Here is a 144179-nt window from a genome sequence, read left to right as displayed (position 1 = left end):
TGTTGTCAAAAAATCTTACATGTGTTAAGCTGAAATCTAAATATCTTAATGAAAGGTACATAGGGAAAGTAGCCTCAAAAATATTTATTCCGTAAGTATAAAACAATGCCAAGATAGTATGTATAGGTATCAGATACAGCTCAAGTTAACTAAAGCCACAATTGAATGCTAAGAATACATTGGGAAAAAAACAACCGATCAGCATTTGCATGGTAAAGCTTTAGTGTCTAGAAAAAAGACATAGTTCCTTTGAAAGATTTAATATGGTGGTTAGGATTGAGCAGTAGGATATAGCTGAAATATAAATATATCGCTAAAATCTTGCTGTCATTCACGCCACTGTGATCTTATGTTCCAACTGATGGTGCACTCCTGCTATGGGTTTCCCGGCAGCAAGCGGTGTTCAACTGGAAAACTCTGCTGACAACAGCGGGACCGTAAGATCCTACCGCCAGCAAGTGGCGCTCTGCCTCCCGCTGCCATGAGACATATCGCGGAGTGGGATAAAGATCCCCTCCTATATGTTTTGTATTCATTTTAATTATTGGAGATCACACCATGGCAGGATGAGTGTTTTAGATCTAGACTCCTTAAATATTACTGCATAAGTAACCTAAGTTTTGTTTGAGGCACCAAAGATTGATCAGGTTGCTGGACCTGATAACATTTAACCTTGAATGCGGTCGAAAATCGGAGAGGTATTTTGAGCCATTGATTTAGCTGACTGATAGTTCTTAGAGATCTGGACTAGTTTGAATTGACTGGCGAAAGAGCTTGATGTATGAATGCTTGCACACATGTGCTAAGCTCATTTATTAATATCTAGTTAGGAACATAAGTAGGCCATTCAGTCCCTTGAGCTTGTTCTGCCATTATGGCTGATCTGTATCTTAACTCTTTTTACCCAGTTTTTAACCATATCTATAATTCATGTTTTAATAGGCTTGAATTATATAATTAAACGATTACACAATGAAGTTCTAATACTAATATTTTTCACTTAAAATGCATAGTTTTTTTGACATTTGAAGGCTCTTATGATTAATACACAGGAAAACAATGGAATAGAAGATTGAGAAGTTATATGACCAACATGACATCACCCTACACCTAGATATTTCCCAGTACACCACTGGTGATAGGCGGGAGAGAGCAAGGGTGGTGGGGGGAGAGAGCAAGGGTGGTGGGGGGAGAGAGCAAGGGTGGTGGGGGGAGAGAGAGTGTGAAGAACAGTGGGGCAGAATGCGTGCAAGGAAAGGTAGGGGAGAATGTGTGAGAAGGGTGGGGAGAAGAGTGTGTGTCATGGGGAGAGTGTGTGTCATGGGGAGAGTGTGTGCTATGGCTGGGTGAGGTGGGGAGAGAGTGTGCGCGAGGAGTCGGGGAAGAGAGAGTTTGTTCAAGGGGCGGGGGAATAATGTGTGCGGGGGGGGGGGGAGAGTGTGCCATGGTTGAGGGGGGGAGAGAGTGGGTGTGAGGGGTGGGAGGAAGATAGAGTGTGTGTGAGGGGTGATGGGAAGTGAGAGTGAGTGCCACGGGAGGGGAGGGGTATGTGCGAGGAATGGGGGGGGGGAGGTGTAAGAGAGAGTGTGTGTGCAAGGGGTGCGGGAAAGAGAGAGAGTGTGCGAGGGACGGAGGGAAGAGAGAGCGTGTTGGTGAGGGGGAAGAGGGAGTGTGTGCCGGGGGGTTGGGGGGAGTGCAGCTGTCTGAAAAATCTCACCTTTACATCTTTACTGCCTCTTTCTTGACCTCTGGTCACCCAAAAACACTTAAAAAGCTGATGAATTATTTTTGAAGTGTGGTCATTTACACAGCAAGATGCCACAAACAGCAGAATGGTAATAACCAGATAGTTTGTGCTTCAGTGATGCTGGATGTTGGGGGGGGGGGGGGGGGGAGAGGAATCTTTCGTTAACTTCTTGAAGATAACGGCACGGGAGTTTTTACATCAACCTGAGAACGCATACCTTGGTCATTTTCCAATTGCCGGGTAGATGCTTGTGTTGCAGCTGCTTTGGAACAAATTGACCAGAGGTATGACCAGTTGCACAACATCAATCTACAGCATACAGTCGAGATATTGCTGAGATCCGCAGTAACCTTTGCTATGCTGCTTCTTGACACCATGTTGGATGAATAGAATTGGCAGAAAACTGGCATGTGTGATGGTGGAGACCTCATGATGACAACAGACATACGCTCTCTCCCCTCACCCCCCCCCCCCCCCACCACCCCTCACCCACACTCTTCCAGGACCATTCACACACACAATCTCTTCGAGGACGTCTCGCACACACACTCTCTTTCCCACACATTCTCTCTTTCTCCCCACCGCTCCCACATATGCTCTTTGCCCCACATCAAGATCATACGCTCTCTTCCTGCACTCCACTCTCTTACCCCCCTCCCCTCACACACCCTCGCTCTCTCCCCCACCCCTCGCACACACTCTCTCTTCCTCCCCACCCCTCTCACACACACACTCTCTTTCCTTCTCACACACTCTCTCTTCCCTGCACCCCTCACACACTCTCTTCCCCCCACCCCTTTCACACACACATTCTTGCCACCACCCCTCACATACGCTCTCCCTCCCCTCATCCCTTGCACTCTCCCTCTCCCCCCCCCACTCCCTGCACACCCTCCCTCTTCCCCCCTCATGTCGCGCACACTCTCTCTCCACCCCTTCCTGTGCACACACTCTCTCCTCCCCGCCACTCCCACATATGCTTTCTTGCCCCCACCTCTCGAACACGCGCTCTCTCTTCCCCCACCCCTTGTGCTCCCTTCCCCCATCCCTCGCGCTCTCTTTCCCCAACGGCTCGCATTCTGTGCCCCCACCCTTCACGCTCTGTGCTCCCACTCCTCGTGCTCTCAGCCCCCCCTCCTTCACACACACCATCTCTGCCCCGTTCCCTCACACACACTCCCTCTCCCCCCCCCCACACAGTCTCTCTTCTCCCAGCCCTTGCACATGATCTCTTTGCCCCTCCACTCACACACAGTCTTTATTTCTGTCCTCCCCTCGCACACACTCTGTTCACCCCTTCCTTTATACACTCTGTCTCTTTCTCTACCCCTCGCACACACACACACACACACTCTTCCCCCTCGCTTCACTCACTCTCTGTTCCTCCTCGTCGTGCACTCTCTCTCTTCCCCCCCATTATGCACTCTTTCTCTTCTCCCCACCCTAGCACACACTCTCTTACTCCACCCCTGGCACACTCACTCTCTTACTCCACCCCTGGCACACTCACTCTTACTCTACCCTTGGCACACACTCTCTCTTACTCCACCCAACCCTACATCTGAGCAGTGACAGCCCTGACAGTGCAGCATTTACTCAGTACTGCATTGCAGTGTCAGCTTGGATATTAGGCTCAAGTGAAAAGAGTGGAACTTGAACCCAGGAATTTCTGATTCAAGAGTTGAGAGTGATGCCAAGTGAGTCCAGGCCATCACAGACCAACACGAGTCCCCACTCTTTGTCCATCTGATTTGACAAGTATTGCAATTTCAATTTCTGTAATTTTAGGAAGAGCATCCAGCCCGATCCTTCACCTTGCAAGGAGCAGAGCTGGTGGAGGCTTGGGGTTTGGCCCCTTTCCTTAACTTATTTTCACATATTCCGTTGCCCTTTTCAAATTAAAATTATTGCGCACACTTATTTCGAGTAAGGCATTGTAAATACCAATTAGAGAGAGGAATAAAATGAATCATGGCTTTGAAGGTAAGCACATTGGAATAGATACAATTCCCCTCATGGCCCAAATGCACATATACTACTCATACAGAGGCTGGTATTAGTTAAATTGGAATCCCATGAGGCTTTCATAATTGTGTAACCTCTCCTGCATGGATAATGAGACTAACCTTTTACATCAACTGTAGTGTGTCAATCACAGTCAGTCTCAACCTCATTGTAGGTTAGATTGGTGTGAAATCAACATTAAAATATCAGAACTTTGACCCTCTGTACGCTAATTACTTTTTTCTCTGCCTCCACAATACTTTGCTCACAGACAGCGTGATTCACTTTGCTGTGGACTTTAATTCCCAATCAGAAAGGATGAAGCCATGTAGTATTACATTGTGGGCAATTTTGCTGCTGAGGTTTTCTCTTCCTGGCTCTCTGCTCGGAAGTGGCTGATCTACATTAGTGTCCCAACTAGCTCACCGTACATGAGGCTGAGCAGTGTGGGCTTGGGTTGTTCCACCATGGAGGGCAGGTAGGGCAAGGAGGCTGCTCCAGAATCCACCTCAGCCAGAAAGGGATCAAACCCTCTGCTGTAGGCACATATTGTGTTACAGTGGTTAGCACTGCTGCCTCACAGCACCAGAGACCCAGGTTCAATTCCGGCCTTGGGTGACTATCTGTGTGGAGTTTGCACATTCTCCCCGCTTCTGTGTGGGTTTCGTCCGGGTGCTCTGATTTTCAAAGGTGTGTAAGTTAGGTGGATTAACGATGCTAAATTGCACCTAAGTGTAGGTTTGATGGATTAGCCATGGTAAATGTGTGGAGTTATAGGGATAGGGTGGGGGGAAAGGGCCCAGGTAAGGTCCTCTCTACAAGAGAGATGGTGCAAACTCAATGGGCCGAATGGCATTCTTCTGCACTGTAGAGATTCTATGGATCTGATCCATGTTGACCGTGCAGTCAACTGAGCCAACTGCCTCTTCCCCCGCCCCCACCAAACCCCCACCAGCCACACCAAGCAGCCCATGGAGCTGTGCTAATATTTTAATGCGTGAGAAGCTTTTTAAATGTGTGAGCAGGAGAAAGTCCAGAACAAAGGGGCATAACCTCAAAATTACCATTAGGAAATTCAGGGGTGGTGCCGGGAAGCACTGCTTCAATAATAAGGGCAGTGGATGTTTGGGCAAAAGCGAACCTTGTGTTTCTCTACTACTTTTCCCATAGTGCATGAGGGCGGCATGGTGGCACAGTGGTTAGCGCTGCTGCCTCACAGCGCCAGGGACCCGGGTTCAATTCCTGGCTTGGGTCTCTATCTCTGTGAAGTTTGCACGTTCTCCCTGTGTGTGCGTGGGTTTCCTCCGGGTGCTCTGGTTTCATCCCACAGTCCAAAGATGTGCCGATTAGGTGGATTGGCCATGCTAAATTTAGTCCCTTAGTGTCAGGGGGACTAGCTAGGGTAAATGCATGGTGTTATGGGGTTCGGGCCTGGGTGGGGGATTGTGGTCAGTGCAGACCCATTGGGCTGAATGGCCTCCTTCTACACTGCAGGAATTCTATGATTCTATGACATCCAGTGAAATATAATTTTACCGTGTATTCCCTGTTGTAACAGAAAACTCAGCACCTAATTTACACACAAGTAGTTGCCACAAACAGCAGTGTGATAATGACCAATAATCAGTTTTTTCAGATAGTGATTGAGGGATAAAGATTCGACGGACACCAGGGATAACTCCCTTTCTTTTTATGAATAATACTGCAAGATCTTTTACAGCCACCTCAGGGGCAGATTGGGCCTCGATTAATATCTCATCCAAAAAATAGTAGCTTCAACAGTGCAACATTCTTTTTGGAATAATGCTTTGACACGTCCTGAGGTTTTGAAAGATGCTGTATAATGGCCAAAATTTTCCTGCCATTCCCATCGACAAGATCTTCTGGTTTCAGCACTGGTGACCCCCACAGTGCATTCCCCAGTGGCGGATTGGTATTTACAATGCCTTACTCGAAATAAGTGTTCGCAATAATTTTAATTTGAAAAGGGCAACGGAATATGTGAAAATAAGTTAAGGAAAGGGGCCAAACCTCAAGCCCCACCAGCTCTGCTCCTTGCAAGGTGAAAAATTGGACTGGATGCTCTTCCTAAAATTATAGTGCAAAACCCCGTGGATATCGGTGGGAGCAGTAGATCCGGCCCACAGTCAATGCTAGACTGTCTCTGCCGCTGGAAAATACATCGTGGGTGGGGAATCCTGCCCAAGTTCTTTTTATTTTTGACCAATATAAAAGTCTCTATCCGCTTTGCATTTCCTGCAGGGTAAACCATCTCATTGCATCCAAATTTCCACATAACTTGTCTTCTTTTCCACCCTCATACTTCTGTCTCAGTCTCCAGGCTGGTCTCCAAAAGGTGTATTATCCTGATACCTTTACTTGAACTTTGATGACCCCAGCAATCATTGCTGGATGGAACTCTGGCAGAGTTAAATTTCAGACCAACTGTTCTCAGTCTTCCCACCTGTAGTGCAAGCATAACTTCATTTCCTTTTATTGCTTTTCCCAAAGCTGACAGCTTTTCAATTTGATTTCAGTCTATAAGATCGTGTCTCTGGTAAAATAATCTGATTGAATTTCCAGTGAAGTGACTAGATTGATTTCTTCTGTCCTAAACAATCAAATTGAAGAGCTAAATCCCAAGGTGGTATCAACTTAGCAACCGATGATTCATTGTGGAATCATTCTGGAAATGAGGGTTTCAGCAATCAGTAAAGCTTCGGGGGAGTGCTCAGTGAATAGAATTCAAACAACTTGGGTCAAGTGACATGAGACTGGAGGGCAAAGACAAGAATGGTTAGAAATTGGGTGATATTGGGTCCAAGCTAGACCTCACATCTAATGCGGGTGATTAACCGTCCATAAATCTGAAAGAAGGGATTACATCTACCCAAGTTTGTTGCTGAAAAAAAAATTGGTAGCATAGAAAATAATGTAGAAGATTTCAAAGAATTATTGATAGATTGAAGGACTAGTGCCACAGTGGGTATTGTCTCCATGTCTCTAAGCCAGAAGCTCCAGGAAGGTGCGTTCATAATGCGGTCAAACCGGTTGAACATCAACCTGAAAATCCTTCCAACACATGTCAATGACTGGTGGTAAGAGCGGGAGAGACTCCTAATCAGCCATGAAAAGAAAATTGAAGCCGTCACCATCACTATCCAGAACTCCGAGTTGCAACATGCATGGAAGCAGTTCATGTTGCCAGAGCAACTTAGACTCCTTGTGGGGGTGCGATTGGCTTAGTTGGCTGGATGATCAGTGTGGGTCAGATTGGTGCCAACAGCATGATCCCCATTCTGTGATTTTGTACTTTTAAAGCCATTTTTAACCAAGTACTACGACTCTCAAGATGGTGGCTTGATAACACTGGGTTCCCACAAATAGCATCCATGACTGAATCATGGAATAGAAAGTTTATGACACAGAAATAGGCCATTTGGCCCATTGCGTTTGCGCTGGCTAAAAATTGAGCCACGGAGTCTAATCCCACTTTCCAGAATTTAGTCCATAGTCCTGCAGGTTACAGCACTTCAGTGGAATATCAAATATCCAGATACCTTTCAAATGAATTGATGGTTTCTGCCTCTATTACCCTTTCAAACCCTGACAAAGCTCTGAGTGAAAAATCTTTTCCTCATCTCCCCTCTAAAATTTCTACCAATCAATTTAAATAAATTTAAATCTATGCCTCCTAGTCATTGAGCTCTCTGCTAAAGTAAATCAAACCTTCCCACACACACTATACTGGCCCCTCTCAATTTTGTACATCTCAATCAAATCTCTCCTCAGCCTCCTCTGTTCTAAGGAGAACAACCCTAGCTTATCCAAACTTTTCTCATAGCTGCAATTTTCCAGTCCTGGTAACTTCCTCATAAATCTCCTCTGTCCCCTCTCTATTCATTTCCATAATGAAGTGACCAGAACTGCACACAGTATTCAACCTGTGGCCTTAATACTGATTTATACAGTTTCAGAATAACCTCCCTGCTCTTCCATTCTATGCCTTGGCTAACAGGGGAAGGAATTCCATTTATCTTCTTAACCACCCTATCAACCTGTCTGACAAACTTCAGGTAAACATTCACTCTAAGGTCCCTCTGCATCTCTCAGTATTTGCTCATTAATTGTGTACTCTTCACCTTGCTTGACCTCCGCAAACAAGTGTTTGAGTAACTTCCTTATTTTCTCGATGTTCATACCTTATCAAATATAGGTGTTCAGAAGTTTTTTGAGCTGGAATGGTCTCATTCTTGTTGCTATGGTAACCTATCCCCTGTTGTGTTGTCTTATCCAACATGACTAGAATATAGTCACGTTGGGTTGACAGGTGATAAAGACATTGTTAAGCATCCTTTTCCCTCAGGGTATGCTAAAGATGATAAAGTATCAGCTTCTTTTTCCAACAGTCCAGTTTTTTCTCCCTCTCCGTGGTGTTTCACGGCAGTGAGAGGTGGCCTGCTGCTCACTGGCAGTGGGATCTTATGGTCCCACCGTTGTCAACGACTTTTCTCATTGAATGCATCCCTAGGAAACCTGTGCAGCAGTGAGGGGTACATTCAATGGGAAATCCCATTGACAATGGCAGGACCATAAGATCCCGTTGGCGTAAACGGCCACAATATTTTGGCGCCAGTAAATCTTGTCTACACAAAGTCTTGGCATTGTTCTCAAAACATGCAGCGCCCAGAATTTAACACACTGCTCCAGCTGAGGCCTAACCAATTTGCAGTCAAGTTTTAGAGTCAGATAATGCATACTGGCCTATCTAAAACTCTGGTTCCTAGCAATGTTCCAAGATGCAAGTGAACCATCTTGTAATAACCAACAGTCTGAAGAACACCTGACATCAGCAATAATCTCAAATAGTGGTCTCCAGCCGGCTAAGTATAGGGTGACTGCATTTTCTAAACGGAATCTGGGGACACGCAGCCCTATGTCCATTCACACCATCCGAGTCTATGGATGTGCTCCAATCCAATTTCCAATCTGTCCTCATAACTTGGCTCCAGTTACCAACAGACATTTTGGCTCAGGGGCCATTTCCTCTTCAACCCAATTTCACACCAGGGGCTATCTGGGGCCATGAGGAGTAGAGCATGTGCACTGCGACCACTGAGCAAGATCACTGCAGAAAACAAGGTCACCGAGAGACACCACTCCATCTACCAGCTGTGTACAGAAGATTGATCCCTCTCTCCCCCCCTGCCTCCACCATCCATCTGAATCCTGCCCTGCCAACTTTATTGACTGACCACCACAAGGCAGCTCTGGATCGCCAGGTTCCTGATTTGAACCCATGTAGCCATTAATAGTTAGGGTATTTATTTGGGAATGAGTTTTATGAACTAGGATACTTTCTAGGGAAGTTATTTGCCCAGCACCTCATTCAAGGACTGTCCCTAGACAACAGGGGCATATGGTCATCCTAATTATATACCACTAAAATGGGGGATGCTCCTCGTATCTGAATTGCAATCTGTGAGCAAGAATTACTTGATCCTAAAGCATTGTCCACTCAATGCAGCTACCACCTCCTGTGCTTGCAAGATGCTATCAAAGGACATTTATTCCCAGCAAGAGCAATCGTTAAAAAAAAGGTGCAGGAGGAACACAATGTGCAAGATTTGAACAACAACTGCATTGATATACTCCTGGGCCATTCAGAAGATGACATGATAGACACAGAGGGTGGAAATTTCCCATCCCGCCTGCCACGGGAAGCGTAGTGGGTGGGACAGGACCATGCAAAGATCCGTTGACCTTGGCGGGATTTTCCGGTCTTGGGGTGAGCTCGGCTGGAAAATCCCACCCAGTGTTTTGGACCAGCAGTGTGATAGATCCCATCGGCATAAAAAAGCAAGACTTGCATTTATATCGTGCTCAGAATGTCCTAAAGCACTTTATAGCTATTCAGCACATTTGAAATGTAGGATGGAATTTTCCATTACTGCCAGAAATCCCTGTCCAAAATCAATGGATTTTTGGCTGCTTCCCAAATTATCTGGGCCTGCACCTGCCAATTCCCGCTGCAGGCAGGATTAGTACCTACACCTCAGGGACTGCTGGGGTTCAAGAAAGCAACTCACTACCACCTTCTCAAGGGCAACGAGGGATGGGCAATAAATGCTGGGCTAGCCACCAATGCCCACACCCATAAATGAATTTTTAAAATGTTACTGCTGTAATGTACGAAGAATTGCAGTCAAGTTTCTTTTAGTGATGTTGGTTGAGGGATAAATGTTGGTCAGTTTTCGCAAGAGAAGTCTCTTGTTTTTCTCCAGAATAGTGCCATGGGATGATTTACATTGACCTGAGGGTTGACAGAGCCTCGGTTTAACAACCCATCTAAAAAAAGCACCTCTCAGTGCAGCATGCCCTCAGTATTGCAACAAAACATCAGCCTAGGCAATGTGCTCATGCCACTGGAGTGGGTATTGAACCCATGACATGAAACTCATAAACAGAAGTGCTGTCCAGTGGATAACTCAATATTAGAGGTATTGACCAAGTGGAGTAGAGAAAAAAAGTCCTCCAGCCCTACTTACCTTGTACAAATGGACATTCAGCATATCTGAACTTGGGACTAGTGTGGGGGCAGGAAGCAGACATACCATGTCCTATCAGACAAGTTCACAAACACCTTTTAGCAGGAGGCACTGGCCTGTCATAGGCAAACTGCGCTCACTGCCTGAAGAGCAGCAACAATTTATTATGTCAGCTAATGTAGGAACCGGCAAGGAAGGTGTATGATCAGCAGATCTGTGCTAACAGAGGTCAAGAGCTAGAACAGGGAATGGGCATCATGGACAAGGTCAGCTCAAAGTGTGGATGGAAAGGATTGGAAAGAACCTAGCGTGAGTGGCATGGGCTCAGGGTGAGGAGCTTATGGAATGTCTAGTTTGCTGAGTTAGAAGAATGAGGAGAAACAGCAGAGACAGCCAAAAGGATGAATAATGAATAAATCCATCATATTTCTTGTTGGAGGTAAGGATGCCGGGAAAGAGATGAGGAAGCAATTGGTAATCGTGACAGAGAGGCAAAGATCATCTTTGCCATCTCAGGTAATACTGAGAGTGATGGGCCCTTAAAGCAACAGGAAGTGAGTTCCTGCTGAGCTTGATGCAATTGCACTAGACCCAGCAAGTCAGTTGGGCATCAGGTACACTCTGGTTTGTACTTTCACCCAGTAACCTTGTTACTATGCTCAGTCAGTGTGCAATAGTCACCTACACAATGCCATACTTTGGTTGACCAGCAGTAGATGCATGATGGTGATGGCAACTGAGAGCCTTGGACAATATCGTGCTGAAACTTAACACAAGTATGAGTCTCCGCACAGACTATGGTTTGGTCTCTGAGAAACACGTCAACGCTTAAGGGCTCTGGCATCTAATGGATCCTCCCCAAAACAACAACAAAAACATCAGCTTATATTTCTAAGGTGCCTTTAATGTAACAAAATGTAACAGGTTGGTTCACAGGAGCATTATAAAACAAAATATGATACCAAGCCACATGAGGTGATATTAGATCAGATGACCAAAGCTTGGTCAAAGGGGTAGGTTGTAAGCTGTATCTTAAAAGATGAAGGTGATGTGGAGAGGTGTACTAGAAATTCTGCAGCCTGAGACCTAAGCAACTGAAGGCATGGACACCAATGGTGGAGTGATTTAAATCAAGGATATACAAGAGTGCAGAATCAGAGGAGTGCAACTATCTCAAAGGGTTATGGGGCTGAGGGAGATTAAAGAAATAGGGAGGGGTGAGGACATGGAGGGACTGAAAAACAAGAAAGAATTTTAAATGCAAGAAATTGCTTGACCAGGAGCCAATGTAGATAGATAAGCACAGGGATAATTGGAGAATGGATATGAGTCAAGACTTGGGCGGCACAATTTTGGATGACCTCAAGTGTACAGAGTAGAAATTATAAGGCTAGTCAGGATGGCATTGGAATAGTCAAGTCTATAGATGATGAAAACATGAAAGGTTTTCCGTAATAGATGAGCTGTGATAGGGATAAAGTCTGGAGACAGTATGGAAGTTGTAATCCTAGTGATGATATGGTGCCACAATGGTTAGCACTGCTGCCTCACAGCATCAGGGACCTGGGTTCAATTCCCAGCTTGGGTCACTGTGTAGAGTTTGCACATTCTCCCCATCTTTGCATGGGTTTCCTCTGGGTGCTCCGGTTTCCTCCCACAGTCCAAAAGACGTGCTGGTTAGGTGCATTGGCCAGGCTAGATTATCCCTCAGTGTACCTGAACAGGCACTGGAGTGTGGCGACTAGATAATTTTCACAGTTACTTCATTGCAGAGTTAATGTAAGCCTACTTGTGACACTAATAAATAAACTAAACTGAACTAAAATGAAGTGGGAAGCTCACCTTGGAGTCAAATGTTGGCACCAAGGTCGCACACAGAACAGTCTTCAATGTACTTGTTAAACTAAAGCTGTACTTTTGAACAATGACTCTGAAAAAAAGCAGTGAGATAAGAAATAGGATGTGGTCAAGGATAGAGATAAAGGTGCAGGAGCAGGAAGTGAGACCTTGCAAGTGATCCCCAGGCTATGATTCAACAGATAAGAAAAGCACCAGGTGAGAGCAGTAACACCAGACCTTAACCACATCCAGTGCTGTGGAAAATGTATTCAGAAAAGTTCAATTATAGCAGGAATCCAGACCCACTCACAGAGAATAACCCAGATACATTACTAGCTCGAAAGGCACATTTGCATTCTCTTCATCTCTACCTTTTACCACGGTAGATTCAATTAGTCAACATACATTGCCATTGTCCCATTATACACTCAGGCAATTTAATCACATCTAATAGACTCAGAAAGAAATATATTGTAAATAAAGCCATTCTATTACAGTCAACTTTACTATTTGTCAATATGAAAGCACGCAAGTATGATCACAGCTGATCTTTCCACTGTCCCAAAAATAATCCAAAGTAGAATCAGCGCCTCAAGTCACAGCTAACCAATGCCCCAATTGTCTCTCAAATAGCTTGGGTGATGTTAGCACCTTCCAGTGTCAAGGTACTGCCATGTGCTGTCAGCTCAGACCCTTTAGAATATAGTTAGAACACAGTGCACTGGTGTGAGCCACACAAATGATCCTTCTTCCTTTTCAAGGGGATACGGTTCAGCTCTTTCCTGTGCTGATTTTGAATGAAAACAGGTAATTACCCCAGCAGAATGGTTACAAAAAGAAACTAAAAAGACGAATAGAATGTCAGCCTTTATGTAAAGGGGTCTAGAATACTGAGGGGTGGGAATTATGTTGCAGCAGTATTGAGCTCCGGTTATACCCCATCTGGAATACTGCATTTGACTTCTGAGCAAGACACTCTGCAGGGAAGGGAGCACAGCACATATTCACCAGAATAATAAAAAAGGGCTAAAGAGGTTAAATTTTGAGGACAGGTTTTTTTAAACTGTATTTGTTCACGGGATGTGGCATCGCTGGCTAGACCAGCATTTATTGCCCATTCCTAATTTCCCTTGATAAGGTGGTGGTGAGCCACCTTCCTGAACTGCAGCAGTCCATGTGGTGTTGTCACCTTGACGTTGCTCTGGAAAATGTATTCCGAAAAGTTCAATTATGGTAGGAATCCAGAACCAACTGTTCAGCTCACTCACATAGAGAGAACCCAGATATGTTACTAGCTACAAAGGCACATCTGCATTCTCTTCATCTCTACCTCAGGGTAGGAAGTTCCAGGATTTTGATCTAGCAGAAATGAAGGCTGTATAGACTAGGTCCATATTCCCTCAAATAGTGTGGATTAAGTGTGATCTAACTAAGATCTTTAGGAAGGGTGAAGGAAATGAGAGGGTGAATAGAGAGAAACGATTCCCTCTGGTGACAGTCCAGAATAAGAGAGTGTAACCTTATTATCAATGCTTGACCATTAAGTGGTAACGCCAGCAAGAATTTTTTATACAAAAACATTGTGGAAATCTGGAACTCTCTCCTTCAGACAGCTGTTGAGGCTGAGAGGCAACTGAACATTTCAAAACAGATTGATCACATTTTGTTGAGTAAGTGTATTAGGGGGTTAGACTAACTAAAGCAGGTAGATAAAGTACAGATTAGCCATGATATAATGAAATGGTGGAACAAGTTTGATGGGTTGCATGGCCTCATCTTGTTTCTATGTTCCTGGAGCCTCAGGGGAACTGTGCTGAAGGGAGCTTTCATTTCCCAGTCTTTCCCTAAAAAAAAAAATCAGTGACTAAGGTTTTCCTGCTATGGTCTCTTTCCCCTGAGCTTGGTTTCTGAATTTGCAGATGACACAAAGATAGGTAGGAAAGTATGTTGTGACGAAGGCATAAGGAGTTTGCAGATAGTTTGTTGAGTGAGTGGGAAAAAACCTGGCAGGTGGAGTATAATGTGGGAAAATGTGAGGATGTTCACTTTGGCAGGAAGAATAAAAAAGCAAAGTATTACATAAATGGAGAATAACTGCAGAATTTTGAGGTGCAGAGGGATTTGGGTGCTCTAGTGCATGATTCACAAAAGGTTAGAATGCAGGTGCAGCATGTAATCAAGAAAGCTAATGGAATGCTATCCTTTACTACGAGAGAAATTGAACATAGAAGTAAAGATGTTGTGCTTCAGTTATAAAAGCATTGGTGAGACCACACCATGAATACTGTGTGCCGTTTTGGTCTCCTTATTTAAGGAAGGATGTAAATACATTGGAGGCAGTTCAGAGAAGGTTAACTAGATCGATACTTGGAATAAGAGGGTTGTCTTGTGAGGAAAGGTTGGACAGATGGCTTGTTTCCACTAAAGTTTAGAAAAGTGAGGAGTGCCTTGATTGAAGTAAATAAGATCCTGAACGGTCTTGATAAGGTGGATGTGGACAGGATGTTTCCTCTTGTGGGTGAATCCAGAACTAGTGAGCACTGTTTTATAAGTATAGGCCGCCCATATAGGACAAAGATGAGGGTAATCAGAAAGTGGTAGACGTGGGGTCGTTGAATATCTTTCAGGCAGAGGCAGATATATTCCTGCTGGACAAGGGGATCAAAGGTTATCAAGAAGATGCCCACTAAAGGTCCTTTGTAATTGATCCAGGTTTTTGGGCGAAAGAAAACAGCAACTGCTGTTGCCCACTGTAAAAAAGGAAATGGCTTTATCAATGTGAATGGAAAGCCTTTGGAACAGTTTGAGCCAAGAACCTTACAGTACAAACTGTTGGAACCAGTCCAGCAAGGAAAGACTTGCTTGAGCTGACGTTAGAGTTTGTGTGAAAGGCGGTGGTCATGTAGCTCAAATCTATGCTAGCCATCAATCCATTTCTAAAGCATTGATGGCATACACCAGAGACATATAGATGAAGCCTCCAAGAAAGAGATCAAGGACATCCTTGTCTATAAAATAATGAGGGGCACAGATCAGCTAGACAGTCAATATCTTTTCCCAAAGGTTGGGGAGTCTAAAACTAGAGGGCATAGGTTTAAGGTGAGAGGGGAGAGATACAAAAGTGGCCAGAGGGGCAATTTTTTCACACAGAGGGTGGTGAGTGTGTCTGGAACAAGCTGCCAGAGGTAGTAGTGGAGGCGGGTACAATTTTGTCTTTTAAAAAGCATTTAGATAGTTACATGGGTACGATGGGTATAGAGGGATATGGGTCAAATGCAGGCAATTGGGATTAGCTTAGGGGTTTTTAAAAAAAAGGACGGCATGGACAAGTTGGGCCGAAGGGCCTGTTTCCACACTGTAAACCTCTATGACTCTATCCTCATATAGTATGACAGGACCTTGCTGGTTGCTGATCCACACTGTTGTGAGGCCAAGAAATTTGGTGGAGATGGTGCTCGTGCACATTACCAGAAATCTTACCGTTAACTCTTTTATTTGATTGTGGCAAATAAATATGTAACTGTCAAAAAAAAGGAAACACAAACAGATCAGTCATGATTATATTTAATGGCGGAGCAGGTTTGAGTGGCCAAATGGCCCACTTCTGCTCCTAATTCATGTGTATGTTCAAAATGGAGTACAGGGGCAGGCCCTTTGATCTCTGAAATTTGTACAACTCTTAAACAAATAAATGTCTCTCATTTTTCCCATTGGGCTTTCCTCTCGGCAGTTACTGAATTCACTCAATTTCCTGTCAGCCTCTTTTGTGTGCCAAAATAAAGTAGTATGGGAAGCTCACTGCACTCCTGGTTTAAATATTCCTACTGGATCACATGGGTGCATTCATTGAGAGAAAAAACAGTTTTTCAAATAAAATACCATGCGACCTCAAACCACTTCTGGAGGCACTGCTAATTAATCTTCCCCCTTCTCCTGATCTCTTAAATTCTTGAAGTGCTTCTCCACAGCACTAGATTAGCAATGAGCTCTGCCCATTCAACACTTATGATGTAGAGATGCCGGCGTTGGACTGGGGTGAACACAGTAAGAGTTTTAACAACACCAGGTTAAAGTCCAACAGGTTTATTTGGCATTTGGTATTTGCTACCAAATAAACCTGTTGGACTTTAACCTGGTGTTGTTAAAACTCTTACTGCATTCAACACTTACTCAGTATTCCCATCATTTATGTTCAAGTAGAGGCACCTGCATATGGAATTATGTTTAATTGTTCAAGTTTTCAATCTGAGCTGAGCTTTTGCATGGAGATTCCCAGTCTGTGACTATTTGCCTCAAGCCAGGTTCTATCATTCATTCTGAGAGTTTTGGCTCAATTTCCATGTGGATCTGTGTGCCATCATGGAGTGCAGGAATGTACCAATCGTTTAAGCGTTGGCGGTAACCATATTGAACCTGACGGGAAGCAACTGGTTGAGTCGGTGAAGAGTAGATACACAGGCAAAGGAGAACACAAGAATTAGGAACAGGACCAGACCACTCGGCCCCTCAAAGCTGTTCCATCATTCAATAACATCATGGTTGTTCTGATTGTGGCCGCAACTCAGGTGGCACGGTGAAGCAGTGGTTAGCACTGCTGCCTCACAGCGTCAGGGACCCGGGTTTGATTCCAGCCTCGGGTCACTGTCTGTGCGGAGTCTGCACGTTCTCCCTTTGTCTGCGTGGATTTCCTCCGGATACTCCGGTTTCCTCCCACAGTCTAAAGATGTGTGGGTTAGGTTGATTGGCCATGCTAAATTGCCCTTTAGTGACCCAGGATGTGTAGGTTAGAGGGACTGGTGGAGTAAATATGTGGAGTTACGGGGTAGGGCCTAGGTGGGATTGTTGCCAGTGCAGACTCGATGGGCCAAATAGCCTCCTTCTGCACTGTAGGGTTTCTCTGGTTTCTAACTCCACTTTCATGTCTGCTGCACCTATAAGGGCTCTGATAAGTTTAACTATTATTTAGTCTCACAAGTAGGCTTACAGTAACAATGTAATGAAGTTACTGTGAAAATCCCTGAGTCGCCACACTCTGGCACCTGTTCGGGTACACTGAGGGAAAATTTAGCATAGCCAGTGCACCTAACCTGCACGTCTTTCGGACTGTGGAGGGAAACCGGAGCACCCGGAGGAAACTCACACAGACATACGGACTCCGCACTGACAGTGACCCAGGCTGGGAATCGAACTCGGGTCCCTGGTGCTGTGAAGCAGCAGTACTAACCACTGTGCCACCATGCTATGCCCCAAGAAATGCCCCATAAGCCTTGACTCCCTTGTCAGTCAAAAATCTATCTAACTCAGCCTTGAATATACTCAGTGACCCAGAGCCTCAATTGCTCTCCCGGGAAGGGAATTCCATAGGCTAACCAGCCTCTGAAAGAAAATGTTTCTCCACATCTCCATCTTAAGTGGGAATCTCCTAATTTTTAAACCATGTCCTGTATTTCTAGATTCCCCCACAAGAGGAAACATCCTCTCAGCATCCATGCTATCAAATCCTTTTAGAATCTTATATGTTTCAATAAGATCACCTCTCATTCTTCTAAACTCCAATGGGGATAGATGAGCTCAATCTTTCCTCATAAGATAGCCCTTCATCCCAGGAATCAGTCCAGTGAACCTCCTCTGAACTGCTTCCACTGCAGGAAGAAGCAGGATGGTGAGGAGGAGACAGAGCTGTGGTCAACTGCCACAGTGGCTGCAAACCTCGATAAGATGAAATGTTTTGTCGCAAGACATGATTCCAGGAAAAAGGAGATGAACATTTCCTGTAAATTAGCAGTCACACTCCCTCTGACATCAAACAGACCAGCAGCTTACTATGTGTGTTGTCATGGTGACCAATGTATGGATTTTCAGTACAAACACAGTATGAACCTTCCTTTACAGCACCTCCCAAACCCAAGCCCTCCACCACCCAGAAGCACACTTATCACCTCCAGGTTCCCCTCTGTCACACACCATCTCAACTTAATTGGACATATATTGACCATTCCTTATTTGTTATTGTGGAAAGCCTGATCTACAGCAGGGTGAGAGGCTCTTCACCACACATATTGTAGTGGGTACAAGAAGAGTTTTGAACACCATCTTCTCACGGAAAACTAGAGATAGACAATAGATGCCGATCTTATGAGTGATGCTCATACCCCAGAATAGATGAAAGAAAAGGAACGACTCTCTCAGAAATCAGCCTAAAAGGGCTCTGATGTCAGTAGAATTGAATGATCCTCAGCTTCAGGATTTTTGCTTATTATCAGTGGTGTCAGAAGTTGTGAAACCCAGCGGAATGATAGTAAGCAGAATAGGGAGGTGTTATCAATGTAATGTTCCTGTGGTAATTGATTCCAGGAAAAGACTTTGGCAAGATTAGTTTACTGCATGCTGCTGTCAAAGCCCTGGACTTTACTGTCAAATGATTTGACAGAATAAAGCACTAAATCTTTGACTGGCTGATCAGAGTCTATGCTGCACAGAATATACACAATTTACAATTGCTTTCAACTGGCTCTTTGATTGACTCAATTTGACATCCCATTGAAATTGATGTGTGTGAAACAATATGACTTATCATAAAGAGTGAAGGTGTTTCTTCCCCATTACCTTGGGATGATGGTGACCTTTCCTCTGCAGCCTTTCAATTAACCTCAGTGACATGCTCCAAGTGTCCATTCAACCAGCGTAACATTGGTGCAGATCCCGCCCCATTAAAATACCATCTCTCAGATGCAGTAAAGTACTTTGAGAGGCTGTGAGTGGGACTGTCGTTTCATTGCAAATGCAATGGTCATGTTGTGCACAGGAAGACTCCATAAACAGAAATAAGATGAATGACCAGTTAATCTACTGAGGATTTTGATACTGCCAAAGAGATTTTAATTTCATAATTCCAAGCGACAACGCTGGCATCTACCTGACAATCCAGCCAAGGCTAAGGGAGGGGGCAGGACTGGCAGCTCAATGTTCCAGGGTACAGATGCGATAGGAAAGATAGAACAGGAGGTAAGAGAGGAGGGGGAGTTGCGTTTTTGATTAGGGAGAACATCACGGCAGTACTGAGAGGGGATATATCCAAGGGTTCGCCCACTGAGTCTGTATGGGTAGAACTGAGAAATGAAAAGGTCACTTTGATAGGATTGTACTACAGGCCTCCAAATAGTCAGCAGGAAATTGAGGAGCAAATATGTAAGGAGATTACAGATAGCTCCAAGAAAAATAGGGTGGTAATAGTAGGGGACTTTAACTTTCCCAACATTAACTGGGACAGCCATAGTATTAGAGGCTTGGAGGGAGAGAAATTTGTTGAGTGTATTCAGGAGGAATTTCTCATTCAGTATGTGGATGGCCCGACTAAAGAGGGGGCAAAACTTATCCTCCTCTTGGGAAATAAGGAAGGGCAGGTGACAGAAGTGTTAGTGAGGGATCGCTTTGGGACCAGTGACCATAATTCCATTAGTTTTAAGATCGCTATAGAGAATGATAGGTCTGGCCCAAAAGTTAAATTGGGGTAAGGCCAATTTTGATGGTATTAGACAGGAACTTTCAAAAGTTGACTGGGGGAGTTTGTTGGTAGGCAAAGGGACGTCTGGTAAGTTGGAGGCTTTCAAAAGTGTTAACCAAGGTTCAGGGTAAGCAAATTCCTTTCAGAGTGAAGGGCAAGGCTGGTAGAAGTAGGGAACCCTGGATGACTCGGGATATTGAGGCCCTGGTCAAAAAGAAGAAGGAGGCATATGACATTTGATTTGATTTGATTTATTATTATCACATGTATTAACATACAGTGAAAAGTATTGTTTCTTGCACGCTATACAGACAAAACATACCATTCATAGAGAAGGAAATGAGAGAAAACAGAATGTAGTGTTACAGTTATAGCTAGAGTGGAGAGAAAGGTCAACTTAATGCAGGGTAAGTCCATTCAAAAGTCTGACAGCAGCGGGGAAGAAGCTGTTCTTGAGTCGGTTGGTGCGTGACCTCAGACATTTGTATCTTTTTCCCGAAGGAAGGAGGTGGAAGAGAGAATGTCCGGGGTGCGTAGGTCCTTAATTATGCTGGCTGCCTTGTCAAGGCAGCGGGAAGTGTAGACAATGGGTGGGAGGCTGGTTTGTGTGATGGATTGGGCTATATTCATGACATTTTGTAGTTCCTTGCGATCTTGGGCAGCGCAAGAGCCATACCAAGCTGTGATACAACCAGAAAGAATGCTTTCTATGGTGCATCTGTAAAAGTTGGTGAGAGTTGTCGCTGACATGCCAAATTTCCTTAGACTTCTGAGAAAGTAGAGGCGTTGGTGGGCTTTCTTAACTATAGTGTCAGCATTACTCTGTCTCGTCATTGTTTGAGATCCGACCCACTTCGGCGGTGTCGTCAGCAAACTTGAAAATCGAAATGGAGGGGAATTTGGCCACACAGTCATAGATGTATAAGGAGTATAGTAGGGGGCTGAGAACACAGCCTTGTTGGGGATGATCGTGGAGATGTTGTTGCCTATCCTTACTGATTGTGGTCTGTGAGTTAGGAAGTTCAGGATCCAGTCGCAGAGGGAGGAGCCGAGGTCCAGGCCACGGAAGCTGTCAGACCTGCTGAGATTTTGCTGCATTTTCTGTTTTTGTGCCAATATTTCCTTCCCTGAGGTTTGCTGGTCAGAACTGAATGTAGTTACTCCAGATGGGGTGTGACCAAGAATATTTTCCACATTTAGATCAGTTAAGCAAAGGAGACAATATTATGAATTAATATCTAGCTCATTCGGAAAGACAGAGGGAGGGTTTTTAAAAAAATAGTGATTCCTTTGATTTGATATGTTATTGTCACATGTATTAACATACAGTGAAAAGTATTGTTTCTTGCGCACTATACAGACAAAACATACCATTCAAAGAGAAGGAAACGAGAGAGTGCAGAATGTAGTGTTACAGTCATAGCTAGAGTGTAGAGAAAGATCAACTCAATGTAAGGTAGGTCCATTCAAAAGTCTGACAGCAGCAGGGAAGAAGCTGTTCTTGAGTCGGCAGCATAGGCAACTGGGATCAAGTGGATTCTTTGAAGAATTTAGAGGTTGTCGAAGTAGAGTTAGGAGAGAAATCAGGAGGACAAAAAGGGGACATGAGATTGCTTTGGCAGATAAGGCAAAGGAGAATCCAAAGAGTTTCTACAAATACATAAAGGACAAAAGAGTATCTAGGGAGAGAGTAGGGCCTTTTAAGGATCAACAAGGTCATCTATGTGTGGATCAACAAGAGATGGGTGAGATCCTAAATTTCTCATCCGTTTTTACTGTTAAGAAAGGCATGAATCTTAGGGAGCTTGGGAAAATAAATAGTGATGTCTTGAGGAGTGTACAAATTACAGCAGAGGTGCTGGAAGTCTTAAAGTGCAACAAGGTAGATAAATCCCTGGGACCTGATGAAATGTATCCTGGGACATTGTGGGAGGCTAGGGAGGAAATTTTGGGTACTCTAGCAGAGATATTTGAATCAGCGATAGCTACAGGTGAGGTGCCTGAAGATTGGAGGGTGGCAAATGTTGTGCCTTTGTTTAGAAGGGCTGCAGAGAAAAGCTTGGGAATTACAGGCCGATGAGCCTAACACCTATAGTGGGTAAGTTGTTAGAAGGCATTCTGAGAGACAGGATCTTCAGGCATTCAGAGAGACAAAGACTGATAAGGGACAGTCAGCATGGCTTTGTGAGTGGAAAATCATGTCCCATGAATTTGGTTGAGTTTTTTGAAGGGGTAACCAAGAAGGTAGATGAGGGCAGTACAGTCGATGTTATCTACATGGACTTTAGCAAGGCCTTTGACAAGGTACCGCATGGTAGGTTGTTGCATAAGGTTAAATCTCACGGGATCCAGGGTGAGATAGCCAATTGGGTACAAAATTGGCTTGATGACAGAAGACAGGGTGGTTGTAGAGGGTTACTTTTCAAATTGGAGGCCTGTGACCAGCGGTGTACCTCGGGGATCGGTGCTGGGTCCACTGTTATTTGTTATTTATATTAATGATTTGGATGAGAATTGATGGGGCATGGTTAGTAAGTTTGCAGATGACAGCAAGATTGGTGGCATAGTGGACAGTGAAGAAGGTTATCTAAGATTGCAACGGGATCTTGATCAATTGGGCCAGTGGGCCGATAAATGGTAGATGGAGTTTAATTTAGATAAATGTGAAGCGATGCAGATCGAATCGGGGCAGGACCTACTCAGTTCATGGTAGGGCATTGGGGAAAGTTATAGAACAAAGAGATCTAGGAGTACAGATTCATAGCTCCTTGAAAGTGGAGTCGCAAGTGGACAGGGTGGTGAAGAAGGGATTCAACATGCTTGGTTTCATTGGTCAGGAATTGGGATGTCTTGTTGAAGTTGTACAAAATATTAGTAAGGCCACACTTGGAATACTGTGTACAGTTCTAGTCACCCTATTATAGAAAGGATATTATTAAACTAGAAAGAGTGCAGAAAAGATTTACTGGGATGCTACCGGGACTTGATGGTTTGAGTTATAAGGAGAGGCAGGATAGACTAGGACTTTTTTCCCTGGAACATAGGAGACTCAGGGGTGATCTTATAGAGGTATATAAAATAATGAGGGGCATAGATAAGGTAGTCAACGTATTTTCCCAAAGTCTAAAACTAGAGGGCATAGGTTTAAGGTGAAAGGGGAAAGATACGAAAGGGTCCAGAGGTACAATTTTTTCACACAGAGGGTGGTGAGTGTCTGGAATGAGCTGCCAGAGGTAGTAGTAGAGGCGGGTACAATTTTGTCTTTAAAAAGCATTTAGACAGTTACATGGGTAAGATGGGTATAGAGGGATATGAGCTAAATGTGGGAGCTATGAATCTGTACTCCTAGTTTGTTCTATAACCTTCCCCAACGCCCTACCATTAACTGAGTAGATCCTGCCCCGATTCGATCTACCAAAATACATCACCTCACATTTATCTAAATTAAACCCCTAAAAACTGTTCGGCATGGACAAGTTGGGCCAAAGGGCCTGTTTCCATGTTGTAAACTTCTATGGCTCTACTACCCGATCAGTAATCGTGATCATGATCGTAAACATCAGCAAAGTGATGAAAGCCGAGGTTGACAGTGCTGTCATGCAGCTCTTATCTGCAATAGTCTGCTCGCTGATGCTCAGTTTGGATTCTGCTTGGACAATTCAGCTCCCAACCTTATCACAGCCTTTGTTCCAAACATACACAAAAGAGCTGAACTCTCGGGGTGAGGTGAGCGTAACTGCCCTTGACATCAAGGCAGCATTTGACCAAGTGTGGCATCAAGGAGCTCAAGCAAAACTGGGAATGACAATCATACTCGCCACTGATTGGAGTCATACTCAGCACAAAGGAGGGAAATCATCTCAGCTACAAGACATTGCTGCGTCCTAGGCCCAAATATCTCCAGCTGCATCACCAATGACCTTCCCTCCATCGTAAGGTTAAAAGTGGGGATGTTTGCTGATGATTGCACAATGTTCAGTATCATTTCCAACTCCTCAGATACTGAAGCAGCCCATGTTCACATGCAGCAAATCCTGGATAATTTTCAGGCTTGGGCTGATAAGTGGCATTCATGTTCCAGGCAATGACCATCTCCAACAAGAGAGAATCTAACCAACTTCCCTTGACATTCAATGGCATTACCATCGCTGAATCCTCCCATAATCAACATCTTGGAGGTTACCATTAACCAGAAACTTAAATATACCAGCCACATAAATGCTGTGACTACAATAGCAGGTCAGGTGCTGGGAATTCTGTGGCAAGTAACTCAGCTCCTGACTCCCCAAAGCCTGCCCACCAGCTACATGACACAAGTTAAAAGTGTGATGGAATACTCTCCACTTGCCTGGAAAGTACAGATCTAACAACACTTAAGAAGCTTAACACCCATTAGGATAAATGATTGGCACCCTATCAACCACCTTAAACATTCACTCCCTCCACCAATGGTACATATTGACATCAATGTATAACCTCTATGAGATGCAGTGCAGCAACTCACCAAACCTCCATCGACAGCACTTTTCAAACCTATAACCTCATTGGCTAGATGAACAAGGGCAACAGATGCATGGAAACATCAGCACCTATAACTTCTCCTCCAACTCATACACCATCCTGACCTGGAACTATATCACTGTTCCTTCATTGTCGCTGGGTCAAAATCCTAGAACTTGTTCCCTAACATCAATGTGGGTATACCAAATAGTCTCTGTGGTGACCGAGTAGTCTCTGTGGCGCAATCAGTTGGCGCATTCACCAAAAGGATGGTGGTTCGATCCACCCAGGGACGAAGTGCTTACATGTTTATAGGGCGGCATGGTGGCACAGTACCAGCGGCCCGGGTTCGAATCCTGGCTTGGATGACTGTCTGTGTGGAGTCTGCACGTTCTCCCCGTGTCTGTGTGGGTTTCCTCCGGGTGCTCCGGTTTCCTCCCACAGTCCATGATTCCTCAGTGTACCCAAACAGGCGCTGGAGTGTGGCTACGAGAGGATTTTCACAGCAACTTCATTGCAGTATTAATGTAAGCCTACTTGTGACATTAATAAATAAGCAGAAACAAAACATAAACCTGCAGCAGTTCAAGGAAACGCTTCAAGGGCAGTTAGGAGTGAGCAATAAATGCTGACCTGACCAACAACATTGAATGGCTTACTTTATCTGGAGTCCTTTGTATTTAAATTCCAAAACGTAACCAACAAATAATTCTGTTAAATTTAAACAAATCTTGGTGAGACTATTTGCAAGATATTGCAAGAATGCAACAACTTGTACTTGTATCTCAGCTTCATGGTAAAACATTCAAGCCATTCCAGAAAAGTATAATATAAACTTTGTCATATATAAGGAAATATTAAGACAGGTGGAAAAAGGTTTGGTTAAAAGGAGTGTCTTAAAAAGTGAGAGAGAGGAGGAGAGATTTTAGGGAGGGAATTCCAGAGCTTGGGACCCAGGCAGCAGTTACTAGGAGTGGGGTAATGATTCTGACAAAGGGTCATCTAGATTCAAGACATTGGCTCTATTTTCTCTCTACAGATGCTGTCATACCTGCTGAGATTTTCCAGCATTTTCTGTTTTTGTTTCAGATTCCAGCATCTGCAGTATTTTGCTTTAATCGTGGGGTAATGATTGTTGTGGTTATACAAGAGGCCAGAATTGGAGGATCAGGGACAGAGGAGGTTACAGAGATGGGGAAGGGATGGCAACATATCCTCAAGGTTTTAAACATGCAGATAGTATGAGTGTTTTGCTTTGTACACTGAAGGAAAATGGAGTCGGTCACAGCAAAAACGCTGAAACCCCCTATTCCTTCATTTACTTGAGATCACTGTGGCACAGCCAAGGGTCCCATCTTCTTCCACTCCTCTTGCAATACTGGCCTCATGGTAATCTCAAAGGCCCCATATCCAGAGGCTCAATTTGCAGAATCAAAAATGGCTACCTCTGCCCCAAATTCCACCCTGTTTCTCTAATGGATTGGGTGTGATTTTAGGTGCAGAATCTTTGTTTGCTTTGTGTGTCCTTGTTTTCCACCAAATGGTTCAAGCAGTGAATTGTAGGCCCAAATTTACACACACAATTTGAGTTTTCACTCACACACAACACAAAGTGTGCAGGAAGTTCAGGAAAAGGCACCTTCTGCTCACTCAGGTGAATAGATCCTACCTTCCTAGCACCATTCCAAAGAAAAGTAGGAGGTCCTCCCAGTGTCCTGGCTAATACATCTCTCTCAACCAGTATCATTTCAGGGGAGGTGATGGCCTAATGGTATTATCGCTATTAATCCAGAAACTCAGCTAATGGTCTGGGGACCAGGGTTCGAATCCTGACATGGCCGATGGTGGAATTTGAATTCAATAAAAAATATCTGGAATTAAGAATCTACTGATGACCTTGAACCTATTGTCGGAAAAACCCAAATGATTCACTATTGTCCTTTAGGGAAGGAAATCTGCCATCCACCTGGCCTACATGTGACACCAGAGCCATAGCAATGTGGTTGACTTTCAGCTGCCCTCAGGCAACTAGGCTATGGGTAATAAGTACTGGCCAGCCAGCGAGGCTCATGTCCCATGAATGAATGAATTCAAAAACGTTTAAATCCGATTGTTGTATAGCTGTTTGTGGGAGCTTGCTGTGCACAAAATGGCTACCGTATTTCCTACATTGCAATGATGACTACACTAAAAGTATTGAGGTTATGAATGAAGCTGTATAAATGCAAGAACATTCCTCCTTCAACTGCAACCACCCAAACCTCATTGTGATGGTGATATCTTGCCGAAATATTTGCAGTGTTTTGCTACAAAACAACTATCTTTCAGAGTAATCAATTGGTTATAAAGCTCTTTGCGATGCCCTGAAGGTTGTATAATTTCAAGTAATGCTTTTCCAAGTGGTTTGGCTAGCTTCATATGAATGTTTTGATATTAAATGTTTCTCGCACGATAAAAAGCATCAATTTTCTCAACAAAAACACAGCAATATTAAAAGGCCAGAAGCTGTTTGATTCGTCCTACTCATTATTTTGAATATCGGAAGATCGAATATTCGGAAAATAGAGTGCATTGTGCAACCACCATCGCTAAGACTGGAGATTCGGTTTCCATAGCAACATCTCATTCTCTAATCATTGCGAAAAGGGGGTTTCAGTGAAGTAATCAAACATTCGGGAAAGTTTTTCATTCAATTGGTTGGGCGGCAGCTGCAAAACGCTTATTTCTCTGCAGGATTCTTTGCGTACATTGCAACGTCTCCGCAGCGCCTGCGTCTTTCAAGGGACATGACTTTTTAGTCAAAGAAGGAATTTACCCCAATTTAGAAATGTTTCCGTCACATTAGTCACCTACTGTGCGCATACCAAAAGCTTTGGCCGGTATTCCTCCTGCATTTGTGTATGTGAGAGAGCGGGAGAGAGAAAGTGGGTACCACTTTTGCTTCAATATCAGCACATGAACAAGACCCACTCCAGAGACTCGAGGCAGGCTGACAGGCAGTGCAGCACTCCCTCTGTACTGCCCTGATCTTTCAGATGAAGGCATTAAAAGCAGCATCCAGCCCACTCAAGTTGATAGATGCCTCGGCATTATTTCTAGGAAGAGTAGGAGAGGAGAGGGAGAAAAGCAGAGACATTGTTAAGTCTTGTGGTTCCCAGACATCAAATGTACTCTTAGATCTCACCTTGTGCTGGGCAATGAAAACATTGTTACTTTGGTACATATTGCAGCAGTGAGTGCTGTGGCACTCTGGATTTGATTTGATTTATTATTGTCACATGTACTAACATACAGTGAAAAGTATTGTTTCTTCCGTGCTATACAGACAAAACATACCGTTCATAGAGAAGGAAATGAGAGAGTGCAGAATGTAGTGTTACAGTCATAGTTAGGGTGTAAAGAAAGATTAACTTAATGCAAGGTAAGTCCATTGTACAAGCTTACCCACCTGTTACAATATAGCAACACTAAATCATTGTGAAATACAACTGAGAGGAAGGGAAAGTGAAAGAAAGAGTGAGGCCTGACATTTGAGTGTATCAGAAATGCCTTTTGGTGCCAAGTTATGTCACGTGTCACAGGAACAAAAAACGCCGGAAAATCTCAGCAGGTCTGACAGCTTCTGTGGAGAGAGAATAGAGCCAACATTTCCAATCTGGATCACCCTTCGTCAGAGCTGACAAAGGGTCATCCTGATTCGAAACACTGGCTCTATTCTCTCTCCACAGATGTTGTCAGACCTGCTGAGTTTCTCCAGCATTTTCTGTTTTTGTTGCAGATTCCAGCATCCACAGTATTTTGCGTTTATCTTAGTGTGTCACACGTCAATTGTGCTACATACAGTATGTGGAGAGACTTGCAGGAGGTATTACAGGGATTTGTGCTGTGCCCACCTAATTGCTCACTACAGGGATAGGAAGAGCCCATTCAGCACTTTGAACCCTTTCCACCATTCGCTTAGATCATGGCAGATGTATATTTTAACTCCATTTGCACTGCGTAGCTCCATATCTCGTGCTAGTTTTACCGATCAAAAATCTATCAGTCAGTTTTTAAATTTTCAATCAGTCCTTTTGGATCATAAAGTTCCAGATTTCCACTGTTCTTTGTAACTACATGGTAGCTGTGACTGTAACACTACATTCTGTACCCTCTCCTTTCCTTCTCTATGAATGGTATGCCTTGTCTGTATAGTGTGCAAGAAACAATACTTTTTGCTGTATACTAAGACTTGTGACAATAATAAATCAAATCAAATCAAGTGCTTCCTGACATCATCCCAGAAAAGCCTACTCTAATTTTGAGGTTATGTCTCCTTGTTCTGGATTCCCCCAACAGAGGGAATAGTTTCTCTCAATCTATACTATCGACTCTTTTAGTCACCTTAGACACTCAAATTAATCACCACTTAATCTTCTGAACTCAAGGGAGTACAAGCTGTGTTAATGACAAGTAGGTCTGCAGATTATGCCATTGACTATCCAGTAAAACTGCAACACTGTCCTAACCTACGCATACTTCTGCTTCGTCTTACATTTAATTATTTTAGTTGACAATGCCCTGTAGGCTGATTAAATACAGTAAGAGTTTTAACAACACCAGGTTAAAGTCCAACACGTTTATTTGGTAGCAAATGCCACATCATGGCTGATTAAATCACATGGAAATATTTCTGTTAACACAGAGGAGGCAACAAACTGCAGACTGGAAAGATTGACCTGACTGATTGCTGCCAAATCCGATCTCCTTTCGCCTCGCAATCAACAATGAACAGAGCTACCTTGTCAAAGAATGAGACAGTTAGTCCTTCACCTGTTTCTCCCTGCCAGGGACCCCTACTGGGAGTTTCTTATCACAGCAACAGAACTGCCCTGAGTTGAGCTTCAAGTTTTCATTGTTTGGAGTACAGGTCCATCTAGTGGAAGAACGGCAAATGCTCATTTAAGAATGGCCGATGCCAGGCTATGGTTAGCACAGGAAATCCTACTCCATAAAGCCGGTTTTGAGAATGAGGAATATGACACCTGAGCTTAGCCATGTCCTCACACAAATATACACGCACACAAATATACACACTTAGCCATGTCCTCACACAAATATACACACGCACGCATATACAGACAAAATAACTTGCATTTGTATCACACTTTTCACAACATCCAGGATATCCCCAAGTGCTTTACATCCAATAAAATAATATTGAGGTGTAGTCACCTGTGTAATGAAGGAAACTCAGTAACCAGTGAGCACAGCAAGCTTCCACAAGCAGCAACACCTTAATGCCCAGATAATGTGAAGTCAATTGAGGGATAAATATTGGCCAAGATACTGTGGACAACTATTCTGCTCTTTTCAAATAGTAAGAAGTCTCACAACACCAGGTTAAAGTCCAACAGGTTTATTTGGTAGCAAATACCACATATTTGCTACCAAATAAACCTGTTGGACTTTAACCTGGTGTTGTGAGACTTCTTCTTACTGTGTTCACCCCAGTCCAACGCCGGCATCTCCACATCATGACTTTTCAAATAGTGCCATGGGATCATTTATGTCCATCTGAGAGGTCAGATGAAGCCTCAGTTTTACATTTTGTGTGAGCAGGGCACCTCAGACAGTGCAGCACTCCCACAGCATTGCCAAGGAATGTCAGCATTGATATTTGCGGTCAGAGGCTGGAATGGAAATTGAACTCAATACTTTGCCATGCACATACATAGACACACTTGTGCTAAAGGTCTCTCCACTTAAATCTGGATAATTTATGCTTGCATCCTGTCCTTTATCCCTCAACTCCTTGAATAGAATGCTGATTTATAATGGAACCTCCACTTTATCCTTTACCAATCATTTGGAATAAAAGCAAAGTACTGCAGATGCTGGGATCTGAAAACAGAAAATTTGGAAAACCTCAGCCAGTCTGACAGCATCCGTGGAGAGAGAATAGAGCCAACGTTTCAAGTCTGAATGACACTTCATTAGAGCTAAAGAGAATTGGAAACAGGGTGAGATTTATACTGTTGTGGGGGAAGTGGGTAGAGCAGTAGGGGCTGGATAGAGGGCCAGCGATAGGTGGAGGCTAGGGAGAGATTGACAAAGACATCATAGACAAAAAGACAAAGGGAATGTAAATGGTGGTGATCACAGCTATAAAGGGTGCTATTAGCGGCACATTAAGAGATCAGAATGTGTTGATGGCAGAACAAAGGTAAGCAGTGTGATAAAGGACAACCTGGAACAGGTTACAGATGGCCCTATGGGGTGGGATGGGGGGGGGGGGGGGTGGGGGGAGAGAGAGAATACAATGGTAAGGGAAAAAAGATGGAAAGCAGGATTAAAAAAGGGGGTGGAAAAATTAATCAAAGGAAGAAATGAAAATAAACTGATAGAAATAAACAATGGGATGAAGGTGGAGGAGAGAGTTCACAGTCTGAAGTTGTTGAACTCAATGTTCAGTCCTGATGGCAGTAAAGTGCCTAATTGAAAGATGAGGTGTGGTTCCTCCAGTTTGCGTTGGGCTTCACTGGAACATTGCAGCTGGACAATGATGGATATGTGGACATGAGAGCAGGATAGTGTGTGGAAAAGACAAGTGACAGGACGGTCTGGGTCCTGCGCCCTGAGGGCCCCACTCTCAGTGCCATGTAAAGGAGTGACTTTATTGTTAGAGGTTCCATGGTTAAAAAATAGGAAGATAAACAATGAAATCATAGAGTCCCTACAGTGCAGGAGGCCATTCGGCCCTTCAAAACTGCACCGACCACAATCCTACCCAGGCTCTATTCCCGTAACCCCACATATTTACCCTGCTAATCCCCTGACACTAGGGTCAATTTAGCATAGCCAATCAACCTAACCCGCACATCTTTGGACTATGGAAGGAAACCGGAGCACCCGGAGGAAACCCACGCAGACAGGGGGAGAATGTGCAAACTCCACACAGACAGAGACCCAAGACCAGAATTGAACCCGGGTCCCTGGCACTGTGAGACAGCAGTGCTAACCACTGTGCCACTGACCACAATTGCCGAGGATGCTCTTCAACTTCTCCAATGTAAGTAAGCCTGTGGCCAAGCCTTACACTGAACATAAGCAACTTATTTCCTCCCTGTGGAACAGGAATGAATAATATGGTTGACATCTTGTTTGACTTTCTGGGATGTCAACCATATCAATAAGGCATCAGTGTTCAAAATATTCTGACCACAGAATAACCAGCTTTATCACACAATCACAGAATTATTAGCCAAAAGAGAAACTGCTGGAAAATCTCAGCAGGTCTGGCAGCATCTGTATTGTTACGGTGCAGGAGGAGGTCATTTGGCCCATCATAGAACATAGAACATTACAGCGCAGTACAGGCCCTTCGACCCTCGATGTTGCACCGACCTGAGAAAACCAATCTAAAGCCCATCTAACCTGCACTATTCCAATATCATCCATATGTTTATCCAATGACCATTTAAATGCCCTTATGTCTGCACCGGCTCTCCAAACGAATATTATGACTTAGTGCCATTCCCCTGCCTTTTCCCCGTATCCCTGCACATTGTTTCCATTCAAATAATCATCTAATGCCCTCTTGAATGTCTCGATTGAACCTGCCTCCACCACACTTCTAGGCAGGGCATTCCAGACCTGGACCACTCGCTGTGTGAAAAAGCTTTTTCTCACATCACATTTGCTTCTTTGGCAAATCACTTTAAATCTGTGCCCTCTGGTTCTGGATCCTTTTACAACTAGGAACAGTTTCTCCCTATCTACTCTGTCCAGCCCCCTCATAATTTTGAACATCTCTATCAAATCTCCTTTTAGCCTTTTTCTCTCCAAGGAGAACAGTCCCAGCCTCTCTAATCTATCCTCATAACCAAAGTTTCTCATCCCTGGAACCATTCTTGTAAACCTCTTCTGCACTTTCTCCAATGTGTTCACATCCGCCTTATAGTGTAGCACCCAGAACTTGTCACAAAATTCCAGCTGAGGTCTATCTAGTGTCTTGTATAAAGTTCAGCATAACCGCCTTTCTCTTGTACTCTATGCCCCTATTAATAAAGTCCAGAGTACCATATTCTTTCTTCTTAGGATTAGGCTAACTGTACAGAACCTGTAGCCAAAATCATAGCGCCATAGAGTTTTATAGCATGGAAAGAGGCCCTTCAGCCCATTGTGTCCGTACCGGCCATCTAGCACCTATCTTAATCCCATTTTCCAGCACTTGGCCCATAGCCTTGTACACTATGGCATTTCAAGTGCTCATCTAAATACTTCTCAGACAACAAACTTATAGGGACAACAGTTATTGCACTTGTTTGTGTACAAAACACTGTCCCATGTGAATTGCAAAGGACAGGAAATGCAGCTTATATACTATTGACGTATATTTGTATGCCGGTGGCATTTCATTCAAGATTGTACTGACCAGTTATAATATCTTAATCCAATTTAGAGCAATCCAAAAGAGAGGGAACCTGCAAATCCAGATCCCAGTGAGGATCCAGAACATAAGCATCTAGAGCCAGTGAGGGAACAGAGGAAACGTGTGAGCCCAGAGCTCGGTGAAGGACCAGAAAGTGAGAACCCAGGGTCTAGTAAATGACCAGAAGCTGTGTATCCACGGTTCAGAGAGGAACTTGAGGGAACCAATGATTCAAGTGAAGGACCAGAGTTGTGAATCCAGAGATCAGTAAAGGACCTAAGGGAACCTGTGAATCTGGAGCCCAGTGTGGGACCAGAGGAAAACTGTAAATCCATAAATGAGTGAGGGCCCAGTGGGAACCAATGAAACCAGAAGCCAATGAAGGATCACAAACTGAATCCAGAGTCCAGTGAGGGACTGAAGGGAACCTGTGATTCCACAGCCCAGTGACTGACCAGAAGCTGTGATTCCAGAGTCCAGTGACTGACCAGAAGCTGTGATTCCAGAGTCCAGTGACTGACCAGAAGCTGTGATTCCACAGCCCAGTGACTGACCAGAAGCTGTGATTCCAGAGTCCAATGACTGACCAGAAGCTGTGATTCCACAGCCCAATGACTGACCAGAAGCTGTGATTCCACAGCCCAATGACTGACCAGAAGCTGTGATTCCACAGCCCAATGACTGACCAGAAGCTGTGATTCCACAGCCCAATGACTGACCAGAAGCTGTGATTCCACAGCCCAGTGACTGACCAGAAGCTGTGATTCCAGAGTCCAGTGACTGACCAGAAGCTGTGATTCCAGAGTCCAGTGACTGACCAGAAGCTGTGATTCCACAGCCCGATGACTGACCAGAAGCTGTGATTCCACAGCCCAATGACTGACCAGAAGCTGTGATTCCAGAGTCCAGTGACTGACCAGAAGCTGTGATTCCAGAGTCCAGTGACTGACCAGAAGCTGTGATTCCAGAGTCCAGTGACTGACCAGAAGCTGTGATTCCACAGCCCAGTGACTGACCAGAAGCTGTGATTCCACAGCCCAATGACTGACCAGAAGCTGTGATTCCAGAGTCCAGTGACTGACCAGAAGCTGTGAATCCAGGGCCCAGACTGGGAACCAGAGGGAAGATGTGAATCCAGGCCCCAGTGTGGGTCAAGTACCTGGGAACACAGTGGAGCAATGAGTAAGCATCCTCAGGAGAGATTGAAAATTTGTAGTCAGTGAAGGAATTATATAAACAACATTAATATATTAACATAGTTCAAACAATGCACTGAACATTGATTTATACCCTCCCATAAGGAAGGTCAGAAAAAGGGCAACACAGTGGCACAGTGGTTAGCACTGCTGCCTCACAGCACCAGGGACCTGTGTTTACTTCCGACCTCGGGTGACTGTGTGGAGTTTGCATGTTTTCCCCGTGTCTGCGTGGGTTTTCTCCGGGTGCTTTGGTTTCCTCCCACAGTCCAAAGATGTGTGGGTTAGGTGGATTGACCATGCTAAACTGATCATTCGTCTCAGAGGGATTAGCAGGGTGATTACGAGGATAGGAGCTGGGTGGAATTGTCAGTGCAGGCTCGATGGGCTGAATGGTCTCCTTCTGCACTGTAGAGATTCTATTATTCTAAAAACCAGCACAATGGCATAACGGATGGCACAGTGGCTAGCACTGCTGCCTCACAGCACCAGACACCCGGGTTCAATTCTGGCCTCGGGTTACTGTCTATGGGGAGTCTGCACATTCTTCCTGTGACTGCGTGGGTTTCCTCCCACACTCCACCATGCTTGGATCATTCTATTGGTTAGCCTCCTCCCCTCTGTGCCGAATAACTACTCTCTCCTTTCTCTTTTATGATACAGTAAAATAGAGCAGTTTGGAATTTGGGGCCTTTTGCAGTACTTAAGGAAATGCTTCTTGCAGATATTTTCTAAGTCTTCAATAGCTGACGTTACATTGATGACCCACCACTTTAAGCTATTACAAAGAACTAAGAACAATGAAAATTACAGCACAGGAACAGGCCCTTTGGCCCTCCAAGCCTGCACCGACTATGCTATCTGACTGAATTAAAACTCCCTACCCTACAAATATGGACACAGAGTCAGATTTTCATGTTGGTTGCAGGAATCGAAAGACAGGACTAATCCCCGTCATGAGCCCCCTCAGTCTTGAGGCTGTTGACAGGCGGGATCTTCTGGGTATCCAGACCCTAAGTTACAGAAAGATTGGTCTGCTGCCGCAAATGGAAATGGAGGTGGGCAAACTCCAGAGTAGAAGTGGAGTTAGTAGGTGTAACGACTTTAATCAAGCAATTGATTAAATGGATGGAAGGGCGGCCTTAAAGACACATGACAGTGCAGAATCGCCGAGCAGAGACTGATAGCCAAGTTCCACACGCATGAGGACGGCCTCAACCAGGATCTTGGGTTCATGTCACATTATCTGTAACCCCCACCATTTGGCCTGGGCTTGCAAAATCCTACTAACTGTCCTGGTTTGAGACAATTCACACCTCTTTAACCTATGATTATCCCTCTCTCCACTGTCTGTACCTGTAAAAACTTGATTGCCTGAAAAGACTCACATTCCAATCATTATCTTGCAATTGTGTCTTTGTCTATATATGCTGTGTTTGTGATACCTACCTCTCCACGCGCCTGATGAAGGAGCAGCGGTCCGAAAACTCATGATTCCAAATAAACCTGTTGGACTTTAACTTGGTGTTGTGAGACTTCTTACTTGATCTTGATCAATTGGGCCAGTGGGCTGACGAATGGCAGATGGAGTTTAATTTAGACAAATGCGAGGTGATGCATTTTGGTAGATTGAACCAGGGCAGGACTTATTCAGTTAATGGTAGGCTGTTGGGGAGAGTTACAGAACAAAAAGATCTAGGGGTACATGTTCATAGCTCCTTGAAAGTGGAGTCACAGGTGGACAGAGTGGTGAAGAAGGCATTCGGCATGCTTGGTTTCATCGGTCAGAACATTGAATACAGGAGTTGGAATGTCTTGTTGAAGTTGTACAAGACATTGGTAAGGCCACACTTGGAATACTGTGTGCAATTCTGATCACTCTATTATAGAAAGGTTATTATTAAACTAGAAAGAGTGCAGAAAAGATTTACTGGGATGCTACCGGGACTTGATGGATTGAGTTATAAGGAGAGGCTGGATAGACTGGGACTTTTTTTCTCTGGAGCGTAGGAGGCTGAGGGGTGATCTTATAGAGATCTATTGGGACGGCACGGTAGCACAGTGATTAGCACTGCTGCTTTATAGCTTCAGGGACCTGGGTTCGATTCCCGGCTTGGGTCACTGTCTGTGTGGAGTTTGCACATTCCCCTGCATGGGTTTCCTCCGAGTGCTCCGGTTTCCTCCCACAGTCCAAAGATGTGCGGGTTAGGTTGATTGGCTATGCTAAAGAAAAAAATTGCCCTTAGTGTCCTGAGATGTGTAGGTTAGAGGGATTAGTGGGTAAATATGTAGGGATATGGGGGTAGGGCCTGGGTGGGGTTGGGGTTGTGGTTGGTGCAGACTCGATGGGCCGAATGGCCTCTTTCTGTACTGTAGGGTTTCTATGATTTCTATGAGATTTATAAAATAATGAGGGGCACAGATCAGCTAGATAGTCAATATCTTTCCCCAAAGGTAGGGGAGTCTAAAACTAGAGGGCATAGGTTTAAGGTGAGAGGGGAGAGACACAAAAGTGTCCAGAGGGACAATTTTTTCACACAGAGGGTGGCGAGTGTCTGGAACAAGCTGCCAGAGGTAGTAGTAGAGGTGGGTACAATTTTGTCTTTTAAAAAGCATTTAGTTACATGGGTATGATGGGAATAGAGGGATATGGGGCCAAATGCAAGCAATTGGGATTAGTTTAGGGGTTTAAAAAAAAAGGGCGGCATGGACAAGTTGGGCCGAAGGGCCTGTTTCCATGACGCTATGACTAACCCACCCCAGTCCAACGCCAGCATCTCCACAAGAAGAAATTAGATATAGCTCTTGGTGCTAAAGGGATCAAGGTATAACATGGGAAGGCAGGATCAGGATATTGAACTTGATGATCAGCCATGATCAAAACGAATGGCAGAGCAGGCTTGAAGGGCCGAATAGCCTACTCCTATTTTTTATGTTTCCAAAGATGTGTGGGTTAGGTTGATTGGCTATTCTAAATTACCCTTTAGTGTCAGGGTAAATACATGGGATTATGGCCTGGGTGGAATTGTTGTTGGTGCAGACTTGATGGGTCGAATGGCCTCCTCCTGCGCTGTCAGGATTCTACGGTGTGGAGATGCCAGCGTTGGACTCGGGTAAACACAGTAAGAGTTTTAACAACACCAGGTTAAAATCCAACAGGTTTATTTGGTAGCAAATGCCATTAGCTTTCGGAGCCCTGCTCCTTTGTCAGATGGAATGGATCCACTACCAAATAAACCTGTTGGACTTTAACCTGGTGTTGTTAAAACTCTTACAGGATTCTACGAAACAAGTTTCCATGGTGGAGGTAGCTTTGAATTGTTTGTTGCTGGAGAGTCCTTCAGAATCAACCCTGTAGGTGGCAGCAAAGCCTAGCTCAAGTCCCACCTACAGGCACGTTGCTGCTGCTTTTCTCCTCTTGTAGCATGGCAGAAGACTTGTATAGTGCTTTTCAGACACTCCAAAGCACTTTATTTGCAATGAAGTGCTTTGTAATATAGGAACTGTGGCAGCAATTTGTTCTCAAACTCCCACAAACAGCAATGTGATAATTACCATATAATCTGTGGAATAAACATTGATCGGGACAATGGGGTAGTGCCCGTGCTCATCACTGAAATAGTGCTATGAATTTTTTTTTTTACATCCATCTGAGCAGGTTTCCAGTCTCATCTGAAAGACGGCAGCTCCAACAGTGCTATGTTTTCTCAGTACTGGAGTGTCAGCCTCGATAATCGTGATCAAGCTGTGGAGGGTGCCATTTGAATATAAGTGATGACTATTTAATAAGTGCAGTGTGTCTCGATTTTCATGAAATGAACTTGTGTTTATGCAGTGCCTCTCACGACTTCAGGATGTCCCAAAAGTGCTTTGTGGTAAATGAAGTGCAGTCACTTACATTTCCAACATTAAGTAACAACCAATGTGTGCAAAGCAAGCTCCCTCAAAGAATTATAGAATCCATACAGTGCAGAATGAGGCCATTCGGCCCATCAAGCCTACCCCAATCCACCCAGGCCCTATCTTCCTAACCTCACTTATCTCCTGGACACTAAGGCACAATTGAACATGGCCAATCAACTTAACCTACATACCTTCGGATTGTGAAGGAAACCGGAGCAGCTGGGGGAAACCCAGGCAGAGACGGGAGATGGAATTGAATCCGGGTCTTTGGCGATCTGAGGCAGCAATGCTAATCACTGTGCCGCCATACAACACGGGACACGGTGGACAGAGTACCCTTCGTCGTCCAGTACTTCCCCGGAGCGGAGAGGCTACGGCATCTCCTCCAGAGCCTTCAATATGTCATTGATGAAAACGAACATCTCACCAAGGCCATCCCCACACCCCCACTTCTTGCCTTCAAACAACCGCGCAACCTCAAACAGACTATTGTCCGCAGCAAACTACCCAGCCTTCAGGAGAACAGTGACCACGACACCACACAACCCTGCCACAGCAACCTCTGCAAGACGTGCCGGATCATTGACACGGATACCATCATCTCACGTGAGAACACCATCTACCAAGTACGCGGTACCTACTCTTGCAACTCGGCCAACGTTGTCTACCTGATAAGCTGCAGAAAAGGATGTCCCGAGGCATGGTACATTGGGGAAACCATGCAGACGCTACGACAACGGATGAATGAACACCGCTCGACAATCACCAGGCAAGACTGTTCTCTTCCTGTGGGGGAGCACTTCAGCATTCACAGGCATTCAGCCTCTGATCTTCAGGTAAGCGTTCTCCAAGGCGGCCTTCACGACACACGACAGCGCAGAGTCGCTGAGCAGAAACCGATCGCCAAGTTCCGCACACATGAGGACGGCCTAAACCGGGATGTTGGATTTATGTCACATTATCAGTAACCCCCACAGCTTGCCTCCTGGACTTGCTGGCTATCCTGTCTGGAGACAATACACATCTCTTTAACCTGTGCTTAATGCTCCCTCCACCCACATTGTCTGTATCTTTAAGATCTGGTTGGCTGTAGGGATTCGCATTCTAATCAGTATTCTGTAACTTGATTTTGTGTCTCTGTGCCCTGTTTGAGAGCAGATTTCCACTCCATCTGACGAAGGAGCAGCGCTCCGAAAGCTAATGGTATTTGCTACCAAATAAACCTGTTGGATTTTAACCTGGTGTTGTTAAAACTCTTACTGTGTTCACCCCAGTCCAACGCCGGCATCTCCACATCATGACCACCATACAACCGCAGAGTGATGATGATAAACTGATCTGTTTTAGTTGGGAGCTAAATATTGGTCAAACCACTGCAGAGAATTCATCTATGCTTTTTTTTGAATTAGTGTTGTAGGGTGTTACATCGATCCAAGACGGCAGATGGGGCTTCAGTTTCACGTATCAAAAGACATCACCTTGAGCAATGCAGCACTCTGGGCGTGTCAGCCTAATTCATGTGCATGAGTCTCTAAGGAGACATGAAATCACAATCTTCTGCTACAGAGGTCAGGGCTCTACCAACAGAGCTATAGCTGAAGCCTATTTTGTTTGCTCTTCGCTTTTGCTCTTATGATGTGTTTCTGCCTTCACCAGTCCTTTTCCCTGCCTTAGCCATGGATCTAAACAAATGGTCACTAATGTGCCCATTTTGTATCATTCAAAATGTTCTACATGGAATCAAAGACTTCTAACCTGCATCAACATTTTGAAATACTCCTGCGTTTATGGTTCCACCAAGCTTGTCAAGTGAAAAACACTCATTAGATATGCCTGAATGCTTCATTCATTTATCAGCCATAAACAAGATTCACAACAATTCTGATCCTGCTAGTGTAAGGTAGACAAGGTTCCTAACCTTCAAGAATTCCCTGGAGTCCCCAAGAATTAAAGAATACTCTCCAGGGCTCTACTGCTAAAAAGCCAAGAGGAAAAGCATACGGGAAAAAGTAAGTTCTTGAAAACACTTTGGTCAATAGTCATAAAAATATTGGACATAGATGGGGTGGGGAAGAAAAGGTTGACTGATGGTCAGGATTCATCCAATTGAATAATGGTAAATCTGTTTGTTTTCCAATCAATGTGGGAAGGTAGGATAGCTGGAGAATGGATGTGTCTGGTCAGGATTGTGAGGATGGCGTGCCGGAAACAGCATGTTACGAAACTTCCAGGATTGTCCAGAGTTGGAATTTCAGCAATGAGAAACAATAGATGTTGAAATCAGAGAAGGCAAAAACGCTAGCAAGGTACAGGGTTCTGCAAGCTGTGCCAATTAGCTGGGACGGCAGTGTGCTGACCGCAAGTTGATGTCGATCACTGCTTAGCCAGAAACTCAACATGGAATGCAATGTACTTGCCAACCTACTTTTCAGAACTAAATGCCAAACTGCAGCAGCAGAGTGTGGCAACATTGGAAAGGGAGTAGGTGGTTCAAAACCTGTACCAAACCTCAATCCTCGGCTTGGAGGGAGGGAAGACTCTGCCAATACCAATTTGTATCTAGTTGCTGGAGAACATTCAAGAATGTAAGGCCCAAGTCAGGCATGTGATGCAATACTCACCGCACACCTGCAAGTATGCAACATTCAAGAAGCTCAATGTTGTAGGGTGTTGGTAATTGTTCGATAGGTCTTAATACGGAGATTAAATGTATTTATTAACTACAAGAACGATGTACATACATATTGTAAAGGGTTCAAGTTAGGAGCTGTCTCCATGGTTACTTGTACACACAGCACTGTCCAACATTAGACTGAATACTAGGTGTGAGTTGTGTGTTCTCACATCACTGAGATGGGTGGCACTATACTCAGTCCCACATTAACCTTATATGTACCAGATCCTTATACTACACTCGTAACCATCCAGGAGAAAGCCGTTTGTTCTTTCAACACATCCACCACCTTAAACTCCATTATCTCTCCGCTATACATGACAGCAGTGTGTATCATCTACAAGATACCCTCCAGCAAGTCACCAGGGCTGTTTTGGACAGCTCTCCCAGATCCAAAACCACCACACCTGTGAAGGACAAGGGCAGCAAAAGCATGGGAACGCCATCATCTCAAAGTTTTGCTTGAAGTCCACACACCAGTCCGAATTGGAAATATAATGCTGTTCTTTATTATCACTGGGTCAAAATCCTGCAACTCCCTACCCAACAGTACAATGGGAGCACATTTACCAAACATTCTGTGGAGTTTCCAGAAAGTAGCTCAGGGCATTTAAGGATACTGGCCTTGTCAATCAAACCCACACCCCAATAATTAATTTTAGAAACCTATCACAAAACACATGGCATGGCAAATGATCTAATAGGCTCACAATATATCCATTCAAGACTCAAAATACAGAAATATGTTAAAAGGGCAGAATTAAACATACTCTATCCAAATTCACGCAGCATTTGCAACAAGGTAGATGAATCGGCAGCGCAAGTAGAAGTAAACAGGAATGATCCAATTACCATTACGGAGATGTGATTGCAGGGAGTGTCAAGGGTATTCAACCTTTCGGAAGGATAGGCGAAAAGGAAGAGGAGGTGTGGTAGTGCTGTTAATTAAGGACGAGATCAATGTATTAGTGAGAGAGGATCTTGTATTGAAAGATCAAGATGTAGAATCAGTTTGGATGGAGCTAACAGCAAATGGCAGCAAAGATTGGTGGGAGTTGTTTATATGCCACTGCCATTTGGTGGCCATCTGGGGCACAGTATTAAACAGGAAATTAGGGGTGCATGTAACAAGGGTGATACAGTAATTATGGGGGTTTTCAATCCTCTGGGTAAATCTAATTAGCACTAACACTGTGGAGGACAAATTCCTGGAAATGTATACAAGATGGTTTCCTAGAAAGTATGTTGACGAACTAACTAGGGAATGGGCTACTTTAGATCTGGTATTGTGCAATTAGAAAGGGCTAATTAATAATCTCATTGTAAAGCAGCCTTTAGGGAAGAGAGACCATAAAATTAAAGGTTTAGGTGGATTGCCTATGCTAAATTCCCCCTTAGTGTCCAAAGATGTTAGGGGGATTATCAGGATAAATACATGGGGTTACGGAGATAGGGCCAGGGTGGGATGCTCTGGTGAAAAGGCGGTGCAGACTTGATGGGCCGAATGGCTTCCTTCTGCACATTAGGGATTCTATGATGACATAAGGGGCAAGTTGGCTGACATAGATTGCGAAACTACATTAAGAGATACGACATTGGGCAGCCAATAGCTAACATTTAAAGAATTAATCTATGCTTTACAACAAATATACATTCCATTGAGGAATAACATCCAAACAGGATAAGTGATCCAACCATGGCTAATAAGGGAAATTAAAGATTGTATTAGAACAAAGGAAGAAGCTGAGAAAGTTGCCAAAATAGTAAGCCTGAGGATTGGGAACATTTTAGAATTCAGCAAAGGAGAACCAAGGAGCTGATAAATAGAAAATACGAAAACTAGCCAGAAATATAAAAATTGACAGTAAAAGCTTCTATAAGTATATAAAAAGGAAAATATTAACAAAGACAAATGTGGGCCCATTATGGGCAGAGACAGGCGAATTTATACTGGGGAATAAGGAAATGACAGAGAAGCTAACAAAGATTGTCTGCCTCCACAGAGGAACATACAAAAATGAGGAAGAAATTAGTATCAGTAAAAAAGTCGGACAAGAAAAATTAATGGGACTGAAGTTGGTAAATCCCCTGGGAACATCCCAGAGTGTTGAAAAAGTGGCTGTAGAGATAATGGATAAATTGGTAGTCATCTTCCAAAATTCTATAGAGTTTAGAATGGTCCCTCCAGATTGGAAGGTCGCAAACGTAATTAAGAAAAAGGGAGAGAGCAAATGGGGAAATTACAGACCAGTTAGCCTGACATCAGTAGTAGGGAAATGCGAAAACCTATCATACAAGATGTGGTAACTGGACACTTGGAAAATAATGGTAGAATTGGACAGAGTCAACATGGATTTATGAAAGGGAAATTGACAAATCTGTTGGGAGTTTTTCTGAGGACGTAATTAGCAGAATAGGTAAGGAATAACCAGTGGATGTGGTGTATTTGAATTTTTAGACTTTCATTCAGGCCTCACACGAGCAATTAGTAAACAAAATTAGAGCAAATGGAATTGGGAACTGGTTAACAAACAGAAAAAAATAAAACAGGTCATTCTCAATCAAGTTGTAACTAGTGAGGTGCTGCAAGGATCAGTGCTTGAACCCCAGATATTCACAATCTATATCAATGATTTGGATGTGGGATCAAATTTAATATTTTCATGTTTTCTGATGTCACAAAACTACATGGGAATGTGAGTTGTGAGGAGGATGGAAAGAGGCTTCAAGGGGATTTAGACAGGCTAAGTAAATGGACAAGAACATGGCAGATGGAACATAATGTGGAAAAATGTGAAGCCATCCACTTTGGTAAGAGAAACAAAAAGGCAAAGCATTTCTTAAATGGTGAGAAATTAAGAAGAGTTGATGTCCAATAGATGTCCTTCATCATGAATAAATGAAAACTAACATTCAGGTTCAGCAAGTGATTGGGAAGAGAAATAATTTGTTAGCCATTATTGCAAGAGGATTTGAGTACAGAAGTAATGGCATCTTGCTGCAATTGTACAGAGCCTTGGTGAGATTGCACTGGAGTATTGTGTACAGTCTTGGTCTCCGTATCCAAGAAAGGATATTACTTGTTATACAGCAAGAGCAACGAAGGTTCACCGGACTGATTTCTGGGATAAAATGATTATTTTATGAGGAGATCTCCAGGAAATTGGGCCTGAATTCGCTAGAGTTTAGCAGAATGAAAGATGATCTCATTAAAACATACAAAATGTTGACATGGTAGACGCAGGTATGATGTTTCCCCTGGCTGGGGTATCTAGGAACAAAGTACATAATCTCAGAATAAGAGGTAGGTTATTTAGGACTGAGCTGTGGAAGAATTTCTTTACTCAGAATGATGAATCTTTGAAATTCTCTACTGTAGAAGGTTGTGGAGGCTCAGTCATAGAGTATATTCAAGACCAGTGATGGGCAACTTAGGCTAGTGAGTAGACTGCATGAGTGGCCCTCTTTCATTTAGTGGGCCGCAAGGTTGAAATCGGGCTTGTTCACTAACCATTACCGCCTGAATAAGATTAAATACATTTACTACATGCCGAATATCTCAAAACAAGTTACAGAAAATGCTTAATCATTTATATATTAATAGAACTATCAACTTCAAGTTGTAAAAAGAAAATAAATATTTACACTTTGAATGCAGAGAAAGGGCGTGGATCTCTCAGTCAGTGTAATCTGCAATTAGCATGCACCTCACTTAACTTGTCCTTGCCTTATGTGGGTATCACTTCAGTCATACTGGCAGGAAAAAAAAACCACGGGAATGGAAATCAGCAGAATGTGACAATCCAATGTATGGGTAGCGGTCAACATGTCCTTTGGGCTACACTCAGAACCCAGATGGGCCTCAGGTAGCTCACCACTGTTCAAGACAGAGATTGATGTATTTGTAGATATCAAAGACATCAAGTGATACGGGGATTGTGCAGGAAAATGGCAGAGCTGACCCCCCCCCCCCCCCCCTCCCCTTTCCATTTCAAATCCTTTGGTTGGTACAGATCAGGAACTCACTCCTGCAATAGCAGCAGCACACTGAGAAATTAGGGACACAATTCAGTGTGTACAAATCTCAAAATAATTCCCCAAATTCCTGTATGTCAAATCACAGCCTGCAGTTTACTGTTGAATTTGGTCCCATGTACATCTTTGCTCCCTTCACCTTAACACAGGCAGTTATACCTGTGCTTCTCCATCTCACTTCTCATGTAAGATGCTCCTTAAAACCTACCTCTGTGACCAAGACTTTGGCACCTGTCCTCATAGCTCCTTATGTGGCTCAATGTCAATTCACTTCCAATGATGCTCCTGTAATGCATCTTGAGGCATTTTACTTTGTTGTAAGTGCTGCATAAACAATTTCTTGTAGAATGTGTACAGATTAACACTGCAGCAGGGACTGAAGGTTCTGCTTTTCGGGTGGATTGCAATACCTTGAATTCATTTATCATGACGCCTTCTGACACTGTGACAGAGCTGGAATATAATGCTCCGTTTTTCCAAAACTTGTGATTGAATACCCACTGCAATTAGAACTGCCAACTCTCGCTAGTAGATTCCAGGAGATGTATTACATGACCTCCTGATCATAAGTGAGGATACTTCGAAAAGTTAACACCATTAGAATTAATAGCTGAAAGTTACAAGTATAAAATCTCCGTCTTGTAAGAAAACACAAAGCACTTAAAAACTTGCATTTCTAAAATGCCTTTCAGAATATCCCGAAGTGACTTATAGCCAAAGTACTTTTGAAATGTAGAAACCAATTTGCATATGGTAAGGTCCTACAAATAGTATTATAGTAACCAGATTATCCATTTTTGAGATATTACTCGTGGGTTAAATATAGATAACACCAAGGAGGAGTTTCTTGCTTTAGTTCAAAATAGTGCTACAAGAATCTTTTACCTCCACCTGCCAGGGCAGTCAATTGCTTGGTTTAATATTGCATCTGAAGAATGGGACCTTGAATAGTACAGTATTCCCCCAGTAATGGAGCCATTCTGAAAAGCAGATACATCTCAAACGAATGACTTACAGCAGTCTCTCATTCCTTTTCTTCTTGCAGACCTGCTGTTGGACTCCATGCAGAGAACCATGGGACAAGCAAGTCCCTGGAATTATTCTCAAACTATTTACAGCTCCAACACCTTCTGCTTGACAATCAGCCTCCTGCCAAACACACTGCATGCCCTCCCATTGGTCCTTGGCTGTTGTCACTAGCTCCCCCACTTGCAGCTGCTATAATGAATGAGCATGACTGATATAAGACGGTGAACCAGCATGCATCATACTGGGGATAAAAGTTTTAAGTTTATTTATTAGTGTCAATCAGGCTTACATTAACACTGCAATGAAGTTACTGTGAAAAATCCCCTAGTCGCCACACTCGGGCGCCTGTTCAGGTACACTAAGGGAGAATTTAGCATGGCCAATGCACCTAACCAGCAGTCTTGCAGGCTCAGACTGTGGGAGGAAACCCACGCAAACACGAGGAGAATGTGCAAACTCCACACAGACATTGACCCAAGCCTGACACTGTGAGGCAGCAGTGCTAACCACTGTGTTGCTGTACAAATTACGAGTGCAGTTTGCATAAACTTGAGTTTTTATTCCCTGGAGTATAGATGATCAAGGGGCAATCTGTTTGAGGTGTTCGTTTAAAGGATTTGATAGGATACACAAGGAAACTACTTTCTCTGTTAGGAGAGGGAGACCACAACATAGGAACACAACCTTAAAATTTCAGCTCGGCACTTCTTCACAGAAAAGGGTAGTGGAAATCTGGAGCTCTTCCCCAAAATGTTGATGAGCCCAGAGGTCAACTAAAGATTTCAAAACGAAGGTCAGGATTTTTCGATCACACCTGCAGCAATAGTCAATAGGCTTTTGGGAATCATTGCAGGAGGGACCAGAAAATTCTAGCATAAGATTTTTTTGATCAGCAAGGGTATTAAGGGAATTGAAAGACAGATAGATGGGTAAAGTACAAATGAACTATAGAATCATAGAATGAGACAGCACAAGAGATGATCATTGTCTCTTTGAAAGAACTATTCAATTAGTCCTGCTCTCCTATTAGAACATAGAACATAGAACAGTACAGCACAGAACAGGCCCTTCGGCCCACGTTGTTGTGCCGAGCTTTGTCTGAAACCCAGATCAAGCTATTTCCTCCCTATCATCCCGAAGTACTCCATGTGCCTATCCAATAGCTTCTTAAATGTTCCTAAAGTTTCTGACTCCACTATCACTGCAGGCAGTCCATTCCACACCCCAACCACTCTCTGAGAAAAAAACCTACCTCGGACATCCTTCCTATACCTCCCACCATGAACCCTATAGTTATGCCCCCTCGTTACCACTCCATTCACCCGAGGAAATAGTCTTTGAACGTTCACTCTATCTATCCCCCTCATCATCTTATAAACCTCTATCAAGTCTCCTCTCAACCTCCTCCGCTCCAAAGAGAAAAGCCCAAGTTCCCTATACTCCAGCATTTTTTAATTTCTAAGCAACCAGTTCACTTTGAACAAGTTACTACTGAATCTTTTGACCATCCTTTCAGGGAGCACATTTCACATCATAACTCAAGTCAATCTTTTCCTTCATGACACCTCTTTTGTCAATCATGTGTGTCGCCAGTTACTAACCCTGTCATTGGAAATTTTTTTTTTTACTTTGCCTAGCAAAACCCTTTGCTCAGAGGAAAAAAATACTTTCTTTAATTGCTCCACATAACTGAAATCTTTCATTCCTTCATTCTCATAAATTTCCTCTGTACCTACTATAAGGCATTATAGGTAAGGCATCCAAAAGCATAGTGCTGAGACATAGCCATAATACTCCCACCTGGTGCCAAGCAAATAAAGGTCTAGCGTAACTTCAGTGCTTTTGCACTCCGCCTCTATTGATAAAGTCAAGGATCCTATATGCCGCTTTAATATTCTCCTTAACTTAAACTGTCACTTTCAAAGATTTGTATACATATTCCGAGTGTCAGTTGCTCCAGTCTTTAAAATTTGTATAATACAGTTTACATCACCTCTCCTCATTGTTCCTAGCAAAATAAATTACTTCACATTGTTAAATTTAATCTGCCGTATGCCTCACCCGTCTATGTCCATTATTATCTTCTTCACTGTCTATTGTATTTCAGTGTTGTGTGTCATCTGCAAAATTTGAAATTATGCCATGTATACCCTAGCCAAATCTTTGACATCAAAAAGGGCACAAGACCCAAAACCAACCCCAAGGGAAACACCACTGCATGCTTGTCTCCAGTGTGAAAAACAACCCTTTAACTCTAATCCTTGCTTTCGGCTTTTGCCAATTCTGCATCGATGTAGACACTGCCCCTTTAATTCCACAGCCTTCAATTCTTCTAACACATTTGTTACATAGTAATTGATCAAACTCCTTTTGAAAATGCATATAAGCAACATAAACCACACTACCTTCATCGACTCTCCCCATTACTTCAAAGAACTCGATCAAGCTAGTCATGGCCTCCTTAATTAACCCATATTTTTTCAACTGCCAAATCATTTTGTTGTGGATTGATATCTATAGATTTCCCCATCAATCCCAAGACTGGCTAGTTCCTCTCATTGTGAAAGGGATGGTAACATTTGCAACTATCCAGTCTTCTGGTACCACTTCCATCTATAAAGAATTGAAAGATTATCACCAGAGCCTCTGTAACTTCAACCCTTACTCCCTTCATTGACTTGCAATGCACTCAGCTGGAGTGGATAACTTTTCTGCTTTTAGCGCTGTCAACCTCTGAAGCACCTCTTTTTTTAACTTTACTAATTTCTCCACTGAAGAGGAGAATGTTGACATGACGATCTCCTCCTTTATTGTGGCAAAGAAAGATGCAAAGTAGTTAAGAGTGTCTCAGTCACAACCTCCAAATGATGTTCTTGGTCACGATTCAGCTATACCCTTCCTTAGATTCCCTTTTACTATTTATGTTAATGCAACATTTTGGGTTCTCTTATTTCATCTATTCCCACTCCTTTTTCAGTTCTGCCCTGTACTTTGCATTCAGCTCGGCTATCTACTGAGTTATGAATTTGATGTTTCCTTTCTGTTTCATTTGAATGTCTATCATTTGTAAGCACAGCACTTACTGTGCTTACCCCAGTCCAATGCCGGCATCTCCACATCACATCATTTGTAATCCAGGGAGCTGTAGTTTTAGATACCTTTTCTTCCTCCCACTGGATTGTGCCTACTGTCAAACTTTTTTTAAAGGCTTCCCATTTACTATTATACTTGCCAATCTTTGATTCCAAATCCATTTGGATCAGATCCACTTTCAACTCATTGAAATTAGCTCTCCTCCAGTTAAGTATTTTCACAAATGAATTTCCTTTTCCATAACTATTTCAAACCTAATGATAGTGATCAGTTTACCAAAAACTCACCAGCGAAACATGCTTTATTTGCTCCACTTCATTCCCCAGAACTTGATCCAGCTCTGTTACCTTCCTTAATGACAGAAAACACAATGACCAAGAAAACTCTCTTGTACACATTTCAGAAATTTCCCCCCCCCCTCCCTTCAACAGTTATTGTTCTAGTCTATATTGGGCTAATTGTCATTTTCCCATTTTTATTCTCTTGCATCTTTCTGCAATTTCATTACAAATCTGCTTCTCTCCTATTCCTCTTCCACAACTTGGTGGCTTTTTGTCTCCATGCAACATTGTAATAGCTCCTCTATTGTTCTAATTTATAGAAAATAGATTGTCTTAGAATTCTCCAGTACTTCATTCCCTCTAGTGCTACAAGTTTCTTTCATGCACTGTCACCACCATTTTTCCTTTGCTATTTTTCTTGAATACTAGGAACCTAAAGTACCCATTCCTTCCCTTCAACCAGACTGGACTTTGCTACTTCTTCATAATCCTACATGATTATTTGTGCCTGCAGATCACCAACCTTATTTCCACGCTTCAGGCATTTCTTTGCATGTATTTCAAACCAGTCTCAGACTGCCTCGCAATCCTCTCCCTCCCCTGCCACCATCTAATCCATTCTATTTTTCAACTGCTCTTTGTTCTAATGTTGTCCTCTCCCAGTCCTCTGTGTACCTTGTTTTGCCTCTCAAATGTTTCTTCCTGGTGCCGATTCCCCTTCTAAATTAATGTATACAGCTCCCCTCACTGCCCTTGTTAACTTTCCAGTGAGGACATTTGGCCCACAACCTTTTGTGATAAAATCCATCCACCATGAACAGATCCTCCCTGTGCCACAGAACTGGTTCCAATGCTCCTGGATCTGAAGTCCTCCCCTCTGCATCATTTATCCAGCCTTTCATTATCCTGATTTACTCAACTAGGAATTCATTAGCACATAGCATAAAGTAATCCAGAAATGGCCCACACTTTCATTTTCCACCAAGTTCATGCAGCTCTGGTTGCAGAATCACACCTTTTCCCTTCCTACATCATTGGTTCAAAAATGAATATCTGGCTTTGGTTCAAATGTGCATAATTTCTGATTTTTACTCTTCCACCTCAATGTTCTGCATTCAGTGACATTCTTTGCTTTGTCAGCGAGAAGCTAACAGAGCATGCAGGACTCGTTGCCAGATGCAGAGATGTCTGCCCATTCCCAACTACTCGAATCCCTCATTTGAACTGTATTTCCAAATTTCATTGTGACCACCCCCGCATCCAGTCAAAGACGCTGTAAATGTATTCTAAACTGCACATCTCAGTTTGTCATCGCCCTCACATTTATTCAGCACTGCAAACTTGTTTCAATGTGCCGCCCTCCTAGAACGTGTCTGTACTCCCTGCTTCTCCCAACCAACTGGATGGCCATTAATTTATTACACCTCCAAACTCTGTGGCTGTGGGGTTAGGGTCAAGTCTAGAACATGCACTCTAGGAAATTCTCAGCCTCCTATTTGCTCCGCAGAGGCTCTGTCAGGTCCCCCATATGAAGTTCGAACATGACACAGGAATTGCAGACAATGGATCTCAGCTGTCCCATTTTGCTTAAAAGTCCATCTACACACACTATTCAGCGGTCTAGGGTGAATGGCCTACTCCTGTAATATATATCCTTATATCTCATTAGTTATACATTTACTTACTTTTTGCCCATTTAAATTACTTAGCCCCTCCTTTCCCCTTCTGCACCAAATTCCAGTCACCATTGTGTTTAGCAGATTTCACCCATGTCCGCAGATTTCCGACTAGAGAATTGCAAACCAGACATTTTTTTCCTCCCAGGTTCCTGGCAGCAGCATCCAGGAAATAAATCAGAAACCCAGCTAAAAAGTTCATGAAAATACTACTGGGTGATATTCAGCAAGCAAAGTCATCCAGAAGACTTATGAAAATGCTGATTAACAGATTGAAGATCACCTTTGTGCAGAATAGCATTGGATTCCTATGAAATCTTCCACTGCACTTCTTTCCATTCAAAGTTTTTTCAAACCTTTTCTTTCCATTCATTGGAATTCACTCTTTTAACCTCGATTGGATGAGGGAACTCTGCAGTACCACAGATGCTAGGAAATTTCCAGTGAAACATCCGATATTAATCATCTTGAAAATATTCTGCCTACCCAGTGATGGATACTATCCAGGGATGAATACTACCAGGAGAAATTTATGTTAACCCACTGTCCTTTGTTTGCTCAGTTCTACAAAGGGATTTGCTTATTTTCAACAAACATTAATCTCCTTTCCTCCATTTTGAATATGCACAGGCTCAGGTACTTCCAGCATTTTCCCATGTTATTTGAGAATGCCCAAACTTGAGCTATGGTTCAGTGGGTATTATTCGAGTCTCCAAGTTCAAACCTCACTCCAGACATATAATCCAGGCTGCCAGTCCAGTGCAGTGCCAAGGGAGTGCTGCATTGTTGGAACTGCTGTCTTACAGATGAGATATTAGACAGAGGCTCTGTCTGCCCCCTCAGGTGGGCATGAAAGTTGCCCAGCAAAATGCAAAGAGCAGCAAGACTGCCCTCGTCATACTAATTTCAGTTGAGGGATAAGAACGAACAACTAGATTGTCTAGTCACTACCCGGCTGCTGTTTGTGGGAGCGCACTATGCTCAAATTAGCTTCAGCATATGGTGAAAGGTGCTTATATAAATGCAGGGCCTTCTCAGGTTCTCTAATACCCAAATACCCATTAGCAATACCAAGCTGATGATTTGGTGGTGAGAACTTGCTCACAGTCGTCAACATCCATTTTAGATTCAAGAATGATTGATGTCCGATGTTGGGCTTTTATAGCAAGTTGCAAACAGAATCGGGAGTCGTGTTGCTAAATGATGGGAGAAATGGCAGCAGAAGTAAATCCCAATAGTGAAGGCAGAAACATCTTTAATTCTATGTGGCCAAAAGGCCTAACACTTCAAACATTATTAGAAACTTTCAAGTGAAAACATCAGGACATCAGTAGAGAGTGAACATTTTTTTTAAAAAAACAGTCTCTTCAAACATAGCTATCAAACTTAAATCATATATTAATTTTTCTTCCTCAAAACGCAATACAATTTTTCTGAAATTTAATTCCAACAAGAAATTTTCTTTGTAATAATAATTAAAAAGAGAGGGAAGAGAGAAAGAATTTGGAATGTTATCCCAATTCAGACGTAAACATTTAAGTGCTGGCATTCATTGTCTGCCAACATGGAAATTGGGTAAGGGTCATTTGAGAAATAAATCAGTTTGGAATACAAGTGCAATTTTTTTTGTTACCGTTTATAATTTAAAAAAAAAAATCACAAAATGGGTCGGCAATTGCTTGGGAAACAGGTCCCGTTGTTAGTGGTGATGGAGGACGAGCATGAGAAAAGTGACGCGAGTATTGTGATGACATTGTCGAATTGATTAGTGCAGAAACCAGCGCTGTTTTCCAGGAGCCAGTTTTCGGATCGGTCACTGTCCTTTGGTATGCAGTCAGCGTGATTGAACAGATCTTAAAAACTCTAATTTATGTACATAAGGCAAAGGGAAGAGAGTCTGTTGTCCACCAGGAAGGTTATGTGGAATCATACCTCCAGTCAAAATCCATCATATATGTTTTTCTGTTATTGTATGTGTTTGTTTTCTAAGCCTGAGTCCCTTGGAATTTGGGAAGTGCTATAACCTATTGCGGGTTTTTCAGAGTTCGACCGTGGCGGAAATCATACACATGTCTGCAAATAAAGACCAGATCCAGGTCTGTGTTTTCCGGGACCTTACGGTGGGAAGGAGTGGAGTATTCTTCAGAGGGTGGGACCACTGGTCTGTGATCAGGGGACCCCTCCTCTCGCCACTTTGCCAAGGCACAAAACCTGCAGAAGAGGATGGAAGGAAACAGGAATGAAAATTGACAGAGGTACGTTGTTTGATTGGGGTTATTTACACCAGAACCCACCCACAACTCTCAGTTTTTCCTGACTATCAAGCTAACACTGCATTGCCATCAGAAAAACTGAAACCAGTTCCATTAAATGCATCTCAAGGGGTATGGAATACAAAGGAAGAGTTAAGCTTCAGCTGCACAGGGCTTTTATCATGCCTCAACTTGAGTACTGCATCCAGTGGATACAGGGCAGAATGACCAAAATCATCCATGGGCTTAGAGGGTTAAATTACAGATTGCATGAACTAGGTTTTAGAAGATTGAAGGGTGATCTGGTCAAAGTGCTTAATATAATAATGAGGTAGATATAGGGAAACTATCTCCTCTGAAGAAATTAAGAACAAGGAGACATAATATTAAAATTAGAACCAGGTCATTCAGAAGGAAAACCAGGAAGCACTTTTTCTTTCAAGACTGAGACCAATAGTTTGTTAGCTAAGGATTATCCAGGGACATGGAGTTGCAACTCAATTCTATCATGGCTGAATTATATGTTGGAGCAAGCTGAATGGGGAGAATAACCTACTTCTGTCAAAGTTAAATTGTGCTTGGAAACTGAAAAGAAACGAAATTTAGGACTGCCCTCCTGATTTCCCATCAGTCCTAGATCCCCTCTGCTTACAAACCAATTTCTGAAGAGGTTCCTTGCCTCCTTTTCCATTCTGTCTTTCTTATTACATTTCACTTTTTCCTAATTTTTTTCTCCCTCATATTTACTTAACATCCCCTTCAATAAATCCATGCTATTCATCTCAACTACTCTTTATGTGCTAGGCATTGTCACATTCTAACCACTGAGTTTTCTCCCGAATTCCCTTTTGAGTTTATTATTGACTATTTTATAATTATGGCCTTTGGTTTCTATGAAAGTATGTCCCATTCCTATGCCCTTTCCCCCAACCAAAGCACTAGAAAGCCTGGAGTCACTCACCGGCAGTACTCAGAGAAGGTCAGCACATAGCATTTCTCCTCAATGCAGGCCACGCTGTTCTCATCCTGATGCCGAGAAGCAAAGATCTCATTCTGTGGGAGATGAAAGACAGAGCTTTAACAAACCTGCACTACACAAAGCACTGGCCTATTCAGCCTCATCAATTTCATTAGTGCGTCACTCCATTCCAGCAGCACATCACCATGATATCCATCAGTATGCTCAACCCTGGACCATGGTCATCAGGACCTAAATAAGCTGCTCATGTTCTATGGATTAAAAATGCCACATTTAACAGGGAGGGGAGGAAAGGCCAGTTGTTACTCTGTAAAATCAGGGTCATCTTAATTGTTATTAAAAATTAGATAATGAACTCTACGGATGGACATTAACTTGCATCTGTGCCTGGTTTCATCCTGAAGTGAGTGTGATGACTGATCTGAGAAATTCTTCCCTACTGGGCAGCCTCAGATAATATGTTTCCTTCAGATTATCATACCGTGAAATTTTTTGGCAAAACAAGACCTAAGGGAGCCACTTGACACAAAGCTGCAGGAAAGAAAACGTGTTGCTCAGTTTGGTGGCACTCATTTCCTGTTTTCACCAAATCAAAGTTCAAGTTCTACTCCAGGAAGTGCTGCATTATTATTAGGTGCCCTGGACGTTGAACTGCTGCTCTATCTCCTTGCTTGGGTGTTTTCTCAGCACCCATGGACATTAGCATCAAAATTAGACCAACACATCAATTACTGCATTGCCATTTCTGGGATCCCACTGCATTTAAAAAATGGTTGCTGCCTTAGCCCACAACACTGTACTTAATTAGATGTGAAGCACTTCAAGAAGAGAGAAAGGGCACTTTGTAAATGCAAAGTCTTCCTTCTGCATCACCTCACCAAAGGCTAAACATACAATCTCTTGCCTTCTATATTACACATTGAATATAGTCACAATAGCTTGAAAATAAGCAGCACAATGATGACTGAAAGCCAAGACAATGTTGAATGGAGAGTATATCTACAATAAACACACACATACACAGGCAAGAAACAGGTGCTGGGTTGAGTCTAATATAGCAAGAGGCAGAGGGCAGGAAGAGATAGGAGCAAGGCAAGAGGCCAGTACAGGGCAGCAGAGGCACAGAGCAAGAGGCAGAGACAGAGGATTTAGAAATGAACACCTACAGACTCTGTAGGGAAGGTTGCTGATTCTCACCTCACAGTGAATGCTTGGATTTCTGCCTCCCTGGATGTGCTCAGGCCTGTAGTACCAGTAAAGGCTCATCATGAGTTCCCCTACAGGAAGAAAGCAATACTTCAATGAGTGTGGGCTCAGGCTCAGGCCCCAATATCCACTCAAACTTGCACAATGCTCCTAGCAACTTCAGCTGCCTCCAGAGAATTGCTGGGCTTCTCTGCGACGAGGTAGACTAGCCTTGCTGGGTACACTGATGCACTGATTTGCATTACTGGACTAGTGATCAAAGCAAGTTCAAATCCCACCATGGCAATTTAAATTTAGTTTTTTTCTAAAAAAAGAGGCTACTATCAGCAAAAGTGACCATGAAGCTGATTGCCATAAAAACCAAAACGGTTCACCAATATGTCCTTTCGTTCAGGAGGCTCACACCAAGGTGCAAGAGTCTAAGCTGTCTTTTGAAATGGCCTGGCAAGCCATTCAATTGCACCAAACCTCTACCCTGCAGCAGTTCAAGGCATCAGCCCACCACCAGCTTCCCACGGCAACTCGAGACACGTGATAAATTTTGGTCTTTTCAGTGAAGCCAGCATACAGAGCATGAATTTAATAAAACCAACAAAATGTAATCCATCTCAATTAGAAGCCACACTAATCAAGGCAAAAAGCATCCATACAATCACGGAATATTTAAAATCATGTTTTTTTGTGCATCATTCCATACAGCATGCTTCTGCTGGAGAGACCAGCAATAATGTGAGGCTTACATGGCAAAGGGTTTGTTGCGGGAGGTCACCCAGGTGTTGATAGAGGGGGGCAATAATACCACAAGATGCTGATAGAAATCTCACAACCACATCTCGGGACAGAAGAGGGTGAAAGTAGCTGGAGCATTAGTGCAACTGCCAAAGATTTATAAGATTTATAAAGATCAAGTAGTTGAAATTAAAAATTCAAAAATCATAAAATTCCATAATGTGTTTAACTCAAGAGGTTAGCCTCAATCACTACCCATTTCCTCCAGTTTAACTTAGATTAGGTAACCTGAATCACATCCCATTCCAAGTGCTTTAACTTGGGATAATAACTTGCATTGCTATCATTTATTTAAAAAGTGTACAGCTTTAATAACAAAACTCAGTTTTTTCCCAGTTATGGCGATGATATTATTGAGCCCCAGGAATGCAGGACAGTATTTTTAGTGCTCTGAATGCACTGCTGGTCTGAACTGTAAAATAGCTATGTGGATGTACTGGTTAGTAAAGCAGATACTCAAAAATAGACAACAAATCTCAAGGATAAACATGTGGAAAATGGTTGAAGTGGAAGGGCTAGCTTCAGAAGTAGTGAAGATATCAGGAAGGTAGTGCGGGGCTATCTCATCACTCCTATTAACACCAAGCCAAGATCACCATTTTCTGATCCTGTAGAGAGGCAATTTATTATTGAGCTATGAAAACAGAGAATTTGGGAAAAAAAATGCAGGAAATTCCTTGACAAAGATACCCCTTCTCAGACCTCTCACTACAAAGCTGAGTGCAGCAATCATCCACGATCCTCTAATTAGATTTCTTAGGATACATCCCATTGCATTGATAAGGCTAAAGAACCAGGGCTGCAAGGAAGAATGAAGACCAAGGAGATTCATCTGACTTAGTTCTGGGACAAGAGGAAAAATGTAGATATTCTTAGTCATGCAAATAGTCCACTTATGATGAAAAATGAAGGTGTAGAGTGTTTCAACTCCATTCCCCACTCTGTCCTATCACTACTATTTCCAAACACATCTTTTGCATCTTCCATTCCAGGGGATCAGTCCCTCTGCCAATACATTTCAACAACTGGCATTCATATCCTTAATGTACCTTTAATGTAATAGTGAAATACCTCAAGGTGCTTCACAGGAACATAACCAGACATAAACTGACAAGGGAGGGGACATTACACTATATAACCAGAAGCTTGGTAGGTAAAGTAAAGGATTTTAGAAAGACATGTCCTAAAAATTGAGGGAGAGGTAGAAAGCTCAAAATTTGCATGGAGGAAGTCCATGCCCCAATAATGAAGTGAAGAGGGCAGAGAATGCACAGGGGCCAAAATTGGAGGAATGCAAAGGTCTAAAGGTTGTAGGCCTGAGGAGGTTGGAGGTAAGGAGGAACAAGGCAATAGAAGGAGTTGAAAACAGATGAAAATTTCAAAATTGAGACAGTGCTGGACCAAGGAGCCAATGCAGGTCAGCGAGTACGAGCTGATGAATTAATGGGATTGTGTGTGAATTAAATAAGAGACATGTGGAGTAGACCATACAGTTGCGAGTCTGCTCTACCATTCAAGACAATCATGATGGATGTACAGCCTCAACTCCACTTTCCTGTCTACTCCCCATATCCTTTGAGAAACCAAAGATCTGCCTATATCAGCCTTAAACATAATCAATGATGGAACATCCAAAATCCTCTAGGGTAGAGAATTCAAAAGATTCATAACTCTGTAGGTGTAGAAATTTCTCACTTCAGTCCTAAATGATTTCCTCTTAATCTGAGTGCCCTGGTGTTCTAGAGTCCCAGCCAGGAAAAACAACCTCTCAGTGCCCACCCTATCAAGCCCCTTCAACATCTTGAATGTTTCAATGAGATCACCTCACATCCTTCAATACTTGGCCTCGCATCATTGGATAACCATCTCACCAGGAAACCATTCCAAGGATTCTTTGTTGCACTAACTCTACGGCAAGAATGTCTTTCTTTAGATTTGGAGACCAAAACTGCAACCACAATTCCAGGTGTGGTCTCACCAAATCCCTGCACAATTGTATCAAAACTTCTTTCTTACAATAAAAGCCAACAATGCAATTTGCTTCCTAATTGCCAGGGATGAAAGTACCTGAAGACAAAAGGGCCTGAAAGTTTTTTTGTGGCATGGCATCATGTAATTATAGCACTTGTTTATGATCTGGGGTGCAAATGCAAATACTCCTAGGCCATTTCACAAAGGTGCAAGACTTCAAATGGGTAGAAACGTTAGTTTTCCCTTTTCTTTATTTTGTTTCCCCATCATTACTGTGGGCCAATGCATTTCTATAAAATCACCAGGCTGAGTATTTCAGCATTCAATGCAATTAGTACATGTAATAAAGGGTGAATCCATACTAACAACAGAACATGACCTTGCTGGATTATGTACATGCAATGCGAAGCAAAGGACTACGACAGTGCTTTGAAAATGATTTTCCAATGTGACCCTATTTTAACTCATCACCACCTTCTGCAAGGGAAATTAGGGATGGAACATAGATGCTGGCCTTGTCAGCAATATCCACATTCCATAAGTAAATTCTTGAAAAGTAACACGAGAGGCAATATAAACAATCTGAAAGGGAGTGCAGGACAAGATCTGTGGGATATATTTGCAGAAACCATTGAAACAGAGAATCTGGTGAACTGGTGCAATGACAATAATTTCTCCTTTAATGTCACCAAAACGAAGGAGATAGTCAACAACTTCAGGAAATGCAGTGGAGGGCATGCCCGTCTACATCAATGGGGACAAAGTAGAAATGGTCAACAGCTTCAAATTTTTAGGTGTCCAGATCACCAACAACCTGTCCTGTTCTCTCCAAGCGGACGCTATAGTTAAGAAAGCCCACCAATGCCTCTACTTTCTCAGGAGACCAAGGAAATTTGGCATATCCACTACAACTCTCACCGAGTTCGACAGATGCACCATAAAAAGCATTCTTTCTGGTTCTATCACAGCTTGTAATGGCTCCTGCTCTGTTCAAGACCGCAAGAAACTACAAGGGGTCGTGAATGAAGCCAAATCCATCATGCAAACCAGCCTCCCATCCATTGACTCTGTCTACACTTCCCGCTGCCTCAGAAAAGCAGCCAGCGTAATCAAGGACCCCACGCATCCCAGATATATTCTCTTCCACCTTCTTCCATCGGGAAAAAGATGCAAAAGTCTGAGATTACATACCAACCGACTCAAAAACAGCTTCTTCCCTGCTGCCATCAGACTTTTGAATGGACCTACCTTGCATTAAGTTGATCTTTCTCTACAGCCTACCTATGACTAACACTACATTCTGCACTCTCTCCTTTCCTTCCCTATGTACGGTATGCTTTGTATAGCGTGCAGGAAACAATACTTTTCACTGTACATTAATACATGTGATCTTAATAAACCAAATCAAGGTGGCAGAACAGACTTAGAAAGTGGCTAGGAAGGCACGTGAAATCCTGGGTTTTATAAATGGAGATGTAGAGTATAAAAGTAAGGAAGTTATGAAGAACTTTTATTAATCGTGGTGCGGCCTCAATTCTAGTATAGTGTCTAACTCTGTGTATTAGGATGCACAGTGAAGGCTTTAGAGAGGGTACAGAAAAGATTTACAAGAATTGTTCCAGGGACAGTTAAATGGATAGACTGGAGAACACAGGTTGTTTATCTTTAGGAAGAGAAGGTTGAGAGGGATTGGATAGTGGCGTTAAAGACCATGAGAGCTCTGGATTGTTCCTACTGGTAAAGAACTAGAGGACAGCAATTTAAAATGATTGGTCACTGAACCACAGACTAGGTGTGGGAAAGTTTTTTTGCACAGCAAGTGGTTACAATCTGCAATGCACTGCCCGAGACTATGGTGGAGAAATATTCAATCATGGCTTACAAAAGGGAATTGGATAAGCTCCTCCAACAACATTCAAGAAGCTGGACACCATTCAGGATAAAGCAGCCCACTTGAGTGGCACCACATCTACAAACATTCAATCCCTCCACCACCGACGCTCAGTAGCAGCAGTGTGTACTATCTACAAGATGCACTGCAGCAACTCACTAAAGATTCTCAGACAGCACCTTCCAAACCCATGACCACTTCCATCTAGAAGGACATGGGCAGCAGATAAATGGGAACACCACCAGCTCCAAGCCACTCACAATCCTGACTTGGAAATATATCGCAGTTCCTTTGGAGTCGCTGGGTCAAAATCCTGGAATTCCCTCCCTAATGGCATTGTGGGTCAACCTACAGAACATGGATTGCAGCAATTCAAGAAAGCAGCTCACCACCACCTTCTCAAAGGCAACTTGGGATGGGCAATAAATGCTGGCCAGCAGGTGATGCCTATGTCCCACGAAAGAATAAAAAAAAGGATACAAAAAAATTTATAGGACTCTGGGGAAAGGGTGGGGGAGTGGGACTGGCCAAATTGCTCTTACGAAGAAATGCCATGGACTTGAGCACCCAGCAGCCTTTTTCTATGTGGAACTCAATGTCATGTCTTCAAATAAAAAGGAAGTTCAGAGGGACTTGAGGTAATGGGAGTTTGAGGATGGGGTTGGCGTGAGGAGTGGAATGGGATCCATTGCAGAAAATTGTTTTGCTACAATTGGATAGGGAGAAATCCCAGCAATCACTCCCTTTGCTGATACACTCAAATAGTATTTATCATCTCTCAAAGATAAAGCAAACAATTCCTACACTGCACAGATTGCTGTTTTCCATAAATCAATGCATATTTACCAACAATTTACAGTACGTGTTGATCTAAGGTTGATGTATTGGCTGGCTGCCAAAAACAGCCTCTATCCCAAGAATATGAAGATTTTTAAAAAAGCAAGCATTGCTGCTCCTAAAGTAATCCATTGATTTCTGATGGACAAACGTTCATGCAGGCACTGGGGCTAGTTCAGAATCAGGCATAGCTGCAATACAGCTCTTTGGTCCATCTGGCAACTCAGGACTAGTCAGCCCATGGTTAGTTGGAAGGGAATACAATCAATTATTCAATCACAGAGCAAACCGCATTAGGTACTTGATAAAACTCAAAAAAAGGCTACTGAATTACACAACTGTAAACAGACACTGACACTTGGTCTTTGTAATAAGATTAAGTGAAAATCTTCAAAAACAACAAATTATTGTAAACCAGTACACAGCCTCGTACAAGCCATGCCTCTACAAGCAAGGTGATGATAAGTCCACCATCTTGTGATACAAATTTATTACATTGTTTGAGATAGATATCGACTCCACTATTTGTAATCCATTCCACGTTTCGTGACAGATGCACCTAACACTCACAATCTACTCCATGGATTATGACAGTTACATTAATTACATTTGCTTCATATCTGTTCCAGAACCTGTGCCAGACACACGCATAAATAGTTAATCCATTCCATGCAGTACGGATAATATATCCCTCCGATTTACATCCATCTCAGGTTTTGACATAAACATATAAAATTAATTTCAATGCACTCCTGTGATTGATACCATGAGCTTCTTTAGTGACATATATTCAGGAGGTGATGCAAGTAAGTCATGGCCAAGTAAGCTGATGGAAAAAGTGCGCACACAATATATTCTGACACTGTTGAACAGAAATACGTCCCTTGACCTTTATTCATCAGAGACCAATCAGACCAACAAACCATGATGCGCCCGAAAGATGGACTTAGATCACTCGGCCAAGAGATTTTGAAAAACTCCATCAAATCTCTTCAGTCTTTTCTTTACTAAGGAGAACAGCCTGGTTTCTCTAAACTGTTCATGTAACTCAAGTCCCTCATCCCTGGAACCATTTTTGTACATCTTTTCTGCACCCTCTCTAAAACCTTCACATCTTTCCCAAACTAGGATTGGACAATACTGCAGTTGAAGCTGAATCAGTGTTTTATAAAGGTTCATTATAACATCCTTGCTTTTGTACTCTATGTCTCTGTTTATATATTCCAGTATCCCATCTGTTTTTTCAACCCCTTTCTCACCTGCCTTCCAACTTCAATAATACATGCTCAGGTCTCTCTGCCCTGCACTCTCTTTAGAATTGTACCCTTTAGCTTATATTGCCTCTCCTTGTTCGTCCTACCAAAATGGATCACTACACACTTTTCTGCACTAGGTTTTAACTGCCAGGTGTCCATGCCGCTGGCCTCTCTCTCTTCTCTTGAAGTCTGTCACTATCTATCCTCTTTGCTGTTCACAATAACTCCAAGTTTTGTTTTATTAAGATTTTGAAACTGTGTCCTGTGCATCCAAGTCTAATATAATTGATGCATATCAAGTAGCAGAATCTCAAGGTACTTTCTTCCAGTTGTTCACAACTACTGTCTCCTGTCACTGAGCCAACTTTGTATCCAAAAGCCATCTTGACCTGAAATGTAAACTCTATTTCTCTGCTTGGCCTGCTGAGTATTTCCAGCATTTTTATTTCTAACCATGTTGCCACTGCCCCTTGCATTCCATCAGTTTCACCTTTGCTGGCAAGCCTATGACATAATACTTCAACAAACACCTTTTGGAAGTCCATAGAATCTACACCAATTGCATTACACTCACCAACCTCTCCGTTACCTCATTAAAAGCTTAAAGTTGGTTAAATATTATATGTCTGTTTGACAACTTGACAGTGCAGTATTCCCCCTGTACTGGCACTGGGATTCTCAGCCTGGATTATATGCCCAAGTCTCTGTACTGGGACTTGAACCCATGACCTCTGATTCAGAGGAAAAACTGTTACTCAGCGAGCCACAGCTGGCAGTACAGAGAATTGGTTCTTCCTAGCAGTACGTTCACTCAGTTGAACAAGGCCTGCATGTCAGGAGCTGACAGTACTGATGTTTGACTAAACCAGAAAGGTGTAATTAGCATTTGGTGTCTGATTCCTGTACTGAGGCACTAGGGTGCACTAATCGCTTATTCTTTCACTAGAAACAGATTACAATGGCTCCAGATAGCCAAGCAGAAAAAAGGTCTCTATTGATGTATACAAGTTTTATAATTGAAAAACCTTCCCTGTTGGTTGGTTCAGTCTAGAAATGTGCGTGTGAGGTACTGAACGCTCGACAAAGGTACAGGGTTAGAAATTGAGAAGATTTCAACCAGGGATTTAAGGTTGATCTGAATTTGACCTGGTTATCAAGGGCTTTAAAGTTGGCTTCCCAGGTGTCTGCTAAAAAAATGCAAGTCCACATCAAAGAAGGCCATTCGACCCATCACATTATCTAATTACTTCCACATCATTTGCACTTTCCCCACAGGCCTGCAAATTTCTCCTATGTACGTATCCAATTCCCTTTCAAATGTTTAAGAATTTTTAGAAACAAGTTACTGTGAAATCTGCATTGGCAAAATTTCAAGCTTGGTTAGCAATTGTGGAGGAGGGATAGAAGAAAGATGGACAGTCGTTGAGGAGGGGGGGGGGGGTGTGGAAAGAGAGAGAGAGAGAGATGGACAGGACAGTCATTGTCCCCTGCTTGTGACTGGTATGACATATCAGAAGATAGTGAGATAGGAATAAGATCAGACTTGGAGGTAAAGCTCAGCTATGAGTGATAAGCTTGTTGACAACAGAGGTCAAAGCTCACCTGCTGCCACACTAAGCCAATTAAGAATATGGGAGCTCATTTCCGACTACCACAGAGCTAACTAAACCAGCTCCACATGTCAGCAGATTCAGAACAGGAGGAAACAAATTCAGTTGAAACAGCACTGAAAAAAAGTCAAGCATTAATTAACCATTGGATGCCCTTCCCTCGTAACATCCCATAACAGCTGCAGGAAAGATTGAGCGCACTACGATTCTGTTCTCTAAGAGGTTGAAACGCTTAAAATAGTGTTTAAAATAATGAAGGGGTTTGATAGCATAGATGTAGCTTTTTCCGCCTGTAGGGGGAGTTGAAAACTAGGAGCTATAAATATAAGATAGTAATAAATCCAATTCAGGAGAAGCAATTTTAACTAGGGAGCGATGAAGATGCGGAACTCACTACCAGATGGAGTAACTGAGTTGAATAGCATAGATGAGTTATGGGAAGCTAGGTAAACATGAAGATGAAAGGAATGGAAGGGTGTTCATTTGCGTGATAGGTTAGATGTAGCAGGGTGGGAGGATGCTCACATCGTGCATACACGAGCTGGGCGAAATGGCCTGTTCTGATATTGCAAATTTGATGTAATCTCATGTAAAACTGGGTCCACTGGCTTCTCTGCCTACTGGCTGGATCCTTAGAGAAGACTTAAGTGATTTACAAGGCCCTTCATAATGAATGCTTGATGTTAGCAATTGAACTGCAGAGAGTACCACTTAACAGCTTAAGGGCCAGATGTGTGAAATATTTACAACCAAGCAATTGCAAATTTGTCCATTATTTGACTGCAGCTCAGGGGGAGTCAACTAATCTCAGCACGTTATAATCCAGAGGAGATGAGTTTTTTTTTAAAAAACACTGCATTTTTATGACTGGTTTTATTAAGGTTAGTGGAATATAAATTTTCAGGATAGGATTTGTATATACATCTGGAAAGGGGAAATTTGCAGGGCTATGATAAAAAGTAGGGGGTGGGACAGACTGGATAGCTATTTCAAAGTGCTGACACAGGCTTCAATTGCCTTTTGTGCCATTCGATTCTATGATGAAGGTGCAGCACTTTCCCTTTACACTGGCACAGGAGACCGAAATCTCTGAATCTGCTCTTGCTGCCTTCCATTACTGTACATTGACAGAGAGCAGGATTGAGGATCTACAAGAAACTGGAAGCCAGATTCCAGTTGTGTTGGGATTGGGCTCATAATGCCAGGTCTTTGGAACCAGAGTCAAAACAGAAATGAAGTGATGCACACATCTCCAGCTTTCGGTAGCAAGCAATCCAATTGAAGAACTGAATGTTTGGGGATGGAGGCAAGGTTAAAAGAATGTGATGAAGGCATAATTAAACTGCTGAGTAATGGTCTGTCAGGCAATAACTAAATCTCCACAACAAGCTCCATCACAGCACTAAAAGCAGGTGGAGAGAGCGGAGGTGCCATTTCTTCTCTGCTCATCACAGACCGTCATCAATCACAGTGACATTTCACAGGCCATCTGCCTCACACAACTCCCCTGACATCTTATTACAAGTGCAATAACCCTCCTAAGCAATAAACGTCACTTCACAGCCCCCGAGCTACCACTAAATAACTGAGGTGTTGGAGAAACATCAGTTATGGAGAGCTCCCAACTCTTCTCGCATAAGCAAAACAGAAGGCCATTTCTTAGGACTGTAATAAACCAAATCATGGGCTCAAGATGGGAAGAAACACTGCTCCTAGCCCCAAACAATGCAATATTTATTGCCTTAATAAATGGAGATGGTAAACTGCTCCCAGCCAGACAGATACAAGATGGCAGGTCCCAACTGGTCACAGGTACCCCACGTTAATTTTATACTTGTGTAGATTTCCTCAGTAGTGGAGTTTGGGGGAAGAGATCCTCGAAAGTAAATGGCGTACACAATCCCAAATTCCACAATAATGGATAATCACTTTACCCTTATACTGCAGGCCACATAACAGCAGATCCCACAGGCCCGGCTCTTTAAGAACCAACTGGAGGATGTCACTTTAAAAACAAACCTTGGGATAAGCAGGGAACTATCTCCAGTCCACATCTACAGTACTGATTAAAGGTATTGATGTATAAAAAAGGGGAAGTTGGGCTGAGGGGAGCACACAGCATTCCCTCCCTCAGCTTTTTATAGTCAGAACACACACACCCATCCAATTTTATGGGTTGAGTCTCTCTTCTGCCTCCTCCCTCCATTTAAGGGTCAGGATAGCTCTCCCCTGAATTAGCTGATTAAACAGGATATTGGAACCAATCTTTTTAGCCAACATCTGGCATGTGCTACATGATTTCCAAGTCCTAAAAGCAACACCATGTATCCCTTATAGGTCCTGCTTTGCACTGTATTAAATCAACAAGCTGACCTGATGTAGGGTCCTCCCAGAGTGCAGAAACCTTGGCAACGTAAGGAATGGACTTTTTCCTGGGTCCTGACTTCAATAAAACAGTGTCCCGAACCTTGATCACTTCTCCATCCCTTTCAACAGCGGGATAGCACTTCCGAATCAGGAGTTCCACTTCACCCTGAAGAACAAGAAGGGTTAGAAAAATAATAGTGAAACGGTATAAATGAAAGTAAAGTCACTGAGCCCATGAAATCCTTCTCAAGAGTCAGAAGGATTCAAGTTGCGCTTCAGAGACTTAAGCACAAAACCTAGACTGATCATCCGAATGTAATACTGAGGGAGTGCAGTGTTTTGAATGCAAGGTTAAATGTAGGCGTTGCTTGCCCTCTCTAATTAATATAAAAGATCCCATGACGTTATTTCGAGAGAGCAGGGGAGTTCTCTCTAGTGTCCTAGTCAATATTTAGCCCTCAACCAATATCACAAAGAGATTACTTGATCATAATCACATATAAATGAAATCTTGCTGTGCAAACTGGCTGCCTTTTTTTTAAACATTTCAATTGCAACTACAAGTCAAAAGTACTTCACTAGCTGCGAAGTGCTTTAAGCTACCCTGAGTTATGAAGGATGTTATAGAAATGCCCATGGTTGTTTTGCAATGTATTTTCTTCGATATGCACCCCAAAAGGCAAATTGAGTCTTAACTAATATTAACAAAATATTGCATAAAAGAACGGTTCCTTTTCTGATAGGACACATTGTCAAGGTTGAAACATGCAAAACATAACAATGCTGATATCCCTAGAGTTCTTCTCAATAACATTTGGGGTCAGGAGAAACACCAAGAGAATTTTCTCTCCTTGAAAGACACCTCTGGCTACAGAACTGCCTCAGGAGACTCAATGAGCATGGGAAAGTACAAGTTTGTTGGCAGGAAGTGGGCTCAAACAGACTTCCATTCCACAAAGAATTGGGATAGTACACTAGCAGTATCACTGCTGTCACCACAAAGGCATTGACCTCAGCCAGGTAGAGTCCCACCATACAATGCCTCACTGCGAGGAGACATAGCAGCAAAAAACTTGCATTAATATTGTGCCTTTAACATAGTAAAATCTCCCAAGGCACTTCACAGGAGCAATTATTAAACAAAATTTGACACCAAATGAGAAAGTGACATTTAGATAGGGGACCTAAAAGAACTTGGTCAATGCAGTAGATATTAAAAGAGGACAGAGGCAGAAAGATTTAGGATTTCAGAGCTCAGGGCAGCTGAAGATAGCCAATAGTTGGGCATGGAAATCAGGGAGGACGAAAGAGCAGAATTATAGGAGTGCAGAAATTTTAGAGAGTTGCAGGCCGGAGGAAGTTTGAGATAGGAAAGGGCAAGGCCAAGGAAGGGGTTGAACACAAAGATAGAGGTTGGCCAAGCTGGAGCCAATCTAGATCAGTGAACACTGGGATAATGGGACTTGATGCAATTCTGGATATAAGCAACAGAGTCCTACACTCAAAGTCCTCAAGTGTAAATTCACTGCACGCCAATCAAAAATGCACCTTAAGCAAGTTAACTGTAGCACTCTTAAATTACCAGAGTGTCCGAAATCAGCTAGTGCACCAGACTCAAAATTCAACTTGGACTTTTTGGGCCATATGGGTCAATATCACACTGGACAAAATCATAGAGTAACAACGACTGAGGGAAGCTTACTACATATAGATTTCCAGATGGGATGGAGTAAAAAGGCTTTACTTACAGACAACAATGCAATTATGGATTTACAGACGTAAATAACATTTAGATTGAGCTTTGAGGCTCAGACATGTATATATTGAGAAGGCGTAATTCAAACACAAATTTAAACAATTGGATTAAATTACAATCTCAGTGTTACCTACAACACATGGCAGTACAATTTGCTGTTTGGTCTGACTGCAACTAGATACACAAGGGGAAAGAAATGAAAAAAGTCTCTCTTTTCAGCAATATTCAGCTCTCTACTACCAAGTGACTATTTGAATTGAAAATAGTTAAATTCTTAAAAAATGGCTGCTGAACAGGATTTACTAGAGTGTTACAAGAGAATAACCTGAAACTCTGAATGGAGTTATATATAGCAAAAGTAAAAGGAATTGGCACAATTATTTCAAGACAGTTGGAATTGCACTGATTTTGGACTGGTTCCAAATTTCGAGCATATATCCACTTAGCAGTCCCACTTAAAAAAGAATTACTTCTTTCTAACTTTGAAGAACACCAGACATTATGATTTGTATACATACTAACAACAATTTTCTATTTTTAGGGCAACATCTGCTGTAATTGTTTGGTTGCCCATCATTTTTATTGCAACAACATTTAAGCTTGGAGGCCCCTATATGATGCCTTCCACATTTATTCTTCTCACACTTAGCCCCAGCTCTGAAGACACTTGACTGCTTCCTCTTCTATTGTTACTCCTCTCAAGGCAAATGGGCCATTCTTCATGTGGTGAATTGTGGCTAATGGCATATCATTTGACCATTTAATCAGGGACACGGCAGCATAATGTAATGTTCTTCTCATCCAGCATTCACAGACATAAAAGTTACAGTATGAACAGGCTATTCAGCCCAACAGGTCAATGCTGTTTTGGCTTCACAGTAGCCTCCTCCGTTGCATCCTCCTATTCCTTTCTACTTCATGCAGTTATCTAGCTTTGTCTCAAATTATTTATGCTATTCACCTCAACTACTCCATGGTCAGGATTTCCACATTCTCATCACACTCTGGGTGATTTCTTTTGAATTCCTATTTGGTCCTATATGTTCAAGGACAGTATTAGTGGCCATCTTGGAATGATAACTCCTTAGTGCTTAATCATTAGGATGAAGATCGGGAGTGCCACTTCATTTTTCCCTTCACTAATGAAGGGATGCCAAGATCAAATACAATACCACCCCACTGAGATCAGGCAATTCACGACAAGCATAAGTCTTGGTAATAGACAATGGCAAGGCCACACTTGGAATACTGTGTGCAATTCTGGCACCCTATTATAGAAAGGATATTATTAAACTAGAAAGAGTGCAAAAAAGATTTACTAGGATGCTCCTGGGACTTGATGGATTGTGTTATAAGGAAAGGTTGAATAGACTGAGACTTTTTTCTCTGGAGCGTAGGAGGCTGAGGGGTGATCTTATAGAGATCTATAAAATAATGAGGGGTAAAGATTAGCTAGATAGTCAATATCTTTTTCCAAAGGTAGGGGAGTCTAAAACTAGAGGACATAGGTTTATGGTGAGAGGGGAGAAATACAAAAGTGTCCAGAGGGATAATTTTTTCACAGAGGGTGGTGTGTGTCTGGAATAAGCTGCCAGAGGTAGTAGTAGAGGCGGGTACAATTTTGTCTTTTAAAAAGCATTTAGATAGTTACATGGGTACGATGGGTATAGAGGGATATGGGCCAAATGCGGGCAATTGGGATTAGCTTAGAGGTTTTAAAAAAGAAAGGGCGGCATGGGCAAATTGGGCCAAAGGGCCTGTTTCCATGCTGTAAATCTCTATGACTCTATATGGCTCGGTTCCAGATTGACTCAACTGATACCTGCCCATATAACCTATGCCAGCATTCCAAAGCAATACATGAGTGTCAGTGTTACATGATACATTCCTTTTCAGAGATGTCAAACAAGGTCTTCTCTACCTGTTGAGGCAGCCATTAAAGACCTCATGACTTTATTCGCAGAGCAGAGTGTTCTCTGGGTGACTTAGTCATTATTCTGTCATCAACAAATGCTACCAAATTGGGCAATATGGTGGCAAAGTGGTTAGCACTGCTGCCTCACAGTGCCAGGAACCCAGGTTCGATTCCCGGCTTGGGTCACTGTCTGGAGTTTGCATGTTCTCCCGATGTCTGCGTGGGCTTCCTCCGGGTGCTCCGGTTTCCTCCCAACAGTCTGAAAGACATGCTGGTTAGGTGCATTGACCTGAACAGGCGCCGGAATGTAGAAACTAGGGAGAATTTCACAGTAACTTCATTGCAGTGTTAATGTAAGCCTTACCTGTGACTAATAAATAAACTTTACTTTACAAAACAGATCTGCTGCTCAGCTATGTGACTGGCTACGAGTGTTTGCTGTATGCAGATTGGCTGCTGCATTTTCCCCATTACTATTGTAACTGCACTGCTGCAAAAACAATTCCATTGAGCAACAATGTGGAAGAGAGTCATTTTGCAATGATACTTGGGAACCATGACACGAGGAGGATACGCTGTGTATGACTTATTCAACTATAAATCTAGCAATCTCATGATAATACAAAAACAAATATTGCAGCTGCTGGAAATCCGAAAGGCCTCCAACTTGAAACATTAACTGTTTCCCTCTCCACACCTTTCCCATTATTTTCTCTTTATTTATGCTTTGTATAATTTGAATTGCTTTTTTTAAAATCTGGAAATAAAAGGTTGGCATCAGCACAACATTGTTGGATTATCAAAACAGCCAGCTGGTTTACTGACTTTTAGGGAAGAAAACCTGCTGCCCATATCCAGACTGATTAGTACGTGATTCCTGTCTCACGCCATGATCAACTCTTAGCTACTATCTAAGCCAAAACTCTGCACTGCATTGGTTGAAGACGGTGACCCACCAGCACCTCCTTAGGCAGATGAGAGATGGACAATAACTGGAGGGTAGCACCTGCATCCCAAGAGTTATTTTAAAATAAATTATTAGAATCCTGAGGAATAGTGCAGAGACAAATTCTGGTCAGCTCCCATCAATAGGCAGGATCTTTCAAGTTTGGCCACTCATTAACACAGTAGCATTTTACATCTGAGAACTCTTGCTTTGAAAGAAACCTACAGGCATTAATTTAGAACTAGTTGAAAGATATGGAACCACTGTGATGATGACTATCTATATATGGCATATGCAACATACCAGTTAGAACAACATAGTGAACATACACTAGCTAATAGCTACATATTTAACATTGTTTTGATTTATGGTTTACAAAAGGAGCAGCTGCTTTAATTTAGGTTTTAGCTGTAATCTGAAGGCATCACAAGAATGTTCATCCCACATGTTTTCCAGCACCTTTATGGATCACAATTCAACAAGGCAGCGTGGAGCAATTATGGTGCTACACTAAAAAGACTAAAATAATCTTCAAACCCCAGGAAAATGTGTCAATAAGCCACTTGGGCAATACATGCCAAAGTGATCTCCATTATCAAAACATCCAGTGAGGCTCTCAATTCAAATTAAGTTGTCCAGTGACACTTTGGTGGGATATATTAACATCCGTCCATTACTTCAATTTCTCTTCCTGCTTTCTTTCCCTCCTACTAGAACCTCATATTCTTGCTGGTTTCACACCTACATGACAAATTAATAAACACGGCCTGCAATGAGTACATTAAAAAAACTATTCGCAGAACATGGGCATCACGGGCAACACCACATTTATTGACCAATCTTAGTTGCCCCAAGAGGTGGTGATGAGTCAACTTCTTCAACCGTTGCAGCCTTTATAGTTCCCATGACCATGTAAAGTAGGAAGTTTGATGGTTTCGACCTAACAATGTGGAAGGAAGGGCCTTAACAATTCAAGTCAGGATGGTGAGACTTTGAGTTAAATGTTGGGAAGTCTTGAACCCGTTTGATGAAACATGTTTACCAAGGAAAACAAATAACAATCTCCATGTGTTAACTTGAAACAAAATTAACTGCCGTATATTTCAATGCTGCACAGTTAATGCAAATTCTGTATATTAACAACCTGCAATTTCAGAATTCTTCTGAATCTCTTAACAACTATTAATTCCATCCCCTTCCTAGTCACTACCTCAGGCTATGTCAGATGTTCACAACTTCGGCAACCTATCTGACCCAGAGCCAAGATCTGAGCCTCACATTTTCAACAACACAAAGACCATCTATCTCCATCGCTGTACACAGTCCATTTGACCCTGACCCAGCCCATCCGCTGCTGAAACTTACGTTTATGATTTTGTTGCTACTAGGCAAGGCTATTTCAATGCTTTTCTTGCTGACCTCCCACTCACTTTAAACACAAGCTCATCCAAAACTCTGCTGTCTTTGTCCTAACCCACATTCCATGCTGTTCACCCATCACCTCTATGGTCACTGACCCTCACTGGCATTGGCTGACACTAAACGCAACTTTCCAGGCCAAAAGGAGGTCAGAGTTTTTCCACATGCTTGCAGAAAATAAGCTTTAAGTACATGTGGAGGACTTTCAGCCCATCAATCCTGCTTGGCATAAAATTAGATTACAGTTCATTTTATTAACTTTATCCACAAGCAAATCTCAATTCACTTATCCAACAAAAAATCCATCAATACCTGGCTTAAAATTTTCAAACGACCTCCAACCTCAACAACTTCTTGGAGGAAGTATTCAGATTTCCACTACTGAAGTGGTATTTCTTAGGTATCATCGCAAATGCCCAAGTGCAATCGGTGTCTTATTTTTAAAGTGATGTTGGTCGAGGGATAAATATTGGCCAGGTTACTGGGGAGGACACTCCCATTCCACGATGAATTAGTACCATAAGAAATTTTTACATTCACCCAAGGGAGCAAATGTCTTGGTTTTATGTCTCATCTGAAAAATGCTGGCTTGGGCAGGGCAATACATTGAGTACTGCATTGGAGTATCAGCCAAGATTTAAGACCAGTAGGGAAATTCTCCCAGGTCCTGGCCAGCATTTATCCCTTACCATCACCTAAAAGTGTTTAATTGACATCGTTACATTGCTCTTTGTGGGAGGCTGCTGTGCACAGATTGGCTGCTGTCTTTCCACTATTCCAACAGTGTTGAAGCTTCAAAAGTACCTCACTAATTGCAAAGAATTTTGGTTAATTCAGTATAAGGCACTATTTCAATGCAAGCCTGTCTTTCTTCAAAATACAACAATCAGTTATTGCAAGGAGATGAATTTGACTTTTCAACTCACTATGATATTCCTTTAAAAGGCAATTTCCCAAGTTTCTAAATCAGAGAAAGGCTCTGCAATATTCACTTACCACAACATAGACAGGTTTCTCATATGGTTCTCCTACAGGAAGCCAACCATTTGTGGCTCGTCTTCTGCTGATTCTCTGCTGCTTGCTTTCCACGTGTCCTGCACTTGCTTTATTCTGCTGGGCTGGTGAACTGGCTGGGCTGCGGAGGCTGGACTTGGAGCTGCTGGGAGGTTTGGAGCTCTGAGGGCACTCCCTGCTCAGTTTCAATATGGACAAGGTGTGGGGGCGAGAGGTTGCTGGTGTGTCCAAACCGGGGCGCTGCAGGTGAGGGACAGGCTCAGCAGCAGGTGGGGCTGTAGGCACAGGGCAGCCTGAGACTGGGTTTGCTGGCGACACTGGATGACCTGCGACTGGGATGGTTATGCTGAGTGGCTTCAAGGAGCTGTACCCGTCTAGAAAGGAAAAAAGAGAAAGGATTAATCACCAACTCCTACCCAACTTCACTTTTCCTGCTCAAAAATAGCAGCAAATTGGTGCGACTGAATGGCCCGCTTCTGTCCCTATGTTCCTAATTCTAACCTCATTCTAGGTTTTCCTGCCAAATAAATTTTACACATCTATTATAACACTATCCATTGCACCTTACACATGAAGTGCAACTCAATTATAATACTGTTCCATACCTACCACATCCAAACATGGTCTCACAATACCACTATAAAATAAAAACACCAGTTCTCATTATAAAACTTAGTCCATTCTCCATCAACCTTCATTGAGGTTCAGCTGTCAGACTGAGATGTTGCTCATCTCAAGATAGTTATAAAAGACAGGTGAAACTGCACACAAATAAAATTTGCAATACCATGACATGCCATTCATAACAATATGTCCATGATACAATTAATATCAGTAGTGGGACAAATAATAACCTCTATGACAAAAGACTACAGAAAAATATTTAGAAACCAAAAATATAATGAAAAGTCAATGTGGATTTCAAAAAGGAAAGTCTTGCTTGACCCACTTCACTGAACTCTTTGAAGAGGTAATAGACAAGGATAATGCAATGGACAATTAAAAAGTATTTCAAAATGTCCTACAGATCGAGTACCACATGATCTGAGTATCACCAGACTCGGTGCTGGAACCTCTGTTATAGAGTTTAGATCAATGATGTAGGCTTCTGAATCAAAAACACCATTTCTAAATTTGTGCCAAATGGGGAGGGATATTCAACACTGAGGAGGATTGGAACAAATTATAGGATAATATGGATAATCTTGCAGACTGGGCGCATAAATTGACAAATTAATTTCAACACAGGTAAGTAATTACATGTTGCAATTTAATTTTATTACCATTTTGCCTGAAAAGCATCTAATGCTAATGCAGACTGGGAGTACAGTGACAAAAGGGCAAGAATAAAACATGAGGGTTACTTCCTGAGGGATAGAATTGAAGAGTTGCTATGTATCAAATGTTGATGAGATCACAGGAGTTCACTTCTGGTCACCATTTATTAAAATGTTATATAGGGACATTGGAGAGGGTACCAGAAATACAAAGTTATACTGATCAGGTAAGACCCAAGTCTCATAAAAGGAAAAAGAGTGGGGGCAGGGGGTGCAGGAGCAAAGTGAGGACAGGACAGGGTTGGTGCAATGGTGAGGACATGCTGGAGGGCGAGGGCGTACCTGAGGGGGAGCATTTTTACTTCTAGTAAGAGAAAAACTAGAGGCCATCAGTAAGATAGCAAGGAATCAAATAGGGAATTCAGAATTTGTTTATCTAGAACGGTGAAATGTGCAACTTGCTATCATAGATAATGGCTGAGTTTAATTATACAGATACATTTAAAGAGAAGCTAGTTAAGGTACCAGGTAGAAGGGTTATGTTGGTACATGAGGAAGGAGGGCAAGAGGCTCAAATGAAGCCCAAACATCGACACAGAAACATTGGACTGTATGGCCTGTTTGTGTTCTATTTCCCATATAATTCCATGCAATCTTTGTAACAATGATGCACATCTAATTTTATGATACCATATTTTCTTTAAAAGAACCTTTAGCTGCCTTTCAGTTGCTTTCAAACTTCAAATTCTATTTCCAAGCTACCGACTCCATGCTTCTCGTTAGCAGCCATCTGAAACTAAACCAAACTCTGTCATGCTTAACCTGGAGAAGACCTTCCAACCACATTTCCATACCCTTACCAAGGCTGCTCATTTCCGCTTCTGTAACATCTCCCAACTTTATCCTCCAACTCTCATTTATGAATCTGTCATCTCTAGGCAACTATTCCAGCTAATTCCTGGCTGGTCTCCCACATTCTAACTTCCGTAAACTTGAGGTCATCCAAACCTCTTCTGCCCAAGTCTTAACTTGCATCAAATCCCGTTCACCTATTGCCCTCATGTTTACTGATCTACGCTGCCTTCTGGTCAATGCCTTAATTTTGAATTTCTCATGCTCATTTTCAAACCTCATCCTCCCCATCTCTAATCTCCTCCAGCCCCACAAACCTCAGGGACATCTGCACTCCCCCCTCCAATTCTGGCCTCTTGAACATCCCTGATTTTAATTGCTCTGCCACTGGTGGCCGTGTCTTCAGCTGCCTAGGCACCAAGGTGTGGAACCCTCTCCCTAAACCTCTCCCACCCGTTGACTTTGCTTCCTTTAAGATGCTGTTTAAAACCCTCTTCTGGCCATCTGCCCTGTCACCTTTTGTAGTTCAGCGTCTAATTTTGCTTTAAAGTGCTCTTCTGAAGTGCCCTGGGAAATTTTATTATTTTAAAATTGCTTTCACAATGAGATGGAAAGATTCAAGCTGAGGAATTGGAACACTTGACAATTCAAACACTCAATAACAGCAACCAAGCACCCGAAGGTCAGACTGCAGTTTGGCTAGAAGCAAGACTCCAGCAATTTACCTTAAGCTCAGCCTCCAGAGACCGTTTCCTTCACTGACCTGTGATTAATTACTGCTGTTTCATTTGACACTTGGGTTAAAATGAATGGGATGAAAGATTCCTCTGTCAGAACTGAGTTGCAGCAATACTAAGCCTTGTGCAATTAGTTCAGACATTCTTAATCTGGGGCAGCACAGTGGCACAGTCACTGCTGCCTCACAGCTCCAGAGACCCAGGTTCAATTCTGGCCTTGGGTGACTGCCTGTGTGGGGTTTGCATGTTCTCCCAGTGTCTGCATGGGTTTCCTCCGGGTGCTCTGGTTTTCTCCCACAGTCCAAAGATGTGAGAGTTAGATTGATTGGCCATGCTAAATTGCCTCAGTGTCAGGGGGATTAGCAAAGTAAATGCATGGGGTTACAGAATAGGGCCTGGGTGGGATTGTTGTTAATGCAGGCTTGATGGGCCGAGCGGCTTCCTTCTGCACTGTTGGGATTCTATGATTCTAGTTTCTAGTGTGCACAAACAATCCTAAATGACTGGCTTATTTTAAAGTTCTTATCCTTGTTTTCAAATCCCTCCACGGCCTTGCTCCTCTCAACTCTTCCTCTGGCCCCACAACACTCCAGGATCTCTGCAATAGCCCGAGTCTGGACTCTTGTCTATCATCAATTTCCTTCATTTCACCTTTGCCTTCAGCTGCCTAGGCCCAAAGCTCTGGAATTCCCTCTCTCAACCCCTCTGCCTTAATACACCTGAAGTTCCTCCTTCAAAACAGACTACTTTCACCAAGCGTTTAGTCACCTATCCCAATATATGGCTCGGTGTTAAATGTCATCGGATTAGCGTCCCGTAAAGCACTCTGGTATGTTTTACTGTTAAACACGTCTTGTAAATGCAAGTTGTTGTTATTTGGAATTTTGTTAGGCACTGGTGCAAGTCAAACTCCTTGCCTATGTTTCACTTTAAAAATACATTTCTGCAGTCCTGCTTGATATTCAGGAACACCTAGCAGGAAGCTTGCAACTCCTAACGGGACACCTTCAACTCCCATGTTCACACCTCTGTTCTAACGGTCTTGCTGCTCTCCATCTCTGTAACCACCTTTAGATACAAATCTTCCTAGAAATATGCATTTCTCCAATTATGACTTGTGCGCCCAGATTTCCTTTGCCCCTCCTTCAACTGTCCAGGTCAAAGCTTTGGAATTCTTCTAACATCTCCGCCTTACTCTCCTCCTTCAATGCCCTCTTTAAAATCTACCTTTTGATTGCCTGTCCTGCTATCTCCTTATCTGGGTCAGTATCAAATTTACGTTTAATAAAACCTTTTGAAGTTTCTTGGAATGTTCCAAATCTAGTGTCTGAGAGCACAGTATCAGGTTATTTTTGCCAGTCATCCTTGTACTGACTCTCCCAAACAGCTATCCAGTTTAATCACACACCTTGGCTTTCTCCCCCAAAACCCTGCAAATCAATTGTCAAGTACATCCTTTGAATGCTCCCAAGGAATCTACTTCCACCACTCCTTTGGGTAGTGCATTATTTTTGTGAAAAAAGTTTCCCGAATTGCTTCTCTAGTTCTTTTGCCAATTGTTTTACGTTTACAAGCTCTGGTTACCAACTCACTTCCAAGGGGTAACAGTTGTCCCTTATTGCTCCACCAAATTTTGAACACCCTTGTTAAGTCTTCCTTTAATCTACTCTGCTTCAAGAACAACCGCAGCTGAACCAATCTTTCCACATGATGGAAGTGCCTCACCCAGGTAAACATCCTCTGTGCTGTTCAAGTGTAATGCCCAGAATTGGCAGAGGCTTAATAATGATTTGCAAAGGTTTAGCATGATTTCTTTGTTCTTGTATGTAATGTCACTATTTAAAGCCAAATACTTCTCATGCTTTCTCAATCAGCTTACCAACATGCTTTACAACTACAAAGATTTGTGAATATGCACCTCCCCAACCCCCCAAATATCCCTCTCTATACCCGCACTAATAGTGGCAATTAGATTATAAAACCATAGCAAGTACCTCCCAAAATGCATAGTATCACATTTATACTGCATTTGCCTTATGCTTTCCAGGTACAAAAGGCTATTTCGTAAGATAAGAGTCAGTGGTGTTGGGGGCAGCATATTAGCATGGATAGGGGATTGACTAATTAATAGAAGACAGAGTTTGGATGAGAGGGGCATTTTCACGATGGCAACCTGTAACTGGTGGAGTGCCACAGGGATCAGTGCTGGGATCACAATTATTTACAATATATACTATATACTAATAACGAGAGAACAAATGCACTATTGCCAAATTTGTAGTTGACAAAAAATAAGTGGGAAGACAAATGGTAAGGATGACACAAAGGGCTTACGGAGGGATATAGACAGGTTAAGTGAATGGGCAAAAGCTTGGCAGATGGAATATAATGTAGGAAAACATGAAGTTATGCACTTTGATAGGAAAACTATATTATTTAAATGGAGAGTGCTGAAAGCTGCAGCAGAGAGGAATTTAGGGGTCCTTGTGCACAAAAATCACAAAAAGCTAGCATGCATGTTCAGCAGGCAATAGTGATGTGGTCTCACCTATGACCTGTATAACTGAAGCATAATGTCTTTACTTTTATGTTCAATTCCTTCCGTAATAACAGATAGCATTTCATTAGCCTTCTTGACTACATGCTGCACCTGCATACTAACCATTTGTGACTCATGCACAGGAACACCCAAATCCCTCAGCACCTCCGCATTCTCCAGTCATTCTCTAAGTAATACTCTGCTTTTTTATTCTTCCTGTCAAAGTGAACCAACTTCATACTTTTCCACATTATGCTCCATCTGCCAGATTTTTGCCCGCCCACTCAACCTATCTATATTAGATTGAATTCTGCTTCTTCCCTCCAATAAAAGCAAATTACTGCAGCTGCTGTAATTTGAATCAAAAACAGAACGCGCAAAAAACTCTGCAATAGTTAACATTTCAGATGAATGACTTGCATTAAAATTGATAAGTCTACAAATTTCCCTCTCCTCAAATGCTGCCTAACCCAAGTATTTGCCGCATTCTCATTTTATTACTGTTTCCTTCCTCGTTGAGATAGAAACTACTGATGGAGAACGGTCTCCTGTATACACTTTACACATACTTTTCATTCCAATGATTTTTCTCCAGCCTCTTAAGACAATTGAACACTTCCTCTCCACTCGCCACCCCCCGCCCCCCCATCACTGCTCTATTATTTTTACAATTCACTGAAAATTTTCCACATAACTGTTTATCTAGCTCATTATTTGGAGGTCTACAGTAAACACTAGCAATATAATAGCTCCTTTACCCAAATGAATTCAGTCTTTGAGCCTTCTAGCACATTGTTCCTCTGCAGAGCTGCATTGTTACTTTTGAGCAAAACAACCGCCCATCATCCACCTGTCTTTGTTCCTTCCCCATCCCTCCTGAACATATTGTAGCCAGGAACGTTTAGTTCCCATTCCTGCCCACATTTAAACCAGGTCACCACCGCAGCTCTATATCACAACTCAAGCCACAAACCATATTTCTAACATTCCTTGCATTAACAGACATATATTCCAATGCATGCTGGTCTGCTTTGTTGCCTTTCACTCCATCTGATTCCTGCTCTTTCTGCACTATTCTTTATTTTGTTGCTGTTTGCCCCGCATCTCTCGACACTGCTCCTGAGTCTTGATGCCGACCACCAAATTCATTTAAACCTTCCTGCCACATTGCACTATTTAGCCTCTCCACAAAGATACTCAGGGCGAACGTGCCCAGCTTTCCCCAATCCCCATAACTGATGCCGATATACCAGGATTCTGAATCCCTTCCTCTGGCATCACTTTCCCAACCATGCATTCACTTGTGCTATTTTTCCCTTTCTGTACTTGGTAGTACCTGCACTAAGAGTAATCCAGAGATTAGCACCTTTGGAAGTCGTTAGTTAATCTTTTTACTAACTCTTAAAACTCTATCTGAAGGTGGTCAAACCGTCCCTTTGTTTTAATTCATTAATTGAACTCAAGTGTTGCAACCAAGGCTGGCATTTGTTGCCCATTCCTAATTGCCCTTCAAAAGCAGTTGCGAACTCCCACAGTCCATGTGGTATGGGTAACCCCAGAGTGCTGTTCGGAAGGGAGTTTCAGGCTTTTGACCCTATGTCATTGGTTCAAACACATCATGACTTTTAGCTGCTCTCCTTCCTCTCACAGGAGATCATTAAACGAGTACAGGACATTAAGTTAAATCCATTATATAAACACAGCTATTGTTTTGCTTCTAGTCTCCCGAGCCACATTGAAGGTGCAGTTATTTTGTTTTGTTTTAATTGAGACTTAAAGAGCAACCTCAGTGAGCTGTCTTTAGCTTGGTTTGCAAACACAACAACATTTCTGAAGTGACTCAAATGGGAAGCAACTCCGTACATCACAAGGATGTGAAAAGCATTGAAGTGAACTTTCCTCCCATACATTTTTCCTGAGTTTAGCAGCGAACTCATGTGGGTGGTCGGGTTTGTCACCAGAATGGGTTTAACAATAGGAATCAATTCTCAGAATCCTAAATGACTCGACATAAGAACAGTCACTAGAGTGTGAAGACAGAAAGACTTGCATTTTTACATCTTTCATGACTGCAGGTCATTCGAAAGCATTCCACAACCAGTGAAGTATTTTTGAATTTGGTCACAGTTGTATGTAGGAAATATGGCAACTCATCATCACTGTTTAGGGCAGTTAGGGATGGATAACAAATACTGGCCTAGCAAGTGATGCCCACATCCTGTGAAAGAATAATAAAAATTTGTGCTCAAGGTCCCACAAACAGAAGAGATAAATGATTAATGATGCAGTTTGAGGGATAAATATTGGCTAGGACAACAGATAGAATGCCCCTGCTTTTATTTAAATGCCATGGGGCTCTTTTACTTCAACCCAAGCACATCTCAGTTTTACTTCTCATTCACAGCATCTCGGACACGATGTCAAGCTGGATTTTGTGCTCAAGTCTCTGGAGCGGGGCTTGAACCCATGATGACCTTGTGACTCAAAAAAAAAGGATATAGTGTAACCAATTGAGCCATTGTGGACACATCCCCACTCACACCATTCAAACAAATCAGTTTAGTTCATTAATCCACCAGATACCACAGTTACAATTGTTCCACTAGGGTAGGAACATAAGAGTCAGTGTAAACCCTAGGACCAGGCTCATGTCTGCAAGTCTTCCAGTATTTGTTGCAAACAAGCACACTACTTGCAATCATGGGGAACCAAGTCAAATTTCAGCCAAGCAACTTTCAAGAAGGTTGGTGCAAAATACAGCACCATAATCACGAAAAGGGTCAGAAATGGACAACAGCAACAAAACCACTGATAGCTCTGGTCAGCTCTCTCATTCAAATTGTCAGCATTGTTTCAACCATACTGACATGCTCAAGTCTGGAATCACTTTAATTCCTCCCATTCTGAGAGTTCCTCTACTGATGTTAATCCAGCTCTCTTACATGGCCTGCCTCAGGAATTCTTCCATATAATAACCCAGTAAGGTCAGTAGTATTCACTCACTAAACAGAAAGTGTCAGTAGGTCCTAATGCCAAGATTTCTTTTAAATCTGCTTATTCAGCCTTGAACTTTTAACTCCCTATTTGGCAAATGAATTAATACAGTATTTTTAATAGTACAACATATTGTTGGCCAAGTCCTTAGTTAAACACTCATTTTACTCTCTCGAGTATAGAGTCTTATTTAGAAACCATGGTAGCTTAACTTGATCCCACTATAACATTTTCAGGACCTTGGGCTCTATAATGCTACTCAGGTTAAAGACAAATGCTAGCCCAAGAAAACATTCACATGCCGATCATTTCTTCTTTCCAGACAGTTTTCACCTTCCTATCACACCCAACCCATGGAGGTTTAGCATTTCAAGTCAAAAAGTATTTGGCTGTCCTTTGCTAAAATTGGAGGGATCAATATCCTGCAGTTAGCAAGTCTGATATTTGAAAGCTGGAAGATGACAGCAGAATAATGGGGCTTAAACTAAGGCTCAAGTTTGGCTTGCATTTCCTTGAGCATAGAAGATTCGAGGGTGATATCAAGTAGTATTTAACAATGATAAAAGGGGAGAAACTTCCTCCTGGTAAGAGGCTTGGTAACTAGATTTAATACCAATGAAGAAACTAGGTTCTTTTATTTCAACAGAAGTTATGATGATTTAAATGCACTGCCAGAGATGATGGAAGCAGATTCAATCATAGTTTTCAAAGGGGCACTGGATAAATTGAAAAGAAGAAATTTGCAAGGCTCTGGGGAAAAACATGGAAATGGGAATAATTGGATAGCTCTTTCAAAGAGCGGGCATTGGCACGATTGAATCAAAGGCTGTATGATTCTATGTTGTATGATTCTATAGGATAGTTACTGAGAAACTACTTTCCTCTGTGGAAAATTGATCTTCAAATTAGAGCGGAGCAATTCAGAAAACTCCACAAAGGGTAATAAGAATCTAGAACTCGGTCCCCATAAAGACTGAATGTTGGAATAAATTGGATCTTTCGCAGCTCTCCCAAATAATTTCCTACTGAGTACTGAGGAAGTATTGTACAGTTTGAGGTGCCCTTTCTCAGATGAGACATGAAATCAAGTCCCCATCTGCGCTCTCAGGTGAACACAAAAAGATTCCACGGGAAGCAGAGTAGTTTTCCCCAGTGTCCTGGCCAATATTTATCCTGCAACCACCATTACTTAAACAGACTGTGGTCATTATCACATTGATGTTTTTGGTCCCATGCTATGTGCAAATTGGTTGTTGTATTTCCTACATTAAAATAGTGGCTACACTTCTCAAAATGAATGGTATAATAGAAATACAGTGCAAAATTTAATCAAGCTAAATCAATTTAATCATGGCACAAAACACGATGGCTGGACCCATTAATCGCAGCAGAGGCCGAGAGTCAGTCTATCAACAGGAAAATCTCCTGCACATGGCAGGATGTCCATTAACTGACACCAATTATCTGAGTCCATTGGAATTTAGCAGTGGCATAGGGATGAGAGTTGCACGTCTTTCTTGTGCCTCCTAAAGTCGTTCAGAAATCCCAATCAGGTTTGCCAGTGGCCTACTGGTGGGTTCCCTTGGTGTCGGGCTGCTGAAAGTCATATCCCTGCCTCTGACCCCACCCATTGACCATTCCTGCAATCTCTTCCTTCTGATCCCCATTCTACCCTCCCTCACTTTTTAATAAATTAATTTATGGGATGTCACTGGCTAGATCATCATTTATTGCCCATCCCCAGCTGCCCTTCAGAAGGTGTTGCTGAGCTGCCTTCTTGAACCACTGCAGTCCATGAGGTGCAAGTACACTCAGTGCTGCTAGGGAGGGAATCCAGAATCTTGACCCAGTGACATTGAAGGAATGGCGGTATATTTCTAAGTCAGGTTGGTGAGCGATTTGAAGAGGAACCTCCAGGTGGGTGGTGTTCCCAGGTATTTGCTGCTCTTATCCTTCTAGATAGTAGTGGTCACGGGTTTGGAATGTGCTGCCTAAGGAACCTTGGTGAGTTCCTACAGTGCATCTTGTAGATGGTACACACGGTGTCACTGCTCATCGGTGGTGGAGAAATTTAATGTCTGTGGAAGGAGTAGCAATCAAATGGGCTGCTTTGTGCTGGATGGTGTTGAGTTTCTTAAGTGCAGTTGGAACTGTACTCATCCAGGTAAATGGAGCATTCCATTACACTCCTGATGACCCAATGATGATCCCTGGTGAAGGCCCCAGAGTGCGTACATTAGAACTACAGGCAATAGAGCTGCCAATTGGATTAGCTGGCACATCTCAGCAAGCAGGATTTCCGCCACCGAGGTCCTAAATCCTGACAAATGCTTAACATTAACCAATTAAGTGCATAACAGACACGTAATTTGATTATGCCTCCCCAACAGAAGCGATGCACATTTTCCACCAGCTCTCCAATGAGTGGGCAAGAGTTCCTCGGCCAACGTTCTTTCTTCTACTTGCTTAGCATCGCACAGGTTTGCTGCAGTATCCACTTGTAACACTGCTGGGGAACATAGCTTCTCACTCAGGATAAGGACAAAGAATGGATTCCGGACCATGGCAGGCAGAGTACGTAGAATAGCAGTGGAAATAGCAAAACTAGGCAATGGTCCCCATAACCTCTAGCCATCATTTTCTGCAGGCTCTTTCCAAACGCCAAGTTTATTATACTGCAATAAGTCGCTGCTCATCTGAAGGTTCTTGCCTCAACTCTCCACATATCACATTTCCCCTCTCCTGCAAATCTAATGAAATTAAAAACTTTTCATCAACATATTTAACATATTTTATTCAATCTGCAAAACCAAATAATGTGAAGATAGGGCAACAGGCACGGAGACTTACAGTGAGCACGAACAGCAGCCCACACTATGTCATTTTAACTGTGAAGGCCTGATGCAAGAGAATCCCCCCTCTAAATTTTTGTACTGGGGTAGATTATCAGGACTGCCCTGGAGTCACAGCAATAAGTCAGAATAGAATCATAGAATCCCTACAGTGCAGAAGGACTGATCCATCGAGTCTGCACCGACCACAATCCCACCCAGACCCTATCCCCATGACCCCACTTATTTTCGCTGATATTATGGGGTAATTTTGCATGGCCAACCAACCTAACCTGCACATCTTTGGAGTGTGGGAGGAAACCGGAGCACCCATGCAGGCACGGGGAGAATGTGCGAACTTCACACAGACAGTGACCCGAGGCCAGAATTGAACTCAGGTCCCTAGCGCTGTGAGGCAACAATGATAACCACTGTGTTACCCTAAGTTAAAGTACATGCTTCTCATTCTTCAGCAACATGGTACAACCAACTACTGCTACGGTGAGGACTTCATCCTTTACTGCCCATATACACACACAGATAACATCCAAATCAGATTGAGCTGGGAACAGTAATATGCGCAGCTAAATACACACATGGACCGAATACACTCAAGAGCTCCTGTGACCCTTTATCTGAATAAATTTAGTTGCTACCACACTATATGCAGTTCTCGGATATTGAACTAAACATCACAGTACAGAATCTAAGGGATTGAAAATTATTTTCCTCAGCAATTCTCAAAACTGGTTGATTACATAATCAGCTTTTGTATAGCACCTTGAACACAGGAAAATGTCCCAAAGCACTTCATAGATGTGTGGTCACAGAAAAAGTTGTTACAGTTCGAGGATCCTTTATCGAAAGCTCTGAGAGCTTATTGCATTTCGGATTTCAGATTATTTTGGTTCTGGATACTACATATCGGCCTATGCGTATTTACATTATATTGGCTGAAGCTTAGTCTAAAGTCAATAAAATGGCTAGAAAGGTAAGATCTACAACTGAGTAATAAATACATGGTATGTGTAATAATTTCCCATCCATGGCACATTTACAATTCTGCTTGTAGGAGAGAGTTTGCAAGATCAACAATGCAAACAAACAACTAGACATCTCGCACTAAAGGTCAGGTGCAGTCGGTGAGGATTGTGTTGTGGCTTGAGTCAGAGATTTCCCATGCTAAAAGTTGATGTAGTTCAAAACAAAATGCAGTCTTTGGACGCTTTTTGGATTTACAGATAAAGGATACTTGACCTGTACTGAGCTAAAAAAGATATTAGGACAGGTGACTAAAAGCTTGACCAAAGAGGTTTGAGAGAAGACCCTCAAGGGAGAGATGGCCAGGCAAGGATGTTTAGGGAAGAAATTCTAGAGTATAAGGGCTAGTCAGCTAATGCAGTTTTCTTTGAGGTTTGTAGGGTTGGAAGAGGTTACAGCATAATATCCTGAGGAGATCTGCTGAACACAAGCATGACCATTTTAAATTCAGAGCATCGCTGGACCAGGAGCGAATATCAAATCAGCAATACCGGGGTGATGGGTGAATGGGAGTTGTTGAGAGGTTGTTAATTGCCCCATACAGCTTGACACATTGGCTGGCTGGGTTAGGGTGCAGAGGAGGAATCAGCAGGTAGGGGTATGTTGTGGGTGCAAACACAATAGATTTAATCTTGTTCTCAAATGATTAAGTGGAGGAAATTGAGCCTCATCTAGAACCGGATGTCAGACAAGCAGCCCGACAAATCAGAGGGAATGGAGGATTTGTAACAGATGGTTGAAAGGTAGAGATGAGTGCTGTTAGAATATATGTGGAATGTGGTGTTATATCTTTTGATGACATTGACTTGGAGAAAAAAATCCTAGAAGAGCTAATCGTGTACATGGATCCATTGCCATAAAGCTCCACATTCTATTAAGGTGAACTCTGAAACTAATTTACAATGGTTGAAATAGATGAATTGGAGGAGTTGCAGAACAGGACATTGGTTACATTCAAGACAGAATTGCCATAGTTTTACAGAAGATTCAAAGCACAATGGAATATTGATGATTGCCATCAGCTGTGACTCAATGGCCAGTATTTTTGTCTCGAGTCCAAACCTTGTGGGCTCGAGTTGCATTCCAGAGACTTAAGCGCAATAAGAATTAAACGCAGAAGTAGACCATTCGGTCCCTTGAACCTGTTCTGCCACAAGATCATGGTTGATCAGACTGCAGCTTCAACTCCACTTTCCTTCCTACCCTTTGTCAATCAGGAATCATTCTAACTCAATCTTAAAAATATTCAATGAGCCTACCTTCACTGCTCTCTTTGGAAGAGAGTTCCACAGATTCACAACGCTCAAAGATTTCTCCTGATTGCCATATTAAATGGGAGACCCTTTATATTTTTAAACTGTGTTCCCCAGTTCTGGTCTCTCCCACAAGGAGAGAAATATCCTTTCTGCATCCACCCTGTCAAGTTTCCTCAGAATCTTGAAGTTTGAGTAAGACAATCTGTCTTTCATCTAAACTGCAATGGCTACCTGCCCAACCTCAAGATAAATCTAGGTTGACACACTGTTGCAGTACTGAGGGAGTCCTGCACCATCAGAGGTACTGTTTTTCAGATCAGATGTTAAAATGAGACCCATCTACCTAAAATCCCATGGCACTGGTCAATGAACAGCAAGTGAGTTCTCCCCAGTAGTTTTCTCCAATGTGCTGGCCAACACTTATTTCTCAAACAACCACCATTAAAACAGACTTTTAAAAAAAAAATCTCACTGCTTTATGGAGCTGGCCATACACAAATTGGGTACCGTGCTTCCTACATTGCAACAGGTCTACACTTCAAAAGTATTCATTGGCTCTAAAGCACTTGGGTCTGACCAAGAGGTCATGAAGAGTGCAATATAAGCGCAAGTCTTCTCTTTAACACAGTGGTACTCGGTAGAAAAATATTGAGGGCCAAATGGAATATTGAAAAATTTTAATTAGGCTACAAGTTTTTTAAAATTCATATAGATTCATTGTTTTTTTTCAAAAAACGTACCTTTAGTAAAACACAAATTATAAAGATAAACATATTAGTAACTGATTACAGTACACCAACTGTACAGTTACCCTAGTGTTTAATAACATACTAATTCTGTCCACTCACTGACCCGCCCTCCCTCCCCTGGATCTTCAGTGCAGGGTGGCAAGTGGAAGAGGGGTTGCTGCAGGAAAACCAAGTGCAAGCAAAAAGACTCACATAGCAAATACTGCTACTTTAACAAAAAGCGACAGCCCAATCATTCTCGTTACCCTGCAAGCCAAGCCCAATAAACTACAATTCTTTAGCCAAGAGGGCAGCACAGTGGCAGAGTGATTAGCACTACTACCTCACAGCACCAGGGACCCGGGTTCAATTCTGGCCTTGGGTGACTGTGGAGTTTGCACGTTCTCCCTGTGTCTGCATGAGTTTCCTCCGGTTGCTCTGGTTTCCTCCCACAGTCCAAAGGTGTGCAGGTTAGGTGGATTGGCCATGCTAAATTGCCCCTTAGTGTCCCAAGATGTGGAGGTTAGGGGAATTAGCGATGGTAAATGTGTAGGGTTACAGGGATAGGGCAGGAGAGGGGGCCTGGATAAGATACTGTCAGAAAGTTGGTGCAGACTCGATGGGCCGAAAGGCCTTTCCTGCACTGTAGGGCTTCAAATGATTTTTCTATGTTCTTTTGTATGTTCTTAAATTGCCCTGTTTACCCTTAAGCCAGTCTGTGCACCAGTTGCAGGGCATTATGCATGCAGAAGAGATGCTTCCCTCGTGCACAGGGATTTCTTGTATCCCCAGGCTCTTGGGTGGTTATTACACAAGTTGTTTCTCCATAATTAAATAGAATGTATAGCACAAAACAGACCATTCAGCCCAAAAGTCCATGCCAGCATTTATACTTCCCTCAATTCTCCTCATAGCCATCCTTATCAGCATAACCCTCCCAACACCCAACAGCTTTTTTGTTTTCTCCCACAAGAGAGAGGCAACCTGAGGAAACCATTTTATGCAGAGTGTAGTTCAGATTTGAAATGTACTGCCCAAGTGTATGGTGGAGGCCGTTTCAATTGTGGCTTTCAAGGGAATTGAATAATTTAATAGAAAAAATAATGTAGAGCTACAGGTTAAAGGCAGGAGAATGGGACTCAACAAATGGTGCTTGCACAGAATTGGCAGGAACCTGTTATGTGACCATCTACAATCTCTCATCCTTATCTAGCTTCCCCTTAAATGCATCTATATTAATTTCTTCCATTACTTTGTGGATAACAAGTTTCACATGATCATTCTCTGGGCAAGATTCTTAATTTCCTATTGGATTTATTCGTGGCTACATTATATTTATGGCCCTTAGTTTTGGTGTACCATGACATTTAAACATCCTCACCAACCAAATGTTCATCTAGCTCTTATCACCCACGTACCTGTTTTTGCTCCCAGCTCATTGAAGCAGTTTGTCCGATCTGAGGTTAAAGTCCTCCCGACTACATCCCTGTTGAACGATGGATGGAGCACTCTGCAAAGGTCATAGCCAGTCATATCCATGCACTGCATGGTCGCTGTATCTCCCATGTAGCAAAGGTTGCCCCCGCATGAAGCGTGAGAGTAGGGGACACCTGAAGGCACGGCACTCTGTGAAATGAGGAGGCTCCCTTCGTCATCGGGCGGAGTACAGCAGGTAAAAGCAGCCGAGCACATGTGACAGCCATGCAGCGAATTGCAGCCAATGGGCAACAGGTCATTTCGCTCGTAGTGTAGGTAGAGATCATCCACTGGGGAAGCAAGGCAGACTTCAGGAGGCAGAAACTCGTAGTGGTCCGGACCAGACACAAAATTGTCTAGCAAAGTCAACGTAGAGTGTGACTGAAATGGAGCCATTGGCTGTGTAAAGTCAGCACCAGAAGCAGTGCTCTCCTCCAGAGCCTGGTACTTGGGCTGAATCATGGCTTGGCTTCCCACAAGCATTGATAGCCGATGGATATATCCATTGGTCTTGTCTGCATATGGGCAAGGAAGGTCTGTGTTAATGGGCAATGTACTAGATTGCTGCCCTGCACTGGCTGACTCCTCTTTGCGCTGCCCTTCACCATCCCCCAAGTCAGTGCCAGGGTTGAGCTTTGTTGCGATGTCACTCCTGGAGTCCCTTCTTTTGGCTCGCAAACAGCGGCGCCGAGCCAGTGGATGCGGGCAAGAGGACCGCGTCCCGCCAGCCGCCTTGCCCGGTTTGCTCTCACCATCCATGCGACTGCGCCGCCCAGTTGAAACATCCTTGGTATTGCTCAACTTGAGGAAAGCGGCAGCATTGAGACTGGCCATACGCTTTTTAGCTGGTAGTTCAGCCAACCCACTCTCCCAGCTGTCCCTAGCTGGTGCAGGCTCACTCTCATTGCAAGTGAAAACGTCGCCATCTAATGAACCACACGAACTACCCATCCGCTTTTTTGCCGAGTGGCCCATCCTGCCTTCAGGCCTGTTCTCCGTGTACTCCATGCCACAGCTGGGACCTTTCCGGCAGCGCCTGTTGGATGTTGGGCAATCCTCACGCTCCAGCAGCAGATTATTGACCGCCTCCGCATTCAGGCTAGCCAGCCTTCGCGGACGTGACTCAGCAGCACGTAGGGCCACAGCTGCCACCTTGGCATTCTCTTTGCCAGTGTCTTCACTCCTCTCTTCCTGGGGTGCCTCTCCTCGAAGTCGGTCCTGGTTGCCTTGATAATTCCACTGTTCCACAATATCCTGAGTGGGGCTCATTTCATCGACAGGTATTCCTTCCAGCTCCTTGGCAACGCCTGGGGAAGAGAAATTGCCTGGCTGTGCATGCATGCGCTTCCGCAGTGGATATGTCTTGCGGTGCTTGCTCTCGGTATCGGCCACCCCTTCATCATAGTCTCTGCTGCCTCTGACCCCGTTGTGTCCCAGCATCATCTTACCCATGGTTGTGCTGTTTAACCTGGTTACATTACAATCAGTGCAGTTCATGTTGTATGACATCAGGAGGCAGGACATTTCATAATTAAACCTGTAAAAACAAGAACAGAATTGAAGTTTTAACCATTTGACAAGCTCATATTAGTCAAATATAACACCCAAAAATAACCAAATCAAAATGGACAGATTTGTTTTATTGATCTTCTCCTCCTCCCCAAGTTGATGGGGTTTCACCCACAATCTGATCAGCTAGCCATCCTCTCCCATAATCTAAAGAGTTTTCACCATCTGGTAAGTTTAAATGAAGGATTACTGAAACGACTACAGTTTGTTTTTTGAAGGCTGTGTTCAAATAATATATACAGCAAAAGTCAAAAGCAGCCACCAGCAATGGAGATGTCTTCATATCATGCCTGTTAATCTTCACAAAACACTATCCCACCTGAGCATAGCCTCAAATTATCCAATTATCCTGTTGCCTTACATGGTTAAACTACCATGGATTATGAGATGACAAAGTAATCAGATTTGCATTCACAGCCTCAACCAAAAGCGGCTTCCCCCTCGCCATTGCTAGAATACACAAGGTTCTGAGTGTCAGGAGAGCAGAGTAAGAGCTTTAACCACACCAGGTTAAAGTCCAACAGTTTATTTGGTAGCAAATGCCATTAGCTTTCGGAGCGCTGCTCCTTCGTCAGATGGAGTGGATATCTGCTCTCAAACAGGGCAGTAAGAAGTCTCACAACACCAGGTTAAAGTCCAACAGGTTTATTTGGTAGCAAAAGCCACTAGCTTTCGGAACAAGCTGTCCCTTCGTCAGGTGGGCATACAGAGACACAAAATCAAGTTACAGATCAAGTTTCTGTAACTTGATTTTGTGTCTCTGTATGCCCTGTTTGAGAGCAGATATCCACTCCATCTGACGAAGGAGCAGCGCTCTGAAAGCTAATGGCATTTGCTACCAAATAAACCTGTTGGACTTTAACCTGTTGTTAAAACTCTTACTGTGTTTACCCCAGTCCAACGCTGGCATCTCCACATCATGTCAGGAGAGCCACAGACACAATTAAATTCTCACCTCATTGAAGCAGTGACTACATGATTAATAGTACTGCTTAGCTGAGGGAAATGATGTGTTCTAGTGGAACTTGGAAATGTTAGCAACAGTGCTTGATCAGAAATACCTGCACAATCCTCTCAGACCTATCCAAACCAACTCAAAACTGAACAGATTAGTCAGTACTTTTTCCTGTGATTCATTCTCGGGCTGCAGGCATTGCTGGCAATGCCTGCACTTATGTCGATTGCTGGCTGGCATGATGTAATGATTGAATACAATTGAATGGCTTCCTAGACCACTTCAGAGGGCATTTAAGAGACAACTAAGAGTGCGGTGAGGCTGTAGTCACAGAATCCAGACCAGGTAAGGATGGCAAGTTTCTTTCTTTAAAAAGACATTACTGAGTCTGTCAGTTTTTTAAAAAATGTCAGTTGCTAGTTTTATGGTCAATTTTACTGATACCAGCTTTATATATCCATTTTTTTAAAAAGAAAGTTTGGCTGCCATTGTAGGATTTAAACTTTCATTCTCTGGATTGATCATAAATCCAATAGAATAAGCACTACACTACCACACAATTATGCTTGTAATGGACCAGGGGGAGACTTCATTATAAACATGCAACAATGAGGAAACAAAACTATATCATTCTCTGGTGGGGATGGGAAGTGGGGAAGAGGCACAAGGTATTAATGAATGGAAAGCTCCCACTTGAAGTTCAAACTTAATGGCACCAAAGACAGACTGCACATTCCCTCTCTTGGGCAAAGGTTGTTATGGAGCTAAACCACAGACTCACAGGATTTATTTAAAATCATGAAGTGAGCTGAAGTAATCACTATCAATCCTTACAGAATAGCTTGTGCCTGTGGTACAAATGGTATTTGCCTGCGGCTCCAAATGAACATAAGCAGACAGATGTGGGTTAAAAAAAAATCATTGCAAATCACCTGGAGTCATTACAAATCAGGAAAAAATATTTTATTGATGAGAAGTTTTGGTTAAAAAGAAATCAGTTTTGGACATTCCTTGTAAAGGGGAAGTAAACTGTGGGACAATAATTTCCCCCATCTAGCTTGCTTTCAATTCTGGGAATGGTTTTGATTCTTGCCGTATTCAATGACTGAGGGGTTTACATAACTTCCTAACACGTCAAGATTAAAGCAACCTAAGAATTGTTGAGGGGTGATCTAATTAAGGTGTTTATCTACCCTAACAAATCGTTCAATCATCTTAGAACATCTCTAATTAGCTCTGAATCTTTCCTGTTCGAATGAGAACAATCACATCTTCATTAGTCTCTTCTGAAGTCCTCCATCCCTGATACTAGTGTGGCAAATCTGCTTTCCACTGTCTCTACCATGGCCTTGACATAAAGTGATGTCCAAAATTGGACAACGATAGCAGTAGGAAATTCAGCTGTGTGAGCCTGTTCCACCTGTCAAAATGTGGAGATGCCGGCGTTGGACTGGGGTAAACACAGTAAGAAGTCTCACAACACCAGGTTAAAGTCCAACAGGTTTATTTGGTAGCAAAAGCCACTAGCTTTCGGAGCGCTCGCTGCTCCTTCGTCAGGTGAGTGGGATTTCAGTTCACAAACAGGGCATATAAAGACACAAACTCAATTTACAAAATAATGGTTAGAATGCGAGTCTTTACAGGTAATCAAGTCTCAAAGGTACAGACAATGTGAGTGGAGAGAGCGTTAAGCACAGGTTAGAGAGATGGGTATTGTCTCCAGACAGGACAATTAGTGAGGTTTTGCAAGCCCAGGCAAGTCGTGGGGGTTACAGATAGTGTGACATGAACCCAAGATCCCGGTTGAGGCCATCCTCATGTGTGCGGAACTTGGCTATCAATCGCTGCTCAGAGACTCTGCGTTGTTGTGTGTCGTGAAGGCCGCCTTGGAAAACTCTTACCTGAAGATCAGAGGCCGAATGCCCGTGATCGAATATCTGCAACCCCCACGACTTGCCTGGGCTTGCAAAATCTCACTAACTGTCCTGTCTGGAGACAATACACATCTCTTTAACCTGTGCTTAACGCTCTCTCCGCTCACATTGTCTGTACCTTTGAGACTTGATTACCTGTAAAGACTCACATTCCAACCATTATTTTGTAAATTGAGTGTGTGTCTTTATATGCCCTGTTTGTGAACAGAACTCCCACTCACCTGACGAAGGAGCAGCGAGCGCTCCGAAAGCTTGTGGCTTTTGCTACCAAATAAACCTGTTGGACTTTAACCTGGTGTTGTGAGACTTCTTACTGTGTTTACCACCAATCAAAAACCAGGGTTGATCTGCAACATTAACTCTATAAACACGCCTTTGCCCCATATCTCAATATCTTTAGAAACAAAAAATTTATCAATCTCAGTTTTAAAACTAGCAATTGATCTAGCATTTGTGGAAGAGAATTCCAAACTTCTTCCACGCTGTGTGTGGAAATGTTTCTTTATTTCAATCATTTAAGGTCTAGCTCGAATTTTTTAAGACTCTTCCCCTCGTGCTAGATGCCCTGACCAGCTCTCTCCGTTTGCTATTTCTGTTTCCCTTCATATCTTGAAAACTTCACTCAAATCTCCTCTTAATCTCTGACTTCAAGGAATACAACAGCAGTGTATGTAATCAGGTTGTCCTTAATTATTGTGGTAAGTCTACACTGCACTCCTTCCAAGACCAGTATATCCTTCTGAAGAGATGGTGCCAAGAATTATTCTCAATATTCCAGAGTGATCTGACCAAAGCTTTGCATAACTAAAGCATGATTCTAGTCCCTTGAATTCTTGTCCTCCAGATAGATATAAAGGCCAGCATTCAATTAGATTTTTTGATTATTTTCATCATTTGTTCATGTGTCAAACAATCCCTGTATCTGGCCCCATTTTTGACCATTTGGAAAGTACCTTGTTCTAAAGCCCAAAATGAGTGACCTCATATTTGCCTACATGGAAATCCATTTGTCATGGTTTTGCCCAATCACTTACTCTATTAATATCACTGATCCAGCTGAGGCATAATCAACAATTTGTCAAGATCTATTCCAATTTTCTACTTGCTTCACTTCAAGTTGGAGATAGCTGATAATTGTGTGTAGACACAGTTCATATCCCAACATGCCCATTCTGATTTTGATGATTTTGCTACCAAATAAACTTGTTGGACTTTAACCTGGTGTTGTTAAACTTCTTACTTTGATGATTTATACAGTTGCGATCTTATAAAATTCACTGCAGACTTTCAGAGCATAAAAGTGTCCACATAAAAACACTAGCGCACTCTAATTTGACTAAGATTGATTAAATGATCTGTAGAGAGTAACATTTCTTTTTAAGACAACAAAGTAATTAACACTCTTGCCAGAGTCAGACTATTCAAGCTCCACTCAAGATTTCAGCCACAGAATCCATAATCTTTCAGACAGAAACTTAAACTAAGATCCCTAGGCAACATCCTAGGGAAAATCAGGGGAGTTCTCTCTGCTGTTCAGACTAATATTTACCCTTTAACCAAAATTAATAAATACAGCTTATTTGGTCACTATCACACCAAATGGAGTAGTTGAGGTGAATAGTATTGATGCATCTATGGATAGGTTAGATTCAGAATCTTTGCAGGGTTGCAGGCCATTCAGCCCATCCATGTTTGTACCGGCTCTCTAATCACTCTCCCCCCTCCCTTTCTCCATAGTCCAGCAAATTAAAGTAAAGTTTATTTATTAGTCACAAGTAAGGCTTACATTAACACTGCAATAAAGTTACTGTGAAATTCCCCTAGTCGCCACAGAACGGCACCTATTCAGGTCAATGCACCTAACCAGCATGTCTTTCAGAATATGGGAGGAAATCAGAGCACCCGGAGGAAACCCCATGCAGACACAGAGAGAATGTGCAAACTCCACACAGACAGTGACCCAAGCTGGGAATCGAACCCTGGTCCCTGGCGCTGTGAGGCAGCAGTGCTAACCACTGTGCTACCCCCTCTCTTCGGGTGCTCATTCAATTCCCCTTTGAAAGTCACGATTGAATCTGACTCTACTACACTCCCCCTCAGGCAGCGCATTCCAGATCCTAACAATTGCTGCTCAATAAACATATGTGCAAGAAGGAAATAGAGGGTTACACAGATAAACGAGGTGAGGAAAGACCAGAGGCGGCTCGAGTGGGATACAAAGTCCAGTATGGACAAGTTAGGCCAAATGGCCAGTTTCTATGCTGAGCAATTCTATGTAAATAACTTGCTGTGGTTACTTATGCACAATGTTTGCCTCCTACACTACAGTGGACATTCTCCAGCAAGTATTTAATTGCCAAAACATACTTTTGAGATGTCCTGAGGTCATGAAAGGCACTATATAAATGCAGTTTTTGCTTTCCTTTGTAGGTTCCTACAAATGCCCAGTCTCACCTATTGTCATACACCATTTTTAGGGCAGTTGTTCTACCTGTATACTGGGGCCCAGAAGCTTCTTCCAATAGTATGTAAAAACCTAGAATTGTAGAGTATAAGAAGGCATTCACCCTATTATGCCTGTGCCAGTTCAAGAAGCTATTCAATTGCTACACTTAACTACCCCACACTTACATCAGCATTTTGCAAATTTTGACTTTTCATTCATTTCATTCCCTTTTTGAAAGGGATTGTTGAATCTGCTTCCACCTCCCTTTCAGGCTGTGCATTCCAGGTAAGAAGTTTAACAACACCAGGTTAAAGTCCAATAGGTTTATTTGGTAGCAAAAGCCACAAGCTTTCGGAGCCTTAAGCCCCTTCTTCAGGTCTTCAGACTCACCTGAAGAAGGGGCTTAAGGCTCCGAAAGCTTGTGGCTTTTGCTACCAAATAAACCTGTTGGACTTTAACCTGGTGTTGTTAAACTTCTTATTGTGTTTACCCCAGTCCAACGCCGGCATCTCCACATCATGACATTCCAGATAAAACAGGAACACATAGAAAGGCTCTGCTTACCATTTGCACAGGAGAGTCAATTTGTAGTTATGACTTCTATGGACTTTAAAAATTAACAAAGTAAATTACACAGAATCTCAGTGCAGACACATTTGACCCAACAGGTCTGCTGGTGTTTGTGCTCCACATAAACCTTCCAACTTTATATAGCCATCAATTTCCTTCCTTTTTCACATGCATTTAAAAAGCTAAATGAGTTAAGTTTAAATTAAATTCAGCATTGCTCTTCAGAGAGTCCCTGGATTATTTGCCTCAGGCGCTCAAAGTACAGGGGAAAGCTTCCACACCCTAATTATCATTCCTGTCTTCAGTGTAAATTTACCAACCCATGCTCAGAAGTGAAAATCTGCACTGCACTGTTGTGTCACTCAGACTATAACTAGGAATTCTTCACTGCAGCAAAGGGTCCACTGAGATGGTAACATGCCAAGTTAATATCAATTAATATAAAATTTTAGGACACTGTCTATGCCCAGTCTCCACATTTGTTAGCTATGGTGGAGGGTTATCCACTGTTGGTCTGGTGGCATAGATTCAAAATTCCTAAAGACCTAGACCTCTAACCATTCTGATTCTAGCTGAAAGAACACTGTTCTAACCTACTGAACTCCGAGTATCCTTTATGCATAGAATTTGCATCACAAACAGGCCAGTCAGCTCAACTGGTCCACACTGGTGTACATTTTCCACTTCAGCCTCCTATTGCTCTACTTCATCTCACCCCATCAGTAAGCATTCTATTCCTTCATTCTCCTATGTGTTAATCTAACTCTCTCCAAAATGCATCTATTTCCTTGAACTATTCTATATAGCAGCAAATTCCACATTCTGACCAGAGTAAATAAGTTTCCCATGAATTCACTCTTAAAATTTATTAGTGACTAAGTTCTCAGAATATGTGTAGTCAGGGAACAATGAATGGATAACAATTTGGCTATAACATGGAAAGCAGAGAGATTTAAAAGGTAGCTACTCAGATTGGGTAAATGGTGAAGCAGCAGATCAGTACTAAGATCACCGTTGCTCAATTTTTACAAAAATGATTTGAACTTAGATGTCAGAAGTACAATTTCAAAATTCAGAATGGGCATATTGATAGTACATTTTGGTAGGAAGAATAAGGAGGCTACCTCCTTCTTTGAAAAATAAGTACCTAAATGGAGTACAGGAACATGAGGTTAGAGTGACAGATACACACATCATTAAAAGTAGTATTACAAGTTAATAAGGCCATTGTAAATAAAGCAAACAAAACACGAGGGTTCATTTCTAGAGGGATAGAATTGAATAGGAGAGAAGTCATGTCAAATTTGCACAGTAGTCTAGTTAAATCATGTCGAGCACGGTCAACAGTTTTCACTGCTTATAGAGGCACTGGACAACATACAAAAAAAGTAGAATGATACCAGAACTCAGGTTATATTCATCAAGAACTGAACAAAGATTTCTTCTCTGGAAAAAAAGAGGGAGCTGAAAGATTTTGGCACGGTAGACACAGAGGATGTCTCCACTGCCAGGGGGAACCAGAACTAGGGCCCATAATTATAAGCTAGCTACTAATAACACCAATAAAGAATTTAAGAACAACTTATTTATCCAGTGAGTGATGAGAATGGGAAACTCATAAGTAGCGGCTGAGGCAATTAGCATACATGCATTTAAGAGGAAGCTGGGCAAGTTCATGAGGGAAAAAGCAGGAGATGGGGTTGGATAAGGAGGTGGGAGGAGGTTTGTGTGAAGTGTAACCACCATTATTGAAGTGATGGGCCAAATAGTCCAATTCCGTGTTATAAATATTCTGTAATCTTGTAATTATAAATTGTCAACCCATATCATCACTGACACCTTATGGTACGACTGAACACAAACTCCACACAATCACACAGAAAGTATGTAACACCTGTTGAGTAAACAGCAACAGCATAAAGTCTCACAGCAAGTAACCCTTACCTTGCTGATTAAATAGATAATGCTGTACTATTGCACAGCAGCTAGTCAATTAACTCCACAGTTCAAGTGCAACTCTTATCCTGCTACATGAATCAGAAAATAATTCTACACAGTTCTGTAGCAGACAAACTAAGCTGTTCATTTTCATTTATCCAAAACTGCGAGTCAGAAAAACAATTAGCTGCATTCAGAATTTTGCAATGACTAAATTTAAATCTACAAATCCAGTATGATTATACAATTACGAGAAAGCTCTCTAGTGAAATTGGAGGGGAAAGAGAGAGAGAGTTTGCGCGCACGAGCAAGTGTGGCACACACATCCCAGAATGAGCGATGCAGCAGAACGTCACCATTTGCAAGTTCCCCTCCAAGCTTTTCAGTCACTGGATCAATATTTTGTAACACACTTCCTAACATCACTGAACAAAGAACAATACAGCACAGGAACAGGCCCTTTGGCCCAAGTCTGCCAACACAGATGCCTCTCTAATATTTTCTTGTCTCTATGTAGTCCATATTGCTCTATTCCCCGCCTTTTCATGCATCTATCCAAATGCCTCTTAAATGTTGCTAACGTGCCTGCTTCCACCACTTCCTCTGGCAGGGTGTTCCAGGCATTCACCACCCTTTGAAAAACTTGCCCTTCACATCTCTTTTAAACTTTCCCCCTCTCATTTTCAACCTATGCCCCCAAGTAATTGACCCTTTGAACCTGGGAAAAAGACTGACTATCCACTCTATCCAAGCCTGTCATAATCCTGCAAAGCTCTATCAAGTCCCCCCTCATCCTCCAATGCAAACAATCCAAGTTTGTTCAACCTTTCTTCATAGTCCATATCCTCCTGGCAACATCTGATAAATCTCTTCTGCACCCTTTCCAATGCATCAACATCTTTCCAGTAGTGTGGCAACCAGAATTGTACACAATACTCCAAATGCAACCTAACCAAAGTCTTATACAGCGGCAACATGATTTTCCAATTCCTATACTCAACACCCTGGCTGATGAAGGCCAGTATGCCATACCTCTTCTTGACCATCTAAATTGCCACCTTCAGGGAACTGTGGATCTGCACGCCAAGATCCCTCTGTATGCTAATATTTCTAAGGGCTCTACCATTTACTGTGTACTTTCCCTCTGCAGTAGACCTTACAAATCGCATCACCTCATGGGTAAAGTCCCGTCTGCCATTTTTTTGGCCCAGGTCTCCAGCCAATTTACATCCTGCTGTATCCTCTGACAATCCTCCTCACCTCACTATCTGCTACACCCCCAATGTTTGTGTCATCTGCAAATTTACTAATCAGACCACCTATATTTTCCTCCAAATCACTTATATATATTACAAACAAGAAGTCCCAGCACTGATCCATGCGGAAAATCGATCACAGACTTCCAGTTGGAAAAGTAGCCTCCCACTGCTACTTTCTATGCCCAAGCCAGTTTTGTATCCATTTTACCAGCTCACCTCAGATCCCATATGACTTCACCTTCTGTGTCAGCCTGCCATGAGGAACCTTATTGAAGGCTTTACTAAAGTCCATGGACACAACATCCACTGCCCTGCCCAATTTTTCTTGTCACTTCCTCAAAGAGCTCAATCAAGTTTGTGAGACACGACCTCCCCTTCACAAAACCATGCTGCCTTCGCTAATAAGCCTATTCTTTTCCAGATTTGAGTACATCCTGTCCTTAAGAATCTTCTCCAATAATTTTCCCACCACTGATGTAAGGCTCACAGGTCTGTAATTTCCCAGATTTTCTCTTCTGCCCATATTAAAAGAACAATGTTAGCTACTCCGGAGGATACAAAGATTTTGGCCAAGGCCTCAGCAATTTCTTCCCTCGTTTCTCTCAGTATCTTGGGATAGACCCTCTCTGGCCCTGGGGACTTGTCCACCTTAATGTTTTTCAAAACCTCCAATACTTTCTCCCATTTTATCTCAACATGTCCTAGAACGTCAACATCTTCCTTTCTACACTCACCAACCACCATATCCTTTTCTTTTGTGAATACTGATGCAAAGTACTCGTTAAGGACCTCACCCACCTCATTTGGCTCCACACACAAATTCCCTCCACTGTCCTTGAGTGGACCTACCATTTCCCTCCTTATATATGCATAAAAAGCCTCGGGATTCTCCTTAATTCTGCCTGCCAAGGACATTTCATGGCCCCTTTTTGCTTCCTTAAGTTCCTGTTTAAGCTCTTTCTTGCTATCTTTGTATTCCTCAAGAGCCTTATCAGTTTTCAATTTCCTGAAATTCACGTATGCCTCCTTCTTTTTCGCTAAGCTCACAATCTCTCGTCATCTAGGGTTCCCAAATCTTGCAATCTTTATCCTTCATTTTTACAGAGGACATACTTGTCCTGAATTGTTAACAACTGATTTTTAAAAGATCCCCACATATTAAATGTGGATTTACCCTCAAACAGCCACCCCCCGTCTACATTCCCTAGCTCCTGCCTAATAATGTCGTAGTTAGCCTTTCCCCAGTTTAGTACTTTCGCTCTGGGACTACAAGTATCTTGAAACACTGAGGGTGTACCTATACCACATGGACTGCAGCAGTTCAAGAAAGCGGCTCACCACCAACTTCTCAGGGCAATTAGGAATGGGCAATAAATGGTCTAGCCAGCAGTGCTCATATCCCATGACGAATAAAAAAAAGACAGAAAGAGAGAAAATACCATGTTCACAAAGACCAGAGTGGGAGAGAAAAGAACAGAAAAATAAGGAAGGAGCCAAGTTGCAAGACCAGCACAGCTGCTGAAAAATTAGAAAAGAAAGGGCAAAGGCAACACAGCAAAGTCTCTTCCATTCCCACCTTCTTCCCATGGAAAAAGCACAGAGTAGTCAATGAGCAGCAGCAAGGCTTGTCCATTCAGCTTTACTGGTCAATGTCCACAGCCCAATCAACTACTGTTGAATGGATAAGCAAAGCTAAATTTCCCATCTTCTTTCAAGCCTTTGGAAACATTCTAATCATGTCCTCCAGAACTTGAGAAACATGAATTACCCAATGTTTTTGGGATATTTGCACATAATAAATAGGATGTTCTGAGTTTGCGAAAGACACTAAAGTATACTACATTCAGTGTGGTACCGTAGGAAATACAGCAGCCAATGTGTACACAGCAGGCTCAAACAAATAAATTGGATCTGTTTTAGTGATCTTGGTTAAAGGCTAACTTTGTCCAAAACAACAGGGAGGCCCTCCCTACTTCTCTTTGAATAGGATCCATTGGATCTTTTTTGTCCAGCCGAGGGGGCAGATGTTGTATTGCATTAGGAGTCTCAGACTCATTCACGAGACCAAGTATCTGGAGTAGGACTTGACCTCAACCTTCTGACTTAAATGAGTGCTTTACCTACTCAGCCACAACTGCCTCTCTTTAAAAGGGTGAAATTTAATAGTAAGCCAAGCTGCTTTGTTTGTTTTCCAAATTCCACGAAAAGACTTATTTTGACACCATGCTCCTGACTGAACTAAGATGAGATGCAAACATGCTATGCCAGCATTAAAATATAGTGACCAAGTACTCTGAACAGCTCAGGTACTCACTGGACTGCTCCAAGAGCCAGTCGCCCAATATCCAACACAATACAAAGAGAAAAGCAAACAATCTTCCAGTGATTAGTATTTTAGCAGCTGTCAGGACATCAAACTCACTTAAAAACAATCAGGAATCAGAAGATTTTAGACAAGTGCAAGCCAAAAAAACTGTTTAGTTAAGAATTCTGCCTGGGCCCACAATGCATCTTTAACTTAGTAAAACAGCCAAAGACACTTCACAAGAGTGCAAAGATCAGACAGAAACTGACCAAACCAAAGCTAGATGCATCAAGATAAGTGACCAAAAGGTTGGCCAAGGCTTTGAGTAAAGGGTGTAAAGGTAAAGGGCAGAAATGTTTCAGCAGGGAATTCTAGGGCTTGGAGCTTCAGCAGCTGAAGACAGTCACCAATGAAAATCCAGATGCTCAAGATGCCAGAAATATAGAAGCACAGATTTGATGGTTGTAGAGAGGGAGGACAGTACAGAGAAAGTGAGGAGTGAGACTATGAAGAGATTTCTTTACCCCATGGCTCTCTATTTTAATTAATCCCTTAGAACAAATTTATTCCATGCAGGGCCACTGTTCTATACCCAATTTAAGACCTCCTTGGCTGTGTTCCATGTTCTAAGCTTCAGGAGATTGCAGGGGCTGGAGAGCAGCACATGCAAAATCACTACATTTCTGTGTAACAATCACTGCTCTTTAGGTTAAATACTGAAGTACTCCTTTTGTACAATGCCCAGCACAACACGGACATAATGAAAGGTAATTTGTCACTCGAGTCCCGTTCATTCCACACACAATTTAACACAATGAACTTAACTAGTTTCATATATTGGGACATTTTTAAAAATTGTTCTCTGACCACTGCAAGTTTCAGAAGAGTTACAAGTAGAATTAACTTTTCTTTCATGACCTCAGGACATCCCAAAACACTTCTGTCAATTAAATAATTTTGGAGTGTAACTATTATAACGTAGAAAACATGACAGCAAGCTCGCCAAACAAGCAATGACATGGTGACCAGATTTTGTGAAGTTGATTGCAAACAAATGGTGGCCAGGACAGCACCGAGAACTCCCTTGCTATTTTCAAACTGTGCCATAGGATTGGCTACATCTCACCAAGAGGGTATACAGAACCTCAGTTTAGCAATTCAGTTGAAAGACAGCACCTCTAACAGTGCAGTGCTCCCTCAGTATGAAGCAATGCTGCCAATCTGAATTATATGCCCAAGATCCAGAGTGGAACTTGAAAGCATGGCTTCCAAGCTGAGTGAAGAGATTGTTTTCATAGACCAGTATGGTGATAACAAGAGGACAAAAATTGAAAATAATCACAAAATGAATGGGGGAGGGGTGTCATTTGTGCAGGGAGACTGCTGTCAAGAAGAATTTTTCTTAATGGAGAGTGCGCTTATAATGTGGAATTCATTGCTCCAGATTTTTGTTGAAAGAGTTCTCTAAAAAGGAATCAGAAAGAACACATTATTAAAAGGGAATTGGGAACATAGGAGAAATGATTCTTAAAATTCCAGAGCAGAATTAAGTTACAACACATTTGTGTTGCAATATCCTACGCAAGTGCCCTTGTCCCCAACACTGGATCACTGTGTTCTGTACAGTACAAGTGCGTCGAGCTAAAAGCTACATCATATTTCAAAGTTAAGGTTTATTTATTAGTCACAAGTAGGCTTACATTCACACCGTAATGAAGTTACTATGAAAATCCCCTAGTCACCACATTCCGGTGCCTGTTCGGGTACACTGAGGGAGAATTTAGCACAGCCAATTCACTGAGCCTGTACACCTTTTGGACTGTGGGAGGAAACTGGAGCGCCCGGAGGAAACCCACGCAGACACGGGCAGAATGTCTGTTGGAGTTTACACAGTGACCCAAGCTGGGACTCGAACCCATGTCCCTGGCGCTGTGAGGCAACAATGCTAACCACTGTGCCACCATGCGCAGCCTACCAAAAACTTAACATAACAACTTCTCACTGAGTCAGAGTCATCTACTAATCTCTTTGGTGGGGGCAGGGAAGGAAAGAGAATTGTTCAAGTCTCAGGTCTCACTTGATTCAAGTCCCTCCCGAGCACAAAATCTAGGCTGCCACTCCAATTCAGGCCTGCCGGGGTGCTGCACTGTTGGAAGTGCTGTCTTTTGAGCAGGATATTTCTTTTAGATGCAACAATTAAGTCCTCCTCTGTCTCAGGTAAAAGATCCCATGGCACTACGCAAAGGTGACCAAGTAAGTTCACCATCACTAGAACAGATTGTCTGGTCATCAAAACAATCCTTGTGTGTGGGAGTTTGGTGTGTGCAAATTTGTTGCTGTGTTTTCTACATTACATAGTGGCTACACTTTAAAAGTACCGTTGGCTGTAAACAACTATGGAAAGGTGTAAATCTTTATTTAATACAAGATCTTTTAACCTCATTTGAACAAGCAGATGGAGCCTCCATTTAAAATCACATGAAGGAGGCAGCACCCAACAACGCTTTCTTCACACACTTAGGATTACTCCTGTCTATTCTCACATGGTAACCAAAACACAATACTGTATTCCACACACTGTCAGCCCTGTGTATCATAAAGCTTTGGTGCATAACCACAGTGCAGTTCTGTAGAGGTCATATAGCACAGCACTCTTATTAGCTTCCTTAATTACTTCACAGCCTAGACAACTGAAAGTAATCACTGCAATTTTCCCAGGTCCTCTAACGCCCCTGTGCTAATTCTATTCTGTTTATTGCACACTTAGAACCCACATCACTCCTCCCTACAGTGCACCCCCCATCCACTTTCCCAATGGCAGGCATTAGTTTAAGAAAGAATGAACTTGCAATTACACAAGAGGTCCTTTCACAAACTCTGGACATCCCAAAGCGGTTCACAGCCAATTAAGTACTTCTGAAGTGTAGTCACTGTTGTAATACAAGAAATGTGGCAGTCAAATTGCACACAGCAAGGTTCCACAAGCATCAATGATCATTTCTCATTTTTGATCTGGATGCTAACATTTTCAACTTGTTGACCTCAAACTGCACTTAGGTGAGATTTCACAGGTGAGTGAGCAGTGAACTTAAAGGGACAGTCAAAATATCTTAACCAGGGGTGGGACGGTGGCACAGTGGTTAGCACTGCTGCCTCACAGCACCATGGACCCAGGTTCAATTCCAGCCTCAGGTGACTGTCTTGTGTGGAATTTGCACGTTCTCCCCATGTCTGCATGGGTTTCCTCGGGGTGCTCCAGTTTCCTCCCACAGTCCAAAGATGTGTGGGTTAGGTTGATTGACCATGCTAAATTGCCCCTTGGTGTCAGGTGGGTTAGCAAGGTAAATATGTGGGGTTAGGGACATAGAGCCTGGGTGGGATTGTTGTCAGTGCAGGCTCAAAGGGCCGAGTGGCCTCCTTCTGCACCATAGGGATGCTATGATTCACTCTCCTGATTCATAGAACATAGAACCCAGGCTTGTAGGTTGAGGGATAAATATTAGCCAGGGTACTAGGGAGAACTCCTCTGTTCTTTTAAAAACTACGTCTATCTGAAGGACCATGTGGAACCTTAATTTAAAGTCTAATTTGTACTGGAGTGTTAGCCTCCCTCAATCTTTTGACTCTGTGTTAAGGCTGACAGTTTACATTTCACATTGTGAAATCCGTTTAGTTGTTTGTCTGCCAAATTTCTTAATAGACTTATGCCCTTCTCTGTATCCTGTCTCTCTGCTGGGCTTAAAATGTAGCTTCTTACTTGTTAACTGATGGATCACTTGGTATTTTTTTCTTCAAGGAGCCTGAGTGTGTGGAGAATTGAGTTGCTTAACCTGACTTGTCCCAAGGCTCAAGTTAGCACTCTTGAGGAATCTTGGTAACCATAACTTAAGAGGTCAAAAGTGTTAGCTTTCAGATCAGAAAAAAGAATTGAATACCTAGCTTACTTACATTTTAACTCTACAGAACAAAATTGCAACTCTGGAGCTAATATATAACAATATACATTCTCCACATCCAGACAATTGTTTGTTGTTTATTAGGTTTTGGCTACTGCTTTCACTCCTCTGCACACCATAACCAAAAATTCCTAAACTTACTCGACTGGGTTTCTCATCTTTGGTCAGTGATAGGAATTCAATTGCACCAGAAGGAATCCTTAAGCTCATAATCCAGGTTGCCACGCCAGCATACTGCTGAGGGAGGTGCCATTTTTGGAAAGACACATTAAACTGGGCTTGGTCTCTCCATGGATCACCACAAGTCACTATTTCAAAGAGCAGCAGTGGAGTTCTTACCAAAGTCAGCAATGTGGGTGGATGTTGGCACAGTGGTTAGCACTGCTGTTTCACAGCACCAGGGATTCTGGCCTTGGGTGACTGTGTGTGGAGTTTGCACACTCTCTCCATATCTGTGCGGGTTTCCCCTGGGTGTTCCTGTTTCCTCCCACTGTCCAAAGATGTGTAGGTTAGGTGGATTAGCCATGACAGTGACGGACCTGGGTAAGATACTCTTTCAGAGTCAGTACAGACTCGATTGGGAGGATGGGGCACACCTGGGTAAAATACTCTTTCAGAGAGTCATTGCAGACTCGATGGGCTGAATGGCCTCTTTTTGCACTGTTGAGATTCTATGGTTCAAATGTACTGACCAATATTTACTCCTTATCCAATATAAAACAAATGATCTGGTCATTACCACATGCTTTCAGTGGATAAATTGGCTGCATGGTTTCCCAAGTTTCAATCGTGACTATGTTTCAAAAAACAGTTCCCTAATTAGACAATCTACACAACAACGGCCTCTCTTTAAGCCTCTCCACTCAAGACCTACCTCTTCGACCAAGCTTTTGATCATCTGCTCTGAAATCTGTCAAATACTGCTTTACATATGCACCTGTGAGGCACCTTGGGATTATTACATTCAAAGCACTACATAAATACAAGCTGTTGTTGCTGATTGGCCTCATCATTCAATTAAACACAGAACAAATATTTAATACACCTAGCTGGACTGAAATTGTAGTACATTACCCATAATGCAAACCTATAGTAATCTTATAAACTAGGACACGTGTCAGGCTCTGTATACACAGCGGCCTCACACATTGGGACAAATAGATAAGAGTGGCTGTCTCACATGAGTCAGGGTCCTTGCAGAAGTGGTGTCTCACACGCTGGCAGGAATGGGCAAGGTCCTTATCAACTAAAGACAAACTCTCCATTCACGGAGCTGATCTGCATTTGTGTGAGCTTACCACATCACACAATCGCATCCTCTGGGAGTCGGATCTAGTGTGGCTTCAGCTTACCTAGCCCACATCTTCCAGGAACAGACCAATTTATATCAGGACATGTGGACCACACAGAAACTAGGAAACACCCAACCATTCAGAATCCAGACAACTTTCACAATTAAAATCAAATGTGCCTTTGTCTGTACAGAATTGATTTTCTATTATTATACCAGATGTCAGCACCTGATTGATAAAACAATTGCAGATTTCCTTGGCTATCAATAATCTCCACATATTATGATTTAAAAACACACACAGAACTCATGTCTCCAAAAATTTGGCATTGTTTCAATATTCCCAAATTAATTTGTGCCTGGAACAGAACATGTCTGGAGGTGTCCAGTACAGAATGCAGGGGCTAGATTTACCCGAGATGCCTACATAACACTGACCACAAATGCACTCACCCCATGATAGAGCTCCAGAAAGAAACATTTGCACCTCAATCTCCAACAAAAGACAGAGCAAGCAAATGAGAAAGTGAACAAGATTTGCAAATATATAGCGCCTTTCGTGACATTAGGATGTTCCAACGCACTTTAAATCCAATTAAGAGATGTAGTCACTGATGCAATTTAGAAAGTGTGCACATCAAGGTTCCACAAACAGCAATGCGCTAATGATCAGATAATCTATTCTACAAAAGCAACATTTTTGACATAACACCGAATGGTTAACACTGCTCTTCTCTCGCTTCACCTGCAGGCCTGTTCAAACGGTGCAAGAACCTATCTCTGGGGCAGGGGATAATAAGATTAATTTTCCATGAACCGATGCCTTTATGTTCAGCTGGATTACGCTTGATTTTTGTAAGCGAGTAGAATATTTTGTTTTTTAAAAAATTGTCAGGCAATTTTATTTAATTCACATCAGCTTCCTCCAGGCTGCTTCCGAACTGCCAACAGCCTCTTCACGAGTTAATTGTGGTTTAGCTGGTATCATTCTCACCCAAGTCAAAAGTTATTGGTTTAAATGGATTCTATGTTTCCTACATTATACTCGGGACTATACTTCATTGGCAGTAAAGTGCTTTGGGACATCCTGAGGTTGTGGAGGGCACTTTAGAATCCAAGTTCTTTCAATCAGGACCTCTTAAAAGGTAAATCAACACACCTATCAGGTGTTTATTTCACTCAATTCATGAGTGAATCTGCAATGAATTTGTTTCACCACGTAGGCACGTCACAAATAAACCCCAGGTGGCCACGAGGAGGTCTCCAAGGCTTCCACTCAGAGTTAGCAGCTAACAATTGCTGCAGTCACTGTAAAGTTGCAAGACTTAACAAAACCAAACATTTCAAATCAACACATGCCATTAAAGGATCTTCAGCTTTAATTCGGCCTCAGCATTATTCTTTGTAACCAGAGGTGGCCACTGAAGCAACAGGGAAGAAAGCTCAAATACCCTAACAATTTACCATTGTACACACACCCGCCATCCCTTCAGCACTGAGCTCATGAGGCTCTCCTGTGAACCACACATTTATGCAACTCAGTAGCGTGGTGCTGCACTAACAGTGAAACGCAAGATAAAAACTACTTCTGAAGAAACTCACCTCACCAAGTTTTCAAATCTCCTCAGCCGACCTGACTGAATCAAATCCACACAGCATTAACCAGACACTGAAATCGTGCTTCTTAAAACCAACTTGAAATGCCATCAAGGGAAGACCCAACATTTCTTCAGTATGGAAATACAGGAATGTCAGCAAATGCCTTTGAACAAGAAGTCAGGCAGAATTACTGGGAGTGGCTGTGTCACTATTGATTAAATAAGAGGATGTGCCATGCATGCTCAGAACAAGCAGCATATTTGCACACCATGGATCTTTAAAAGTTTTAAAAATAGTAAACATTACATCACCTATGACCTGAAAATACACTAAAGTCTGTATTTAGGTCAACAAGTATTTTTCTCTCCCCTCTCTGCTGAAGATGTAAACCACAGGTGCCAGTCATTCCAACATATTGTTCAAATAGTCCTTCTTCCTGAGAGTCTTAGTAATCCAGTTAAGTGCTGCATTCAAATTCAGTAAATAAACTTGTTTTATTCATATTCAAACCATTGGATAATTCTAAGTTTCTGGACCAAAAATACATTCTCAGCTGACTACTCAACTGCAGAGTGAGTTCATTGCATCGAAGGCCAAGCCTATTCTTGTCCTATGCCCTTCAATAAACTCATTCCAGTCGTCAAATAATTTTGTTCTTCCACCATTCCTATCCCAATGGCACATGAGCCATTAATGTTCAGGCTAATTGAAATGAGCTAACACTGAACAGGGATAAAACCTGGAACCCATCTCATTTATTCAGCTTAACGCCACATCTGATGTGGCACATTTGCCCAAAGTAAAAAAAAAAGTACTTGTCAAACATCATCATTTGGTAGCACTCTCACTGGAGTCACAAGATGTTGGGTTCAAGTTCCACTTCAGGACTTGAGCACAGAAGTAACGGCTAACACTTCAATACAGTACTGAGAGAGTATTGCACTGTTGGAGGTGCTGTCTTTCAGATAAACTATTAAGTGGAGGCTTAATCTCCCCCATCAGGTGAACATAAAAAAATCCCACAGCACTAATTCAAAGAGTTATCCCCAGTGCTCTGGCCAATATTTATTCCCAATAAACCTCACAAAATAAATTATCTAGTCAATGTTACATTGTGTGCAAACTTGCTGCGACATTTCCTCTGCATTTCCTCCACTACAAAAGTGCTCACACTTCAAAAATCTGCTTTACTGGCTGTAAAGCAATTCTGAAGCATTCAGCAAGCATGAAAGGCGCTGATAAATCTGAATTTGTATAGCTCCTTTTCACATTCTCATATGCCCCAAAGTGTTTCACAGCCAATTAATTACTTTGTGAAATACAATCATTATTACATAGACACAGAGCAGCCAATTTATACACAATATGCCACAAATAGCAAATGAAATGCTAACCAATTATTTTTAGTGACATTGGCAAAGGCAAAATGATAATCAGGATTCAGGGTATTCCCTAATTCTCTTCAAACAGTACAGTTTTTATGTTCACCGGTACTGGTTTAATGAAAGACAATAACATGGAAATAAAAAATGAAAACTGAAGCACGGATGATGAAAATTTGCATCTCAATTGTGGCACAGCCTAAGTTTTTTTTTCAAAGCATCCAACAATCCTTTCAGTGGAAAATGTTTGTCACCATCCACTTATCAAATGTCCTCCATAATTCTGAACACCACCATTAAATTGCCCCTTAATCTATGCTCAAAGACCAATCACCCTGACTTCTCCAGAGATTTAAAAAAGGAGAAAAATAGAGGATCGTGAAACTGAAGTACATAAACAGAATTACTAACTGAAGCAGAGTGAATAAAACCAGGAGAAAAACAACAGGATACAAATACAGGGTGGACAAAGGATTAAAATCACTATTTCTGTGAAGATAAAACCAATATGGTCTACTTCCATGTTGTAATTTTTAAGCAATAAGAGATTGTTATTTGACATGCCTTCAGTCCCTTTCCTAATAAGCCAGTTCACTATTTCTAACAAATGTCATGTCACACCTTCACCAACTAGGCTACATTTTCAAAAATCAGGTCCTTCTTTTGATCTTCTTTCTTGCATTCTCCCCCAGCTGCATGTACAAACACCTCCACTCACTACAAAACAGCATTGATTAACTCAAGAGCTAATTACAGGCAATGTTAAGCACTTGCCCCAAGGCAAACTCTTGCTAAAGTGTTGTTGGAACATTCCAATTTGCAAGTTTCCTTCAAAAGTGATTTTAACTGATCATATAGATGGCCAATATTGATTTTTTTTTTTAGGGAAATCAGCCATCCAGCCAATGCTGCAAATGTTTCTATAGGGGGTTATTACAAAGCAGCACACAAACCTGCCACCCAGTGCATAGTTTAATGCTAGACAACATACAATACATAAGCTGACACTAAAAGAACATGCAAGAATGAGATACCCACTATAATCCCCATTGTACATACATAGATCTATTACATCAGAAATGGACAATGAATATGATATATACAGGAACACACCATTATTCACACAAACACACACCCCTTGCACCAAGTTAAGACAGATGAAGTTGTTGTACCACACGTTCAGCTGAGGTGAAAAAAGAATCAACTAAATTGAACGTCCCACATTTCAGTGCTTTGGAAATGGCAAACAGATGTCATATAGAGCTAAGCAAGCACAGCAGAGCCAGGATCCCAAGCAGGAGCCATCTCGAATATTTTTCACCGCTCTCTCCATTGATAACTGACCTTTAACTTCCCCCTCTCCTTTCAGGTCTTAGCTTGGCCAGATTATCAAACTTTTACATTCGTCACTGGTTTATGCAAGAACTGTATCCTTTACACTATCCACAATATAGAACTCTCCTTCTCCCCATCTCACTCCTAAGTCTGTGCTGAAGTACTGTTCCATCAGGGAATGAAGTTGAAACACAATAAATGGCCTCAGTGCCACTGTGTTGGGCAAGAGGAAAATCATCTACATCCCTTTGTTGATCATGATCGCATGGAACAACCCTCTCCTAAAAGTGCATGTGTGAGATACTGGCCAGTGAAGACACGATCAGGTGCATCTATGATGCTCCCCACCCTACCAGGATCTACACAAGTGACAACACTCACTGTTCAAAAACCTTTAGGTAGTGATGACAATTGATGCTAGAAACCCCAATGAGGGATCAACAACTAAAGAAATAGGCAGAAGTTTTAATGTGGAGTGAGGAGCGAGAAAAAGACAAAACACAAAAGTGATTACACAACATGCATTCTCTCCTCCAAATGCTCCCCTCCTCAAGAGTTGTGAACTTAGTGTTCTTGGGAAGTTAAATATTATCACCTCTACACTATACACAATCCTTTTAAAATAACTCTGCTTCCCCACCAACATTTTAAAAATCTGCATTCAATCAATAGGACATTCACAGGCAAAAGGTTAACCAACCCAGAATCAGGAGCACACAAATGCCCCATACACTAACAAGGCATAGGTGGGCTGTGATTGTCCTGACCATTGTGGCATCACATTCTGCCCAAAGCTTATAACCGGCCCAAGGCAATAAAGAAGCTAAAAGAGGCAGAAAGTCATTTTAGGCAGTTGGACATATTCCACAAGTGTTTTTTTTAAATCTTCTAGTCGTAGTGTATTTGCTCATCTCACAAACAGGCATTTTCCCCAATCGCATCAGCTACCCACTGCACAATATTGGTGCCAATTAGCCTGGATTTCAAATACCCTGCACCAGCTTCACCCAGTGCACACAAAGCAGCTTATAAGTGTAAGCATAAAGAAAAAAATTAACACAGTTCACAGATTTCTCCCCATTATCCTATTTTGTTACAACAGCATACACATCAAGTACATACTGTACCACAGCTGGATCCAGGTCAAGGAGGACAAGTGACTCTCCAAGTAGTGGGCATTTTACAAGTTGTCAATAAATTGCAGTTAACTCTCCTGCATCCTTGCACACAGGAGACAAGTCTGCCATCTGTCCCAAAGTTTTAAGTTTTCCTTTCCAAGGCAAATTCACTATCGTTCCACAAGGTTCAGCATCTCTAAACTGGCATGACACAAATACAACTAAATCAGTTTCTCCCTTCAGCTTCATACAATTCAATGTGAACCTCTTTAAATATCACACTATATTCACCACTTCTGCTTATACTCTCATTCTCCCACTCCACCTGTTTCCTCTCATTCTGTCTACTCTCAATCATCTTTACCCATCCTCTGACACACACTACTTACTCCAGTTTTATCTCTCCCTGCTGTCACTGGTTCAGTCTAGCTTCTTAGGAGACTAGTGTAGAGGTAGGGAAAAAAGTCAGAAAGGACACGTATCACTATTCCCCCATTCTTTATCGGGCCTTCACTTTTCATTTTCTATCCAAATACCTTGTACATTTTTACTCAAGTCAAAAATGAACAAGGATCAGAGCTGGAGCAGGAGAGTAAAAGCAGAATACTGACTAATCTTAACAAAACTATAAAACAAAACACTTCTGCATCAAAATTCAGACAGAATGGGGGAAGGAAAAGCTTTGCAATTTTTCACTTCCCCTCCCCTTAACATCAGTTTACTACATATTGCTCTCTTCCACTGAAGGTTGATCTTTGAAACCCTTCTCTAAAGAAATACCTTGGTACCTGTACTCTCTCCTGAAATCCCTACCTAAAACTCAGCAACAATACTAAGTACTTTGCCAAAGCATTCAACCTTTTGTCTTCTAAATGACAAGACATTGGACAAGGTTGTTCAATTCACCTACATATTCCCCCACTTAAGTCACCATGCTTTATAGCAAAACTCTCCTGTCAGGTTTCACCTTAGCCTCACCCCCAACTTCTCCATTATCTTTTCATTAGAGGACTCCACCATTACCTCCTGCCACACTTTAAAGTCCTCAGCTGGGTTGGAACACCCAAAGTAATGCAAGTGGATAATGGGGATCCTCTAAGATGGGGTATATCTGGATTTCAGAAATGTATTTGATAAGGTGTCACACAGGTTAATACATGGAGTTTGGGGTAATTTATTAGCCTGGACAGAAGACAGAGAGCTGGGATAAATGGGTCTTTTTCTGGTTGGCAAAATGTAACTAGTAGGTTGCCACATGGTTCACTCGTCAGGCCCCAGCTATTTATAATCTATATCAATGACTTGGAAACAGGATAGAAGGTAAATTTTGGCATTTAAATGTTACTGCAACTACACAAGGCATTGGTGAGACCGTACCTGGAGTACTGTGTACAGTTTTGGTCCCCTTATTTGAGGAAGGAAGTAGTAGCATTTGAGGCAGTTCAGAGGAGGTTCACTAGATTGATTCCAGAGACGAGAGGTTTGGCTTATGAAAAGAAACTGAGCAGTTTAGGCCTATGCTCTCTAGAGTTTAGAGGAAATCTAATTGAGGTATGCAAGATAATAAAAGGTATTGACAAAGTAGACATAGAATGGATGCTTCCTCTTGTGGGGAAATCTAGAACAAGAAGTCATAATTTTAGGATAAGGGGTAGCAGATTTAAAACAGAGATGAGGAGAAACCACTTTTTACAAAGGGTCATGAATCTATGGAATTCACTGCCCTAGATTGCAGTGGATGCTGAGACATTAAGTTAGAAGAGGATATAGAATAATTTTTATCAATAATGGGTTGAAGGGTTATGGAGAGCAGACAGGAATGTGAATTTGAGGCCAAGACAAGCCATGATCGTATTGAATTGCAGAACAGGCTCACTCCACTCACTTAGCCTTTCATAAGCTGTGATTTACCCTCATGAATTGCACCCTGCATTCCCACAGTTCCTCTCTTCTAAATTCTCACCTTCAGTTTTCCTAATCAAAATATGGCCATGTCTTCCACCTCATCATTGCACAAATCCCCATCATCCAAATGTTTCATCTGAGCAAACTGTCTTTGCCATTATCAAACCCAGCATACTCATGCCACTTGAGTCAACTATCCAGCTTCTTTTCAATACCTGCGGCCCATCAGATAATTTTCCTACTTACATTCTGCTAGTATAATAACCACCTCCATGACTCAGATCCAATGCCTACAGTCTTGAGCACATACAGCACATGGCAGCACTAAATATGGTTCAAAACAACATTTACCACTTTACTAAACATTGCTACAATGTCAGGAGTGCAATGGAAGGAGTAAAAATAACAAATTCCTTTTCGCTCTTCTCTTCTGCCCTCTACCCAAACTTCCATTTTCATCTAATTATACTAAGTAAAAGCATATTGTGAATTCATTAGTTAGAAAATAATGTGTCGCCCATTCCCTCCCTTCCCAAACTCTCATTCACTCATCCCCACATCTTCCTACAATACCGCTCTTACCCCCTTTGTGTCTCTGCCTCCTTCACTCCAGCATCATTCCTTTCTGTTATGATCTCTCCTTCTCCAATTTTTCCTACTCCATACAACTACCAAACACTTTCATAAGACCACATTCCAGATTCTTTTCAAGCCAAGAAACCCAAGATTGTGCCATCTTTCCTCAAACTCAAACCTTTGACACAATAATTGGTTCTTCTCTGCACTACTTTCAACATTCTTCCCCACTCAGTATCTCACTTATCATTCTTTTGTATTATTCAATATCCCCTTTTCATCACTCCTCCCTTGCCCCTCACTAATTATTTTCACAATTGTTTTTTGCATCTTTTCCTCTTCAGCTTTCACCTCCTCACATTAATATCTCATTCTCTCCCTTTTTCCATTTCCTCCTTCTTACTCTCTACTGCATTCACTCTCCTCCTTCCTTACTATTTCTCTCTGCTCTTCACACCTCCCCTAACTTTTCCACTTCCTTCCATTCTTCATTGGTCATCATTTTCTCCTCCCCATCCACTTCCAGCATCTGCCTTTCTTCACTTACTTTTTCATCATCCTTTTCTCTCCCATGTCTTCCTGCCACACCGTATCTTCCCCGATTCTGAATTTCCTCCTGTCTTCCCCATGTGAGCCCTTGAACTCCTGCTCCTCCTCCCCCCCCCCCCCCCCCCCCACCACCATTACTCCTACTTCCTCTCACTTTCCTTCTCCTTCCCTTGCTCATTTCGTTCTCTCCTCAATTTATATTACTTTCCTCTTTGGTCACTTACCTTTCTGATCTAGGTCTCCTTTTCGCTTCTTTATACACCTCTTCGCTGACCCATCACTCTCTCCCTCAGTTTCTATGCTCCCTTCTTTAATTCCCCTGCTAGCACTTCATTTTCATTCATCACATCCCCTTGCCTTTCCCTCCCACCTCCAGTCCTATTAATTTTCATCCTTCCACTGGCTCTTTACCTATCTTTCATCGTTCTCCTCATTCTGAACTTTTATTTCTCCCTTCTTTCTCTCTAGATTATGAAGGGGCTTGACACAATAGGTACTAAGAGATTATTTTTCCTGGCTGAGGAATGTAGAAAAACCAAGGCACAGTTTCAGGAGAAGGGCCCACCATTTAGGAGTGAGATCAGAGAAATTTCTTCATGCAAAGAGTTGCAAATCTTTGGAATTTTCTGCCGTCATTGATTATATTTAAGGCTGAGATACACAGATTTTTGGTATCTTGGAGAATCAAATGATAGGGAGGTAGGTGGGAAAATGGGGTTGAAGCCTCAGATCAGCCATGATCAGACTGAATGGCAGAGCAGGCTCAATGGGATATATGGTCTTCATCTGCTCTTATTATGTTTATTCTCATCTTCCCTCCTTTATGTCACACCACGTCATGCTTTTCTCTCTCATCCTTGCAGACTTCTTCACAATTCTCTCAATTTTTCCTCCTTTCCTCTTACTTTTCCCCTGTCCACTCTCCATTGCTCTCCCCCACCCCCCCCCCCTCCAACATTTGCTGTAGTGTCTTCCTTTATCCTTTTCTCCTCTATCTTGCTCTTCCCATTACCCCTCACTTTTGTGCTCTGCCTTTGCCACCTCGCTCCTTCCATCTTCATTCTGCTTACCGCACCACTACTGCCTGTCCTCCTTCTCAATTTCCTACATTGGGTCACTGTCATCATTCCCCTCCCTTCGCAGTCCTCTCTCTTTATCCTTCCCTCCCTTCACCTTTTTTTTATCTCCTGCTTCCCTTCCCTCACTTTCTCCTTCACTCTTGCCATGACAACATTCCCCCCCCCCTTTACCCGTCTCTCATGCTCATCTCCCTCTCATTTTGTCTCAGCCCATCTGTCTGATTTTACATTTTCTCTTTCACTTCTTCCCTCTCGTTTTCTTCTTCACACCTTCTTTCACTTTTTCCACTCTCCGCGGTTGTTTCCTCCAACCCCCTGAAGGCTCCTCGAACCTTTCTTCTCTCCCTCTTAAACATCGCTCCCCACCCGAGTCGTTCACTTTCTCCTCCATTCACCATTCCACCGCCGCCCCCCCTCCCCTCCAGGGCTTCGGCTACGGGAGATGGGGGCGAGAGAGCGAGAGTCGGGACTCTGATAGAGTGTGAGAGAGAGAGAGAGGAAGGCCCTGTCCCTGCCCTTTGCACACAATCCGGCCCCGGTGTTGGCGGGGGTTAATCAGCATTGCCGGGCCGCCCGGGTTATTACTCCCCTCAGAGTGGGGCCGGCCATTGGGGTTGGCGAATCTGGGCCTGGCGCCACACGGACGGCGGTTAGGGTCGAACCCCGTGCAGGGTGGCTCGCGCGGGCGGACAGCCAAGCCGCGCGCGCGCGCGCGGGGGGGGGGGGGGGGGAGTGCTGTCCAACTACCATCGCTCGCGCCCGGCCGCGGCCTGTCAGTCAATCACCCCCCCGGGGCCGGATTAATCCTGGTTTGTGTGTGTTTTTTTAAATTCAAAATTGCATCCTTCCCCTTTCGGGAAAAACAACTTCCGAAAGCTGCACCCCGGGTGACTCGCTGCATTGCACCGACGGGGACGGTGCATCCATCCCCCCCCCCCCTTTTGGATCGGTGCGTCCGATTTTGGCGACCGTTGCGACCGCCGCGCACCGATCCCCGGGCGGCCGCCAGCCAGTCCCTGGGCTCGCGCTGATTGACAGGCTTTGACAACTTACCTGGGGCTGGAGCCGCTGGCGGGGCCACACATCTAAAACCCTCGGCCGGGGAAGGGAGAGGTAGGCTACCACACAACCATTTCCTCTCTTTGAGCTGTTGTGTTGTTTTCCTTTCTTCACAAAAAGCAGCAACTTTTTTTTAAAAAACAACGCCCCCCACCACCACACACAACACACACCCCCTCTCTCTCAGCCCAGCTTGCCCTGCGCCATGTTGTTTTTTTTGGTGGTGGGTAATATTACGTGCGCGAAAAAGAAAGAAAAATTAAATTTGCATAACAAAAGTAAAAGTAACGGTTGCCATATGGGCCGCGGTAATGGATAAATAATGATGGAGGCGGAGATTGGGGGGGGGGGTGTGGAGAATGTCTTATAGAAAGTACTCCCCCCATCCCCATCACGACCAAAGCGTGGGGGATTCGGCCCTCTTCTCTAACAGCACGATAACCTTTGCCTCCTCCCTTCAACATACACACAGAATAGACCAGTTCCACTCCCTTTCCCGGAATAAAAATGCAAAACCAACTAACAGAGAGCAGCATTGTGAGTGGGATCACTTCCCGATTGCAAATAATCGATCGATTGCAATGTGCTTCCCCTGTTTGCAGAGGGAGTCAAGAAACGACCTGGGTTTTTCTCATTTTTTTCCCTCTGTCTCTCCCTTGTACCGTCTGGTCAACAAGGAAGCCAATGTTTTTTTTTTAAAATAACACCACACTTCTGCACAAACTTGCCCTGCACTCAAAAACAACAACAACAACAAAGTGCGAGGGTTGGATTTTCAGACGGGACTTAATTGTTGTTTTTGTTTCGCATTTTTTTGTAATGGGAGGAGGGGGAGGAGGAGGAGGAGGAGGAGGGGGGGGGGTAGAAAGAGAGAAGGAACCGATCAGCTGCAAGTGCATCAGTGGGTGGTGTGCGAAACCCCGGTCACCGTACTGTACCTTGTGTCGAAGTTTGCAAGAGACGGCGAGGCACGCACTTCAATCTCCAGCACATTCTTTATCTCTCTCTCTCTTCCTCCCCCCCCCCCCCCCTTTCCTTTGCCTACCCTACCCACATCTTTATCTCTCTCTCTCTATCCACCGACCTGAGAGCTTCAGGAGTCCGGCACCACTTCAATTGGCGATTCAACACCCACCCCCAGAGAAAGAAAACATGTCATGCTCCGCTTCCGGGAACGTGACTTCGCCGGGAGCTGGAATGTAACATTCTGCAAATCACGCACACGTACATACGATTTCCCCGTCCCTTTCATCGAAAAATAAAGATGAAAAAGTGATGATTAACCACCGAGAGGCGCGTCGAGAATGCACTAAGTCCCCCTCCACAACAACAACAACAACGTCAGGCCACCTAAGAAGAAATCTGGACTGTTGACAGAGCATCCCCCTCAACGTGAGACAAGTCAAATTCACCCCTCACCCTTACGCCTTGGTGCTGGCGTTACTGCGCCATCTCCGGACACGGGCCAAGAGCAGATTTGTCCCACTTCCACCCGCCAACCCCCTCCCAACATGCAGTAAACACGCAAACCAGTCTCCACCTGCTCGATCCAGCCTTTGCTGCTGCGGTCAACACTTGCTCATTACTGGCGATAAAAGTTCGCAAACCCGTCGGTCTCTCTAACAAAAAAAACACGGAACCATGCGCATGAGCTCAACAAAGCTGAGGCAAATGTTTGGCAAATCTTTTATCTTGTTTGGAGCGCACCACGTGTAACATAATCAGGTTACTCGTACATGACATCACCATGATAAAGTGACACATGATTCTCCAGGCTCTTTTCCCAAGCGAACAAACAAAATCAGCTACCCGTTTATACATGAAAACTGTACCCCCTTTAAGGCAAGACTGTCCATTGAATCTCTGGACCGATGAACTCCCCACACGCACAAACTCCCTGTTATAAGGGACAAACTCCTCTCAGGTTGAACCAGACTCCACTGCCTTGGCCATTCTAATTTCACTCTTAAGCGGACCCCATGTCTTCTTCATTACCAAGCCTTCCTTTTAGTTTAATTTCATTATATTATCCATGTGCACACCTTCTTCCCGGACCCCTCTCTTCCCTATCTCTTGCAGACTTGCAGCCTTCCCTGACTGCTTTCCTCCAACCTTGAGCCCTTGTCCAGCATCCATTTCAGTCGTGGCTCAGTTGGTATCATTTGCATCTAAGTCAGGAGGTTGTGGGTTCCAAGTTCCAACTCAGGACTTCAGCTCAAAAAACTAGAACTGGAAACATGCAATGCTTGCTGCACTGTCAGACTTGTTGTCTTTCGGATGAGACATTAAACCAAGGCCCTATCTTTTCTCTCAAACGGATATAAAAGATAGTGATATTAATCCAAAGGAGGTTAGGGGAGTACCCTGGACAATATTTGCCTCTTGCTTATCACAAACAGTTTATCTGGTCATTATTACATTGCTGTATGTGGGAGCTTGCCTTGAGCAAATTGGCTGCTGAATTTTCCATATTGCAACAGTGAAATGTGATGCTTCAAAATTACCTCATTGGCTATAAAGCATTTTGGATGTCATGAGGTCATAAAAGATGTTATATAAATGCCAGACTTTTTCACCATTGCAGCGTACCATCTGGAGCCTCATTCCGGTTGTTTTTTTCAAAATAAACATCTCCTGTTTGCCTTCTATTAAATCCTTCCTTTAAACCTACCTCTTTGACTAACCTCTTGGTCATCTCTCCTAGTATTTATTTCTTCTTCAGATGTGCTGCTTTTCCAACTGACCAATAGTGATTACATTTCCAAACGTCTTCAATTGTTTTAAACTACTTTGGCACATCTTGAGGTCATGAAAGAGGTTTTAAAAAAATATTGCCTGCACTTATAACCCCCTCCATTACACATTCTCAACAGTGTGTAACTCATCACATTCCAAAGATATGTCTCTAAAATTAGTCCTCTTAACCTTTAACCTCTTTCTTTACCAGTTATTCCAAAAGCTCTTTTTTTAAGTAGATTAAACATTGGGAGTTTTATTTCACATACTCGCTGTGGCAAAAACCTCTAACTTCAGATATTGCTTTGGACTTATTAATATTTCAGTTGTGCCCTTTAGACCCACATCCACAGTTTAAATTACACCCATTATCACATCATTTTTAAAATCTCAATCCTATCTCTCCTCATTCTTCCTTTCTCCAATGAAGCGATGTCCTGCTCAGTATGTATTATCTTAAGTTCTTGCTATCTTCACTGAACCATCTCTATTGAATCAATGCCTTTTAAAGATGTGACAATATTCTAATTGTGTTCCAACTATTTTCAATGGTCAAGTAGCCTGTTTCGAATTGTAAATAATGCCCTTAAGTTACCTTTCCTTAATTACGAACAGCTTCAGATTGACCAATACTGATTCTTTCCAGCACTATAGATTACTCAAGGTACACATTGCAATGTATTTTGCAATTGCATTTCTTCAGCAAACAACAGCAAAATGGGATTCCATTAGTTTTCATCAAAAATTGGGTGCTGCATCTACTGAGCTTCAAAGCTCATCATTTAACTTCCCTCGTGGACAAAAGTTTTAGAAACTGGATATGTCATGCAATTGTAAATACACTCCCCTCCACTAGCTGATGGGTTTGTGTGTGAATATGACTCACGGAGTTGGCAATACATGGATAGAATCGATTTCTGACTGGATTGGCTCATACTTTATTTTTCATAGGTATTTTCAGTTCCCTTGGCAGTATAAGTTGCATGCCTAACTCAGCATAACCTGGTCCCTAATTAATAATAGAGAGCACTGCAATAGCACAGACACCTCTGGAGTTTATTCATGCTTCATAGGCATTGATTGTTTATTTTTGAAGGGTTGTTGAGTTTTGAAGAAGTCAAGAAAGAAATGGGGGTCATTTTAATCCACGCGTGGATTTGGGTTAGGTGGGAAACAACAATTTTTTAAAAATCAAAATCAAACTGAATCTACCCACTTCTGGACTTAACAGAGAGAGAACAATGGGGGTGGGGTAGTGGTAGGCAGCCAACCAATCTCATTTAAATATTCTACTAAGGCTGCATGTCTTAAGATATTATCCCTGTTCAAGGTCAACACTGGGCGGCCAGGCTCTCTTTACCTCAGAAAACTCAACTGCTGGAGGAAAGTGAGGACTACTGCATGAAACACGTAGATACTTTTTCAGCATTGCTTGTGGGCTAGGAGGAGCAGAAGTTTTCTCCCACACCAATCCCCAGCCATCCAAGCTTCCTTGTCAACCTCCCTCGCAACTGGATGAGCTCCCAATCTCACAGCCCAATGCCCTCCCAATCTCCTCCACATCCCACAATATCCTCCCTGCTCTTGCCTCCCTCCAGCTCTTCCATGGACCTATGTGATCTTCTCTAGGCTATTACCCCCACAATATCCTCTATGGGCCTCCTGTGATCTTCCACAGTCCTCCCCAACTCTCTGCGTATAGTCCATTGATGTCTCCTTCTGACTGCTCCCATCTCCCCCATTGATGCCCCCACCCTCACAACCGATTTCTCCCTATCTCATATCTGTGCCTGGCCATGGCCTGGTGCCACAGACTATTCACCTGACAGACAGTCAGCCTTTCAATCTGGCAAAATGGTCATCAGATTCTGCTGTTAAATTTGGAAGAACCCTCTCAGACTTCCCTACACAAATCCCTCATTTTTTGAGTTGAAAATGATCAGGTTGTGGTGTATTGCATTGAATAGTTTTGACAGGAAACACCTTGCCCTGGCATACATCAAAATATTACATTTGAAAATTGTTAGATTCAGAAGTGCTGGATTTATAAGATATTGAGCATGACCAGAATCTATAATACTTACGTTTTCTGTTACTAATGATGCAGAGCATAAGCCAGCAGTACAAATTGGCTTCTTTGTCAAGAGATATAATAGGCTGATAATAACACTTCATCTGGTGATGATTTTTAAGCCCTCTTGACTTCAGGCTTAAACACAGCTTGACATGAAATTTATCGTATTGATGTTCATGGGTTGTACAAAACCTGTTAAAATAGATTTCCAATGTAACTACTCAGAAAGTATGGATCTCATCTGAGGGAGCACTACATAGTCTGAAGTGCCTTCTTTCTGAAGAGACAATAAACTGAGGTCCACCCTCTCAGGTGGCCATCTTCTACGAAATGATTTTGAAAAAGAGCAGGGGAGCTATTCCTGGTATCCTGGCCAAAATTTATATCTCAATCAATATCATAAAAACAGATTATATGGTCATTATTACATTGTGGGATCTTGTGTGCAAATGGGTTGCTGCATTTCCTTCATTACAACAACATAGTCAAGACTATTTTGCTTTGCTGTAAAGTGCTTTGGGATGTCTTGAGACACTATGTAAATAGAAGTCTTACATTGTGCTTTAATGAATTCGAGTGGGACATTGGACCATACAGTCCAAGAATGTCCTGGGCTTGAACGCTGGTTTTGAGTTACTGATCACAGAATGCTTATGAGGGTGCTACAGATAGGACTCAATTTGCTCAGGGCAAGCTGGGGTAAAAAAAAACCTTGAGTTTTCACTTTTGATTGCTGATTGCTGTTGAAGTACACTAATCTTGGGCAACGTCAATCATATTTTCTTAGGTTCTGCACACCATTTACATGCCACACAGTTTGGAGCTCAAGGAAACCTCAAGTCCTACTGAGCAGAACCAAAGAATGAGTAACATGACAAAAGTTGAAGCTTTCTTGGCCCCCTTGGAAATCCCAAAGATGGGATAATCTAAAAAATTATTCACTATTATCTGTTTTCTTATTAGAGGTCCTCAAGGAGAAAGCAAACAATGTCTCTTCCACAGAGAGCCTAATGAGGTCTCTTCCAAGCTTAATTAATTTCTGCAAAACATTCTCAGTTCTGTATGGTAATCAAGCAAAAAACAGCAATTAACCAGTTACCTAATGTGTGTTAATCAATGTCATATCATACAATTACCAAAAGATGAGGAAATGGCATTTAACCCCACAAATATCTTAGAACACTATGTTTTCCTTTATTCTTTATGAGAATCTTCCTTTTTTGGATACTTTTCTGTCTCTTTCTTGAGTCCCCCCATATTATGCAGCATCATAGAACCTTACAACACATAAGGAGGCCATCTGGCCCGTTGTACCTGTGCTGACTCTTTGAAAGACCTCTCCAATTAGTCCCCCTGCCCCATTCTTTCCCCACAGTCCTACAAATATTTATTTTGCAAGTATTTATCTGATTCCATTTTGATAGTTGCTACTGAATTTTCTATCACCCCTCTTTCAGGCGGTGCATTCCAAATCATGCGTAAATTCAAAAAATAAAAATATATCTATCCCCTGGTTCTTTTGTGAGTTATTTTAAAGCTGTGTCATCTGCTCACCAATTCTCATCATTGATAAATGCAGAAAAATGTTCCCAGTTTCCCTCTTTTTCCTTCTGATTACATCTCACCCACAGATTGGAGTTATTTTGGGCTCTTCGGATGTACACTGTAGAACTACTGGCAAATTTGACTGCTGATCTCCTTGAGAAACACTTGACTTAATCTCTCATGAATGCAATAGGTAAATTGGTACGTTGTCAGACAATGTAATAAATAGGGAGAAGAGAGAGGCCTACCTAATGAGACCATTCAGAACAGTTATAGTCAGAATACAATCACTTTACTTTATGGACTAGAGCAGTCTAAATTACCAATACTCTAAATGCCCAATTATGATCCCAGTTATGATAGTATTCATTAAGCTGCAAAGCGGTAGAGGAAAGAGTATAATTGGGAACATATGAAATAAGAACAGGAGTAAACCACATGACCTATCAAGCCTGCTTCGCTATTCAAATGATCATGGCTGGTCTTCTGCCTCAATTGCAAAGATGATGGCATTGTGATAATATTGCTAGACTCGTGATCCCAAGGCCCAGGTTCATACTCTGGAAACCTGGGTTAACATCTCACCATAACAGCTGGTCTAGTATAAATTTAATTAATTCATCATAGAATATGAAGATAGTCTCAATAATGGTGACCATGTTGTAAAAACTTATCTGGTTCACTACTGTCCCTGTAGGGAAGGAAATCTGTTGTCTTTACCCTTTATGTGACTTCAGACTGATAGCAATGTAGCTGACTCTCAACTGCCCTCTGAAAAAACCAAACAAGCCACTCAGTTCAAGAGCAATTAGGGATGGGCAATAAATGCTGGCCTTGCCAGCAATGCATATATATCCTACCTTATATATTGCGATTAAAACTGCGATCAAAACTGCATCCTGGAATGCTTAGTAAGTCAGGTCCCATCACACTGTGTTTCAATCTCAACTGCTAAGCCATCTCCTCAAATTCCATTGTTAACACATGTCAAGAATTGTAAAATAAAAGTAAAATACTGCCGTTGCTGTAAATTTGAAATAAAAAAAGTGTTGGAAATACTCAGCGAGTCTGGCAACATCTATGGAGAGAGAAACAGAATTAATGGCTGAAACCCTACCACCTCACACGCCACAGAATCAGCGTGGGATTGGGTCTGACTACTGAAATCTCCGTTGATCTCAGGTGGGAATTTCTGGTCTCGACCGAGCGAGGCCGTAAAATCTAGCCCATTGTTTCAAGTCCACCGATACTGATGGACCTGCTGAGTATTTCCAGCACTTTCTGGTTTTATTATGTTGAGATAACACTTCCTTTACGGTTGATGATAAAACCTGGAAACTGAATGCTATTTCTTCTGGAAGCTGTGAATTCATTATCACATAGACTCAGGTTGCTGATCCAGATTATGAAAGGGTTAAAGGCAAATGAATATTACATCTCAGAGGGTAAGAAAAATCACATGCATACATGCACAAGTGCGCACACATAGGCATTTCAGTTACAACTTTAAAATCCATCGTCAAAAGTTACTTAGTAGTACCGCCACTGATCAAGTTGGCTGAGTCCTGTACAGCACAACATAAAAGGTGAGAAAATCAACACAAGGGAAATATCTGTCCTCATCAATCTACCTGTAAGGGATGCATTTGTCCATGACAGTATTGAAAGAAGTGACTGCCACACAGTCTTTGTGGAGATGATGTTCCTTCTTCACACAGGGTATATCCTCCATTGTGTTGTGTGTTGTCATGACTGTGTTAGTACAGAATGGCTCAAAACAGGGCATCTATGAGGTACTGTGTGCCATCAGCAGCAGCTGAATTGTCTTCAACCACAATATGTAACTTGGTATATCTTTCTCAGCACCATTACAATGAAGCATAGAAACTTGGAAAATAGAAGCTAGAATGGGCCATTCAGCCCTTTGAGCCAGCTCTGCCATTCATTTTGATAATGGTTGATCATCAAATTCAATATCCTGTTCCCGCCTCTCTCCTTATCCCTTGATTCTTTTAGCCCCAAGAGCTATATCTAATTTCTTATTGAAATCACACCACATTTTGGCCTCAACTACTTTCTTTGGAAATAAATTCCAAGATTCACCACTCTCTGGGTGAAGAAACTTCTCCTCACCTCAGTCCTAAAAGGTTTACCCCTTATCTCAAACTATGACCCTAGCAGTGGCACAGTAGTTAGCACTGCTGCCTCACAGCGCCAGGGACCCGGGTTCGATTCCCAGCTTGGTCACTGTCTGTGTGGAGTTTGCACGTTCTCCCTGTGTCTGCGTGGGTTTCCTCCCACAGTCCAAAGATGTGCAGGTTAGGCGCATTGGCCATGCTAAATTCTCCCTCAGTGTACCTGAACAGGTGCTGTTGTGTGGCGTTTAGAGGATTTTCACAGTAACTTCAATGTAGTGTGAATGTAAGCCTACTTGTGACACTAATGAATAAACTTTGTTAAACTTAGTTCTGGACTCACCCACCATTGGGAACATTCTTTCTGAATCTACCCTGTCTAATCGTGTTAGAATTTTATAAGTTACTATGAGATCCCTCTCACTCTTCTGAGCTCCAAAAATACAATCCTAACCAACTTAGTCTCTCCTCATATGACAGACCTGGCATCCCAGGAATCAGCCTGGTAAACCTTCGCTGCACTCCCTCTATAGCAAAGGCATCCTTCCTCAGATAAGGACACCAAAACTGCACACAATACTCCAACACCCTACACAATTGCGGTACAACATCCCTATTCCTGTACTCAGATCCTCTCACTATGAAGGCCAATATACCATTTGCCTTCTTTACTGCTTGCTGCACCTGCGTGCTTACCTTCAGCGACCTATGCACAAGGACACCAAGGTCTTGCTGAGTATCCACCTCTCTCAATTTACACCTATTCAAATAATAATCTGCCTTCCCATTATTGCTACTGAAGTGGATAACCTCACATTTATCCACATTATACTGCATCTGCCATGCATACGCCCACTCACTCAGCCTGTCCAAATCACACCGAAGCATCTCTGCATCCTCCTCACAGCTCACCCTCCCACCCAACTTTGTATCATCTGCAAATTTGGAGATAATACATTTAGTTTCCTCTTCCAAATTACCAATAATGTGAACAGTTGGGGTCCTAGCGCAGATCCCTGCAGTACCCTACAAGTCACTGTCTACCAATTGGAAAAAGATCCATTTTTTGCCAACTCTTTGCTTCCTATCTGCTAACCAGTTTTCTATCCATCTCAAGACACTGCCCACAATCCCATGCATTTTAACTTTACATAGTAGTCTGCTATGTAGACCATGTTGAAAGCCTTCTGAAAGTCTAAATAAACCACATCCACCAGTTCTCCTTGGTCAGCTGTACTAGTTACATCCTCAAAGAATTAAGAACATAAGAAATAGGAGCAGGAGTAGGCCATCTAGCCCCTCAAGCCTGCTCCGCCATTCAATAAGATCATGGCTGATCTGATAGTGGGTTCAGTTCCACTTATCATAGAAACCCTACAGTGCAGAAGGAGGCCATTCGGCCCATCGAGTCTGCACCAACCACAATCCCACCCAGGCCCTACCCCCACATATTTTACCCGCTAATCCCTCTAACCTACACATCCCAGGACTCTAAGGGGCAATTTTTAACCTGGCCAATCAACCTAACCCGCACATCTTTGGACTGTGGGAGGAAACCGGAGCACCCGGAGGAAACCCACGCAGACACGAGGAGAATGTGTAAACTCCACACAGACAGTGACCCGAGCCAGGAATCGAACCCAGGACCCTGGAGCTGTGAAGCAGCAGTGCTAACCACTGTGCTACCGTGCCGCCCGCCCGCTCCCCATAACCCTTAATTCCCTTAATGGTTAAAAATCTATCTATCTGTGACTTAAACACATTTAACGAGGTAGCCTCTACTGCTTCATTGGGCAGAGAATTCCAAAGATTCACTACCCTCTGGGAGAAGAAGTTCCTCCTCAACTCTGTTCTAAATTGACTCCCCCGTATTTTGAGGCTATGCCCCCTAGTTCTTGTTTCCATTGTAAGTGGAAATAACCTCGCTGCTTCTACCCTGTCTAGCCCCTTCATTATCTTATATGTCTCTGTAAGATCTCCCCTCAACCTTCTAAACTCCAATGAGTACAGGCCCAGTCTACTCAATCTCTCCTCATAAGCTAACCCCCTCATCTCCGGAATCAACCTGGTGAACCTTCTCTGTGCCCCCTCCAAAGCTAATATATCCTTTCTTAAATAAGGGGACCAAAATTGTACACAGTACTCTAGGTGTGGCCTCACCAGTACCCTCTACAGTTGCAGCATGACCTCCCTGCTTTTATACTCCATCCCTCTCGCGATAAAGGCCAACATTCCATTTGCCTTCTTGATTACCTGCTGCACCTGCAAACTGAGTTTTTGTGATTCATGCACAAGGACCCCAGGTCCCTCTGCACAGTAGCATGTTGTAATTTTTCACCGTTTAAATAATAGTCCATTTTACTATTATTCCTTCCAAAGTGGATAACCTCACACTTACCAACGTTATACTCCATCTGCCTGATCCTTGCCCACTCACTTAGCCTATCCAAACCTCTCTGCAGACTCTGTGTCCTCCACGCAATTTGCTTTCCCACTCATCTTTGTGTCATCCGCAAACTTTGTTACCCTACACTCGGTCCCCTTCTCCAGATCGTCTATGTATATGGTAAATAGTTGAGGCCCAGCACCGATCCCTGCGGCACGCCACTAGTCACTGGATTCATCAAGCATGATTCCCCCTTTGTAAATCCATGCTAACTTTGTCTGACTGTACCATTGCTTTCCAAATGCTGAGTTATGAAATCCTTGATAATGGACTCTAGCAACTTCTCCAGTACTGACGTTACGCTCACTGGTCATAGATATACAGCATGGAAACAGGCCCTTTGGCCCAACTCATCCTTGTCGACCAGGTTTCCTAAACTGAATTAATCCCATTTGCCCATATTCCCCTAAACCTTTCCTATCCATGTACCTGTCCAAATATCTTTGAAATGTTGTAATCGTACCCGCCTCTACCACCTCCTCTGACAGCTCATTCCATATATGCACCACCCTCTGTGTGAAAAAGTTGCCCCTCGGGTCACTTTTAAATCTTTGCTCTCTCAACTTAAACCTATGCCCTCTAGTTTTGCCCTACCCTCGGGAAAATACCTTGGCTGATCACCTTATCTATGCCCCTCATGATTTTATAAACCTTCATAAGGTCACCCTTCATGCTCCGATGCTCCAGGGAAAAAAGTTCCAGCCTATCCAACCTCTCCTTATAATTCAAACCTTCCAGCCCCGGTAACATCCTTGCAAATCTTTTTTGCACCCTTTCCAGTTTAACAAATTTCTTCCAATAGCAGGGTGACCAGAATTGTATGCAGTATTCCAAAAGTGGTCTTACCAATGTCTTGCACAGTTGTAACATAACATTCCAAATCCTGTACTCAATGCTCTGACAGATGAAGTTCAAATGCTCTGACAGATAAAGGCACCCTGTCTACCTGTGATGCTATTTTCAAGGAACTATGTACCTGCCCCCCTAGTTCCCTGCTTTTTCTCTACCTCCCTTTTTGAATAGGGCAGGCTTACATTAGCTATCCTCCAATTTGTAGGAACCAGTCCATAATCCAAAGAATTTTGGAAAATGACTATTAATTGGCCTAATATTTCTAGGGCCACTTTCTTAAGTAATCTGGGATGAAGATTATCAGGCCCTCGCGATTAATCCATCTCCAATCCCGTCAATTTACATAAAACCATTTCTCTACTAATACTGATTTCCTTCAGCTCCTCACTAAAATTGGTTTCTTTCAGAACTTCTGGTACATTGCTTCTGTCTTCAAAAAGGAAGACATGAATAAAGTACAAATTTAGTTCCTCAGCCATTTTTTTGATCCCCGTTATGAATTCTCCCATTTCTGATTGTAAGGGGCCTACATTTGTTTTTGTCAATCATTTTCTCTTTACATACCTATAGAAACTTTTACAGGCATTTTTATGTTTCCCGCTAACTTACTTTCATACTCTATTTTCCCCTTCTTAATCAATGAATTTTAAACTGCTCCTAATCCTCAGATCTATAGCTTTATCTTGCCAATTTGTATGCTTCTTCTTTGAATCTAATACTACCTCTAATTTCCCTTGTAAACCATCGTTTGGCCACAATTCCCTTACCACTCTTGCATCAAACAGGAATAAACAACATCTGGAGTTCACCTATTCATTTTTAAAAAATACCTCCCATTGCCTGTTCACTGTCTTTCCTTTCAATAATGTTTCCCAGTCCATCATAACTAATTCATGTCTCATACCATCATAGTTACCTTTATTGAGATTCATGATCCTGGTCTCAGAATTAACTATGTCACTATCCACCTTGACAAAGAATTCTATCATATTATGGTCACTCATCCCCAAGCGTTCTCTCACAACTAGATTGCCAACTAACCCTTTCTCAGTGCACAATACGCAATCCAAGATGACCTGTTCCCTCATTGGTTCCTCAACATATTGGTCCAGAAAACCATCCCGTTATACACTTCAAAAATTCCTCCTCTATTGTACTGTGACTAAGCTGACTCTCGCAATCCAAATGCAGATTAAAGTCACCCATAATCATAGATATTCCTTTAACACATGTATCCCTGATTTTCTGTCTAATGCTATTCCCAACAATCTCACTACAGTTGGATCGTCTGTATACCATCCATACAAATGATTTTGCCCCTTGGTCTTTTCTGAACTCAACCCACATAGATTCCACATTGTCTGTGCTATTGGAGGTGATTTTCTAAGTGCTCAACGGGTTGGAAAATCTCCCATTTTCCTGCCCATTTTTTGGGCACATTTCCAGCACTCTGTGCATCACAGAGACCGCAGGAGGATTCACGCCAGTAGAGGGGCGTGGGGTGGTGGTGGTCAGGGCCTAATCTCACCCAAGAGGCCAGCAGCGGGACACTGCACAAGTGCCAGTCTCCCAGTAGGGAGATTGGAGCATGCACACTGCCCCCCTCCCCCCATTGTCGGCCTCCTGATGTCTTCCCCGACCTCATCCCATCCCCTCCCCTGATGGCCAGCCATGACCACCCCCCCCCCCACACCCCCATGACCAGCCCCAATTGCCACCCTCTCCCCCATGGCCAATCCAAATTGCCACCCCCATGGCTAGCCCAATAGTCCCTCCCCATGAACAACTCGATCACCCCTTTCCTCCATCCTCCACCGATCTCTGAAGAGTGCGCAGTGGTCCCCCTCCCCCATTACCACCGATCAGCCAACCCCTGATCTGCTCCCACATCCAGAAGGCCCTGCACCCTCAGGCCCCGCCCCTTTGGCACTGCCTGACGTTCGGTCGGCAGCACCAAGGTGTCCGGTGGGCACTGCCAGCCTGGCACGGCCAAGAGGCAGCCCCCTTGCCCTCAACCTCCCGGGGGGGCTGCAATGCTTCCACCAGCAAGGCTATCATGCCTGGTCCCCATTGATACCGTCTTGGGCTCGCTAATGATATTGAAATTGGATTTTAAATATGGTAATCAACTTTACGCTGTTTACTGGCACAAGGCTGATTATGCCATAAAAATGGCCCGGGAAAGTCCAGCTGGTCGTGAATTAGCCCCCTACTGACATTTTACAGCTCGCTGCGCTACTCAAGCAGCACAGCGGGCCAGGAAAATTGCATCCAATATCTTTCCTCAAATATCATATCAATACCTTCTTTAATCAACAATCCTCAGGTGGCACAGTGGTTAGCACTGCTGTCTCACAGCGCCAGGGACCCGGGTTCGATTCCCGGCTTGGGTCAATCTGCGCATTCTCCCTGTCCGTGTTGGTTTCCTCCAGGTGCTCCAGTTTCCTCCCACAGTCCAAAAGACGCGCTGGTTAGGTGAATTGGCCATGGTAAATTCTCCCTCAGTGTACCCAAACAGGCGCCGGAGTGTGGCGACTAGGGGATTTTTACAGTAACTTAATTGCAGTGTTAATGTAAGCCTACTTGTGACACTAATAAATAAACTTTAAAACTTTGTCTGTCTGTCCTTCCTAAACACTGAATAGCCCTCAATGTTTAGTTCCCATCCTTCAAGCCATGTCTCCGTAATGCCAGCGATATCATATCCCTTTACACCTATCTGCACAACGAATTCATCCATTTTGTTTCAAATGCTCCGAGCGTTCAAGTACAAAACCTTAAGGGGAGCCTTTTAACATTCCTTGTCCTGTTCGTATTACTTTACTGTGTCCTTATCTGGCTCTAGCACTTGATTTCTCTGCCTATCGCTTTTTGTATACTTCTTGCTGTCTTTTCCTCTTGTGCTCGATTCCCTCTGCTCTGAATCCTTACATAGGTTCTCATCCCCCTGCCAGGGGAGCAGCCCTGATTTAGGAGGAACGTAGAAGGACTTTGTGGAAGAAGCGTTATATTTATCTGGTGGAGCTACAATACAAGACTGCATGTATGCTAAACCGCAGAAGCAACATGCTAAAGACAGTATTTAACATGCAGCATATGCACTTTAACAACTTATCATAGCTCCTTCAACAGCATCTCCCAGACCTGTGACCTCTACCATCTACAAGAACAAGGACAGCAGGCAAATGAGAACACCACCACCTCCAAATTCCCCTCCATTCTGACATAAACATATATCGCTGTTCCTTAATTGTTATTGGATCAAAATGCTGCATTGTGGTAGTACCGTCTCAAGAAGCTGGCTCATCACTACCTTCTCAAGGGCAACTAGGGATAATAAATTCTGGCCTTGCCAGATGAATGAAAACGAAATAAATAAATATCTTGCAAACTTCAGTTTCCTGCTCAATTCAGATCTGGATTTATACCCCACATCCTGTCAACCACAAACACTGCTGATTTATGCTTCTGCAATGACACTCAACTCACACCTTAGCTTAGTAGCTTAGCTACAATTATCTACTCCCTAATCATCTAAAGACTGTTTAACCCAGTCAGAGAACAGCAATAGATAGCACAGTGGAGAGCACAATCATACTTAACTTATTGAGGAACAAACCATGTTTACCTTTAGCACAGCTCTAATAATGTTACAGCAGGAAGGACCAGAGCCTAACACACCTTAAGAAGGAATACTACGCTCTCAGCTGACACTTTATTTATACCAACTCTAGTTGCATAGTTTCCACAGGTAGGCCCACCACCTATGAACTATTAAATTGATACAAAATGGTGATCAAAATAACAAGATTAAAGATCTATCACTGTGGTATAGACTGCAAGTGGAACAGGGCACTCACTCTATGCCTTTGGACTTTTCAACAGATGGAACAATGTGTAAGCAACAAATATATTTCAGGCTAAATGATAAAACATATTTGTAGCAGAACAAAAGTATACGGAAGGAAAACAAATAATCAGTTGCAAAAAATACAGTACTTAACTTGCACTGCAACTTTAAACCATTTTCCAAAACCAAAAATAAGCATCTAGAAATTCCAGCAGTCCTTTTTCAGAATCCTTTAACTAAACCTTGGGTGACAATAATATGGAGAAACCAAGTTCAATGAAGTTCCATATCATCCCAGCATTGGGGGTTTAAACAATGCAAAGAGCAATTTGTACAGCAACAGTGATCAATATTAGTTATTGCTGTCACTCAATTGGATTGGAAGCAAAAGACCCAACTCTGTCCACAGCTGGCAGGGGCCAAAAGGCTTCCATCTGTGCAGTAATTATTCTATGATTCTATGCCAGTGTCCTGTTCTGTGTAGTGGAACCTACATATTGCCTGTGGACTCTTGTGGATGGAGAGACTAGTACCAGTGGGAGCAACAAGGAGAGCATCAGAAACACAGCTTAAGGAGTGGAAAAATGTAAAGAGCTTCATGAAACTGAACAAGAAGAATTTAATTAAAATGATCTGGGATACAACATTCAATTGACCACATTTAATTACAACTGTAATGATACTGTGCCTTTAAGAACTGTACTTATATCATGTTTCTTGTAAGGGGTATGTTGAAATTTCAGCTTTGTTTTACACAGTGCCACTTTGTCAGGCAGCTTAGATGTTGAGAATGCAGCATAATGCCTGATTTGAGCTAATGAGTGTTTGTCTAAACAAAGTTAATGCATTTGTGTTTACTTAGTGCCCAAGGGCACTGCCTCCCCTACCCCCATTCTCCCAAGGGGCCTCAATGGCCTCCGGTCCCATCAGCGAGGCCATTGTACCCGATTCCTGTTGTTGGGGACCATACGTGATCGCTGCTTGTATGGAACTTCACCGGTGAGGTCGGAACCATAAGTGAGCTTGGATGATACCATCCCAGGCTCGCTAAATAGATTGAAAAAAGGTTATAAATATTATACTCAGCCTCACGCCATTCCCCAGCTGATTACATCAGAAAAAATAGCCCGAGAAGATCATGACTGGCCAGATGCCGGTCATGATTCCCGTTTTTGGCCACCCACTTAAATTTCCTGCCTTGCTATGCTACTTGTCCAGCATAGTGGGGTGGGAAAATTGCACCCCTGTACTAATTGATGCCGGATTGACGTCACACCAGAGAGATGGGAAACCTCCGGCATTGCATGCTGAGTTCGCTAATGATATTGAAATCCAAATCCAGTCAATCACATGCTAATAAGCTTTGCGCAATTTCTGGGCATGATGTGATTTGCGCCACTTGAAAGGGGCTGGGAAGATTGCAAACCGTTTGGTGCTGGGCGCAAATCAGATTTTTAGCTTCACACGCTATTTTCCCAGCTTGCTGCCATTTGAGCCAGGCATGTCGAGGTGGTAAAATTCTGCCCATAGAGTGCATTAGGACTAGTTTCCGAAAGCAATATGTTACGGAGTCAACCAGGGAAAAGACTATCCTGGATCTGATCCTAATAGGTAATGAGACAGGTTTAATAAATGACCTCAGAGTAAAAGATTCCCGAGGAATTAGTGATCATAACATAATTTAATTTAATATTCAGTTTGATAGTGAGAAACTTGAAATAAAGGGAATTACAATAAAATGAAGATAGAGTTAGCAAAAGTGGACTATGCAGATAGATTAGCATGAAAGACAGTAAGCAAGCAATGATTGAAATTTAAGGATGTAATTCATGACTCTCAGCAAAAATATATCCCAGTAAGAAGGAAAGATTCAAAGAGAGAGATCGACCAATCATGGCTAACCAAGGAAATTAAGGAGAGTATTAAGTTGAAAGAAAATGCATATAAGGAGGTAAGTCAGTGATAGCTCCAAAGACTGGGATAAATTCAGAATTCAGCAAAGGACTAAAAAGTTGAGAGTGAAAATAAACTACGAGGGCAAACTAGTGAAGAATATAAAAACTGACAATAACAGCTTATTTAAATATATAAAAGAGTAAGAGAGAGGTCAATGTGAACTTAGGCCCCTTAGAAAATGAATCTGGGCAGATAGTGGCAACAAGGAAATGGCAGCTGAGTTAAACAGATATTTTGCTTCGGTCTTTACAGTGGATGATATTTCAAACTAAAAAGAGTACGGGGGAGGAATTAAGTATCATCACAATCACTAGAAAAGTAGTATTAGACAAACTAATAGGCTAACGGCATATAAGTCCCCTGTCCCTGTTGACTTACATACTAGGATCCAAAAATAAGTATCTACAGAGATATTAGATGCATTGGTTGTAATTTTCCAAAAGTCCTTGAATTCTGGAAAAGTACTGAGAGAAGGAAAACTGCCAATGGACACCCGTATTCAAAAAGGGGGGAAAGCAAAAAGCAGGTAACGATAGGCTGTTAGCTTAACATCTATTGTTGGAAAAATGTTGGAATCAATTATTAAGCGAGTGGAGGTTCTTTTTCAGGTTGGCAACCTGTAACCAGTGGGGTTCCACAGCGATCAGTGCTGGGGCAACAACTGTTTACGATATAAGTGATTTGGATGAAGGAAGCAAATATACTCTAGCCAAATTTGCAGATGACACGAATATTGGTGGAAAGGCAAGTTATGAGAAGGATACTTACAGTTTACGAAGAGAAATTGATGGGTCAAGCAAGTGGGCAAAAAGTTGGCAAATGGAGTATATTCTGGGAAAATGTGAAGTTGTTCATTTTAGAAGAGAGAACAAAAGGACAGTATTATTTAAATGGAGAAAACCTGCAACACAAAGGGACTTGAGGGTACTTGCACACAAAACACAGAAAGCTAACACATAGTGCAGCAGGTAATCATAGAAATCACTACAGTGCAAAAGGAGGCCATTCGGCCTATCAAGTCTGCACCAACCACAATCCCATCAGGTTCTATTCCTGTAACCCCAAGTATTTACCCTGAAAATCCCCCTGACACTAAGGGTCAATTTAACATGGCCAATCAACCTAACCCGCACATCTTTGGAGTGTGGAAGGAAACCGAAGCACCGGGAGGAAACCCACGCAGACACGGGGAGAATGTGCAAACTCCACACAGACAGTGACCCGAGGTTAGAATTGAACCCAGGTCCCTGGCGCTATGAGGCAGCAGTGCTAACCACCGTGCCACCCATCAATCAGGAAGGCTAATAGAATGTTGGCCCTGATTTCAAGGGAGTTGGAGTTTACGAGTAGGGAAGTCTTGCTGCAACTGTACAATGAACTTGTGAGACCACATCGAGAGTACTGTGAGCAGTTTTTGTCCCCTTATTTAAGGAAAGATATTATTTTATTGAAGGCAGTTCAGAGAAGGTTCACTATGGTGATTCCCGGTATGGAGGGATTGTGTTATGAGCAAAGGTTAAAAGGTTGCAACTCATTGGAATTTAGAAGAATGAGAGGTGATATCAATAGAACATATAGGATTCTTAAGGGATTTGACAGGTTAAATGCTGAGAGGATGTTTCCCTTCATGGGTGAAACTAGAATAAAGGGGCATCAATTTAAGACTGTGAGAAGATGAATTTCTTCTCTCAGAGGGTTGTGAGTCTTTGGAACTCCTTGCCACAGAGAACTGTGGTGGCAGAGTCCTTGTGTATATTTAAGGTTGAGATAGATTGATTCTGGATCAGTAAGGGAATCAAGGCTGATGGGGAAAGGGCAGGAAAGTGGACATGAGGAGTGTTAGATCAGCCATGATCCTATTGAATGGCAAAGTAGGCTCAAGGGTCCGAACAGCTTACTCCTGTTCTTATTTCTTGTAGTGTTATGGTCTTATGAAAGATCTGGAAGAGTCGCGTTAATAATGAATAATTGTGAATATCAGTACTTCTAAAGGATAGAAACTGTCTGGGAGTTTGATAAGAAGACAATATCTGTTAGATTATGTGTGGAGACATGCGGGCAATTCAATTCATTGTTACAAACTGTGGTGCAGGTACAGAATAACTCATAGTTACACAGTGTGTATGCATACTGTGATATAATTACATGACAATGTACTGCATTACCTTTGCTAGTTTTGGCTGTTCGTGGGTTATCATGTGAATCAATCATCCAGTACACAGAATGAACAACTACTAAATATTACACAATTTCATGGAAATAATTGCCAACTATACAAATGGTCAACAATTCCTAATTTAATTTATGGCAAAACAATACATTAAGCTATTATGTTATAACAGTTGAAAAATTGATAGACCAGGTCCTTGGTTTGTTTGCTGCCCAATACCTGGCTAAGCCTCCATTGAATCCCTAGCATGAGGAGTGAATTTAGCTTTCAGTATGGGTTGGCAGGCTAGGCTCTGTACTCTGACTGGTATTCTTTGAATATTTCTCAAGAGCATTGTCTCAGACACAGGACTTAAGCAGTCCTTGGCTCGGACGGCTTGGTAGCTCAGTACCTCTTCTTAGAATGAGGCCATTCAACTCATTATTCCTGTATTGTCCTTTTGTCCAATTAGACTTGTCCAATTAGTCCAAAATCTCCCCACTCTTTCCCGAAAGTCCTGCAAATTTTAAATATATATCCAATTCCCTTTTGAAAGTTACTAATGAATCTGCTTCCATCACCATTTCAGGCAAATTATTCCAGATCATCACATTTCACCACAAGAAAATCTTCCTCCTCACACCTAACATTTTTTTCCTGATTTTTTTCTGTCACTGGAAACAGTCTCTCTCTATCTACTCTATCAAAGCCCCTCATAATTTTGAGCACCTCAATTACATTTTCCTTTGCCTTCTCTGTTCTCAGGAAAAGAATTCCAACTTCTTTGGTCTCTCCACATATTTAAATTCCCTGACCCCTGGTATCATGCTGACATATCTCCTTCATACCCTCTTCAATGCCTTGACATCTTTTTCTGAATCATGTCAGCATGGGTTATGCATTGGCTGCCTTAGATTGGACCTCAAAAGACAACCAAGATGATCACCAGCAGCAGCAGGATCAGCAGCCTGCTCTTGAGATCTATTGCTGAACAGCCAAGATGATAACAGCATAGGAGTGGAATAGGAGGGGGAACAGCTGGAGAAAGGAGAGGGGGCATAGGAGAAGCAGCAAAGGGGAGTAGCTCACAGAGGGCACCATCCCATGGCATAAGATGCACAAGCAGGGACTTGGTTTTCTTGACATGTTTGAATGGGGCTTCAGGACCTCTGGCTGTCGAGTCAGATGGTGGGAGATCCAGAAATCCCACAAATGCACAAGACAGGTGATTTATGTAATCTTTTCCAAGACTGGCAATGGCATGAATATCACTTGTGATGATGCTTCTAATAAACTGGCTTATGAGACATATTTACATTTTTGACTGGCTCCCCACATATGCAGAGTATCATTGACTGTACATGTGGCAATCAGATCAGCAAGTATTATTCATCAACCGCAAGATTCCAAGTGAGTTGCCATGATGCTTTCATCCTAATTTCCTTGATATCTTTGGACCCGGAAGCAAGCATAAAGGCTGATTGCTAAGGGACACTTCGAAAACTTGGCTGACAACGCCTGTCAGAAACCCAACCAATAAAGCTCAACAATACTACAATGAATGCCAAATGACCATCAGATAATCAAACAAGCCAGCTGAACAGGCATCTTGATAGAATAGAGGAACTATTTAAATGTGCACCAGCCAGGATATCCAGATATGGTGTGCTGGGCTCTGTGCAGCATTGCACAACATTGGATCAGCAGGAGTTACAAGGCCCAGAATACAGAATGCCAATGGATGATTCCAGGGCGGAGGAGGAAGACATGGAGGAAGGAAGTGAGGAAGGCAATGCACCACGAACTTCTCACATTGCTGCCCAGGCTTCTAGGCTTGTCCCTATGAAAACAAGGTTCACCTAGATTGCAGCAGTCAGAACCATGTGCAGAGTTCAGTCTCCCCAGAGCCACAAATACAAAGCAGCGCCACAAATAACCAACTCCTGCACAACCCCAATGATCCCTATCAATTCAGATCTTCCCATTCATTGTCAAGCAAGTTAAAAGGTAACTTTATCACCATTGTTGGAGAGAAATTTGGTCCAGATTAATAGAGTGGTGTACGACAAAGTCTAAGATATCTGTCTTCCTATTTAAGGTGGCTGATAAGTTGGCATCCAAAGTCTGCATAACTATGGTCAAGGTGGGCATGAACTCACTTGATTGTAGCATTTGATGTTCAATAGAGTTTAGTCACCCTATCAATGCAATAAGACTTCATCGCAATGCAATCAACACATTCATGCTTAAGGCAAACTACTCCTTCTTTCTGCAGTTATGCTTAATGTGCTTGGAAGGCCTGTCAATGTATCACACATTCTCTGGTACTCCTCAATGATTATCTTTTTCAACGCTGGCCTCCATGGTACTGTATCTGTGTCTAGCTGAACAGAGCTCGGAGAGTGCTGCACTCTCCAGCATGGACTCTCCAGTCTGTCCCCATCACTGCCATCTGTTCTTGCACACTTATGAAATGTGAGTCACCAGGTGAAAGCTCAGCCATCTGTCTAACTGGTCTCACTGAGTGTGAATATCTCAGCTGGCAACACAGTAAGCTTCTTGCGATGGTGCATCTCCAGAAGGCTTCGGTGCTTCAGAAGATTTGTTGTCTGGGTTTATGACTTCTGGTGTACACGTGAAGACACTGACAGAGAGAAAATATATTAATTAGTCTTGGCAAGGCATTGCAATTTATGGTGATGAAGCTGACTATATTACACTCATTGTGATAGTGAATCAACATGATTGAGTGTTGTACAATTTCAGCATTGCTAATATTGAATTTTGTATCCAGGTAGTTGGAAAGTCCCATCTCGAATGACCTCAGACATCAATCAGCAATCTGTAGCAATTCCTGCTCTGCAGTTATTAGTTGAAAAATCTGTGGGATATCATCTCTGGTTTTCTCTCTGTCCCTAGGTTTGAATTTTTCACTCAGTGTGCATGCCAGATTGGCAGGCCCAGAAGCAGTTGTAAAGTCCATTTATTCCCACCTGTAATAACTTAGCTGAATGAGAATTTCCTGTCACCAAGCACCGCTTATTGTGTACCAAGAAAGGGGTCATTCCATGGCTCACAGCTAGATAGTACAACACCTCGGCACCTACAACATTGGTCCAAGTGAAGTAACAGGTTTAAAAGCCTCCGCTGAACACTTCCGATTGGGCAAGCCTCCGTGTGCTCAATAAGGGAGCTTGTATTCCATGAAGCCCACAGGGAGATCAGTGATCCCCTGCGGCCTTTGTGGCCATCATAACATTCCCCAGGTCTGAATCTCTCCCAGCAGTCCCATTGCGATCAAGTCCTTTGTGATGTTTAGCAATCAGTTGGAGGTCCATTCGAAGGCAGGGCTGGGTCAGGCGGCGTAAACCGGACAGGGGACCTTGCTTTCTGGAGGGAGCATGAAAGGTTACCGAAGGAGGTTCCTCCTCAAGTTCTACTTCAGTTGGGGGAGGGGGGGGGGCTACTTCTTCAGTCTCCATCTCCGAGTCCATACCTTCACTATCCAGAGGGGCTAACACAGAATCAGCTTCAAGCTGAGGGCTGACACTGGCAGCAGCCATCTCTATGGCTCGAAGTGGAGCCTGCTCAGGCATGGACTCCCTGGCTCTGAGATGGTCCAAATCCTTCTTCAAAGTAATGCCTTGAATTTTGACTTTATACAATACCAGTCCTGTTTTCTCCATAATGATCCCAGGGACCCAACTGGGACCATTCTCGAAGTTTCTCACATGTACCAGATCACTGTTGAGAAAGTTCTTTCTGTCCTTGCAGAATCATAATTTCTTTGTTAGCTTTCCTGTTGGGACTCCACCTTCCTTGTCAAGTTTGGGAATAGCAGGCTTCTTTATCTCTGGTATGAAGCTACTGTCCCATTAGCAGCTTTACTGAGGCAACTCCTTTTGTTGTGGTCCTATAATCAAATCAGTTTCTGTGCCAGTTTGGTCTCCATGGATGCCCCTGGTTCTTTCCTCATACCTTTTTTGAAGGTTTGCACTGCCCGTTCTGCCAGTCCATTTGACAATTGGTGATAAAGGTGCAGTTCGAACGTATTGGATATTATTGGAGAGCACAAAGTTCAGGAAATCACTGCTAGTAAAGACCATGCCATTATCGCAAAGCAGGACTTCCAGTATTCCATGTATACTGGAGCTTTGTCATAATTTCTCAAACATAATCTGGGAAGTTGTGGAACCCATGTGATGCACTTCCAGCCACTTGGAGTGTGCATCCACCATGATTAAAAACATGGAACCCATGAAGAGCCCTGCAAAGTCCACATGTACACGCACGCACCCATGGGTGTAGGGAGGCTGAGGGAGGGTGGGTGTTTTGATTTTCCTGGCACAAGTCACATCACTTTATCAAGTCTCTGATGTCAGAGTCAAAACCTGGCCACCAAGCGTAACTCCTGGCCTGTATCTTCAATTTTGATTCTCCGGGATGACACTATGTAGTTCTGTTAATATTGGGACATCGTCCTGGCAGTAGAACAATTACTCAGGACCCCTGAAGAATGATCCCATCCTCAACAATGAGTTCATCTTTCTAGCTGAGGTAGGGATCCATTTCTTCGGAGGGCTGTCCTTGCAATCCCCTGTGCAGAATCATGTGCCTAATTTTAGATAAGGTTGGATCTTTTTGGGTCCAGGCTTTAATGTGCCTTGCTGACAATGGCAGAATCTCCAAAAAATTCAGGGTCATCATGACCTCTTCCAATGCTGGTAAAAAAGCCAGGCTTGTGGGCAACGAGTGGTGACTTAGTGCATGAGCATTAGCTATCCAGGTTCCAGGATGGTGTTCTAGAAGATATTCAAAGGCTACCAATAACAAGGCCCAGCACTGGATTTTAGTGGAGGCAATAAGGAGGATTGCTTGTCCTCTTTAAAAACGTCCAATAAGGATTTATGGTCAGTAACTATAAAAAAAGCACCTAGCTTCGACATATTGATGGAACATTTTCACACCAGATATGACTGCCAACCCTTTCTCAATCTGAGAGTACTGTCGTTCTGCATCCAAAAAGGTTCTGGAGGCATACATGATGGTCTTTTCTGTCCCGTCTTTCCAGTGATGTGACAGCACCGCCCCAACCTCATATGGGGAAGCATCACAAGTCAATACAAGTTCCTTCTTAGGGTCAAAATGGGCCAGTAAGTTAGTTGACAGCAGCTGACATTTAACTTTAGAAAAAGCCTCTGCCTGCAGAGCTTCCCAGGACCATCTCTGGTATTTTTGCAGTAGAGCATGCAAGGAGCCAGTATGGAAGCTAAGTTCGGGATAAATTTCCCATAATAGTTGATTAGTCCCAAGAAGGATTTTAACTCCATGGTGTTTCCAAGGATTGGTGCTTTTTGATGGCCTTTACCTTTGCCATCTATTCAGTAGCCTAAATAGGTTACTTCAGCCACTTGGAAAATGCATTCTCCCTCTTCAAGCGAACTCCCACTCTGGAAAATCTCTGCAAGACTTCTAAGTTGCCCAGGTGTTCCTGTTCTGAAGCCACTGTGACCAAGATGCCATCTAAATATACTGCAACCTTGGGTAGCCTTTGGTGGATGTTCGCCATAACTCTTTGGAAAATGGCACATGCTGACGAGACCCCAAAAGGATATACTCATACTTGTGTGTTGATTGTCACATATTTCTGGGTAGACTCGTTTAGTTCAAGCTGAAAATAGGCATAGTTCATGTCCAACTTGGAGAACGTCTTTTTGCCTGCTAACTTAGCCTATAAATCTTTGTTTCGAGGCATGGGGTACCCATTGAGTTTGGAGACCCGAAGGACAGTTAGTTAATAGTCCCCACAGAGACAAACTGATTTGCCCAGCTGGAACGACAGGGCACCCTATTCCACAAATTGCCTTCTTATATCTAGACTTTCAAGGCACTCCAATGCAGTTTTCACCTTCCCCAACATGGAGTATTGGACTGGTCTTGCTCTGAAATACTTAGGTGTAGCGCTGGGATCAACGTAGATCTTGGCCTTGGCTCCATTTATTTTTCCCAAGCCTTCGTGGAAAACTCTAAGGTATCGACTAATAACTTCATACAGTTCCCCCACGCCTAGCCTGAAGATGTACAACCAGTTCAGCCAGACTTGCTAGAGCCAATCTCTCCCCAAAAGGCTTGACCCATGACGCCATACAACAATGAGTGGGAGGATTGCTGATAGCTGCCTGTAAGTTACTGGAGCCATTGTGGTGCCTTTTTATCATTAAAAGTTTCCCCATGAAGGTGGTGAGTTTGGTCTTCGTATCTTCCAATCTCAGGAACTGGATGCCAGATTGGAGATGCTTATACATTTGTTCTCCGATAACATAGACTGCAGCTCCTGTGTCCACCTCCATCTTTAAGAGAGGGCCATTCACTCATAATTCTACCATTATTGGGGCAAACTTTGTTGTGATAATACAATTCATTTGTAGTGTCCCGGTCTCCGCAGGAGGGGCTATCTGCCTGGTACAGGCAGATACTGACCTCAGCTTTTTCTCTAGGCATCACGCATTTTGCCTGTTCCTGAAACTTTTGGATCATCCGTGTTCTTTGACAGCTCTTGCAATAATCTATTCTTTGGCAATTGCACATTTCTGGAGTATGTTCTCTAATACTCAAGGTCATCACTACCATTATTTGGAAATATATCGCCGTTCCTTCGCAGTCGCTGGGTCAAAATCCTGGAATTCCCTTCCTAATGACATTGTGGGTCAACTCACAGTAAATGGATTGCAGTGGCTCAAGAAGGTAGCTCACCACCACCTTCTCAAGGACAACTAGTGATGGGCAATAAATGCCAGCCAGCCAACGACACCCATGTCCCATGAATTAAAAAAAACTTTACTTTCTTATGGTGACATTAGGGTTCCTATATCGACAGGGACACTTTAAACACCTTTACAGATGGTTTACAGATGCACTCTCCATTGAGGACTGATTTCACGAGGCCCCTCCCTCTAGTTGAAGGACATTGCTGCCTGATGCTCCCTTTTTCTTGCATTCTCAATGATAAGGCTACTTCAATTGCTTTCTTTAAATCCAAATTGGGGTCTGCCAACAGCTTCTTTTGGGTAGTTAGGCCATTTATGCCACATGCCAATGTCTTATGATATTTCATTAAGCAGCAGTCCAAATTTGCAATATTTGACCAGTTTCCGTAACCTAGCCAATAACTCAGCGACAGGTTCCCTAAGAGTTCTCCTAGCCATGTTGAAGCTGTACCTCTGGAGGATT

The 144179-nt window shown here is 42.7% G+C and overlaps 1 protein-coding gene and 1 pseudogene across 12 annotated transcripts; one reads left to right on the top strand and one right to left on the bottom strand.

The window, feature by feature from the left end:
* Positions 1–14814: 14814 nt before the first annotated feature.
* LOC144506805 (small ribosomal subunit protein uS9-like) lies at positions 14815–15624 on the top strand (annotated as a pseudogene).
* Positions 15625–51680: 36056 nt separating this feature from the next.
* Positions 51681–118904, bottom strand: LOC144506981 (bromo adjacent homology domain-containing 1 protein-like). Of its 12 annotated transcripts, none has more exons than XM_078233477.1 (7): positions 118747–118900; positions 88324–89918; positions 72633–73024; positions 65607–65766; positions 54871–54950; positions 53656–53747; positions 51681–52653 (listed from the first exon to the last, which is right to left on the bottom strand). In XM_078233477.1, exons 2-7 carry the CDS (start codon positions 89903–89905, stop codon positions 52467–52469), a joined length of 2493 nt encoding a protein of 830 aa, XP_078089603.1. In that variant the 5' UTR covers positions 89906–89918; positions 118747–118900; the 3' UTR covers positions 51681–52466. The 12 variants fall into 12 exon arrangements, 9 of the variants coding, with proteins under 9 accessions (XP_078089603.1, XP_078089602.1, XP_078089598.1 ...); XM_078233476.1 differs by lacking the exon at positions 118747–118900 and adding an exon at positions 118435–118586; XM_078233472.1 differs by lacking the exon at positions 118747–118900 and adding an exon at positions 118439–118570.
* Between the last annotated feature and the right edge of the window lie 25275 nt (positions 118905–144179).

Source organism: Mustelus asterias, chromosome 18 (assembly GCF_964213995.1).
Source record: "Mustelus asterias chromosome 18, sMusAst1.hap1.1, whole genome shotgun sequence".
NCBI lineage: Eukaryota > Metazoa > Chordata > Chondrichthyes > Carcharhiniformes > Triakidae > Mustelus > Mustelus asterias.
Note: the sequence above shows the minus strand (reverse complement) of the source record. Positions and strands in the feature narration are given on the sequence as shown.

Coding starts and splice junctions, on each gene's coding strand:
- LOC144506981 (XM_078233470.1), bottom strand. CDS start 117,232: ATGTGTGGCCCCGCCAGCGGCTCCAGCCCCAG. Junction 89,919..117,200: donor GCCAGCGGCTCCAGCCCCAG/GTAAGTTGTCAA, acceptor TTGTTTTTACAG/GTTTAATTATGAAATGTCCT. Junction 65,767..72,632: donor AGAAACCTGTCTATGTTGTG/GTAAGTGAATAT, acceptor CTTGTTCTTCAG/GGTGAAGTGGAACTCCTGAT.